The 140,052-nt window shown below is 44.5% G+C and overlaps 1 protein-coding gene across 1 annotated transcript; it reads left to right on the top strand.

Moving 5' to 3' along the window:
- Positions 1-20,692: 20,692 nt before the first annotated feature.
- On the top strand, positions 20,693-111,961 carry HS3ST2 (heparan sulfate-glucosamine 3-sulfotransferase 2; the record flags this gene model as incomplete). The annotated part of the gene is made up of 2 exons (XM_079945068.1): positions 20,693-21,177; positions 111,343-111,961. The coding sequence occupies 2 exons, from the start codon at positions 20,693-20,695 to the stop codon at positions 111,959-111,961; spliced, it is 1,104 nt and encodes a 367-aa protein (XP_079801194.1).
- Positions 111,962-140,052: the final 28,091 nt, after the last annotated feature.

The raw sequence follows: 140,052 nt of genomic DNA on the forward strand, positions 1-140,052 counted from the left end.
AATAAGTCATAAGATATGACATAATTCATTTTTATAATAGCATATATTTATATTAATAGTTATATACAAAATCTGAACCTTGGCCTAACCCTCACATCTTATACAAAAATTAACTCAAAATGGATCATGGACTTAAATATAAAATGTAAACCTATGAAACTTTCAGGAAAAAAAAACAACACAAGAGAAAACCTTTAAGGTCTAGGGCCAGGTAAAGAATTCTTAGACTTGACACAAAAAACACAATCTGTAAAAGGAGAGATTGATATATTTGACCTCATCAAGATTAAAAGCTTCTGCTCTGGAAAGAACTGTTGAAAGAATGAAAAGACAAACTGCAGACTGGGAGCAAATATTTACAAACCACACAGCTGACAAAGGACTAGTATCTAGAATATATAAAGTACTCTCAAGACTCAACAGTAAAATAAAATAAAATAAAATTAGAAAATGGGCAAAAGACATGAAGAGACATTTCACCAAAAAGGATATGTAGATAGGATATAAGTACATGAAAAGATGTTCAATTATTAGCCGTCAGGGAAACATAAGTAAAACCACAGTAAGGTATCGCTACATACCTACCAGCATGGCGGAAATAAAAACCAGGGACAATACCAAGTGCTGGTGAGGATGTACAGAACCTGGATCACTTACATACTGTAAAACAATGCAACTATTTTGGAAGATAACTTGGCAGTTTCTTACAAACTAAACACGTAATTATCATTTGATCCAGCAGTTGAGCTCTTGGGCATCTATCCCAGAGAAATGAAAACTTATGTCCACACAAAAACCTGTACCTGAATCTTCCTAGAGGCTATATTTGTAATAGGCAAAAATGGGAAAGGTCCTTTAATGGGTGAATGATGAAAGAAACTGTGATATATCCGTACCATGAAATACTACTCAGAAATAAAAAGGAATGAACTATCGATACACAAAACAACTTGGATGGCTCTCCAGGGAATTATGCTGAGTGAAAAAAGCCAGCCTCAAAAGGTTACATACTGTATGGTTCTTTTAATGTAACATCTGTGAAAAGACAAACTATCAGAAGTGAAGAACAGATTTGGGGGTTAGGGGTGGAGAATGGGCTGGGGGAGAGGTGGGTATACTTATTACAGGACACCATGAAGGGCCCATGTGATGATGGAACTGTTCTGTATGTTGACTGTGCTGGTGGATACGTGAACATGTGATAATGTTGTATAGAGATAAATCCACACACATGAGTACAATTAAAACTGGGGAAACCTGAATGAGATCAGTGTATTGTACCAATGTCAATATCCTCGTTGTGATGTTGTACCGTAGTTTTGCTAGAGGTTACCATTGGGAGAAACTGGGTAATGAGTATGCAGTTCTCTGTATTATTCTCTGTATTATTTCTTACAAGTGCATATGAATCCATAATTATCTCAAAATTAAAAGTTTAAGTTAAAAAACTGCCTTGGCATGTAAAGATGTCCACAGTATAGGGTTTTGTGAGAAAATTAGGTTACAAAATGGAATAAAGAATACAATAAAGAAACAATTTATTTTGATCATTTCGTGTATTTATATTAATAGTTAGGTATAAAATATGGAATATATGCTGAAGTGATAATAATGAATTCTTCTGGGTGGAGGGACTATGGGTAACTTTATCTTTTATTTCTGTGTATGTTTTATTTTTTCTACTGGACACATGGATTAGTGGGGTGAAAATAAGTAAACATTTAAAAAAAGAAAATAAAAGGCTGTTGGGTAAGTAGTTCACAGAATCGCTGAGATGTCTGGAGAAAGAAAAGTGGGGAAGAACCAGGAGGGGCTGGGCAGCAGGAATCTCTGGCCAGGTTCCCTCAAAGGATCTGGCTGGGGCAGCACTGTTGCTGCCCTGAGCTGCTCTGATGACATAACTTGCCCATCAGCATCACAGGCAATGGACTGGGTGCCCCCAATTTCCCTGCTACCGCTTACCTCCAGAACTTCAATCTTGCTGCAACCACTATTGCTGCATGCACACACACACGGACACACACACACACACACACACACACACACACACACACACAGGGAGAGATGGAGACAGAAAGAAAGATCTCTCTGGTTCCTGCTTCCTGGTATCCTTTGCTCCTGACTCAAAGCCTGGAGCAGGTACTCAAGCAAATCTCATCATTTTCAGGATCTGGAGCAAGAACAGAAATGGAGGTCCACATACTATATGCTTAAACATTTAAAAGTTATGAATAAAACCTACAAACTATTAAATAAAGCATGTTCTATAATCCAATCCTGACAGATATACCTTCAGAGCATCCTGGAAGGCCAAGTTCAGATTTAGAATTCTGACTCCTCGGAGATCTACACTCGAAGGTGATGGTATGGGGAAACCCCCGCCCCGCCCGGCCTGTGGGCCACCCCACTTCTCTTTCCACTCCTGGCTCTTCCTTCACACGAGCATGTAAACATCAGAGCTCCATTCACACCCTCTCTTGTAAAGAGTCATTTCTTGGCCACCCTTTGGTCTTCAGGGTGCTGATGCAATCCACCCTCGGCAGGACAAACGTGGGGAAGAGATCTGTGTGGACTTAGAAATGAGTTGAGGCTGTTTGACCAGGTATTCCAGGATCCAGGATACCTGGAATGTGGTCTATAAGGAGGGGTGAGCACACCTCCTTAGTCCTGTGGACTCCTCACTCCATGGGAAGGGACACAGCCAGAATCTGGCTCTCCCTAGCTGCAAGGGAGTCCAGGAAAGTGAGATCTGACACTTTCAGCTTCTTAGTAGAGGATAGGTTCTGCCAGCTACCAAGACTCATAGCATGGGGAATTCCAGAAACATAGGAAAGATGCTCAGAGCTGGGCAGCCTAAAAGAAGAATAAATGTTTACTATGATGCTTTAACACTTAGATGTTATCCATTGCCATCTCAGAGATTCATACTTGGTGATGATGATGATGATGATGGAGGCTAATATCTATTGAGTACTCATTTCTGTCGGGCACCGTGCAAACCTCCTTACATACTTCATCTTATTTCATCCTCTAAGCTGTAGCCCCTTTTGTTATTGCCACCTCCATCAGAGACAAGAAAGCTGTGATGCTAAGAGGTTAGGTAACCTGGTCAAGGTCACTCGGGCAGCTAGTAGCAAAGACAGGCTTTGAACTCAAGAATGCTTGGCTCCAGGGTCTACAAGCTTTACCACTACATTGGGTATCCTCTATAGAGTAGACTGGTAGAGATGATTTTGAACCTAAAAATCAAAATGTGTGCTAATAGCTATTTGTTGCCTTGACTGTAGAAAACCTGAATAATACCCCCTACAAATGTCTGAGCCTGAATAGGGACACCCAGTGGGATGAGTTCACTGTAGGTGTGTCCCCTGAGCAGGCTATCAAGCTGAGGTGAATGATACTTTACCACTGTTGCCCTGATACCCTTCCCTCTCACCAGTCTTCTTTAGGACCAAGGATTCCCAGAGGTCAAAGTTGTAGAGATAGGGCTAAAGAGTCCCAGTAGCAATGGAGAAGAAAGGGCAAGTGATTGGGAGGTAAGCATGTGTCACCCTGGTGCATAGACAGTTGGCCTGGTTTAACGGAAAAATGATCCAAAATGGTGTCTGGACAGAGAGAGGATCCCACCAGAAATAAAAAGTCAGCACTGGGCTACAGCAGTGCTTCTCTCACTGTGGGGTGTTTGTTAGTGACGGCACCAAGATAATTTCAGGTGTCACACAGCCATCAACTCACAAAGAAAGTTATTCTTTTACAAACATCTTCCAATCCTTCTGAATACATAGAGGAGACTTCTCAGTCTGGTGCTAAAATGTCCTTAAAACCTCTCTTGTTTATTCACCTTTTGAACAAGGAGACAAGTCTCAAACTCAGTGTCTAACAGACAACAATATCTAAAGGATGAAATAACTCCATTTTGTCTTTATTGTATAAGTTCTTGAAGTTCCCTTCAATTTGGGGAAACGATGCTGGTTTTTACTTTTAGTAATGGTCAGGCTCACCTTAATAATGATCAGGTTCATTTTAACTGTAAAAAGTGAGATGATATAAAGAAATTTGACAGAAATAGTCATAATGTTGGTAGGGCAGAAATCATGAAGGTGGCATGTAAATGACTGAAGTTGGAGAAACGCTGCCCTGGAATATCTCCAATTCCCTGCGTTCTCTCTCTTGAGAATCTGAGCATGGTGGAAAGGGCACCGAAAATTACAGAACCCCAATAAATAGTATCCATATCTTTCCCCCTTCCATTTTATTCTCTCATTTTATACTTAGAAGGGGGATTCTAGACATGAATACATCACCTCTTTTAGTATGTTAATAAATTATCAGAAATGTGTCCTTGCAACTCACAGTATCATTACACAGGGGCTGGGATGGCTGGGAGGCAGAGACAGGGTGGAGGGAAGGATTAGGGAAGGCGCAGTCGCCGATGAAAATAAAGAAGCATTTTCAAGGTCTGCAGCTAAGCCTCAAGCCATCCCTGTGTGAGCAAGGAAGTGCTAGAAAGTTGTTTGTGTGAAATGGAGCGTAAACTGCAAACGTTGTTGAGGTGGAGGAGAAGGGAGCAGAGATTGAGGGGGTAGGGATGAAATGTGCGGAAAGAAGGAGGGACCCACTTAGGAAGCATCAGCCCCCACTGCAAGTGGGAGACCGTAGGAGTTTGGCTGTCCTTATTTACACAACACCAGATAACGCTGCAGCTCACACGCCATGTGTTTGTTGCTGCATCTCCATCAACAGATGGAGGTAATAAAGAGGCTAAAAATGGAAACACGAACTGGTGTGTAGCTTTGTTGTGGCAGTTTGTCACGAACAGTCAAGATTCCCTCGCCAGTAAGTGTGCTTGTCAAGGTCACCCATGACCTCTTTGGTATTAAATCTAACAGACACTTGGTTGGCCAGGCTGTAGCAAGGCTAGGGAGGCCAGTCTCTTGGGGTATGAGGTTGGCCGCTGCCCACTTGCGATGAGCCCAGCTCAAGCAATGGTTTGGCTTCCCTGGGGCTTCTGGAGGCTGTTAGTTCCAGCTTTGGTCAATAACCTATGTAGTTAATCAACTTAAAGGGAGTGCTGTTAGCAATGGTTCTTGACCCTGGCTGTGCACTGGAATCACCTAGGGAGCTTTAAAAATAATACCAGTCCTAGACCTCACCCAGGACCAATTGGTGAGGCCTCAGATATCAGCATTTTTTAAATCACTCCAGTTGATTTTTAAATCACTCCAGTTGATTCTCATGTGCAGTCAGGGCTGAGAACCACTAGGCTAGATCATTAGGGGCCAAGTTCAGACACAGATATACAACGGCAATCTTGTTCCTTCTCTACTCTGTGACCTCCTACCTCTCCCTAGTACACTCTGCATTGGGGTGGATATAGGGGATTGGCATTGAGAGAGCAAGAGACAGTAATTTATTTAAGCAAAAACCAATTGATGCAGTTTTAAGATTGCTTCCAGTTTTATATGAATAATGCTGTAACTAACCAATAATCTCATGCACAAACCTGTGTATGTATCCATCATTTATTTTCTTGGGATAAATTTCTACCCTGAGTAAAAAGGTATGAATACTTTCTAAAGTTTGTAATGTAGATTGTCAAATTGTCTTCCAGAACAATTGTTCCAATTGATATACTCAAGGATGCATGAGGGAGCCCTTTCTCAATATATTTGATGGCCTAGAGTTTATCATTTAAAATTACTGGCCAACTTGATTGGTAATAAATTCTACTTAACATGATTTTACTTTGTACTTCTTTAATGTTCGATTTTTCCATTTGTATATTAGTCATTTGTATTTCTTTTTTTCTGAAATAGCCATTCATATAAGTTGACCATTTTTCCATTGTGGTGTTCATCTTTTCTTACTGATTTTTAAATGCTCCTTATTATACTTTTATAAAAGGCATATACTCTTTTTTTTTTGCAGTATGCGGGCCTCTCACTGTTGTGGCCTCTCCCGTTGCGGAGCACAGGCTCCGGACGCGCAGGCTCAGCGGCCATGGCTCACAGGCCCAGCCGCTCCGCAGCATGTGGGATCTTCCCAGACCGGGGCACGAACCCATGTCCCCTGCATCGGCAGGCAGACTCTCAACCACTGCGCCACCAGGTAAGCCCTTTTTTTTTTTCTTTTTTCATATACTCTTTATATAAGAGGTATAAAACTCTTAATATACTTCTCTCTATATACCTCTGTATTAAGGGTATTAAAATTTGTGTCATTTACATTACGAATATTTTTCTTGGTGTCATTTGCTCTCAATTTTATTTGAGACGTTTTAGATATATAACTGTAAGTTGCTTGTGTAGCCAAATGTACCAGTCTTATCCTTTATGGTATCTTCCACTGCTTTTAGGTTTAAAAAGTTCTCTTTTTATCTCAAAATGTTCTTATAATTATTTTATGACCTAATTTCTAATATTGAATGCTTTGCTTCATCTGGAATTTGTTGTGGCTAACAAATGGCCTTAACTCCAATACCCAAATGCCAGCTCCCTCACATACCGAACGTAAGAGTCTATTTGGGAGTTTTCTTTTTTGTCTCATTCATCAATGTCTGTTCTGTCTTGATCTATTAACACACTGTTTGAATTACTACAATTTTATCATTTAAGATCTCACCAAGTACATTATTTTTATTTTCAAAAGCATTCTGTCTATTCTTCATGATCCTCATTTGAATATGTTTTTGGAAAAGTCTTGTAAACTTGTTACAAAATTAATGCATGTTAAGGCAATATTGTCTGAAAATTTTGACAGCTAGGTCTATGGATCCAAAGAGAGAGTCCAAGAATGAGAAATGTAGTATTTTATATCTGTGAGAAAAGAGAGGACTATTCAGTGATTGATTTGGGACAAATGCTTATTCAATCGGAAAACATTAGAATGCTACCTTAGACTATATACAAAAAGATTCCAGGAAAATTGGCAAAGTCCACAAACAGTCAGTTTACGTACAAGGAATCCCAAATGGCCAAGAAATATATAAAAAGATTTTTACCCTCAGTGATAATCGGGGAAATGCAAATAAAAACAATTAGTTACCATTCTTTTCTTCCATATGACAGGCAACATTATTTTTAAAATATACTTTCTTAATAGTAGAGTTGCTGAGGTTGGGAGGAATTGCTGCGGGAGTATGGATCAGCAAAGTCACATTGGAGGGAAATTGGGGAGGATCTATTAAAAGTTAAAACATTCACACCTTATAACCCAGTGAATCCATCTAGAGAGATACTAGCATGTGTACGCAGTAAGGGCAAGGAAAAGCCGGCCTCTACCAGTTGCTAAAATACTGATATATTTCTCTTTGGGTTGGTAGACAGCCCCACCTCACGTCCTACAAGTGCTCTAAATCCCCACTGCCCAGGGCACTTGAACCTTTTCCCCTCAGCCTCAAACTGTCCCTACTGTCCTGTGATCCGGCAACTAAATAGTTATAGTGAGTTAACTGACTGGCACAGAGGGAGCTTGGACTGCCCTCCAGCCCTGGCCCAGGGATGGCTGTAGCTGGCTGGGGATATTTAACTGTGATTCTTGTGTTAAAAGATGTTCATTGAAGCATTGTTGTAAGAACTACAGATGGAAATAACTTGAGGCAGAAACTGCTAACAGCCTGCCAAATATCCTCATCTCTTTCAAAACAACTGAACCTAATAACATTACTGCCTGTCAAAAGAATACATGTCCCAGGTTTCCTTGCAGCCAGGTGGCCATGTGATTAAATTCCAGCCAGTGAACTGTGAGCTGACAGTTGTTTGGGACGTCTGGGAAAGCTTAAAGGTTAGGATGGGCACCCTTCTTTCCTTCCTCCATGCAGTCACCTCTATTGAGGATGTGATGGTGGGGACTGCAGCACCCATCTTCAACTACAAGGAGGTGAGACACACCCAAGGTTATAGAGAGCTGGAAGCTTGGGTGCCTAGTAACTTCTCGGAACCGCCATGTAGACACAGACTGCCTACTTCTGGACTTCCTTTAAATGAGATGGATTGATATCCTATTCAACCTGTTGTTGCTTTGGGTTTCTCAGTTATATGCAGCCAAATTAAATCACAATGGATACAAAGCTAAAAGCCTATCTACAGGGACATGGCTAAATCAACCCTGATCTATAAAAGATGTAAATTGGAAACAACTTGAGGCAGCATATATATGATGAAGCACTTTGCAGAGACTGAGTTAAGTCCACAGGCATTAACATGTTGAGTGAAAAAAGCATGTTGCAGAATATCATAATTGTATATGAGGACTACTCCCTAAACCCCCAATAAAGAATGCTGTTTTTTTCGCCCGATTTTTCTATACACGAAAGCGTAGAAGAAAGACTGAAAGTATACTACCTAAACTGTGATAATGTTAGTAACTTTTGGGGAGAGGACAAAAATTGCCGGGGCATGGTCAAAGGGCACCATATCTTTGGCTGCAGTATTCGACATTTTTACAAAAGGAATGATTCATGTACTACTTGTATGGTACAAATTAATTAGGTTTCCCACATACCCACCAGCGGACCTTCTTAAACTGTTTACTCGCCTGCTGCTTGCCACCTGCAGGGTCCACATTGGAGAACTGTCAGAGCTTAAGGCTCGGACCTGGAGGAGCAGCCTCTTTGGCACACAGAGATTAGCTTGAAAGCCACCACCTGAGCGCTTTCTGTTGGAGCAGTTCAAGGTTCTTTCAGAACCCCTCTGTCACACAGACTGTATTTCTTACAATACCACTAAGTCTAAAGGCATGAAATAAAAGTATTAATCTACAGGGACAAAGAAAGTGAGAGGACACAACAGCAAATGAGAAATTACAATAAAAAATTGGACACAGCACCCAGCACAGCAGAGCTGAGAAAATTGCACTGAACGCCTAAAGTAGGAAATACTGCTGGAGAGAATCTTCAAAAGGCTGAGCTTTGGAGTCACTGGGTGTTGCAGAAAGCAGGGGGAGGGGGAGGAGGTGTTAGAGGTTTAAGAAGAGGTGAGAAGGAACTAAATGGTTACATAGGGGAATGGGAAAATGGATTAGGGAAAGGTAGTATGATTGCTAGGAAGTGTTAAGGATCCACTTGAGATTAGAAATGGTAAATTTTAAGTGAGGATTAGTCATCGTGCTTGTGCATTTTCTGTGTTCAACTGTCTGGGTGCAGGCATTGGGCACTGAGTGGGCAGAGAATTGATTCTAACTAGGAAATACAGCACTGAGAGAAGGTCAAGGGAGTTGATGACATAAGCAAAAAAGTGATTATTGTGTTTATCCACGGAATTTACACTGAATAAAGAGGGAAGAGTGGGTATGAAGGAGGTGATCAATAAACAGAGAATTCAGTCCTTTAAGTTAAGTTGTCCCATATCCTCAGGGCTAAAATTATTGTCCTCCAAGCAAAGGGGTCTTTGAAGGTATTACCTATCTATTTGTATAATAAGCATTTATTGAACACCTACCATGAACTGTCCAGAGAGGATATCTGGTTACTTCCCTAGAAACATTTAAAATATCAAGGATATAAGTTAGATCCAAAGCAGGAGGTGTCTTCGGTGATTAATGAGAACAGAGATTTACTTTATTGTCAATAAAACTTTTAAATAGATTGAAAGATACATACTTAATTGAAAAGTACATACCTGTATCAATCAAAATAGCTTAAGTCAAAGAGAATTTATTCATGGATGTAATTGAAAAGTTTGCAGCATAATAATGGCTAATGTTTACTGAGGGCTTATCGTTAATGAGGATCTGTTCTAAGTGCACTGCATTTAATCTTATTAGCAGAGCCAGGATTTGAACTCAGGCAGTACGCTTCCAGACACTGCACTCCTAACCACTGTACTTTACTGTCTCTTGAAGAGATAGCTTCAGGCAAAGCTGGATCCAGGGATTCAAACATTATCACCAGGACTCAGTCTTTTCCTCCCACTCTGCTCACTTCTGTGGTGAATTAATTCACATGCCTGCTAGGTTCTCTCCACTCATGGTAGCTGCAGGCTTACACCATCCTTACATCCAGCATTTCCAGAAGAAAGTTATTTTCTCTTTCTGAAAGCACTAGACCTACACGGGTCTATACTTAGTGATATGACATAGATTCACAATATCATTAAGTTAAAAAAAAAACAGCTTACAAAACAGTAGCTATGGGCTGGCCCATAAATAAACAAACAAATGCATTTATAATTGGAAGGATTTAAAAAAAATTAATGACAGTTGTTTCTGAATGTTATGATTTGGGAGACTTTTTGCTTCTCAGTATTTTCATTTGTTTCTCCATTGGAGAATGTATTATCTGTAGAATAAAAATGTTGAAAAGAAACAAAAAACGCAATATAAGCTGACAAATGTATCTCCCTAAATTGTTCTTTGTACCTAGGTAGATCTTCCACTTCTATACTACTAAAATCTATATCACAGGAAATTGATAAATTCAGGGTGACGACACCAGCAGTGACATTCTTATCTGCTTCCTTGTGGTTAAAGAGGGAGTATCAGGAGGTCAGCTCTACCATATTATTGTACAGGTGAACAGGCTTAGTATCTTCCCTGACATTACAAATAATTCACTTTGGAAAAATTCTGAAATGAAATATTGGTTCTTTTTTGGAAGCCCTGATGGGGTGATATTATTTAGTGGTCCATCAAGAAGAAGAAAGGAGATGGAGATATATGTATACGTATAGCTGATTCACTTTGTTATACAGCAGAAACTAACACAACATTGTAAAGCAATTATACTCCAATAAAGATGTTAAAAAAAGAAGTTAACTTGCGATAGTGAAAAAAAAAGAAGAAGAAGAAGAAAGGAGATAAAGAAACCAAGGGAGTCCCAAAGTGAATATGCAGCCCAAATTCCAAGTACCAGGCTGAGCTGGAACTAGCTGTTTAATCCCCACCACCAAGGAGTTTACAGTCTTATTAGGAAGGCAAGATGGTAAGATAGGGTGGATATAAGACAATGTGGGTTAAATAATGCAGGATGGGAGGTGGGGCCGTGTAACAGCTCTGACCCAAAGGAACATTACGGGTAAAACTGATCGTCAATCACCCCATTCATGCTTTTTTGCACTAGTTTCCCCCTTCTTCACCCTGAAGTATCTGAGTGAGAACATGGACAAATCGACCTACTTGACACTGTTTCCTCATATTTAAAATAGGGATAGTAACAATCTGTGTCATGTTTATTGAGAGGATTAGATTAGTTAATGCATCTAAATGCTTTGCCCAGTGCCTGCTACTGAGTAAATGGCGCAGTAAGGAGTGCCTATTATTGTTATGATTGTTGTTGCCAATGGCAAAAGTAAACCGTCATGGAGAGTGACAAGAGGCCTGGAATCTAACAAAGTACTTAAAATCAACCATGGTTCCTGGTCTTCTAGATTTGGTTCCCTTCTATAGGAAGTACCTGGTCCCTTGAACTTTTGCCCTCTGATTTTATCCAGAGAAGGGAGCATGTGTAAAGTCTTCTCTCACCCTCACTCCTAACTTCTTTCTTAAATGTGGAATATTCATTCACATCCTCTCAGCTCAGATGTGAATGTTGCATCTCACACAACCTGCAGACCATGAGACTTCATTTCCCAGCCTTTTGCCTCATAAGAACCACCCTCTTTGGAACATTTTTCTCACATTTTATAAAACTCGGCACTAGGGAAATTTTTGAAAATGACACTGAAATAAAACTGAATAATAAGACTTGATTGGGTCCAAAGACTTAAGGGAAAGAAAATGTCATTTTATAATTTCAAATTCAAGGAGGTCTTACACGCAAAGTATTAGAGTGGGAAGGAAGATTCAAGATACTGCGGATGCAAAAGAGAAAACAAAGACTCAGAAGGAAAAGGATGAGAAAGAAATGGGTCTGTGGCTGCTATTCTGTTTACAAGCCCAGTTCTCCATTCTTCTCATTAAATTCAGGTATTACCTGGAAGTTCTTCTTCTGTGTGAATTAGTCCAAAGTCTGCTTTTTGCTTATGTTAGCCAGAGTCAGTTTCTGTTGCCCGCAACTCAGTAACCCTTCCTGATTTACAAATAAAGAAAAAAAGGGGAGTTGCCGCAGCTGTTGGCTGAGCCATGTGGCTGACAGGGTCTTGGTGCTCCAGCCGGGTGTCAGGCCTGTGCCTCTGAGGTGGGAGAGTCAAGTTCAGGACATTGGTCCACCAGAGACCTCCCAGCTCCATGTAATATCAAATGGCAAAAGCTCTCCCAGAGATCTCCATCTCAACGCTAAGACCCAGCTCCACTCAATGACCAACAAGCTACAGTGCTAGACACCCTATGCCAAACAACTAGCAAGACAGGAACACAACCCCACCCATTAGCAGAGAGGCTGCCTAAAATCATAATAAAGGCACAGACACCCCAAAACACACCACCGGACGTGGTCCTGCCCACCAGAAAGACAAGATCCAGCCTCATCCACCAGAACACAGGCACCAGTCTCCTCCACCAGGAAGCCTACATAACCCACTGAACCAACGTTAGCCACTGGGGGCAGACACCAAAAACAAGGGGAACTACGAACCTGCAGCCTGCGAAAAGGAGACCCCAAACACAGTAAGATAAGCAAAATGAGAAGACACAGAAATATGCAGCAGATAAAGGAGCAAGGTAAAAACCCACTAGACCAAACAAATGAAGAGGAAACAGGCAGTCTACCTGAAAAAGAATACAGAGTAATGATAGTAAAGATGATCCAAAATCTTGGAAACAGAATGGACAAAATGCAAGAAATGTTTAACAAGGACTTAGAGGAACTAAAGAGCAAAGAAACAGTGATGAACAACACAATAAATGAAATTAAAAATTCTCTAGAAGGAATCAATAGCAGAATAACTGAGGCAGAAGAACGGATAAGTGACCTGGAAGATAAAATAGTGGAAAAAACTACCGCAGAGCAGAATAAAGGAAAAAGAATGAAAAGAATAGAGGACAGTCTCAGAGACCTCTGGGACAACATTAAATGCACCAACATTCAAATTATAGGGGTCCCAGAAGAAGAAGAGAAAAAAAAAGAAGGGACTTAGAAAATATTTGAAGAGATTGTAGTTGAAAACTTCCCTAATATGGGAAAGGAAATAGTCAATCAAGTCCAGGAAGCGCACAGAGTCCCATACAGGATAAATCCAAGGAGAAACACGCCAAGACACATATTAATCAAACTATCAAAAATTAAATACAAGGAAACAATATCAAAAGCAGCAAGGGAAAAACAACAAATAACATACAAGGGAATCCCCATAAGGTTAACAGCTGATCTTTCAGCAGAAACTCTGCAAGCCAGGAGGGAGTGGCAGGACATATTTAAAGTGATGAAGGAGAAAAACCTGCAAGCAAGATTACTCTACCCAGCAAGGACCTCATTCAGATTTGACGGAGAAATTGAATCTTTACAGACAAGCAAAAGCTAAGAAAATACAGCACCACCAAACAAGCTTACAACAAATGCTAAAGGAAATTCTCTACTCAGAAAACACAAGAGAGGGAAAAGACCTACAATAACAAACCCAAATCAGTTAAGAAAATGGTAATAGGAACATACATATCAATGACTACCTTAAATGTAAATGGATTAAATGCTCCAAACAAAAGACATAGACTGGCTGAATGGATACAAAAACAAGACCCATATATATGCTGTCTACAAGAGACCCACTTCAGACCTAGAGACACAACAGACTGAAAGTAAGGGGATGGAAAAAGATATTCCATGCAAATGGAAATCAAAAGAAAGCTGGAGTAGCCAATTCTCATATCAGACAAAATAGACTTTAAAACAAAGACTATTACAAGAGACAAAGAAGGACACTACATAATGATCAAGGGATCAATCCAAGAAGAAGATATAACAATTGTAAATATTTATGTACCCAACATAGGAGCACCTCAATACATAGGCAAATGCTAAGAGCCATAAATGGGGAAATCGACAGTAACACATTCATAGTAGGGGACTTTAACACCCCACTTTCACCAATGGACAGATCATCCAAAATGAAAATAAATAAGGAAACACAAGCTCTAAATGATACATTAAACAAGATGGACTTAATTGATATTTATAGGACATTCTATCCAAAAACAACACAAAACAGTTTCTCCTCAAGTGCTCATGGAACATTCTCCAGGATAGATCATATCTTGGGTCACAAATCAAACCTTGGTAAATTTAAGAAAATTGAAATCATATCAAGTATCTCTTCTGACCACAACGCTATGAGACTAGATATCAATTACAGGAAAAAAATCTGTAAAAAATAAAAACACATGGAGGCTAAACAATACACTACTTAATAACCAAGAGATCACTGAAGGAATCAAAGAGGAAATCAAAAAATACCTAGAAACAAATGACAATAAAAACACGACAACCCAAAACCTATGGGATGCAGTAAAAGCAGTTCTAAGAGGGAAGTTTATAGCAATACAATCGTACCTCAAGAAACAAGAAACATCTCAAATAAACAACCTAACTTTACACTTAAAGAAATTAGAGAAAGAAGAACAAAAAAACTCCAAAGTAGCAGAAGGAAAGAAATCATAAAGATCAGATCAGAAATAAATGAAAAAAAATGAAGGAAACAATAGCAAAGATTAATAAAACTAAAAGCTTGTCCTTTGAGAAGATAAACAAAATTGATAAACCATTAGCCAGAGTCATCAAGAAAAAAGAGAGAAGACTCAAATCAATAGAATTAGAAATGAAAAAGGAGAAGTAACAACTGACACTGCAGAAATACAAAGGATCATGAGAGGTTACTACAAGCAACTATATGCCAATAAAATGGACAATTTGGAAGAAATGGACAAATTCTTAGAAATGCACAACCTTCCAAGACTGAACCAGGAAGAAATAGAAAATATAAACAGACCAATCACAAGCACTGAAATTGAGACTGTGATTAAAAATCTTACAACAAACAAAAGCCCAGGACCAGATGGCTTCACAGGCGAATTCTATCAAACATTTAGAGAAGAGCTAACACCTATCCTTCTCAAACTCTTCCAAAATATAGCAGAGGGAGGAACACTCCCAAACTCATTCTACAAGGCCACCATCACCTTGATACCAAAACCAGACAAAGATGTCACCAAAAAAGAAAACTACAGACCAATATCACTGATGAACACAGATGCAAAAATCCTCAACAAAATACTAGCAAACAGAATCCAACAGTGCATTAAAAGGATCATACACCATAATCAAGTGGGGTTTATCCCAGGAGTGCAAGGATTCTTCAATATACACAAATCAATCAATGTGATACACCATATTAACAAACTGAAGAAGAAAAACCATATGATCATCTCAATAGATGCAGAAAAAGCCTTTGACAAAATTCAACACCCATTTATGATAAAAACCCTCCAGAAAGTAGGCATAGAGGGAACTTACCTCAACATAATAAAGGCCATATATGACAAACCCACAGCCAACATTGTTCTCAATGGTGAAAAATTGAAACCATTTCCTCTAAGATCAGGAACAAGACAAGGTTGTCCACTCTCACCACTATTATTCAACATAATTTTGGAAATTTTAGCTACAGCCATCAGTCAATAAAAAGAAATAGAAGGAATCCAAATCGGAAAAGAAGAAGTAAAGCTGTCACTGTTTGATACTATACATAGAGAATCCTAAAGATGCTACCAGAAAACTACTAGAGCTAATCAATGAATTTGGTAAAGTAGCAGGATACAAAATTAATGCACAAAAATCTCTTGCATTCCTATACACTAATGATGAAAAATCTGAAAGTGAAATTAAGAAAACACTCCCATTTACCATTGCAACAAAAAGAATAAAATATCTAGGAATAAACCTACCTAAGGAGACAAAAGACCTATATGCAGAAAACTATAAGACACTGTGAAAGAAATTAAAGATGATACAAACAGATGGAGAGATATACCATGTTCTTGGATTGGAAGAATCAACATTGTGAAAATGACTCTACTACCCAAAGCAATCTACAGATTCAATGCAATCCCTATCAAACTACCAATGGAACCTAGGGGCAGAACAAGAATAAAGACGCAGACGTAGAGAATGGACTTGAGGACACAGCGAGAGGGAAGGGTAAGCTGGGACGAAGTGAGAGCATGGCATAGACATATATACACTACCAAATGTAAAATAGGTAGCTAGCGAAGCAGCCGCATAGCACAGAGAGATCTGCTCCGTGCTTTGTGACCACATAGAGGGGTGGGATAGGGAGGGTGGGAGGGAGATGCAAGAAGGAGGAGATATGGGGATATATGTATATGTATAGCTGATTCACTTTGTTATAAAGCAGAAACTAACACACCATTGTAAAGCAATTATACTCCAATAAAGATGTTAAAAAAAAAAAGGCAATTAAGAGTCAGAAGAAAACAAGACACAAAGAGGACTAGAGAAGATGGAGACAGTAGTTGGATCCTATGACTGCCCAGATTTTGAAGGATTCCAGTCGTAGTCTGTGTATTTCCTTAAAAATAAGCCCCCACCCCACCTTCACCATTGTTTAAAATTAAAATGGTCCCTGTTCCCTGTAATTGAGGTGGCACCTGTTTTTTGTATTAATCAAGACTCTTTCTACTGCAAGTAACAGAAAGGTAACTAATCAGTTGGCGCAAAAAGTCCAGGGACCATGCTTCTGGCACGGCTAGATTCACATACCATCAGGAATCTGATTCTCCATCGTTCAGTCCGCTCTCCTTTGTGTCTGTTTCATTCTCCAGGGTTTCCCCTCTTGATGGCGGAGATGGCCATTGGAAGCTTCAGGCTTATTTTGTACTAGTTTATCATCTCAGAAGAAAAAGTTTCTCTTTCCAGTAGTTTCAACAAAAGTTCTGTGGTTGCTGCTCACTGGAAAGTGCTGAGTAGCTTTCAGTCACTGAAACATGATTGGAAAATTGTGATTGACTGGGCTTGGTCATATGCCTGCCCTTGAACTAGGTGAACACACACCACATAGGAAAAGAATGAGGGGAAATGCTCTAAGAACGGTAGAGATTATGAATTGCCCTCCATAAGTTTTTGTCAAATTCTTTCTGGGTAACAGAACACCCACATATTAGCCAGGAATATAGCCACCCAGAATCAAGACTACATTTCAAAGGAGCTCTTGAAGCTAGAAAGCCAGGTGACAATGTTCAGACCAACTGAATACAAGTGGAAGTGATGCAGGTCACTTCCTGGAAACATCCTCAAAGGAATATGTCATGATTTTCTGTCCTTTCTTCCTTACCTGTGTCCAGAATGTGGACAGGATGGCTGGAGCTGAATAAGTCATCTTGGACTTACATGGTGATTTGGGGATGGAGGAAACACATGGTAGAGCCTGGGTCCTTAACACTGTGGAGCCACATCAGCACTGAGTCATCTTTATCTTCTTTTATGTGATAGAAAAGTAAACATATGTCTTGTTTAACTGAGTGTTATTTGACAAACCACACAACCCAACGTAATCCTACCAGAACCCCCCAAAGGAAAATCCTGGCATTCCTGGAAAAACTAGGGGCAGGGATGATGTGCAGGCATGTCCACTGTCTCACTCCCTGAAAAATTTTATCTCAGTCACGGTCATGACTCTGCTTGGAAATTTGAAGAGGTAAATCTGCCTGGCTCTGATGTATCTGAATATCCAGAAATTTCAGAGCTTATGAATTCAAAGACAAAACTAATTTTAAAGTTGAGCCAAGCACAGAATTATGGGAAATAACCATATCCATGTTTTATTTTCCCTAAAGAAAAAAGCATTTGTCAGAGTGGATTAATCCACATTTAACCTTGTAACTTTAACAGTGAAATGTAGAAATAGCAGGCTCACAATGTGGAAAACTGTTGAGAATACATATTAGAACTTCTTTCAATAAATTTGTTTTGACATTTTTATTAAGAATTTGAGTGAGGAATTAAATTGTAATCAAACACAGAGATGGGATGATGCCAATAGAACGGTTCATGCCTTGAATAATGGAATCAGAATTATGCAATGTCAGAACCCCAAGAGGTTTAAGTTTGTCATAACTCCCCATTGTACAGATGAGAAAACTGAGGCTCAGAGCTGTCAATCCATTGCCCAAGGTATACCTGGAATCTAGGGTAAAGCTGTTGGCATTCCTTCTTTCTACTTTTTCTTTTTGAATAAATGAAAGCTATGTCATGATTCAAGATTCAAGTAGACATTGTTTTTTTAATGGAGTGAGATGATGAGATAAGATACAATTTCATCAGGTCAAATGTGTAAGGACCTACATGTTGGGTCCAAAAAAGCCCACTGTACAAGCACAGTATGGGGTAGATGTGCCTTAATCAGCAGCACTTGTAAGAAACACTTAGAGACATTACTTGGCTGAAGCTTGAGCTGTCAGCAGTGTGACGTAGCTACAAGAAAAAGATGATGGAGTCATGGGAGGCATTACTAGAAACAGAGTTTACGGAAGGGAGGGGAGAGTCCTGTTGAACTTTTCAGTCTGTTGAGCTTTTCAGTCTACAGTGGGGAATTCCTCATTCAGTCCCAGGTGTCAGACTTCAGAAGTGACATAGACAAATTAGTTCAGATCTAGGATGGAATTATGTGAGGAATGGTCAAAGGAACTTAGGAAACTGCAAAGCACTCTAACTAAGAGCTTGAATCTTGGAGTCCGACTGCCTGGGTTTCATCCCAGCTCATCCAATTACTGAGTATGTGTTCATTAAGCCTTAATCTCATTGTCTGTAAATTAGGAATTATAATAGTACCTGTCGCTGAAGATAAATGAGGTAGTGAATGCCAAGTGATCTGCATGTTACTGGCACAAAACAAGCACTCAGTACGTGTTAGGATTAAGGAAGCAACGTGATGTGAGGATAATGGTAACAATCCCATAGGTTGTGGTGAATATTAAATGAGCTAACACATGCCCCGTGCTTGAAACAAACTTCCTAGTTGTTATCATCTGTAGGAGAGGGATTGGCCTAAGGTTTCTAGGGATGGGTCTGGTTTGGGGACAGAATATTCCCTTAGCTTGGGCTAAAGTCCACAGAACCTGACCAGATTATTCCCGGAAGAAGGACCCTGAAAAAGGATGTTCAGTTTGGGGAGAGAGAGGGGTGCAGTGAGGGTGGTGGTCACTCAGACATTTCATGGGGGTACTCACTTGGTGAACACCTGGACAGGATGACATGGCACTGTGGAGTGACAGCCCAGCTGCATTCTTGGCCATGGTCACTTAGGCACTGTTGAACAGTTCTGATCCGCTAGTGTGGTCACGCAGGGCAGTACTGGGGTTGGTCACTCAAGCCTGTTCTGGGCACGGTCACTGATAATTGTCCTGTGGGCAGTCTCTTAGGAGCCATTCGAGGAGGAACTGCTCCTGGATAAGTCCTCCGCGCCCTCTGTTTCCTCCTCCCAGTGCCACTGCGTGCAGAAGTCCTGGACCTTACGGACGCTGTGGGACCCTGGTCAGCTCCCCGGGGAGCAGCCCACCGCTAGAGGGCGGCGGCTGAGAGGGACCCGCCCTCGGGGAGCCCGCTCCTTTGGGGCTCGCTCTTCCGCCAGGGCCAAGGAGAGGTGGGGTGACAGTGGGTGGAGATGCACGCTTCATGGGTGTGAGAGCGAGCCGCCTGGGTGTGAGTCAGCGCGCGGGGGTCCAAGGAGCTCCACGGATAGTCACGGAATCTCACTCACGCTCGGCTCCTCCGCCCATCCCGTCTAGAGCGTGTGTCCCGGTCCTGCGCCTGCGTGCGCACACCGCACGATGTCCGATTCCGGGCTCTGGGTGTCCTTTGGGTGAAACGGGGGTGGGCGGAAGAGGGAGTGTCCCTGTGGGTGTTTCTGCGCCCAGGTTAGATTTCTCTCTCCCCTCCCCGTGTGGGGTCTGGGGGTGTATCCCGCTCAGGTACGCGTGTACCTGTGTTTGTGCGTGCGTGCGTGTGTCAGTGTGGTGGGACCTGTTATCAGTGCAGGGTGCTTGCGTCGGTGCCCGGGTCTCTGTCTGGGTCTGGATGTTGGCGCAATCTCGAACCCCTGGGTGTCGGGAGGCCCTGGTGGCCGGGGTATCCAGCCTCCCGGAGGAGCAAATGCCTCGACACCTTCCCCTCACCACCCCAAGCTGGCCCGGGCTCCTTAGGGAGCTGCCTACGTGGGGAGGGCCCGGGGTGGTGTGTCCCTGGGAGGGATAGAGAGGGGGGGCCAAGGGGCTGGCCGGGTCCCCGGGCGGGGCGCGGGCTCGGGGGACCCGCGCGGCTGACGTCAGGCGACTCCTTAAATAGAGCCGGCAGCGCGCTCGGCCCCGCATTTCTCGAGGAGCCGGAACGCGGCCGGCGGCCAGCGCCACCGTCCGGCCCGCCCGCCCGCACCGCCGCGCCGCCGCCGAGCGTTCGGGGCGCCGCGGCGCGAGGATCCGGGATGGGGCTTCGGGCGCTGGGCGCGCTTCTAACCCGGCGCACGTGAGAGCCGAGGAGCGCCGGGCGCCGCCCCGCTGCCCGGAGCCCCAGAGCCCAGGACGCGGGGATGTCGGAGGCGCCGCCGCCCGTTCCCCGAGGAGACGCCGCCTCCGGGATCCCCGGGCATGGTGCGCGCCCGGGCCGGCAGCTCCCAGAGAAGACGGCGCCCCCTATGCCCGACCCCCGTGGCCCGGGCCGCGCGGCTCGAGCCCTCTAGGCGGCCGCAGGGCCCCAGCCGCTCCGCCGCCGGCGCCCCCTCGGAAACCATGACCCCCGGAGCGGGCCCATGGAGCCATGGCCTATAGGGTCCTGGGCCGTGCGGGGCCACCTCAGCCGCGGAGGGCGCGCAGGCTGCTCTTCGCCTTCACGCTCTCGCTCTCCTGCACTTACCTGTGTTACAGCCTCCTGTGCTGCTGCGACGACCTCGGCCAGAGCCGCCTCCTCGGCGCGCCTCGCTGCCTCCGCGGCCCCAGCGCGGGCGGCCAGAAACTTCTCCAGAAGTCCCGGCCCTGCGATCTGCCGGGCCCGACGCCCAGCGAGCCCAGCGCTCCCAGCGCGCCCGCCGCTGCCGCGCCCGCCCTTCGCCTCTCCGGTTCCAACCACTCCGGCTCGCCAAAGCTGGGTACCAAGCGGCTGCCCCAAGCCCTCATTGTGGGCGTGAAGAAGGGGGGCACCCGCGCCGTGCTGGAGTTTATCCGCGTGCACCCGGATGTGCGGGCCTTGGGCACCGAGCCCCACTTCTTCGACAGGAACTACGGCCGCGGGCTGGACTGGTACAGGTAAGGAGGGGAGCCCCACTCAGCGTGCCCCGGCTCCAATCGGCTCCGTCCTCTGAGCCATCTCCTGCGCTTTCGCTTCCCCTTAACCCGGCTCGCTGAGTGGGCTCCGGCTGACATGTGAGGGGGTGGGGGAACTCTAGCAGAAGGATTTATCCAGAACTTCCCAGTGATTGTGCAGACGGGCCCCGGTTTCTTGAACGGCGAAGGACAGTTGGCTCTGGAATCGCCGGAAGGGAAGGGAGATCTCTGGCCTGACCTCGGGGCAAGTTGGAGGGCTGGCTCCGTGTCCAGCGTCTGGGGTAAAGCCGAGTGCCCAGGGAAGGGTCAGCCGGGACAGGTGCTGCCTGAACACAGCCCTGTCCTGAGTCTCGCCAGATCTTTCCTGGCATTTGACGGACCCAGAGAAGGGAAAGTCCGAAGAGGGCCCCCTCGCGGCAGGGCTCTGCGCTTGGGCGAGGTCCCCGGAGTTCAGGCCGAAGGACAGGGCATCCCCTGAGGTGTGGGCATGACAAAGGTCCCTTCCGCAGTCTCAGTCTGAGCCCCAGGTATTTGCTGCTGTATCTGGCCTGAGACTCCCAGTCACTCTGACCCTGAATTAGTGTTTTTGAATAGTGGAAAGGACCCTGGATGTGAGTCTTGGCTCTGCACTTAGCTTGAGCAAATTCCTAAAATTCATTGAGCCTTGATTTTCTGGTCCATCACAAGGATCAGGAAAAGTCCCTGCCCTGTGTGCCTCTCAAGGCCTTTCTAAGCGCTCTAAAAGTGTCAAAGAGACACTTCGCACTGGGCGACGCTTCTAAACCAGCAGCCAGGGTGTGGAATTTGGAATACTTGTAGGCGCCTCACATGAAGGCTGGCTAGGGTCATAGGGGCAACCAGTCATAGGCAGACTCCCACTGCACTGCCAGGGATGACAGTCACCCAAGCTGGTGGTGTCTGGGAATAGCCTGAAACTTCTGGAAGGTAGTTGCCTCCACTGTTCAATGCCCATTTCCCTCCCAAGCCCTGTATGGTGCTGAAGTGTAGGACTGGCCCATGTGTGGGCTGAGCAGGGCATCCCTGGGGGTGGTGTAATGTATGTGGTCCCCATAAAACCTGGGTCACAAATTTCTCACCATTTGCCTGACCCCTTGAAGACTTGCTAGAAATGTCTGCCTAGTAATGGAACTGGGGAGGGGTAACATGGTAGCTGACACAGTAGCTGAGGCTATTCTTTAAAAATTTTATTGAAGTAAACCCTCTAGGGAGTAGAAAGTCATAAGCATATTGGATAAAGGACAACTTCATTAGAAGGAGGACCCCACTGGGCTCATAATAAGGACCCTGGATTTGTAAGAATCGGGGCAACAGGGCCAACGTATCCCCTTTGCCAGGGAGCCCTGGCCTGCAGTGGTCATGGCTTATGGGACCAGGGGTGGGACATGCCCCTTCCTCAGGAAGCAGACACACAGTCCATCTCCAGTGGAGTGCAGCAAGGGCACAGCTGGTCTGGGGGTGGCCCCAGCACCTTTATGCTGGCTCTATGGAATAGGGAGGGTGGCACAGAATGGCAGGTCTGGTGCTTTCCAAGCTGTGACCCCCCCAGGCATCCCATCTGGGTGTACGAAGTATTTGAGGACAGCGTCTGAGCCAGACCGTGGGGTGAGAGAGGCAAACACATCTAACAGCAGAGCACGATGTGGGTCAGCCCTGGCCATACTCTAATACACGGCAGGGTTTCCTCGATGGAAAATCTAAAGATCATTATGAACCCCTTCGCCAAAGGGGTGCCTTTTAAGTGCAAAATAGCAAAATTGTGAGCATTGGCTTTTACGGCCCTCCACTAAACACCTATTCCCCGCACCCAGCCCCTGCACTCCCTCATCTGTGCTCTGCCACCAAACACCATACCTCAGGCTTCCTTCTCGGAGCCTGTGTCATTCAGGGATGGCTGCTTTTTATTTTTAACCTTGGCATGTGTGATTCTAAGCCAGCTTAGCTGTGAACCTTAGAGATGGGAGCCGTGCCTTTTTTTTTTTTTTTTTTTTATATAGCACATTTGGATTCTGCTAAAATTCTCAACTGAGTCTTGGTAGGTTTTATTTAACATCAAGCATGCTGACAGCTCCACTTCTCTCTCTACTACCCCCCACTTCCCAGGGTCTGTCTTACCGTCCCTTTCTCCCTTTATATTTCCGAAAGAACATTTGGCCTGTAGGTCTGGTAGTAACAGCCCCATCCCCGTCACTTCCCCAGGAAGGCTAGGAGCCTCTAGCATCAGGAGGGGCTGTGTGATCTGTGCTTATTTGGGTTGCAAATCCACACCCCCGGAGCCCAGGGTTTCGGGTGTGGATGGTCATTTCTGCCTAAGGTAATACTGCCCCATTTGGATGCTGTTTCCAGAACATTTCTCTGTATGTGTTTTACTCTTTATTATCACTCAAGTAATATGCATTAGTTGCAGAAGTGATGGGGATAGATGGTTTTCTTTAAAACCCATGCTCTCACTTTATTCCTGAATTCCATGACTTAGGACGGCAGGTGGTAAGATGCTTCTCTCTCTGCCTGTTGCCCTTATCATTTCACAGATGTGAAAACTGCAACCCAAAAAGAGAGCATCTGGAATGAGACCCAAAGCAAGCTGATGAAATTTAGGCCCAAAAGTCATTGGCATGCACTGTCCCACCAAGATTTACACATACACGCTGTGTGTGTGTGTGTGTGTGTGTGTGTGTGTGAGCTCATGCATGTGTGCATTTCCAGCCAAGTACTCTAACCAGTGTTCTACACAGCTTGCCACCATAAAGCCAGTGTCCACTGGGTAGACATGGCCAAAGAGCCCTTGCACCTATTGTAGGGGACTGTGTTTTCCAAAGGTAGAGTTGCAGAGTTGCAGGCAGTGGATCTCATTATGATCTGCCCACCTTGAAGCCCCTGGGTATAACCTCCCAGGTCTGGAGGCCCCAGTCAGGTAGACAATGGAAAAATCAAAAGGAGAGACTTCTTTCTGTGAGTAAGTGGAGATAAACCAGGAGGGGACAAACGGTGCCTGAAGGCAAAATGAAACATCCAGAGAGGCACCATTGGCCAGAGACCAGGAGACAGAATCTGTACCTTCCTTACCCCCAGCCTGAATCCTCTCTTGGAACTAGCCCAGTTCAGGCCACCCTAGGAAGGCCCATCACTGAAGCTTACCTCACCTCTGTACCTGGCTAGCTTCCACTCTCCCAACTTGCTCCACACACAGAAGGGTCCTGGCCTTAAGTTCTACTTTCAGCAGCTGGGTGTGCAGGGTGGGGTCGGCTAGCTGCTTGCACAGGGAGGCAGGGTGAGACCATGCTACCAAGGGACCCAGGATAGGACCTGCTGTCAGAAGGCAGGAGATAGTCCCCTATGCTGGGTAATTGGAAACAGAGTCCTGGCTTCCTCGTCATAGGATGGCGCCTGTGGTAACTATCACAGAAGGTTGTTTTGAAGAATGAATGAAACCCTGTATATGAAAGTGCCCTGGAAAATTCCCTGGTGTATAAAGATAAGACAGTAATGTTATCACTGTTACCACTATTACTACTACTACTTCACTAACACTCCTTCTACCACCATCAGTACTATTAGTATTAAAACTATCAGTTTCTTTCCCCACTGCTGTTACTACATGGGGCTGAGGAATTAATTAATTGCTGGAAAAGTAGTTTCATGAACGCCTGGGACGGGTCCTGGCCTTAAGTTCTGCTTTCAGCTCTGCTTTGATTGTCCTTTTTCCCCTCCCTCCCTTTCTTCTCTCCTTCCTCCTGCATTGGTAAAAAGTCACTTCTCATTTCTGGGTGTCAGTTTGCTCACCTTTAAAATGAGAATGATATCTGACAATGTATGTGAAAATGCTTCTCCCAATCTAAGGTTATATTCGGGATGCGTCAAAGGTTGAGTATGAGACAGAGTATTCAGGGCCTTCATCTTTCATAAAGAGACATAAGTTGTGCATTGTCCAGTAGTTTTTAAAGTCTTAGGGGAACCTGAATTTTGTGTAAAGTGTCCTCCGTTTTGCTAGTTTTCAGCGACTGGGGTTGGGGGGTGCCAGTGTGAAGGCGAAGTGAATCTTCTCTAAATGCACTGAAATGCCAACAAGAGCAAGTTAATATGTGATAATTGACTCTGTGCTCTGGTGTCAAAATTGTGATAGATGAGCCTGTTCTGTAAATTTTAGACTCCACAAGTCTGGTTATTTATTTGTTCAGTGGCAGTGGTGTTCTGCGGATGGCGTAAGGCAAAGAAGACATAGCATTTGCCCTAGAGGCAATAGTCTAAGTGAGAAAGAGAATTAAAAGCACAGAATAAGGTCTATCACCCTATCCAGCTCATTTCAATCAAGAAATCAAATTTCAAGAACAAAGCCAAACTCTAGAAAGGCAAACTTTAAGAAGAAATAAAACCAAAGGCAGGAGGCAGGGGAAGTAATGAATGTGGAAGGCTTTACCACCTTTAACAAACTGATGGACACATGGCACAGATGGACCCATGCTTGCCGTGTGCACAGATGTGTGTGCACGCACAGCTCACACGTGGGCACCCGCACGCACAATTCCAGTGTCTGTGCAGACACGTCTTCATAAGGAGTTTTCCTGCTTCTGTCCAGGAGGATGTCACACAGGCTGATTAAATGGATCCGCTGAGTCCATAAATCCTCTGTCCGCCTTGTAGGTCTCTGTCAGCCTCGCAGCAGCTGGAGATATAGTAGTTAGTTCCAGCGCATGTACAGTTCTTGTCAGGCACCGAGGAACATTCAGGATGGGCAAGAAGGACTGTCATCGCTCAAGGAGGCTTTTTGAAGCCTGGCTTGGCTTCCCCCTAGAGCTGGGTGGGACAGTGGAAGAGCTTGGAATGAAGACTGGGCTTTCCCCATGGCCTTTGGTATGTGGCTATCTAGGGGGGAAAGACCCGGACCAGCCCCAGTGCTATTCAACCGGCACACATTGTTACATCTGTTTTGGATGTTAAACTATTACATAGATTCTAAGAAGCACATTTTCTCTTTCACCTTTTAATATCTCTGAAATTAGGATGTGTCTAATGATTGATGGGGTCTTAAGTCCTTGAGATACGATGTTTCCATATTGGATGGAAACTCTCTCCCCCAGAGATGCCCTCTGCTCTGGAAACTCACTGGACCTTACAAAGGGCCAGCAACTAGGTGGCAAATGCCCGGCTCAGCAGGGAGCCCCTAAGACCCTGCTTGTCTCTGCAGCCAGCAGGGGTCTCTTCTGATTGGTGAAGGAGCTGTACCCATTTTAGATTTTTGATTGTTACCCATGCCATTTCCTATCCTGAAATGAGGGGAAGTGTGGGTTGACAGCCACCACGAGACAACAAGGTGCTCTGGAGGTCATGTTCTTCACGGGCTGCTGTTCTGCCCAGATATTTGGAGTCATATCCCAAGAGTCCCTAACAGGTTCAGGGCATGCTTGATGCCCAACAGGTGCTGTTACCCGCAGGGCTTGCTTCTGTTCCATGCATCTGGCGTGCAGGACTGTAGAATAGTTTTCTTCTCGTTGGTTAGACCTCCACGCATCATTCCTGAATGATTGAGAGACCGAGTGGGCGGGGCGAGGGCGGAAGCACACAGCTTCGAATTCAGATCGCCTGAAATGAGTGCCCTTGGAGGGCACGCCCTCGGCAGCGGGTCTGGGGCGGGTAGGTAAGCTCGCTGGCTGTGAGTCAGGCTGGAGGGCGTTTGCAAGGTCACGCAGTCTACCTAAACCTGTGGGACTCTCTCTCCCCTCCAGAACTAACCCCAGGGCGGGTTAGTCCATTTATTTGTCAAACGCCTACCATTTGCCGGAATCAGTGCCGAGCTGCTGTAGACCGGCTCTGCTGCCACTGTGTTCTCCTAGTGGGCTGCGCGGATGGGCTGTAGTCCATGGGCAGCTGGATGAGGTGGGTGAAAGCCACAGTGATGGAAATAACTTAGCATTTCAGAGGTAATTGCTGCCTGTCGAGCTCCACAGCTGGGCTGTTGGTCCGATGCTTCTCTCACGGGGCTTCCTCAGAGGATAACGGCATAGAGAGAGAGGGGGGCAAGGGGTTACTACTGAGCGTGTGCTTCCAAGGAACTTGGGCCAGATGGACTGGTTGGGTTACCTGGGGCTTGAGCACCACATGATTTCCCGGACACAAGTCCACTGGGCGTGGCTTCCCAAGCTCAGAAGTCAGCGGCGTTCATTGTGATTCCATCTCAGTGCTTGTGGCCGCCGGCTCCCATGAGTGAGAAACCCAGGGTGTCTGCTCTGGGTGGAGGCCCAAGGACCTCTCCCTGCTGTTCTCAGAGAGGCAGCATCACGCCCACATCTTCGGAGGGTAGCATTTTCCAGGCTTCAGTCATTTTTGTACCGCCTCATATTTGCCAAAACCTGGCATGACCTCTACTATTATTTTCTTAATAATTTGTATGTTTATGTTAACATTTTAAAATTATATTTTTTATAAAGAACTGGGTTGATTTTTCTGCAGTGTGTACATTTTAGAATAGATAATATGTTCCCATAGTGCAGACTTCAAAAGTGACAAAGGATATTCAATGAAAACCATTCTGCTCCTTCCCACTCTGTCTCCACCACGCAGTTCCTCTTCCCAGCAGTCACGGGATCCGTTTTTGTGTATCCTTCTAGAGATGTGCTGTGCCTTTGTAAACCTAACACCCGTTATGCAAATGTAGTCAAAACACATATTTTTAGGGCTTCCCTGGTGGCGCAGTGGTTGAGAGTCCGCCTGTCGATGCAGGGGACGTGGGTTCGTGCCCCGGTCCGGGAAGATCCCACATGCCGTGGAGCGGCTAGGCCCGTGAGCCATGGCCGCTGAGCCTGTGCTCCGCAACGGAGAGGCCGCAGCAGTGAGAGGCCTGCGTACCGCAAAAAAAAAACAAAAACAAAAACATATTTTTAGAAAACAACTTTATTTGAAAACCACCTTAAATGGAAAACCAGCATCACTTGCCATAATTAGAAAGTAATTGTAAAAATAAGTAGATTGAAAACAAACAGTGCTATTGAATTTTTGCTACTGAAAGTGGCTAGAATGTTCCAAGCCTGTAGCCTGCTCTATCTTTGTTTAAAAGAGGACGTCAGGGGATACTAAGAAGAGCAGTTAAAGAAATACTAATATCAATGTGAAACATTTCTCCTTAATGTAATCAGAAGGAATGAAAGTGAAGTGGAAAAGATAATAAATTTTCTCACCAGTAGATCTAATGTAGTGTCTAAAATTACTGAGATGAGCTATGCGACAACATCATAGGAAACACTACTAGTCTGCAGAAAATCCAGTGTAAGTAAATCCAGTGATGTGTCTAGCGTTCAGATTCCTTTGATGTGTTAATGATTGGAAGAGACAAGCCAAAGGAAAACTCAGCACAAGTATGAGCATTCAGAAAGTATTGGTGCTTGCAATATTTACAAAGTAGTCTAGCCTTCAGAAGAACAGGATTGCCTGAATAAAGGGTATAGCAGGTATTAAAAGAAAAAAAAATCCCACAAGTTTACTGTTGGTTTCATCACCGCTTTTGCTGGTGGAAAATCAGCGGTCTCCCCCTTGGATATCGTATCTCCATAGGTCGTTACATACCTGCAGGCATCAGTGTTACAAAAGTCAGAAGTAAAGTTGTTTCCACTAGGGACTTGGCAACTTATGTGAAAGGGGCTCAGAGCTTTTTTCTGTTTTTTGTTTTTAAAATTTTGAGGCTCATCTGAGAGAGGATGTCTTTTTGAAATCTCAGGATGCAAAGTCCTTTTTTTTTCCCCACTGCGATGCATGATGTGAGGCTTAAACATAACGGCAGGGCAGGGTGTCACTCTTGCTTTCTCAGACAGTTTGATCTCACTGTATAAAGAGGGGAAGACAATGTCATATCTTTGTAAATAGTTTTTAACTGCATAAAAGGAGCTCCGATGGGAAAAAATTGTCCTTGGGACTTACCAAATGTTGTCAACAGAACCCATTTAGAGGGTGTCTGTGATAGCAGGGCTCCCCAAGCTTGCCTTCAGATGGGTAAGTAGTCATCAACCCTGATGAGGTGGTGGCTTCCTGCTCACTCATGGCCCCTGGGTCTTGGTGCTCACTGCAGGTAATGGAATCCCAGACCCACCCTAGGCCTGGTGGAAAAAAGAGCTGGCATTCAAGCAGTGCCTCAGGGAACACCGGAAAGAGGGAAGGAAGGCAGCCCTGAGTTCATGGATGAGATGAACTCAACATAGAGATCAGAAGACCGTTTCAGCACAGTGATTAAAAGCTCGGGCTCTTGAATCAGAATGAACGAGTTGGAATCCTGGTTCTACCACAGTGTCAGTCCACCAACAAGTACCCCAGTTCTATCTGCACATGGGGACCAACCCTCTTGCCTACATGTAGGACTGAACGAGTGATATCATGTAAAAGTGCTCAGAAAATTTCTAGCATGTGGAAGGTGTCCAACAAGTGTTGGCTGTCATTATCGGTCATTGATTTTCTCGTCATTCCTTTACTGAGCTAAGTGCTAAGAACCTGAAGGTGAATAAGACACAGGTCCTGCTCCTGGGTTCCTCCCAGTTTGATGGGTTATGAAATGTTCATGGGAAGTTTTTACGCAAGTCAGAGCTGATGATAGGAACCATAACAGAGATGCAAGCAGAGCTATTGTAGCATGGCGGGGAGACAAAATCCGATTGGGGGCATTTGGGAAGGCTTTCTGGAGGAGATAGTATGTTATTTGGGTCTCAATGGGCAGATGGGATTTTTGCAGGAGGCGGGTGAAAGGGGTGGCCCTAGAGGGATGCTGTTTCTGAATACATTCATTGCACAATTTCACTTCTGATTACAGTCAAATCAAAAAATAAAGCTTTTTCAAATCACTTTAGTTCTGCATGCATTTATTGACTACCTACTGTATACCAGGCACTGTGTTAAGTCCTAGAAAAATTAAGATACAAAAGGACTCTCCTTTAAAGAATTGAAGGGGCAGACAAATCCAATAACAAGATTCGCTGAGAGAGAAAATACTCCTGGCATATGGGGTCACAGGAGGGGCCCCCACTCAGGGTGGGTCAGAGAGACTTTCCAGGGAGCTGATGCCTAAGCTTTAGGACATTTGCAGTGGCTGTTTCCTCCGCCTGAATCACTCTTCCCCCAGAGCATCCCTAGATCTGGCTGCTTCTCATCGTGCAGGTTCCAGCTCACATGTCACCTTGAAGACACTTTCCTTAGCTACCCAGTCTAAGCTGACTCACCTTCCTCATTACCCTCTATCTCTTGTCTCCCCCTTGGTTTATTTACTTTTTACTTCTTATTGCAATTTGAAATGATCTTGTTCATTTTTCTTTTTACTCACCGCCTCCCCCACCAGACCGAAAACTCCGGGACAGGAGGGATGTTGTCTGTCTTGTGCATGGTTGTGTCCCCTGAGCTCAGAGTGGTGCCTGGCACACAGTAGGTGCTCAATAAATAGTCGTTGAGTGACTATGCTTAGGTGTACAGGATGACTAGGAATTGGTGAGTCTGTCCCAAGGCTACAGGCTGGCCCCAGCCTTTCATTAGGCTTTTCACACGTGGGTCTCGGGAGGCTGGGCGAGAGAGTGCAGGGTGCGGTGCTGGTGACTCAGCCACCACTTCAACAGGTATTTAGTGAGCATCTGCTCCATGCCAGGTACTGTTATAGTCCCCGGGGAGAGAGCAGTTAAAAAAAAAAGCAGACAAAAATCCCTGCTCCTGTGGTGCTTACTTTCTATGGGGTGGGAAGGAGATGGTCAATAAAGAATAAGTAAATTATATCTATGTCCGATGGTGACAGGTGCTGTGGGAAAGCATAGGGAAGGAGGATGGAGAGAGCTCGGTGGGCAGGGAGGGGGCACCGCGATTCTAGACGGGGTGTTTTCGGGAAGGCCTTACAGAGAAGGTGATGTTGGAGTAAAGACCTGAAGGAGGTGAAGGAGCAAAGCATGTGTGATCTGAGCGAAGAGCACTGTAGGCAGAGGGAAAAGAAATGCAGAGGCTCTGAGGACAGCAGGGTCTCTGGTGTGACTGAGGGAAATCTAGGGGCAAAATGGCTGGAGTGGCCACAGCAAGGAGGTGAGTTATGGGAAGTCAATTCAGAGAGGTGGCCAGGCCCCCATTCAGATCCATGAAGGGCATTGCAAGAATTTTTTTTTATGATTTATTACTTTTTAAAAAAGTCTATGCTGTGTCATGTACCAGTGAAAACTGAGAGATCCAAAATGTTCCCCTCTCACTTCTAGAGTTGAAGAAACTGGTCTTCTCAGAGACTCAAAGATTTGACCAAAGCCATCCGGCTGGGAAGCAGCAGAACTGGGACTTTTGTTTGTTTCAAACAAAATGAAGACCCGTAGTATAGACACATAAAGCACGATTTTCAATCCTGCATTCTCTGCCTAATATTCCATCGTTAAGATGTTCCCACACCATTAAATATTTCCAAACCTTGATTTCAGTGTCTGGGTCTCATTCTATCATGTGGTCCTGTGGAGCGCTTACCCATTCCCCTCTTCTTGGACATTTAGTTGCTGATCCCCAATTTTTTTTTTTCTATTTAAGTAACTCTCCATTGCCTAGATCTCTAATTCTTTCTTTAGCATAGAGTCCTAGAAGTGAAATTACTAGGTTACAGTGAAGAACTTTTTTAAAGGCTCGAGATACATACTGCCAAAATGGTCTCCAAAACACTGCAAGCATTTTGGCTTCTCCTCTGAGCGAGTGGGGAGATATATTGGATGGTTTGGAGCTAAGCAGTCATATGATCTGACTTATATTTTAAAAGGATCTCTTGGGCTGCTTGACAGAAGCAGGGAAACTGATTAGGAGGCTTTTGCAGTGGTAACGGTGGAGGTGTGAGAGGTGGGCAGGTGCTGGGTACCTTCTGAAGGTACAGTTGCAGGTTGTGCGGATGGATTCATAGGGACCAGGTACGAGAGGGGAGTCAGGGAAGATGCTGGTGTGATGATGACATCTCTTAAAGGCTTGCTGTCTTTCAGACCCTTCCAAGTGACAGCGGGCTGGGGTCTGAACCTAACATACTTCCCAACACAGCCCCTGGCTTGACGGGCCAAGCATCTACCTGTAGGTATCCTTGAACTAGCCAAAGAAAGGAATGTCACGTTCTACTGTAGCTTGGAGGCAGCAGGGTCCCCCCCAAATTGGTGAGAGATGGCAGAGTCCCTCTTTCTGGAGGTCTTTGAGGCCCTTTTTATAAATGCAGTGTTCTTAGGTAACCTCTTGAGATTTTTGAAGATTGAATTAGCTTTGCTCCAACCCAGAAAAGGCACGTGTCACTCAGTGTGTGTATCACCCAGCTTCTCATTCTTGTCCCAGCCTCATAAACGTGCCTGGCAAGGGAGCTGCCTTGATGGCGTGCTAGATTTAGGGGGCTGACGTGTGGTTTCTTTCAAACAGAATCGAACACCATGATGCCTTCCCCCAAGGTAATCGGGATCTGAATCTCCCCACCTTCGCCAGAGCTGCTGGAGCATGAGGAAATGTCCTCTGCCTCGACAGCCTCTTTGCAGTGCATTTCTGCTTTGATGGTTTTAATGAAGGTATGAAATCATCCGACAGCTTTCATTTTGCTCAAGTGAGATGGCTTAAAGTGGAGGTAGCATTTCCCAGGATCGAGCCCCATTTTTAGAAGTGGCTGGTTAAACTCTCTACAGTTTATGGCCACTTCTGGCTGAAACAGTGTGGGATCTGAATTATTAATTCTGTGAGAAATGAGTTAAGTCACTGCAAAGCTCTGTGGTGGCAAAATCCCTACTACTTTGAGGCCTCTTTCTCCTATTTTCTCTAGCACGAACATCTCCGTTAACCAAGAAATTCTTGGGCAACTTGGCCAAATCTCTGTCTGACCGTCATTTTGTCAGGAGGGAAAGGATTTGACTTAATTCGATTGTTCTTTCCTACCAAGGATGACAAGGAGGAGATAGGCACAAAGACTCTGAGAGGTACTTATTTCAAAGCTATTTTTTATAGGTACTCAAACTTGGACATGATTCAAATGTCAACTGTGCAAGCAAGGTCATCTCTAAAACATGAACCTCTGAGCACCTCTACCCAGTCCAGGTGGCTGGTGCCCAGGGAAGTGTGTAGAAGGATGGAGAGCTCTGAGCTGCTCTGATGATGGCACTGGGAGCTGGGGGTGGTGACCCAGCTGCAGAGAGCTCCCATCCCCTGGAGAAGCAGTTTGGAGCAGTGATGGCATCGCAGACTCAACATCCTATACTCTGTGGGCATGTATGTGAAGAAATGAAATTGGCTGTGGGGCATTAAGGGGTGGGGGGACACTTGTCCCAGTAGTCAGTCCCTAACAGACTTTTCTTGCCATCCTATATTGCCAGATCTTCTAGGTATTTTGTTGTGTTTTTTTTAGAAAAAAGCTTGAAATATGGCATTTTTAAAAAATGTGAACTCTCGATTTGTAAGTGTGTTTTACTGATTCACACCTTTTATAGAACCCTTGTGGACCGAACAGAACATGTTTGTGGGCTGGATGCTACCCATAAGCTGTCCTCTCATCACCCTGAGAGGGTGGGCCTTAGATGCAGGCTGGACGGCTTTCTAATCCTGCCTCTGCCACGTGATCGTTGTGGGGTTAGCTGCTACCTTCTTAAGCTTTGGTTTCTCCTCTATAAGATGAGGATATCAAGCATCCCTACCTGCTAGGTTGTTGTAGTGATTCAATGTCATAAGTACGTGTTAGATCTTATTACTGTTGAGGGTCCCCCTTCCTGGATTGTGCTTGGAAGAGATATGACCATCACTAAGCTGATGGGAATGCCTGGAAGACAAAAGGCATAATGTGGATCTTTGTCAAGGTGAGGAAAGATGGGACCTTATCTGTTGGGCCGATGGGGAGGAGAAGAATCTGGAGCCAGGATGACCCGAGGTTGGAGAAAACCATTTGGTTGTAGGACCAACCCCCAGGGAGGGAGCCAGCAATCCCCACTGCTTCTTATTGCCATTCTTGTACATGCTCACAGAGTCCCTGAGGATTTTGAGTTTGTGATGCCACCACTGCTCTAATCTGCTTCTCCAGGGGATAGAAATCCTCTGCAGCTTGGTCACTGTCCCCAGCTCATGGTACCGTATTCAGAGCAGCTCAGAGCTCTCCATTCTTCTACACATTTCCTTTGGCTTGTGCGGAGATGCTCAGAGATTCATGTTTTAGAGATGACCTAGCTTGCACAGGATGTGAGAGCCTCTCTGATTGGGTGGTTTGGTGCAGATAGAAGTCCAACCTGGAGAGTGAGGTCTTGGTTGCAAGGAGAGGCTAAGGGATGGGCAGGGGTGGACCATAAAGATCATTCTGGAAAGACTTCTCTCCAGCCTAGTTGGCACCTGCAGAACGACAGGAGAACATTGGGACGGTGGTGCAGAGGAGACTGGAGGGAGAAGGGTATGATGGAGAAGAGAAGGCAGCCACCCCTCAGGAGGATGAACTGTGTCATTTCTGACACAATTCCCTTTGAAGCCAAGCAGAGCTTTGATGTGGAGAGAGCTCCACTGGGTTGGTTGAATGATGAGTATTGAGAGTCTGTGTGTGTGAACCATTGGTGGAAGAGCTAGGCAATCATCCAGGTTTGTCTTGCCTCTGGGGTAATCTATCAACAAGCTTCTCCGATCACACAGTCAGCAAAGTTCTGTCTAAAATCTGACACATTGTTTCCCAATCTTCAGTCGTTCGGATGCCATCTACAAATACTTTTATAACCTTTACATGGTGTTAAAGTCCACTCATAATCTTTGCTTTAACCTATTTACTTAAGCATGAAACTTTATATCACTATCTTAAATGAGAATCATCACTTGCCAGAAACAGGTCATAGAAACCAAGGCAGTAAAAACCAAACAATGCAATTAGACTCCAGCCGGATACTGTTGCCTGTGCCACATTCTGCCTGAGGTAGCTTCTTTTTTCTGTTAAAGAGAGAGATCAAACTGTGTTGGGGAGGGGCTTCCCTGGTGGCGCAGTGGTTGAGAGTCCGCTTGCCGCTGCAGGGGACGCAGGTTCATGCCCCGGTCCGGGAAGATCCCACATGCCGCGGAGCGGCTGGGCCCGTGAGCCATGACCGCTGAGCCTGCGCGTCCGGAGGCTGTGCTCCGCAATGGGAGAGGCCACAACAGTGAGAAGCCGGCATACCGCAAAAAAAAAAAAAAAAAAAATCTGTTAGGGAGGTGCTAACATCATAGCACCTAAGACTTTCTCCATGATGTAATCAGAAGATTTGAATAGAATGAAAAAGGAAAGATGATTACTTTGTAATGATGTGATTAGGTGGCATTTAAAGGCATGTCTACGTGCCCCTCAAATATTTTTTTAACCAGTAGTGGTACATATCTCACACTTTGGGAAATGCTGACCTACCCACCTGGATCCTTCTCGCTTTGATGTCACTGTATTATTTTATCATACTTGGTTGTCATGGTCCATCAGCAGCTTGGGAGGGACTGGCTGACATTACAAAGTCTGGGTGGTTAAAAAAACTGTGATTTCAATTTAAATTGCAAATTGATGGGGCATCATGGGAAAAGCAAATACAGACGTGAAGAACTGAAGGAAAAGATCCAGCTATGTAGTATTTTTAGATCTTTTTCTCTGGACCGATTTTGTATAATTTTTTTCTGGACTCTAGGTTTGATAAGACCAATTACCTGAGGGCTACCCAAAGTTTCTTGACAATTCCAACCTAAATGGCCTATGTAAAATCTTTATTTACTGTTCCTTAAAGCAAACAAACAAACAACAAAAACTGTGACTTGGATGAAGCTCTAAGGCATTATGCCGAGTGAGAGAAAGGTTACGTACTGTATGGTTCCGTTTACATGACACTCTCAAACCGGCAAAACTAAAATGGTGGAGAAGAAATCAGTGCTTGCCAGGGTTTAAGGCAGGGGGAGGGTGTGAATATAAAGAGGCAGACGAGGGAATGTGCGGCAGGTGCGCGGTGGGGAGTGAAACCCTTCTGTGTCGTGATTGTCGTGGTGATCACATGAGTCTGTACATGTGTTAAAATTCATAGTGCTTAACACTAATAAAAGTCTATTTTCCTGTGTAATACTTTTAAAGATAAAATAAAAAAGTAAAGCTTTATTTTTAAAATATCCATGATTGTAGAACTCGGCTACTGAAGGGCCATCTTATATCCCTAATTCTTTTTTTTTTTTTTATCTGTGTTACGCGGGCCTCTCACTGTTGTGGCCTCTCCTGTTGTGGAGCACAGGCTCCGGACGTGCAGGCTCAGTGACCATGGCTCACGGGCCCAGCCGCTCCGTGGCATGTGGGATCCTCCCAGATCGGGGCACGAACCCACGTCCCCTGCATTGGCAGGCGGACTCTCAACCACTGCGCCACCAGGGAAGCCCCCTAATTCTTAATTATCAAAGCGAACCAGCTCCCATGTTTTTGGAGTTCACAAGCCTACGTTCCATCTTTGTTATGAGTCAGAATCCAGAATGTGGGTAGCCTTTAAATCTTCCCCACCCCACACCCACATTTCCGAACGATGCTGGGGTCTGATGCAAAGGTTGGGTTTCCATTGTGGTCTGGGGCCTTGGTGGCCAGTGCAGATGTCCAGCCAGGCCTCCACCTAAAGGTCTGAGGTCAGGACATGGAGGAGGCAGCAGTGCAAAATGCATCTCATAATCAGAGTGCCTGTTGCTGGATAAGAAGGTTTGGCTGAGGTCCTGGGGAGAGTTGGTGGGGCATGTGCGATGGGGGAAAATGGATCACAAACCACAGAGGAAGAGGTATCCAAGGATTTCCCCCTCAGAACAAACCAATTCACACTCTACCAACAGCAGGTCTGACCACCTGAGCACCAGACAGCCTAAGGACGGAGACAGAAGCCTCCCCCGCTCCCCACTCCCTCCGTCCCGAGCCAACTCAGCAGGGACAAAAAGCTTCCCTAGGCACCCTCTCCTGCCAGAGCACCCCCAGAGCTGGACTGGAGATGCCCACAGCTCCCTCCTCTCAGTACTTGGTGAAGAACCCATGCTTCCCAGAGCCCCACAAGACTTCACTCCTCAGCCACCACGATAGAAGGGCCAGCAATCGTGTTCTTTCTTTCCGTGCCATCTTAAATTAGACGCAGAGACTGTGTGTACAGTAGAGAGAGGCCATTAAAGTCTGCCTGTACTGCCTGCACTTTATGTCCGCCAGGCACCCACCCCAGCATCCTTTCACAGACCCCAGTTTTCCCTTGGGTTAGTTTGAACGGATTTCTTTTCATTAGGTGATGAAGACGCAACTTGGGTGGTTATGCTGAAGTCACCTGGGCTGGAGGCAAAAATGTGAGTGTTGCCAACCTGTGGGTTTTAATTGAATTCACGGAAGGAGCTGCAGTAACTCAGGCTCCTGTACCGCTGGAGAGGGAGGTCACAAGGTGTGGCGTGACCAGGAAGTAAATGGACACAGCGATGGGGAGGGATAGAGACGGGCGGTCCACACATAAACCACAGTGAAGCCAGGGGTAGGTGCACCAGATGTGTCTGAGGTGTCCATCCCTCCGACATCTCTTACTCTGTGCTGGCCCCTGCGGAAAAGATGGTTTGTATTTCCTAGCATTACCTTTTTCCCATGATTATTGGTCTATTTGGACTTTTCCATGGTCAGCTCTCGTTGTTCCTACTAACCTATTTAAAATATGATGGTGGTCGGGCTTCCCTGGTGGCGCAGTGGTTGAGAGTCCGCCTGCCGATGCAGGGAACACGGGTTCGCGCCCCAGTCTGGGAAGATCCCACCTGCCGCAGAGCGGCTGGGCCCATGAGCCATGGCCGCTGGGCCTGCGCGTCCGGAGCCTGTGCTCCGCGACGGGAGAGGCCACAGTGGTGAGAGGCCCGCGTACCGCAAAAACAAACAAGCAAAAAAAAACTGCACCTCTTAATTACTCAGGTAAGTGAAGAATTTCAAGATTGTAATTGTGCAATATGTGGAAAATAATGATAATGTGTACAATACTTAGAAACTAGTCAGATGTAGTCAGAGCTCTACTCCACAGCAGACAAGCTTCTTTATTAAATGAAGAAGATGAATTGACTAAGGACTCCACCCCCAAAGTTGGAAGAATGATAAAACAAATGTAAGGAAACAAGGAAGAAATCATTGGGAAAGAGAAAAACAGGAAATGAATCTAGGAAAACAGTAATATTGGTTTAAACAAAAAACCCAAGAACTGATTCTCTGAAAAAATCAATAAAATAGACAAACAGCTGTGGTATTTAATCAAGAACAAAAAAGAGCACAAACAGGCAAAATTAGGAGGAATGAGAAAAAGAGTAGAGCCAGAAGGTTTAAAAAAAATCTGCGGAGGGCTCAAGCATCTTTATACTGCTGATAAAGAACTAGATAAAATCGAATTCGTATTTAATCCTCATAAAACTCTTAGTGCATCTTAAAGATACTTTTTCTCATGATTTTAAAAATAATTTTTAACATGACATCCTGAACTCACCTGGGTATCATTTCCCCCAAACTCTATCTGCTGATGAATCACAGAAGTGCTAGGAAAGCGTAGATAATTGATAAAAGAGTTCAAGTGTAACAGCTAGAAACAAAAAGCTTACCTGCGGACTGTAGAAAGAGACATTGCCAGGGGCCAAGGAGGGTGAGAACGGAATGGAATGGTAAGTGACAGCTGCTGTTGCTGAGGGCTTTGTTTCTAAGTAATTATTATTAAGTCATCTCATATAATGTATCTCAGTTCAAATATTACATTTGCTATTGTCCGTAAGCTTCATTACTGTATTCACAGCATAAGTCTGTGTTTACTGGTGCCGGTATTCACCTTCCTTCCTCCATTAATTTATACCTTTCTTTAGTTGTTTGTTTTTATCTCTCAACCAGTTGGAGAACTTTTATCAATAACTTTTTTTTTAAGTTACTGTTTTAATTTGAGCCCTTTGGTAGGTTTAAGCATATCTTTCTGTTTTTCTCACACATGAACAATAATTTGGCTGAATTAAAATTTTTAGGGCAAAACCTTGAAAAAAGAAAACAAAAACCCTTCTGAAAACAGCGTTCTACTGTCCTGTGGCGTGTGTGTGTGCACGTGTGTGTGTGTGTGTGTGTGTGTGTGTGTGTGTGTGACAGAAGAGAAGTTTGATGTCAGCTGGATTCATCTTTTTCCTCTGCAGACAAACTGTTTCATTTTGTGTGGTTGTTTTTCTCCCTGCCTGGATGCTTTGTGATTTTGCTACTTACTAGCACTTCTACTCTGATCAACAGCATTCATCTGGATTGTCCATTGAATTCTTAATAAACTTTACAGATTTGTCCTCTAAAATTCTTTTCTCTCTATCACTTTTTTCTTTTGCCTCGGAATTCTATAAGTGTCTCCTGAGTTGTTTTATTCACTGATAGTAGTTTGAAATGTGGAGTCCCACCTCCATTTGTGGCTTTTACGTTATCAATCAGTTCTTCTTTTCCATGCAACCCTTACTGACTTCAGATTATTCCCTCTCTACAGTTGAATGGATGTAGTGTTTTCTGAGTCTTGTTGAGAATGCAGCTGTTTCTAATATTACTTTTGTTCCTTGTAGCGACTATCGTGCTTGAACGTTTACTCTTATTTCTCGCACTGATTTATGAGCTACAGTACTTTATTCTTCCATACATCTGGTGATCTTTTCTCTTTTCTCTACAGGAGTAGACAGTTGACCTATTTTGTAGATGATTCCCGGAAGGAGGAAGGATAGTGGATAGAGGGACAAGGGGAAGGGGGCAAAGTCAATTACGAATAGCTGGTTGGCACGGTGGTGACTTGGACTCAATTGTGCTGGGGAATCCAAGGAATTCTAAGGAATCATCTAGAAAGTGCCTCAGAATTGTCTCTCCAGATGAGAGCCATTGGCTCTCACAGGAGAGCCAATAGAGACATAGGAGTTTCTCCAAGGGGTGTTTCCCTCCCTGTGCTTCTTTCTGGACTGCCCTGGGGGAGGGGAGAGTGAGCAGGGGTGCTGTCAGCGTTCACAGGAACTGTCCATCATAGCTGCCGCTGAAGTCCAAGGTGGGCTAAGGGGAGTGAAACAGGGCACAGAATGTATCTGTCACATAACATATCGTGCACTCTTTCTTGCCCATGAGCTCAAAAAGAAGTCAAGGTTAGGTTAGGGTTACTAACCAGCTGCTTACTCTTCCAAACCACTTTCTCTGGAAGCAGACACAGAGATCTCCCAAGGACCAGGGATCTACTTTGCTGCGCAGTAGTGATAGCTCCGCTGTGACTTGCAAGTCCTCCAGTTTTTTAGATTGAGCTTGGTCTAGACAGAGGGTCCCATCTTAGTCTCTCAGTCCCATCTTAGTCTCTTGCTAAAAGGTGCCTATCAGGCCTTTGTTTGCTCGGAATCCTTCAGACCAGGCCATCTCCTCCAGGAGGGTCCCTGAGGTGCAGCGCCAGGGCAGCCAGCCATTCCCAGGGCTCTGTGCTCCACTGTGTCCAGTCAGTGCTGACCTCGGGTGGCTGGGAGATAGCTGAGCCTTCCTAGACTAATGTCTCCAGCATGGGTCTCCCAGGGGAAGTATGTGATGCTCAGAGGTCCTGAGCCTCGAAGGAAGGAAAGCTTAGTCCAACAGTGGTGTCAGAAGAGCTCCGGTCTTGGGTTAGGAAACCCATGTTCCAGTTCCCACAAGTTCATCAACTTGCCTTTGCTCTTGGGTGGATGACTTGTGTACCCTTAGTGTCAGTGTTTTCATTTATAGAATCAGGGAGTTAGACTAGGTTTGTGTAACCTGAGTGGAGAATGTGTCATAACTAGGTGGTTTGGGGTGATCCTTGAGGTGATTTGGGATGATGTATACTCGTTACACACATCAAAGTTCATGGTGAAAGCATGCCCTTTTAAATACCCATTCCTCATTCCAGTTGAGTCAAGGAGAAGATCTGCTTGGTGTTCATAGCTAACACTGCAATGCTACCTAGTTAGAGTTTAATCTTTTTTTCCTCTCTGTACTTATTTTTACGGTTACCTACCATTTGTGGCAAGAGATATGGTTTTCCATTTATGGTTCTAACAAAGTTTTTTTAAAACTAAAAAAAATATGTTTATGTAAGCAAAAAAAAGTGAGTGGATTTTAAGGAGAAATAGAAAGTAAACAATAGCACAAGAATATGGCCAGGATTGTGTGGGCTGTATCTGAATGACTGAATTTGGAGAAAATGGACTTAAAGCTCCTTTGTCTCACTCTAGAATCTCTCTGAGCAAAAATCCATCATGCAGTTGGGACTCAGGATGAAACATTCCATGGCCTGGGATTTTGAATGGTCCATGTTGGATTCCTTTGGAAGGTGTTCCCAGCAGACCCACCAAGCACCACCCTTCAGATTCAATATCCTCTGCAACGTTGGATCAAAGAGGCTTTTTTGACAGTTGGTGGAGGCTCCTAACTCTTACAGCAGCTGCAGAATGAGTCCTTAAAAAGCATAAATAACAAATTGCCTCTTTGGTTGCTTTGACATCTTTGTTTAGGTCAATCCAGGTGTGTCGTAGCTGAATAGTTTGGGCCAGAGTCCTTGCTGGGGAGAAAATTGTTATGAAAAGCTATCGATTAGGTGTCCACAGCTGCTGAAACCCAGCAGTGGAGGCTCCTGGAGCTGCATTTATGAAAGGGCAGGGGTCATTGAGAAGTGCAAGAATGGGATTGAGAGAAGAGATAATTTGTTGAAAGGACCACAGCGTATGCAGGCAGGTGACCACTGCAAATCCAGTTCTTCCTCGTTCCAGGTGGCAGGGTGGGTGGTACAGGGTCTGCTAGGGCAGCAGTCCCCTACCTTTTTGGCACCAGGGACCAGTTTCATGGAAGACAATTTTTCCACAGACTGGGGGGCTGGGGATGGTTCAGGTGGTAATGCGAGCGATGGGGAGCGGCAGATGAAGCTTCGCTCGCCTGCCTGACAGTCACCTCCTGCTGTGTGGCACGGTTCCTAACAGGCTGCAGACCAGGACTGGTCCGCAGCCCGGGGGTTTGGGGACCCCTGTGCTAGGGTGTGTGCCCTACTGCCATTTGTAGCCTCGGAAAGAGTCTGGGGGATGCTTTTTCTTCCTATAAGATCCTGCCTTGGTCTCATTACCCTGGGACTCAGGTATAGTAATGCTGATCTACTGTTTTTACCACAGGGTCCCAGCGCTGCCCAGCCCCACCCGATGCTGCCCTTTACTGCCCAACTATGAACGCCCAGCCCACACTTCCCTGCGCAACGCCAGCTGGCACTGTCACCCCATCTGTGAACTGCACTAAACTGTGATGATCACAGTGCATCCCTACATTGCCCTTAGCAACCCTGTGTAACACACTCCCTCACTACACTGAATGTCCTCAAACATCTGTGCATTACTGCAAAATGAAGCCCAACCTTGTCCCTGGCCATCTCCTCTGTGCCTGGCACCTAATAACATTGCTACCTGTTTGTTGAATGAATCAACGAGGGTTTGTAGCACCTGAGCAGGGCAGGACTCAGCCTCACTCACAGGCACCCACTGAAACCACATTGCACTGCTGACTCCCAAGAGAATGAAAAGCTTCTCAGGAAATCTGGAAGGAGCTCTTGAAAACAACAGAATTGTAAGTAGCGAAGGAGGAGAGGTACAATGTTCCTTTCTGCCTATAGCTTTAGAGTAATTGTAATTGTGAATGGCCTGTCAATCACATTTGATAAGTTAAATCATGCTTTAGAGCAGTGTTTCTCAATGTTGTTTACTTCTTGACACAAAAGCTTTTGCATCGGTAACTTCTATAAGTTATGTGAAATCTTCTTTCCAGGGTAGAAGCCACTCCACTCTTTTTTTTCCAACTCAAGGTAGCATATTATATGCTTTTATTTTTTTTACATGACACACAGTTTTGTCCCCTTTCACCCAAAGATTCCAATATGCCCCATACCTATCCCTCCTGCTAGTTAGAATTAATGTCTTAGGTGCTTCTAACTTCATTTTGCTCATAAATGTCTCCAAGAACATGATGAAAACTATATTCCCATTCCCCTCAAATTTATAAATATGTACCTGCAACATTTTGCAGAATTCATCTTATTGCAATGGAAATTGGCTGCCTTCAAGTCCATGCACTATGAATGTGATGCTTGCAAAAAGCATCTTTTTACCTCAGCTTTTTAATGTAAAATAAATGGTCATTTTCTAGAAAAAAAATGCTCAAAGCTGTGCAGAATAAGACAAAAAGTAGCCTTTAACTTTACTCAAAAGGAAGTTTCAATGATGCTGCCACCAGCATTTAGCTGGTACAAGAAGCTGAGATTGTGGTGCAGTGTGCATGTCATCTTTGACATCAAATCAATTATGACTTTTGGTTTTCATGGCGATGGGCACCTGACTTACAAAGGTAAATAGAAGCAAGTGAAATCAGAGATTCAGTGGGTTGCTTTGCCCAGTGAGAGTGGCCTGGTGTCAAGGAGCACATTTCCCCAAGACTCCTTAAGTTGCATTCATACCACATCATTTCCTTTGTACTCATGTCGGGGAGGTCACCTCTCTCTCAGTCTGCATATTCTTTGCTTGGCAAAGAAACTTTATTCTTTCAGAGATGTCGCCTGCTTTTGCAATTACCCAAAGGAGCTCACAAAATAGGAATTCTCTGATGGTGTCAGAGTGCATATAAGAGGTGAAAACGAGCTTCTGGCTGCCCTGGGAGGGAGCAGCGATTTTGTCCACCTGCAAGTCCAGAGAGAATGGCGCAGTTATCATTCCCCTCATGACCTGCCTCATGCTATTAGGAGAGACATCGGTGGTTCTGGAGTGGGTGACAATGTCCTACCGAGGCACGTCTTACATTTCTTCCACTGCCCCACACCATAAGCCACACTGACTCCTCTCCTTCAACTATTTTGGACGTTATCTGTAATACTCAGATGCTTTCAGGGGCTATCCTTATAATTTTAACTTCATAGTCTACAACCTGTCAATACTTTACCTTCTTCCCCCAAAATACAAGAACCTCAGCATACAAATCCCTATCACCAGCCCCCATCTACCGTGTTTTTGTCTAGGATTTTAGTTACACCTTGTTTTTACCAGCCCACATCCTATTATCATTATTACCTCCTTTTCTAAAAACAGGAAACTTCTCTGTAGATCTATCCAGAGGTTTCCTAATTCCTTTGGTCACCATTGCATCTTTCATCCACTTCCTCCTTCTACGTTCACTTGCTCTCTACTCAAGTATGCCCTTCACTAGTTTTTACTAAATTCTGTCAATATCTTCTTTGTCTGAAAATGTCTCTATTTGCCTTCACTCTTGATTAATAGTTAACTCAGTACAGAATTCTAGGTTGGCAGTTATTCTCCCTCAGATCCTGCAAGATATAATTCCAGCATCTTCTGAACTTTTGTATCATTGTTGATGAATCTGCTCTGAATCAAATTGTGATTCCTTTATAGGCAAATATGTCTTTTATCTCTGGTTGCTTTTCACTATCTCTTTGATGTTCTGTAATTTCACTACAATGTATCTAAAGTATGGATTTGTTTTATTTTGATCCGAACATACTTTGTTTCCTAAATCTGAAGATTAATGCTTTCTATCAATTCTGGGAAATTCTCAGCCATCATCTCTGAGTATTTTCTTTCCCATTGTCTATTCTCCCTTCTTCCTCCTAGGTCCTCCTGTTAGACACATGTTGTACCTTCTAATGCATTTCTCTCATCTCTTAATATTCTCCCCTGTTTGCCTTCTTTAATCTCTCAGTGTCAAACTATAGAAAATTTCCTTTGTATTTTTTAATTTGTTGGAGAGTATTTGTTTTTAACAAGAGAAAGGCTCACTTTGGAAAGGTTAGAACTTTTACCAAAACTAGGATTTGCCTGGTTTTTCCCCCCTAATGGGCTATTCTTTTATTCATGTTTCTGGGGTTTTTTTAAATCTCTTTAATTATGTTCAACATATTTATTTCATAGTTTCTTTTAAATGGCTTTATTATCTCAAGTTCTTGGGAACACCCATTCCCTTTTTGTCATATCATCTTATTCTCCATTATGATGGATTATTTCCTGGAGTGTTTTTAATTTTTAAGTTTCAAGTTCATCCTAGTGGGGATTGTTTCTGCCATGTGAGTTCTAGGTGTCCTGGGTTGGAAGTGTTTCCACTGAGTGGCTTTGCATTTGCTTCTGCTGCACTGGGACAGACTTTTGTGTTAGTTTCTTGCTTTGGGACTCCTGCACCATGCTCAACACAAGCTCAAGGTTTCAGTTTTACAAGACTTAGTTTTTCCTCCCAGAACCCTGAATAAAGACAAAGTTCCTTACAGTTCCCCTGGGCCAGTGGGACAAATTTCTCTAGTCTTCCTTCCCAAAGATGACAACCCTTGCAAGTTTCACAGCTCTATACAGGGGTCTTGATTCCAGGTAACCACCTCCCGTGAGCTTAGGGTCACACCTTCAGTCCTTCTGAGGGCATAACAATTCCATCGACTCAGGCCTATATATGGTCTGTTATCTCTATGGCCACTGTGCCATCATTCTAACTATCAAAGTTCTCTTCATGTCTGCCATTCAGGGATTTCCCTTTCTTTTTTGTGAACTCAACTATGTATTTTTACTGTAATATTTTATCTAGAATTTCTATTGATAGGAGAGTCCATGTTAACTCAGGCTACTTTGCCACAGGGCCATATGATGTCTCTTTAATTATGGCTGTATTTGCTTAGCAATACGATCAGCAACTTAGTAGGATGTTGAAGTTAAGGATTTTGTTTGTTTATTTGTTTGTTTTTGTGGTACGCGGGCCTCTCACTGTTGTGGCCTCTCCCTTTGCGGAGCACAGGCTCCGGATGCGCAGGCTCAGCGGTCATGGCTCACAGGCCCAGCCGCTCCGCGACATGTGGGATCCTCCCAGACCGGGGCACGAACCCGTGTCCCCTGCATCGGCAGGCGGACTCTCAACCACTGCACCACCAGGGAAGCCCCCTAAGGCTTTTTGATAAAGCAAATTCAACTTTTGGTAAAGTTCCAGTCTTTTTTTTTTTTTGATGTGGACCATTTTTAAAGCCTGTATTGAATTTGTTACAATATTGCTTCTGTTTTATGTTTTGGGTTTTTGGCCCCGAGACATGTGGGATCTTAGCTCTCTGACTAGGGATCAAACCTGCACCCCCTGAACTAGAAGGCGAAGTCTTAACCACTGGACCGCCAGGGAAGCCCCCTCCAGTCTTCTCAAATTGAGTTTTCTTTTCTTTAACAAAAGATTTTTATTGTCTGATTTCATTCAGGGTGGTCAGGTGTAAACTGGTCCTTCAGCTTGGTTGCTGCGTTGAGCCAGGAGGTCCAGTCAGCCCTTGTTAACGTATTATTGGCGTTGGACAGTGATGCTCCCAATCTCATTGCAAACCCTTTTGTCTTCCCACCTTTAATGCCTCCCTTGTTATATGCTTGGTCTTACTTTGTACCCTCATGTAATCTTAGTAAGATCTTGGACCAAGTCACCTACTTGTTCCATATCACCCACAGTGCCAAGCACATAGTAGGCAGTTTAAAAAAAAACCTGTATGCTTTATATGAACTCATTTGTAATTGGAAATATTAAGATTAAAACAATCTGAGATATCATTTCACACCTATTAAACTAGCAAAAATTAGAAAAATGCTATGTGTCAGAGTAGATAAGAGGGTATGAGAGCTCTCGGGCACTGCTGGTGGGAAGGCAGACTGGTGTAATTCTGTACAGCGATCTGACATGACTGTCAAATTAAACATATCAAAAACTCCAGAGTTCCACTCCTGGGCAGATAACCCAAAGACAGCCTCACAAATTTCCGTAAAAAGACACGTACAGGGAAAGATACTGCAGTGTAGTTATAGAGGTGGGGAGCTGGACCCAGTCTCCATCCCCAGGAAAGTCGGTGGACAGGGGTGGGGATGCACAGGTGGAGCCTCCTGCAGCCCTCAGCATCAGCAGATAGATGAACACGAAGCAACACAGATAGACCTTAAAGGTAGAGTGCCGGGCTTCCCGGGTGGCGCAGTGGTTGAGAGTCCGCCTGCCGATGCAGGGGACGCGGGTTCGTGCCCCGGTCTGGGAAGATCCCACATGCCACGGAGCGGCTGGGCCCGTGAGCCACGGCCGCTGAGCCTGTGCGTCCGGAGCCTGTGCTCCGCAACGGGAGAGGCCACAACAGTGAGAGGCCCACATACAGCAAAAAAAAAAAAAAAAAAAAAAAAAAAAAAAAAAAAAAAATGTAGAGCGTGGAGTGAGCAATGCAGGAAAAGGAATGAGATATTCAGCGTAATACCATTTACGTAAATTTTTTTAAACCTACATGCCAAACAATATACATTTTACAAGAACATACTCAAGCAAAAAGATATCCAATAAATATATGAGAATGGATTGCCTGTGGGAGAGGGGAATGAAGAGAAAAGTGTGTACATTAATTAATAAATACGTAAGAAAGGGGCTGTCACAGACCAATGATGATGACAAGCCAGAGAGCAAGGAGTATGATTAACTCTCAACACATGGTGTTCAGAAGAATAAATAAGAAAGAAACATTTGTTCAGTTGGGAGTCTCATTTTCTCCTTGAATTCTTGCCTGATCAGGCCAGCCTTGTGTGTTTTCTAGAACCCTGTAATTATTATTTTAATGTGTGTCCTTTCCTTCCAGCTCACTGATAAGCTCTTTGATTGCAAGAGTTATGTCTTCTTTGTTGTTACATGGCTGCAGCAAGATGTAGTTGAAAGAGGATGGATTTGCGGGCCAGATGAGCCTCTTCCACTGACTGTGTGACCTTGGGCAAGGTCATGTTATCTTTCTGGGCCTCAGTTTCCTCATTTGGAACACAGGGGCGCAAAGAACTTTGAGGATTTTTACCAAGACGAAATGAGGAGATATGAACCATTGTCCCCAGTACAGTACCTGTAGTAGATATTCAGTAAATCCTAGCCTCCTCTCCTTGATTATATTTTCTATAGTCTCCAACATATCCTAGGTGTTCCAGCAAGATTTTTTGAACAGAAATGGACTGATGTTTACATAGACTGGAGCAGAAGATGGTGGCTTTAGGTGTAGCTAAAACAGAGCTTCTGCACAGCATTGTTTTAAAGCATCCAGATCGCTTCTGAGTGTGGTTGTGAAATATTCTCTTTGGAGCACCTTTGGAAAGGAAGTCTCTGCTTTCACACATGCCTCTGCTGTCCCACTTCCCGGCCCTGTTTCAGGCTCGAGGACTCTGTGACTTCTCACTCACCTTCCTCCCCACTGGTCCTGGGGAGAAGGACTCTTGTGTGTTCAAGCTGATTTCTGTCTCCCTTTTGTTCTCCGCTGTCTGTTAGAGAGACCATAACTTAACGCGAGGCTAGATGATTATCCCCACGCCTGCACAGAGTCGAGAAACCCTGACACTCTACCGCGGACTGTGATGATTTTCCGAGGGCTTTAGAGTGATTGCATTCATCTTAGCAGCAGGTTATACACGCTATAAAATTAGCCAGCTGCTTTCTAAAATCTTGTATTCAACCTGAAAGTCTTTAAAAGCGTTCCCATTTTGAACACTTTAAATCCAGCAGGTTTGGGACAAGGCAGCTGACTCACTGTGATTTGTGTGGGTTTTTCTTACCCCTCTAGGCCTTGTTTTTCTCATCTAGGAAACGGGAATGATCTTCAGCAGGGTGTATTTAAACACCCAGAGTGTCGTGAAGCAAGCAACGAGCCCTAAATAGCAGGTTTAACAGAGACACTCTCACTTGCTGGTAGTTATCACTCCCCCACTCATGTTATTTCACCACTGCCAGCCAGCAGGAGCTCACAGACATATGCATTTACCTCTTTGAAATAATTGGGTCCTCTGTCTCTTTAAGATAAGCCAGCCCACTCAGATACTAAGACCATAAATTAAGAGGCGGAAAAAACCTTTTACTGAAATGTTTGCTGTATGGACATGTTACAGCTCAACTTCAGTATGTGGGAATAGCATCCATTTTATTGTCTAGCTCTCATTCTAACTCGATTTAGACAGAGTGAATAGGTTAGGTCATGCTGCATAACAAACAACCCCAACACATCATTAAGATTAGCAGAGCAAAGGTTTGTTTCTTGCTTATGCTACATGTCCTTCAAGTGTCAGCAGGGGACCTCTTCTCCTTGTGGTCACTGAGGGACCCAGCTCATGGAGACCTCATCTCAACATGGGCTTCCAAGTTCACCACAGTAGTGGAAAGGGAATGTGGCAAATAATATGCACTGGCTCTTAACATTTCTGCCTGGAAGTAGCTTCAGGAAAGGCTTGATCCAGGGCACCAACAAGGCCGTTATGCTCTATCCTTTGGACCTGCTTCTTCTGGGTTATTTCTATCCTCAGGTTCTGGCAGTTCTAGGCTTCCCATCATCACAGCACCCATTTCAGCAAAAAAGACAGGGTTCCCTCAAATAGTTCCCACACAAACCCTGAAGTCCCTCTCTCTTCGTCCTGGATTGAGTAATATCGCCATCATGAAGTGATAACCAAGGCTAGGGCAATACGATGCGTTATCAGCTTAGTGTAGACATCTCCACTTTTAGGGCTGGGTATGGGAGTAACGTTGTTCCCATAAAATAAAATACAGGATACCCAGTTAAATTTAGATTTCAGGTAAACACAGAATTTTTTTTTAGTATAAATCCCAACTATTTCAGGAGACATACTTAAACTAAAAAATTATTCATTGTTTATCTGAAATTCAAATTTAACTGGATATCCTGTTATGTTATTTGCTAAAACTGGCAACACCATATGGGAACCCCCTTCCCAAGCCAGTGGTTCCTTCAAAGCAAAGAGTGGATGCTGTATTATCAGAATAAGAGACTACTTGGTGTCATCAACCACAAGTTGTTCACCATAATAACTGTGCTAGGGCTGAATGGTCGTGGTGCTTCTCTTAGATGTATATGTGTGATATAGCTCTGAAATAATACCTTACAATGGCATGTGTAACAAACAACCCCACAACTTAGTCACTTAAACCAATAATTTATTACTGTCTCTCATGGCTCCATGCAATGACTGGGCTCGTCGGAGCAGCTCTTACACAGCATCTCTCATGCGGTTGCGGTCAAACGTCAGCTGGGCCTGTTATCGTCTGAAGGTTCTACTGGAATGAATGTCCCAGGTGGCTCACTTACACGGCTGGTAGTTGATGCTGGCTGTTGGCTGTGAGCTCAGCTGGTGTTGTCAACCAGAGTGATGATGTGTGGCCTCTCCACCTGGCTTGGGCTTCTAGCAGCATGGCAGCTGGGTTCTGAGAAGAAGCACCTCAAGGACAAGTGTTCCAAGGGGTCCAGGCAGAAGCTGCGGGACTTCTTATGACTTAGCTTCAGGAGTTCCAGAATTTCACTTTTGCTGGCTTCTGTTAGTCAAGCAAGTCACTGAAGCTGGTCTAGACTCAAGGGCAGAAAGGAATTAGACCCCATCACTTATGAGAGGAGACGCCATGTGTGTAAAGGGAGGGAAGGGATTGATGGAGTCATCTTGGAGACTGTCAACCACATGCATTTCATGTATGTTATGTAATTTAAGCCTTACATCGACCCTACTGGGTAGAAACTGTTATAGCCCCATCTTACAGATGAGGAAACCAAAGTCTCGGTGGAGTCAAAAGACTTGCCCCAAATCAAACAGCTACTAAGTGGCAAAACAAGGACTAGAACTCAGGTCTTCCAATTCCAAGTCAAAGTTACTTTTTTTCTCCACTGCAGCCCAGCTGTCTATTCTTTGGAGTGGGACCATTATTATACATGTATTTTAGAATAAAGATGAAAACCCATCCTCCTGAAGGAGGGTATAATCCATATTCCCCTGATTCATGGGAATTTTCCACTCCCCACTTGTTGTATTTCATTCCTGGGTCTCTCCTAGGATAACTTAAGATAAAAGGTAAAGAACTTATTAGACTAATATAATTTTCAGCCAATGGTGGTGTTGATGGCTGGGATAGTTTGGGTTATTATTCCATAAATAATTACTCTTGTCTCCCCTCCAGCAGTGTTGGGCTTGGCCATGTGACATGCTTTGCTCAAAGGGATGTTAGCTGATGTAACATGACCAAAGGTTTGAATGTGCTTGTGTCATTGGTTGCCCCCTTGTGCTTCTGTAACCACCACCTGGTCCTAGAAGGATGGAAGACACGTGGAACAGGCCTGGCCTCAACCAGAAGCTTAGGCCCAAGCCCAGGTGAGCCCAGCCCAATTCAGCCTGGACCAGTGGTTCTCAGCGGAAAGTGATTTTGCCCACCAGGTAACATGTGGCAATGCCTGGACACATTTTTGTTGTCATGACTAAGGGGAAGGCGTGATGGGCGTCTAGTGGGTAGAAGCCAGGGATACTGCTACACATCCTACAAATGTACAGGACAGCCCCCATGACAAAGAATTATCTGACCCAAAATGTTAGCAGTGCTGAGGTTGAGAAACCTTGGACTCCAGCCTACCTGTAGACACATGAACAGAAATAAGTGATTGTTCTTTGAAACCTCTGAGTTTGGAGGGAGGTTTTTAATGCAGAATTAGAGGTAATAAATGGCAGATAGGATGGCAAATAAGAGAAGCATGTTTTATGGGGCAAGCTCATGATTGGTTCCTCCCAGCTAAGCTTTGTAATCTCCCTGCTATCTCTGTCCTCCAGGCATTTCCTCTGGCAAAGGGCAGCCCAGCAGATCAGCTTGGATTCTTACTTCCTGGGGAAGGGGGACACCACCTTAAGCCCCAAAGATTCCTCCCTCAAGCTTCATATCGTCCTCTTTCTTGCCTCCTGAAGCCCTTAATGTCTCTCTGCCTCACAAGGTCTGCCCCTTCCCCTGTCTGTCACATTCAATTTGTCTGAAGAATTTTCTCCAGCTGGTTATTAATGCTTGTTTTCTCCTGCAGAAAAGCTCGCCTTTCCTCTCATCATTCCAGGCGAGACTCTCCAGTCCCGACGGCTACGTGCATTCAATGGTGACTCGTATCCCCAAGGATCTTAATTCATTCTGCACTTTTTCAGAAAAGATGAAAAGTGTTCCTTTTGGTCCTTTATAAAATCTCCACCTCCCTGAGGATGTTTTAATGTAGTCTTGGTTCTCAAACTGAGAAAAGAATCAGGTTCTGACTAATCTGCACAAAAGAAATGTGTATTATAACTGAATCACTTTGCTGTACGCCTGAAACTAACACAGCATTGTTAACCAATTATACTCCAGTGTAAAATTAAAAGTTAAAAAAATTATAGAAACATTTTTACCTACTGAATATGCAGTCCCGTTTCATACCAGCTCACCTTTCCTCATCCACTTGGAAGGATTTTTTTTTGATTGCTGTAAAATTTACATACAGTGAAATGCACAAATCTGAAGGGTACAGCTTGATCAAATTTTACATCTGTATACACCCGTGTAACCACTACCCAGATCAAGATCTAGAACATTCCATCACCTCAGAAAGTCCCCTTGTGCCCCTTTCCAGGCAATCACTACCCCCACAAAGGTCATCCGCTATTCTGTCTTCTATCATCAAACGTTAATTTTGCCTGTTCTTGAACTTCATAGAGGTGAAATTATACAGTGTGTCATGCAGTATTTATTCATGTGTGTCTGGCTTCTTTCCATCCACGTAATGTTTTGAAACTCATCCATGTGGTTGAGTGTATTATTTAGAGGATGCTAAATGGCTTCTTCCACAGGGAAGAGGAAAGATTTGGTAACATTTCTACCACTGCTATTCCAGGAGTCCATGAATGGGTAAAAGAGAGAATCAGAGACTTTTTTTTTTAACATCTTTATTGGAGTATAATTGCTTTACAATGGTGTGTTAGTTTCTGCTTTATAACAAAGTGAATCAGTTATACATATACATATGTTCCCATATCTCTTCCCTCTTGCGTCTCCCTCCCTCCCACCCTCCCTATCCAACCCCTCTAGGTGGTCACAAAGCACCGAGCTGATCTCCCTGTGCTATGCGGCTGCTTCCCACTAACTATCTATTTTACGTTTGGTAGTGTATATATGTCCACGCCACTCTCTCACTTTGTCCCAGCTTACCCTTCCTGCTCCCCATATCCTCAAGTCCATTCTCTAGCAGGTCTGTGTCTTTATTCCCATCTTGCCCCTAGGTTCTTCATGACCTCTTTTTTTTTTCTTAGATTCCATATATATGTGTTAGCGTACGGTATTTGTTTTTCTCTTTCTGACTTACTTCACTCTGTATGACAGACTCTAGGTCCATCCACCTCACTACAAATAACTCAATTTCGTTTCTTTTTATTGCTGCGTAATATTCCATTGTATGTATGTGCTACATCTTCTTTATCCATTCATCTGTTGATGGACACAGGTTGTTTCCATGTCCTGGCTATTGTAAATAGAGCAGCAATAAACATTTTGGTACGTGACTCTTTTTGAATTATGGTTTTCTCAGGGTATGTGCCCAGTAGTGGGACTGCTGGGTCATATGGTAGTTCTATTTTTAGTTTTTTAAGGAACCTCCATACTGTTCTCCATAGTGGCTGTATCAATTTACATTCCCACCAACAGTGCAAGAGTGTTCTCTTTTCTCCACACCCTCTCCAGCATTTATTGTTTGTAGATTTTTTGATGATGGCCATTCTGACCGGTGAGAGATGAGATCTCATTGTAGTTTTGATTTGTATTTCAGGATTAGAGACTTCTGAAGAGGATGGGCATCTAAGTCTTCCTCCCCTTGCCCCTCATGCCCATGACAAGGATCAACACAATAGGAGGAAAATCTGCATTTGTTTTATCTTTTTATAATTTTTATTTTTTATTGAAGTATAGTTGATTTACAGTGTTTCAGGTGTACAGCAACATGATTCAGTTATACATATACATATCTATTCTTTTTCAAATTCTTTTCCATTATAGGTTATTACAAGATATTGAATATAGTTCCCTGTGCTCTACAGTAGGTCCTTTTTGTTTATCTGTTTTATATATACTAGTCTGTATCTGTTAATCCCAATGCATTAGTTTTAGATATTAAGAATAGCTTCACCTGTTTGGTAGAAACTTCAAGGATTTTCTATTAGATCGGTTACAGATAAGTCTGGTCTGAAGGTGCCTTGGAAGGCAGCCTCACTTTTCCCATCCTGAGAGGAAGGAAGAGGGCCTCGGGCGGGTGGAGATGCCTAAAGCAGAAGCCCATGTGCTGGCTGGGTTCCCTCCATACTGGAAGGCTGCCGTGCGCCGCAAAGCTCTGTGGAAGGCATCTCTCTGGGGCTGGCATCTCCCTGGGGCTAGCATTCTCCAAGGCTACCTGTCTGGTCGAACAAGAAGCCTAGCACCTTTATTGGTCTAAGCAGCTTGACTCTTCTTGAGTCAATTTTGGTAATTTATCTTTTCCTAGAAAATCATCCATTTCATCCAACTTTTCAGTTTATAAACGCAGACACGCATGGTCTCACAATTGTATTTTGAATCAGCCAGTGGTTGGCTGGAATATTATTGCAATAGAATATGGCCATTGAACCTCTGAGCCTTCAACAGCTGAGAATAGCTTCCTTTTTGTGGCACATGAGGACAGCAGCTTGGCTGTGTGTTTAGAGACCTGGGGTTGCAGGCTTCCAGAACCCCCCAGACCCGACATTGTCTTCTGTTTGACGCTGCAGAGGTGAAGTCTGTGGCAAGGCTGACTCATCCTTTACAGGTTAGCTTTTCCCCTGAATATTTGTAGCTCTTTTCCTTGAAGTCAGAACTTTACCAGAATACACATCTAGGTTTTGGTGTCTTTTATGAATTTTTTTTCCTGATGTGATTTTTGCATTCTTTTGAAACACAGATTTGGTTTTTCTTCCATTCAAGAAACTTTTTTTCTCATATCGCACATTGCTTCTGTTACATTTGTTTTGGCGTCTTGGTCACAGATACAAGTTTTCCTGGTGCTGCCCCACACTGCCTGTCTTTAATATCTCCCATCTTCCACAACTTTCACCTCTGTTCTCTTCCTCTGAATCCTGGGGAACTTTTTCACACTTGCCATGTTGTCACTAAGTCGCTTGTCTGCATTGTTCATTTAGCTGTTACTGTATCAAATGCATTTAAAAACTTTTTAAATTTTATATTGGAGTATAGTTGATTCACAATGTGGCGTTAGTTTCAGGTGTATAGCAAAGTGATTTAGGTATACCTATTCATATACCTATTCTTTTTCAGATTCTTTTCCCATATAGGTTATTAAAGAGTATTGAGTATAGTTCCCTGTCTATACAGTAGGTCCTTGTTGATTATCTATTTTACATATAGTAGTGTGCACATGCCAATCTCAACCTCCCAGTTCATCCCTCCCCAGCCCCACCTTCCCCCTTTGGCAACCACATGCCCACCCTCTAAGTCTGTGAGTTTGTTTCTGTTCTGTAAACAAGTTCACCTTCATCATTTTTTTAGTTTCCACATATAAGTGATATCATATGATATTTGTCTTTCTCTGTCTGACTTACTTCACTTAGTATGATAACCTGTAGGTCCATCCATGTTGCTGCAAATGGCATTATTTCATTCTTTTTTATGGCTGAGTAATATTCCATTGTATATATGTACCACATCTTCTTTATCCATTCATCTGTCGATAGACATTCATCAAATGCATTTTTAAATGGTTTAATTTCTTTCTGCCTCTAAACCAGAATCATTTTCATCTCTTTTTCTTTTCATCTCATCTATGTTTTTGTTTCATGATGTCTGCATTTTCTTTAATTTTATTGAAAGCCCGAAGCAAATGCTATTGGAATTTACTTCTATTTCCTTCAGTAAACCATTTTCAAAAGTATAGTTGTGCTCTGTCCATTTTATGATGCAGTTTTGAGGCTCCATACTTTTCCTTTTTATCATTTTTAATCGATGAGAGTTGCATCTAGCTCTGGCATTTCCTCCCAAGTAGAGGGCAGTGGATTCTCCTAATAATTTTCCCTCACATGGATCCTAAGCTGGAAGATTTTGCAAGTTCCTGGATTGAGCATCCTGGGAGGCAGAGAAGGAAGGTGAGGCCACAGACAGTCCCAGCCCTGGGCTATGGCTTCTCCACAACTGACCAGGCCAACATCACAGGTTTTGAACATTCCAGATGTCCAGACTTCTCAAAATCAGTAGGGGTCATGAGGCTCAGGACTCTTTTGTGTGCAGGTGACATTAAAACAAATGTAGGCTGCCTTGAGCAAAAGAGAACTTTTTATCTGATATAACTGAAAAGTTCAGGGGTCATTAGGTCCGGCTGGGTACAGGGGTATCAGAAGCAACACATCAAGTCTCTCTCTTTTCTCTGTTCTGTGTGTTGACTTCATTCTCAGGCTCCCTACAGTGGCATGATGCCCACCACAGCTTCAGCCCTCATATCCTCACAACTCTAAATACACCAGAAAGAATATTTTCTTCTTTCCCAGCATTCCCAGGAAAAGTCTGGTTGTAGACTCGTTGGCTCCAGTTGGATCACATGCCCATCTTTGAACCACTCATCACATCTAGGAGATGGGATATTCTGCCCAGTTTTGGCATGGGTCATAGTCCTACTTCTCAAGCAGGGTTTGGAATCTACCCCATCCAAATCCTAAAAAAGAAATGTTAGGGTACTATTACTATAAAAAGGATGAATGGATGGTAGTGACACAAACAATAGATGTCCACTGTAGAAACCTTCTCCACTTAATTCTGTGAAACCACTCTCCTTCCTCAGAGTGGTAAGTAGTGAATTGGCCCAGCAGGGATGCAATGTACAGTTGGGCAGGTCGTGCACTACACAGCCATGCCACATTTAAAGGGTCCCAAGTCACATCATAGACATTATAGATTTGTGTAAACTTTACAGTTTCCCAACAGATGGAAGTATCAGATGGGGCATATTTTACTAATTGCATAAAGGTGGCTTATAGGCTGATATCAAATGGCAGGCTTCTCGAGGTGTATTTTACTCAGTGGTTCCTTCTGCAATCTGTAATTGCTTTCCCTAAACTGCTAGTCCTGATGCAGTTTCTTCAACTTATTTTTGCATGTTTAAGTATGTAAATCCTCAATCCTGTGTCATTCCCCAGAAATAGAAATCCTATTGCTAATGTAGGATTATTCTTCTTTCCTGCCTCCATGGCTATAGCCCCAAAACATATACCTTCACTAAGAAACCAAAGCTTTCCCCATCTCTTACCTCTTAGGTTTTGAGCACTTCTGGTGGTAAAGAGTGGTAGGAAGTCCACTCTGGGGCAGGTGGAGTAGGCTCTGGAAGAGAAGGAGAGCTCCATGTCTGCTTCCATTTGGTAACTGATGTGTCATCCGTTGGTAGTGACCTTAAAGTGTCCCAGGAAGCAGCAATCCTGATTTTTCTCTGCCTTGGGCATGTCATGTCTCTCCTCTGGGCCTTTACATGAGGGAGCAGTGCTGGGTCATTTCTGAAGGTTTTTCCAGCTCTCAGCTGATGCCTAGAGGTGTCATTCAAATGTAAGAATAGAAACATTTCACCTGATGCTATGTAGTCTCAATAACAACACTTTATTCAACGCTAATATGTATGAGGCCCTGACCTAGGCGTTTTATACACACTGCATCATTTAACCCTTTCAACAACTCCACAGGTATATATTACTATCCCCCCCATTTTATAAGTGAGGAAAGAAAGTGAGGCTCAGGGAGGCTGAATGACACCTGTTTGTATAATAAAAATTCAGTTAGCTCTCATACGCATGACTTTATGTGAGATTTCCTGAATATAGTGACAAAAATAACATTAATTTTAATGACTCAGATCTGTACAGCAAAGGTGGATGGCCTGTGACATGGGTCAGACAGGGCTGCGTTCAGATTTGACCTTTGTTCTTCAATACCTCTTTGACCTCGAGCACGTATTTTCTCTTCTGTAAAGTGGAGATGATAACATTTGCCTCGTGGTCAGGAGGATGAAATGAGTCGATATGACCACTTGGCAATGATATAAGCACTCAGGAAATGCTCCTCCTTGATTATTTACATTTATTTACTTGTTAACTTGGGTTTCCACAGTTGTAATTTTTCACGTGAGCCAACATGTACTCTTTCACAAGACATTTCTTGCGTCTTTCCTCACGTGTGTTATCCAACCATCATTTTCTTTCTTCAAGCCTTTGCGTGATTTCCCTTTAAGAAAGCCTTTTTGTTATTTCCACTGGAGCCTCTTGATGAGTATTTGAGATGATTTTAAAGCATAAACAGTGGAAAATGCATTAATATCGTTTCCTTTCCAGCCCCACTTCAAAACGAAAGGGAAGTGTGTTTGGGGAAAAATTCACTTACAACTTTGGCCAGAAGCCCAAACTCTCAAAAGAGCTTGACAAACAGAGAAAAGTTTAACTCCCTCTAAATAAAATCCCCATGTCTCTGACTCTGCGCTGGGGAAAGCTCTTACAGTGACCCATTTGCTAATGAGAGCCTGGAAATCAATAATGGAATGTGAAAGACAATCTTCTAATCAATTTTTTTTTTCTGCTGGTTTAGATTAAAGCACAGAAAATGCCCAAATGCTCCATCTGCTTCCTCTAAGATTTCTGGTGGGCTGGAGCTCAATTATGGCTGCCTTATCCATTTTTAATAATCTACTTATGATTATGCAAACACAGGGTGCGCTTATACCCACATCAGCTTCTGTTTCAGAGCTTCCATTTCCATCCATAATTAATAAGCCACTCAGTGCATCGGAGGGGAGCTGAAGGAGAGATGGGAGGGATTCTTAAGTAGGATAGCTTTTTCCGTTGTTGTTCATTCATTCATTTTACAAATCTTTCCTGACATCTCCAGCGTGCCGGGTGCAGTGCTAGACACAAAAGGTAAAAGAAGAACGTGTGCTGAGGCCCTCTTGAGCAGCACTGGGCTGTCAAAGAGGATGTGTACGCACATGCATTTGTGGTGTGGATGGTACTTGTTTTTAAACCAGAAAACTCACCCGCTGAGACAACAGAATTCTCTATGTTCTCAAATTATGAAGTATAGCATAAGTAGATTACTATATTATTACAAATATAATTCCAGGAAGACCTATTTTAGAATCAATTTCTTCTGATTGAGGGGGAGTGAGCTATTCTGGGGAGGTAGTCAATTTAGTAAGGAGGCTAGAGTGGTAAGAGCTTTAAAGATCCAGTCAGACAGCCTGGGTTCAAGTCCCTGCTTTGTACTGTATGACCTTAGACAAGTCCCTTCCCCTCTTTGAACCTGTTTCTGCATTGCAAAATGAGGGAAATGCCTCCCTTGCTGGGTGTCTCTGTGATGATGTACATGAATTCATTGGATATATTGCAAAGTGCTATATAATATAATATATACAATAAAGAAAACACCAAGTCTTGCTGACCAGAAATATGATAAAACCACTCTGTCCTCGTTTTTTGATCTTGCCTCCCCACCCAATGATCCCAGTCAAATGTTACCCACACTCAGGAAAGACTCACGCCTCCACACTCGAGAACAGCACGAAGTATTTTGCCACACTCATGGTACACATTCTTGTTCGTGTTTGCAAACAATGCAAACGGCCTCTAATAATTCTTGGCACAAAGGGGATATTTGGGGAAAGGTAGTGGGAACTCACAATTTGAAGAAGGCTGGATAACTGAATTTAGTACCTATTCTGTGATTCTTTGCTGAAAATGTAATTGAGTCAGTAATTTGCTACTCAGTCTCATGGTCGGTATTCCAACTGTCAGGTCTCCTGAGAGCCTTTCTGAGCTGTGCCTACTCTCCTGTCTCAAAGACTTCCTTGTTGGGCCAGAGTGGTCCTCTCCTGTCAGAGTTGGCGGAAGGTGGTTCTTATTTCAGAGGGGCCTGGACATGGGGTTGTGCTCTGGAATGTCACAGGGGAGCTGGAGGAGATGAGATCCTCAGACCAGCCTTGTCCTCTTTCTTAGGCAGGCACCTGTACCATTATCTGAATACAAATTAATTTTTAGGCCAGAGCTGTGGAGGGGGGCCTCCTTCCAGGAGTCATGGGTCAATGGAGCTTAAAATAATAAAATACAGACCTCCTACCACGGCCTCCAAGATCTTGGCTATTGCCGACCTCTGTGGCCCCTGGCTCACCGCCCTCACTAGAGTCACAGGGGTCCTCTCCGTTTCCTGAACCCACTGAGCTACTTTCCTGCCTCAGGGCCTTTGCACTTGATTCCTAGAGAGAGCACTCTGCTCCCCAGTCCTGGCTGCCTCCCATCCTTCAAACGTGAGCCCAGTATATCCACTGTAGAGACCTTTCTTATCTAAAGTAGCGTCTCCCATCCTGTGTATTTTCTTCATGACGTATTTCACTTGTTTAATGTCCACTGCTTGTCTCTCCACCCCACCTTGGGAATGTGAGCTCTGTGGGACGGTGGGGATCGGGGGAGTTCATTTACCAATGCCTAGCACAGCATCCTGCACTTAATAAATGCTCAATAAACACTTGTCGAATGAATACGTGAGTGAATGCACCAAAAGGCCTACTAGGCATTGTTGTTTTAGGATCTAAAGGCAGCTGGTGTGGCTGCGCGTCTCATTTGTGAGGCAGGATTCTCCTCAGTTTCTTTGAAGAGAGTCAGCAGCACCAATTGCAAACTGGTGGAATGTGGAGCGAGATGCAGCCTGTGGATTTGCTGAAGTGGTTTCATTGGCCTCCCACAGTGTTTTAAAGGCAAACTAACCAGGCACCTGTTATTCTTGCAGTCCCAGCTGTTTAGCATCACTTGTCTTACACCCTTCCCATCTCACACGTCTCTGTGCCCTGCCTGGCTCTGGCAGCATGTGAGCTTACCTACCCTAGACCGTTGGATCTTTCGGACTCAGATTGTTCAGACACCTTCTGTGGTTTCTACTGGCTCCTGGCGTGGATCAGAGTCCGTTCTCAGGAAGCTGGCTGGGGAACCAGTCATCTCACGTGTCTCTGATGTTCCCAGGCTCGGGGTGGGTAGCAAGCTATGCCTGCTGGCTTTCATCTTTCCAAAGGAGCTGAGCAAGGTTGACAGCCGAGAGGAAAAGAGTAAAGGTTTGGAACATCCCCTACGGGGATGAAGGAGGCAGCCCATGAGAGCAGGAAACAGGTTTGTTTTGTTCAATGTTAATGTCCTCTGCACCCGCACAGCTTGGAAAATAGTGGATGCTGAGGAAATACTTGAGTACAATTTTTTAAATGGCCCTGGCTAAGATGACCGTGCTTGCTTTTGAACTTACAGCATCCCCATTTATAGGTTTTATTACTTTCCCCATCAGCCTGGTAGGAAGAGCAGAGAAAGCAGATAGTGGTGATTTTGGTGTCCTGGGATGCCTTTAAAGATGCAGTGGGGCAAAAGTAATAGCGTGTGTGGGTAGCCCAATAAAAAATGCAACATGCCTGCCAAGGCCAGCATATCCTGAGAATTCCCTGGCACAAGCTTCCCACTGCCATCAACTTGAACTTGACGGGTAACAACTCACTTGGAGCAGAAGGCCCTTTGGTCCTCAAGATGAAGGTGTGTTGTCAAGCCTTCTGCAATGTATTAACCACCCATGCCCACCACTGGAATCCCAAGATCTCTGCACTGCCATTCCATTCAGCTTTGTCAACCACAGGTGCACTGTTTGCATCTCTGCCCCTACGTCCACTTCCAAGTCTCACACCTCCTTGAATGCCCAGCCCCCTTGGCTGTGGTGATTGGTTCATGGTACGCGCTGAACCGTAGTGTCTGCGGCAGGACTTTCCTGCCAGAGTCATCAGGGCAACTTCCTTTTTCTACTGAAGTTACCGGGCTGATAGGATGCCTGCCCCTGGCATGTGGATAAAGCAGTGAGGGCGTTGGGACTGGGAGAGGCAGAGAGAGGCTGAGCTCTGGGGACACCCTCTGAACCCCCGGATCCGGTGGGGTCTGCATGCTTCCATTTTGTGGCAAAAATTCTCTCTCCATTCAAACCCTTTTTGTTTTGGTTTCTGTTTGCAACTCAAAGACTCCTTCCAACCTCTTAACAGTCATGGGTCCCCCAGCTCCTGCAAATGGTTTTTTCTGCCCTGAGATCTTGCCAGCTTGACACCGGAGCTCTGCTTGGCACTCACGAGTGGCTCTCTGCCTCCTGACCTAGAACATTCTTGTGAATGTCCTCTCTCGTGGACATTCTGTGAACAGACACACTGGCCATGGGTGCTCTCAGGGAAGCCACAAGTACAGTGTATTAGTTTCTTAAGGCTGCCGTAACAAATTACCACAAAGTCCTTGACTTAAAACAATGAGAGTTTATTCTTTCACATAGTGGAGGCCAGGGTCCAAAAATCAGGGCCAAAATCAAGGTGTTGGCAGGACCGTGCTCCTTCTAGAAGCTCTTGGGGAGGATCTGGTCCTGGCCTCTTCCAGCTTCTGGTGGCTGCCAGCATTCCTTGGCTAGTGGCCACATCACTCCAATCTTTAAATCTCTCTCTGATCTGTCTTCACACCACTTGCTCCTCTGTGCGTGTCAGATCTTCCTCTGCTTCCCTCTTACAAAGAATACCTGTGATTTAATTTAGGGCCCACCCTGATAATTCACGAAAATCTCCCCAACTTAAGGTCCTTAACTTTATCGCATTTGCAAAGACTGCTTTTCTAAATGAGGTCACATCTACAGGTGCCAGGGGTTAGGCCCTTGTATCTCTGGGGCCATTATTCCACCAACTACACAAAGTCTTCCCAGTTGTGCTGTGCTGCAAGTGAAGCACTACAAGTTGCCCAGGACCTTATATAAGTTCTCCTGGGATTCCTGGTAACCCCACTAGTGCCCCCCAATGAGCAGATTCACGGTATGTGTTTGAGAATGATGTGCCTCCTGAATCCTGCCCTCTGGGATGTTACATCAGTAGATGTGATTGCTAGTTTGTCTCCACCTTAGGGCCATAAAGTTGTTCTTATTCTCATGGTGCTTATGAAAACAGCCATCTCACTCACTGGTGTCATTCCACACACAGGTCCCCTGACTCAATGGCCCTCTTCCTCTGAGAAGCACTCAAAATGTTCCGACCTTCCAGGCCAGGGCCCTCCTGAAGGACCCACGTCCTTAAGACCATCAACTCCTGCTACAACACCTCTGATCCAGCAAGTGTCCTTTACTCACAAGGCTTACACACGGGGGAGTGTGTCCCATCAGTGAGGCAAAGATTCTAGCTGTTTTCGTACAATCCATAGTTCTCCAGGCCATCCAAGATGCTCAGCGGCAAATACCCACCACCCTTTCCTCTCATCCTCTGTAGCTCCCAGCACCCATGACAGCACTCCACCGTTCCTTCCTCTGTTGAGTTTGGCAGGGTTCCTCACTCCATCTGAAAGTCCCTAATCGTGGCGCTCATGTGACCAGGTTTTAAGACTTTGTTAAATTAACATTTGCTAAGTGGAACAACAGGGTGTTGGATGGTGAGGAGGTTTAACAAAAGACCACAAGAGAAACTGGAGTAGAGAGTTAATTACTCACCCGTCCTGGAGGAAGTACATGGCATATCTCACAAGTACATGGCATATCTCGCAAGTACATGGCATATCTCGCAGGGCCACACGGGGAAGTCAAGGCAGGGGGCAGGCCGAAAGAGAGATAGAACCTGGGAAATATGCCTTTATTAGGGTCTGTGTGTGGAGTACTTTGGGGTTCCCGGGCTAAGGCCAGATTGGTCAATTTGAACCAGAAAGAGCAGGGTTTTGGAAAGCTCCGTGGGGGTCTTATCTATGGGGCACACAAGGGGAAGACCTTGGGAGGAGTGTGGGGCTGCTGGAAAAGTCATATCAGGAAGTTACATTTGCCTGTGACTCTGGGGGCTGTTACCTAGGGCATGTGCCTACATGCGGGAGCTAGTGTCAGCTTAATGCCTCCACAGCCCACTTGACCAAACAGAATGGATGCCAAGGCAGCAGTGCCATGGAGTAGCTTAGATAAACTCTCACCACCACAGTAACTGCAAATGTATTGGACAAACGCTCCTTTGGTAAGTTGGGTAGAAACTGAAGTCTCAAGGTAACATATAAACTTAAAAAGTAAGAATATAGAGAGACTGAAAGTCATCTGATCCACACTGTCCCTTCAGTCAAGGCCACACCAACATGACCAACATGCAGTTTCTCTGTTTCTGAAGGAGGTGTTGTGATGGATGTCTGACCCTCAGCGACCGTCTGAATCAAGTATCATCTGGTTGAAAATAGCAGAAACTTATTCAAATTAGGTAAAGCAGAAAAGGGGGTTTATTATAAAGTTACAGGGATATTTCATGGAACCAAGTCTAGGAAATATGGCAGGACCTCATGAAGAACTGTAGCCAGGAACCAAGGCAGTAATTACCTATTTGAGCAAATGGCAAATATTAACTAGTGTATCTGATTCTCAGTTCCAAGTTCACAAGATTGCTTGACTGCTGTAGCTTGAGCCAAGTGTCTGCAGCTGCTCCGGTCCAGATTAGGAGGTCAGGCTACTCAGTACAAACAGAATGCAGGGGCCACTCCTGCGAGTGAAGGGGTCGCTTGCAGAAAGGGAGATGTAGACTGAGCAGACAGCCCTGGATACATATGACTGAATACCTACAAATCACACATTTACAACTTCTGCTAGGAGCATGGCCCTCAAGACACTTTAATTGATAAATAAACCCAAGTGCTGCTTTTTTAAAAATGCAAACTAGATCTCTGGATAGGTAAATCAAGGAGGGGGGGCGGGAAGAAAACTTGAATGCACAATATTAGAAAGACAAAACAGCAGATTTAAAAATATATGTATTTCACTTATTAAAAGGGAAAATCTCATTTAAGCAGATGGTTTTCTACGGGAAAAAAATTGACTCAAGAAGATGTAGAAAAACTGAAAACATAGTAACAACCATGAACGTATTTGAAAATAATGTCCCCCCAAAAGCTGCTAGACCATGTATGCTAGTCCATGTATGAATTCAATCAAATCTTCAAGGAGCTTGATAATTTATGCTATTCCAGACATAAAAAAAACATACTTCCCTGTTTATTTTACCAGCAAGCAACTGTATTTCCCTGATACCAAATTCTGAACACTAATGCAGAAAACCTAATGATAAAGGAGCAGATAATATTCAGTTAAATTAACACAAAGAAATATATATCTAGAGAATTGGTGAGGGGGTATTTACTGTAGCCAAGTAGAATTTCTTCCAAGAATGCTAGGAATGGCTTGTTATTAGGGTGCTTAATAATATGAATAAAGCATATAGTGGGTAAAAGGAAGGAAAAATTCACAATCAGTTGGATGGCTTTTAAATTAGGCATTGCTAGAAGTCAGCGGTCATTTCTGAAAACAAAATACTAAATTAGGACTAGTGGATAGTCTTTTTATTTATCTGACTAGCTTCCTACATTATGTTTAAGTGGCATTTAAAGCCCAGAACAACACCATTATGACTGCAGTTATTTAGTATTGTTCTGGAAGGTATAGCCAATGCAACAAGACAAGAAAAAGGTGAAACTAGACACAGATTCTGAAAAGAAGTCACCCTTTTTCTTGATTAGCAGATGATGATATTGTCTGCCCACGAAACCAGAGAATCAACTGACAGTTTAGGAACTAATAAAAGAGTTTAGCAGAGCTTGGCAGAGGGAATAATACCTACACACACACACACACACACACACAATAATCAGTTAAGAATATTGTGTATTGTTACACACAATATACAGGGAGGAGGGCTGTTTATGACAGAAATAAAATGCTAAATACTTAAATAAATGCCTAGAAAGAATGTGTATGAACTATAAAACTTTACTAGATAATGTAAACAAAGACCTGAATGAGTGGAGGGCATGGCATGTACCTGGATGTCAACTGTCCTCAAATTAATCTATTCCTTTCATTCACTTAAATGGAAACACCAATGAAAAGAAAAATCTTGACTTTTAAGGTTCATCTGGAGATCAGCGAGAACACTGGAGAAGATTTTGAATTTGGAGAATATGATCATATTAAAACATAATGTAAGTTTATAATAATTAAAAGTATAGTACTTCTATAAGAAAGTTCAGTGGAGTAGAATAGAAAATTCATAAAATATTTGAGTTTGTTACATGATAATGTGGCACTTGAACCAGTGGGAAAGACTTATTTAAGAAATGGTATTGGGACAACTGGGTAGCCATTTGGAAAATAATTCTTCCCTCACATATATCAAAATGTCTCAACATGCTTGTTAAAAATAAAACCACTTTATAGCTATGGAGTCGTCAAAATTTTCTAAGCATGACACCAAGACAGAAAACATATAGGAAAAGACTAAGAAATCGGACTACATAAAATTGTGAAAGCATTTTTACACCAAAAAAATTATAAAGGTGAAGCAGAAGTTAAAAATGGATAATGGTATATGCAACACAGACAGTCAAGCATTAACTATCCTTAACTTGTAAAGATTTATAACATATAAATAAGAAAGAGACAGACACCCTAATAACAAATGGGGCAATAAGCGTGAAAAAGCAAATGTGTGAAGCAGAAATTCAAATGGACAATCTACAAATGAAAGAAAAGTGCTCAACTCAGTAGTCATGAAAAAAATGAAGTAAAATAATGGCAGCATTTTTTCACTTATGAAATTGGAAAATGTGAAAATACCCTCTTGTAGTGCTATTATGAATGTCAATTGGTATAACTGTTCTGGAAGGAAATTTGACTGTTTGTTGGAAAGCCTTAGACTCAGTCACATTCAGACACTCTGCTTTTTAGAAAACACGTTCAAGAAAATAAAGAGTAGATGTATATTTAGCTTCAAGGATGTTTAATATAGTTTCGTTTGAATATTTTAAAATGCAAACAAACAAATGTCCAATATAAGAGATTGGTATGGAATACTATACAACTGTTTAAAGCGATGAAGTCCATAGTGTAAACTATTAACATGGAATATTATCCATTGTATATTAACAGGTTTTAGAAAGTTACAGAACATCACGTTCATTTAGTGTGATTCTGTTTAGCTTTTGAAAATACACGCACAAAATCATATAAATAGAAACATAAAAAGTCTGAAGAATATACAACACACTGTTAATAATGTATATTTGTATATGGTGGGATTACGCAGGATCTTTGTTTTTTCCTTTTTACTTATCTGATATGTTATTTCCATGTAAATCAGCCAGAGAATGCAAAGTCAGGAAATATTTGAAAGTCAGCGGCAGTTAAGTTTCAGATCCATTTCTGAGGGTGGGCCGTCCCCAGGACTGTTGTTAATCTAAAGATGGATTCATCCACAACTGTGCTCCATTTTATAATCCCGGCATTGATTTGTTTCTTTTTGGAGTTAATTTTGCTGCTGCAGCATCCTGAGGTCTCCTGAGCTGGGGGTGCCTGTTTAGCTAGCAGTCCTTTGTGTCCCTTGCTAGATTTATTCAGCAGTTTATCTGGTGCTTTTCCTAATTGAATAAAACCCATCATTTCATTTTTAAAATACATGAGTCCATTAGTGTCAGTAATTAGACGTTAACAAATATGAAGATGGCCCATTAATGAAGCAGCAGTTTTAGGAGGCTCCACTGGTACAGTCTACAGGGGGAATCGCTTATAAATGCTGTCCCCTGAGGACTTCTGATGGACCTGTTTGTGATCATCTGAACAGCGGTGGGACCTACAATGAAATTAGCATTTTCCTGACAGGTATTCAACAGCGAGACCTGCCGCTGCGATGTATGTTGTTGGAAGAGCAGAGGGAAGCCCAGGGAAGCTGGCGAAGGGGTTCTCTGTAAAACTAGCCCTCCGAGGCAGGGCTGATTCTGACTTTGCCTTCTGTTAGAGACCTCCCTCGTCAGCCTTGCTGGACAAATCTTTGAGGAGAAAGTCTTCCATCATATTCGGGAAGCAGCATGGTATTGTAAAGACATGGGTTAGCATCAGACAGCTGGGGGTTCAGCCCTGTCATTTTCTAGCTCTGCAGTCTACTCAGCCTAACCAAGACTCGGTTTCCTGATTCAAGATTACAGAGCAGGCCTAAGCTAAAACCTCAAGATCTTCAACCTTTTTAAAATTTAAGTCAGGGGAACAAAAGAAGCCCTTTTATACGAGATGTGGTCCAGCTCAGGGTGAAGGCAAAGCCTTAGAGTCTCAACCTTATTTGGGTTACTGACACTTTGAAAAAATGGGATAAAAATAGCTAACGTATATTGAATATTTACTATGAAGTGTTTTACAAATATAGTCTTCAATTCTTAAAACACATAAGGTAGGCACAGTTATTAATATCCTTGAGTTTACAGGTGAGTATACTAAGGTTTAAAAGCTTGTGTAGGGTTACAGAGAGAGGAAGGTGCTCACGTGGAATTTGAGCTCAGGCCATGTGACTGCACAGGGCAGTTTATAATCCCTGGGATGTACTGTCATGTACTGACCCTCCCATATATATACAATACACAAAACAGCATTTTGCAGACAATTTCAGGGGACCCATGGGCCTCAGCGAAGCCCACCAGCAATGCCCAATAAGCTCTGGTGGCAGTAATAATCAAGAATTCGGGGATTTGACCAGTCTGCCCACTTCTTACCCTCTCTCGCCAAGCCAGCATCTTTTGTGAATGACTGTCAATAGCCTCCTAACTGATTCTTGCTTCTGCCCTTTGCTTTCTTCTGTCCACCTCCAGCACTGCAGCCTGTGGGATCTGCTAAAACATAGATGGATTAGATTACTCCTCTGCTTCTCATTTCATTCGGAATAAACATCGAAGTCCTTCTATGACCTCCCATGTCCCACACCCCAGCCTTTTCTGCTTTGTCCCTCTGACCTCCTCTCCTGCTATTCCGTTCTAGCAGCACGGCTTCCTCACTGTCCCTAGCATACACCAGGCACAGTGTCACCTCAGGGATCGTGCACCTGTGTTTGTACCACCTGGAATGCTTTCTCCTCCAAGAGCCTCGTGCCCCCTCCCTTACTTGCTGTAAAATTCTGCCCAAACACCTCTTCTGAGTAAAGCCTTCCCCAGACACTCTTTGTAAAACTTTAATCCCCTTACTTTTCATCATCCCCGTCCCTGCTTTGTTTTCTTCTCCTTAGCACTTATGTTCTCTAATATGCTATCTATTTTGCTTATTCATCTTGTTTATTGTCCATCTCCCACAACACAATCTCCATGAAGGCAGGGGTTTTTGTCTCTTTCGTTCAGTCTACCTTTGGACTCTGGAACAGTGCCTCACGCATAGTAGGTGCTCAATAAACATTTGATGAATGAATGAACCTGGTCCAATATCCTTCCACCCACAGGGGCCTGGGATTTAGAGGCAAAGTCTCCCAAGGAAGCCAGCAAGTCTCCCACATTGAGAGCAGCTGCTATCAGCAATACCTCATGGGCTAGAAACCTGTGTGGCTCAGACTCCGATGTTGGCAGGGAAAAGGATTCATTTTCGGAGCCAGGGTAGGCTCACCTGGGAGGTACAAACGATCCTGGAATAGGCCTGTGGGAACTGACCAGGCATATAAACATTTTGCTGGGTGCCAGTAGAACGATTACAGATGGTGCCTATTCTTCTCCAGACTGTGTGTTTATCGTTGATGGAAATAAGATCTGTATGCTGTTGTAGATACCCAAAGAGCCAGTAGCACAGCAGACTCTCTGAGATGAAGATTTCAGAATTTGGCCTGTAGATCTGCTCTCTACACAGAAATGGGACAGTCTTGTGACTTGTCAGCTGAGTATTAGGATGTCAAATGGCAGCCCTGGAGATAAACCCAAGTGAAAGACTATTTAATAATCCACCCTTCACTTCTCTTATCGACCCTAAAGATGATTATTCCAGACTTATTTTCTAGGAGATAAATTCCCCCTTAAATTCATTCTGATTTTTATTGTCATTTACCCCGAGTTTGATCTCCTCTGCCAAATAGAGCAAATGCTGCTCTTGGGCAATATTTGGCTTAAAGAAGTTTTGTTTGGCTCACGTGGTATTTTGAGAAAAAAAAATTTATTGGATGCCAACTTAAAAATAAAAACACATGAAAAAATTAAATTTCTGGCTTGCCTTGAAAAATGGGAAAATTGGGCAACAGTGCACCCATATTCCTGCCTGCTAACAATCATCTGGAAAGAAAGAATTTCCTCTTTCGATGAAGTGTGTAGCCAAGGATTCCGCACCAGCCCCACCCAGCCCGTTGCATTCACCAGTTACCAGCCTGATCCACGGAAGTGCCTAAACTGGCAACTCTAGCACCGTCCACTAGGTGGCGGGCTGCTCCGTTGAGGACAGAGAAGGGGGCAGCTCTGGACCCCAGAATATAAGATTCTCCCAAACTTCATCCCAGAGAATCCAAAACATGGGCTTGTCAGGCAATCTGCTTCCCTGCCTGGGGCGCTAGTATTGGTTTCTAAACAGCAAAATGAGAAGGAGGTGGTTGTATAATGACTTCCAGGCTTTCAGCCACGAATATGGAACAATCTGGCTAAAATAAGCCCGTGAGGCAGAAGGCCTGGTGTCAAATCGACCACTCATCAGATGTGTGACCATGCACACGTTTCTTAAGCTGTCCATGCCTCAGTTTCCTCATCTGTTCCGTGATGGTAACAACAGTTCCTACCCCATTGGTTTAGAGTTGAGGATTAAATTCTTTATGGAAAGCACTCAGAAAAGGACCTGGCACATAAGTAGCGGTCAACAGGAGTTCGCTGGAATAAGGATCCTGAGGTAACATGAAAACACCTGAAGTTTGAATTAGCAGAGCAGATTTCAAACCCTGGCTCCTCCACTCCCGGGGAAAACAACGCCTCTTTTCTGAGCCTGGGCTTCAGAACCTGCGGAAGCAGAATCTATCTCGTAGGTTAAGCGGGGGCGAATGAAACCGAGAATGTTTAAAACACCAAGTTCAAAGCCTGGCACATGGTAGGCATTTAAATGTCCATTAAGTCTTATCTTACTTTAACGGCAAGTTTCTTGGACCATTTTCCCTTATGTCAACTTACATCCGCCTAAAACTTTTGGGGGACAGATAAACTAGACTGGGAAGGGAGGAAGCACTGGGAGATGGCTTTTTCTTTCTGATACAGGTCACTTTGAATTCATAATCACTTGCTTTTTCTTTAAATCTCTATAAATTGCCACCCTGGGATGTTCTAAACAGGTACGTCAGAGTCTAGCTGGATTAAGCTGTGTCTACTCTGGCGATCTCTGACAACACAAAATCCATGTGTTTCCGTTTGCTTTTGTTGCGTAACAAAGTACTCCAAAACGTCGTGACTTAACAGCCATTTATTAAGCTCAACAACTCTGCAGTTTGGCAATTTGGCCTGAGCTCACCTGAACAGTTCTTCTGGTCTGGGCCAGGCTCACCTGAACTTGACTGGACTCCCTCGTGCATCTGTGGCCAGCTAGTGGCCGGGCTGCCTGGTAGACAGTGTCTTGGTCCAGGATGCCTGAGATGATGGGACCCCCACCTCCACACAGTCTCCCATCCCCCAGCAGGTGAGCCTGGGAGCTCTCAGTGGTGGCCACGGGGTTCCAGGAGCAGCAGGAGGGCAAGCCTCGATGCAACAGCGATTTTCACGTTTCTGCATGTTTCACATTTGCTGCTATCCTATTGGCCAAAGGAAGTCACGTGGCCAAGTTTAAAGTCATTGTGGGAGGGCTCTACCGAAGGGGGTTCGTACAGGAAGGGGAGTTGTTACCATTTTTGCAAACCATGACTGTGAGCCTACTTGGAAAACTACTGCCTTGACTTCTAACAAGTGGAAAATCTAGAAAGGGAGTATTCTTCCCTTGCTTCCAGTTTCCACATTCTTGGACTTGCGGGGAATTTGTTCCTTGGCGGACGCACCAGCCAGCCTTCCAGCGGGGCCTGTACTCTGCTCCCCTCAAGCCTGGTTCACGGTGATACTCATTCAAGTCCCCCAACCCCTGCTGCCCTGCATGGCCTGACTTGGCCAGGGTAGCTTGGGCAGCGGGCCCATGCGACCGTGAGTTTGTGCCTTTTGAATACCAAACTCTACCAAAGCCATATGCTGTCTGGGAAAAGGCATTATTCACTGTGAACGTCACTGCTGAGAACTGGCAGAGGCAGCTGCTGGGGCTGGAACCTGTCACAGTCGGGAAGAGCACTGAGACCTGCTGTACCCACAGGCCCCAGGAAGCTGAAGCAGCTGGACTAATGAAAGCTCTCCTGGTTCTCCTGAGATCCCTGGGTCCTACATCCTTAGGCCACTAGAACTAAAGGGGACTAGTGTTCTGAGCCCCTCAGGCATTCAGAAGGTACTCAGCAGGGTTTACACCCCAGAACTTTGCCTGTATCTGGACAATCTGGGACCTGCCTGATCCTCGTACCCTGTGGGGAGGCAACATGGGCTACATCCCCCTGTGCGGCTCCCCTAGGGCTGGATGGATGCAGTGGGCAGGACTCTTACCTGTGGCTAAAGTAGGAAGGTCAATACCAGACACGAACAAGAAAGGGTGTCGGGGGCCAAGGCTGCAGAAACATGCCCTAGTGGGACCATCATAACGGCAGCCAACATTGACAGAGCATTTGCTGTGTGCCAGGTACCATACTGGGCATGTACCCTGCAGGTGCTACTATTGTTATCACTATTTAAATAAGGGCAAACTGAGACCCCAGGAGATGCCATCACTGTACTGGCCCAGCCAGTGGTAAGTGGAAAGGATGATGATCAAGCCCTAGCCTGTCTGTCTGACCCTGGGGCCCATGCCCTAACTGGCTACACCTGGATGCCAAAGACGGGGAGGAGTGGTTGGAATTGTGGGCTCAGAGGATGAAAGCAGAAAAGGGGGATGAGTGAACCCAGAAGGGTGGGCTCTTGCCGTGGTGGGGTTCTCACACAAATCAGATCCCTCTGAAGGGACTTGGACCCTGGGGCCTTGGCATGAGTGTAGGTGTATGTTGGGGGTAAAATACAGCCTCTGTGGGGCAGTCTTCCAAGAGCACCCCCAGTTGGGTCTTGACTATAGATTCCCTGACAACTCAAGCCCAGGTCCTCTGCCTGAACCTGTGACTTCTAGCCTCTATAGACTTCCAAGACTTTATACCCTGTTGAAAGTTGGGGCGGAGAGGAGGGCAACACGTGAGATTGCATTCCTCTCTTCCCTTCCCAAGTTCAGGACCAGTTGTCAAGAGTCAGACAAATGGCGATCAAATGGTCAGCTCTGGGCTTCCCTGGTGGTGCAGTGGTTGGGAGTGCCGATGCAGGGGACATGGGTTCGTGCCCCGGTCCGGGAGGATCCCACATGCCGTGGAGCGGCTGGGCCTGTGAGCCATGGCCGCTGAGCCTGCGCATCTGGAGCCTGTGCTCCGCAACGGGAGAGGCCACAACAGTGAGAGGCCCGCATACTGCAAAAAAAAAGGTCAGCTCTGTCACTGATGAAGGTGGCTGAGAATGTGGTCCAAAGAGCCTGCCAATGGCCCTGCTGAGCTAGACTCACACCTGGTCACAGCAGAGCTGGGACTTCGGGCATCCCCCAGCGCTGTCCCTCAGCGTCGATGGACCAGAGGAGTGGGCACTGACTTTTTGGGGGATAGCTGCTTCTGGCAGGGCTCTGGGAGGGTTGCTGACCACAGCATGGTTTGTTACTTCTTCCAAACTCACCAGCTAATCAGGGCAATGTGAGGAGTGACTGCAGGGTAGCGAGAGAGACCAGGAGTGTTATTCTAGCTGAAGACTTTCCACATGGTTCTAAGTGGGCAGGGAAATGGAGGTCCTTCTGACATACCCAGTTGGCCAGGTGACTCGGTGTTCAGGGGAGGATGCATGTCCTTTTGTGCTGGGCTGGGAGAGCCTCACTTCGGATAGAGGAGAGGAATCTGAGGGAACCCCAAGGTCCTGACTTACCCTGAGGACGGTGCAGGCCAGGTTCAGTTTGGATTTCATTCTAGACTCATCCCTGACCCCAAAGTGCCAGGCAATCAGATTGCCCCGCAGTGTCCATGAGATACAGTGTTTCACTCAACAGTTATTGAGCATCTGATGTGTGCGAGCCACTCCACACAGTAGATACAAGAGGCATAGGGCAGTCTCTGCTCCCAAGGAACCGTTGTCTAAACAAGTGCCGTGTAATTCGTGCAACAATACAGGTATAAACACGGTAGACAGGCAGCAGAGAGAAGCAAAGGATGAATTCTGTCTTGCATAGAGAGATTGCAAGGGGCTTCTCAGAGGTGGTGACGGTGACGCTGACTTCTGATGCATGAGCAGGGTTTCACCCAGAAGGTAATGCTGGGATGCCCATTCTGGGCACAGATGTGTGAAACTGCAAAAAATGCCAGGGGAATCGTAAATCCTCCTGTATTTCCAGAGTCAAGGTGCATGAGGAGAGTATCTAAGAGACTGCACCACGTGCCAGGTCGTGAAAGGCTGAGTGCACCGTTGAAGGATATTTTGAGTCTGTTGTATACATAACGATTTCTTAAACTTGTGTCATTCGTGTAGCCCCTTCATGATTTTCTTCATATCAGGTACTTGGGCTTTCTACTTAAATTATTTAGAAAGTGAACTTTTTACCACTGGTAAATGAAAACCTGGTATCTTTTGTCAAAGAAGTAAATACAACAAACACAAAATGATATTCTTCAATTCTGATTAGACACTGTCGCCTGCTGAAAGCTCAGAGCGTGAGAACTGATCTCTCTTTGTTAAAAACGGAGAATAACATGTTAGAGACACGCTAACACCGACTGAGACTTTGTTCTTGACTAAGCAGGAGAGGGTGGAAAGGTTAAACTTTTTGGTCTATGATTCAATGTTAATAAATGCTGAGCCCCAGGACCAACCAAATCACCCACCCTTATGGGAGACCCGTAAGACATGGAGAACCGCTGAAAGATATTAAGCAGGGGCATAACATGATCCAAACAACAGAAATAAGTAGATTATAGAGTATATTAGGAAGTGGTAAGTGAGGCAGAGAAAAATAAATCAAGACATAAGGGCAAGGAGTGCTGGGGGAGGGGTGTTGCAACTTTAAGTAGGGTGGTCAGGGGTGTCTTCCTCCAGAAGGCGCATTGAGTACGGACTTGAAAAAGGTGAGGGACGCATAGAGCTCCGAGGGAAGAGCTTTCCATGCAGAGAACAGCACGTGCAAAGGCCCGGAGGTGGGAGTGTGGCTGGCGTGTTCAACTGCAAAATGGCCAGTGAAGCTGGACTGGAGTGAGGAGGGGGGAAGTGGTGGGTGATGGAGTCACAGAAGGAAGGGGGAGGTTGCAGAAGGTCTCCTGGCGTTTACTCAAAGCCCTATCTATATATTCCTGCCACAGTCTTTGGGGAGAATATGTGAAAAATTCGGTCAGCCATTGTGTGCTCTGTTCTCACGAGCTGAGCACCAGCCTTCATCAGCCAGTGCCAGGACCATCTATGCAGGGTACCTGGGCTCTGGCTACACACTCGGATTCTGCTTTCTGAGCAAATAACCAGTTTGACTGATTATTTCTTTGGATTCCAACAGAATCCACCAAGAGGTTCAGCGTCTCATAGACTTAGGAGCCTTCCTCTGCTTAATCCCCTGCAGGGTGGGACTGTGACTTGGAGGGTTCTATCCTCGGAACTGTCACTGAGCTCCCCACGGGCAGGTAATTGAGCTCCTCACGCGGAGGATGTTCTTGCCAGGCGTCCTACGCGTCCCGCACCATGTCCTTGGAAGGATGAAAGCAGATGATGGATGGAGGTGGGGGGCAGGGGCAGTTGGAGCACCCTCTGCAGTGTTGGTAGCCCAGCTGGGTATCCACCCCAGGGATCTGCCATTGAGTGCACATGGCCCTAGAGCTGGCCCCATTTTACATGAGATTAGCTGTGTCCAAGGTGTGGCGAAGACCTTGGAGCTAATGATCTGAGCTTGTGGCAGCATTAATGTGGTCGCACACCCAGCAGGCATCACCATCCATCAGTCTGTCAGCCTCTCTGGGGGCCACTGGAGTGTAAATTAATCTGGAGGTAGCAACTCCACCGCCGAATCCTTTCTGCAAATATGTTTGAGTCTGAAATCTTTCCCTGGGCTCCCAGAGTGGGTAAGGCAGCCACTTTCTTCTTCTGCCACAAACGCTTGGGGATCTCCCATGGCCAAGGTTCCCAGGCAGGATTCAGGTGCCGTTGGTCCGGGAGAGAGACCCTGATTGCCAGCCGCGGACTGGGTGGGTCAGGGTGAGAGAGAACAAAGAGCACCCTAGCCCCACAAAGCTCCAGACGGCATAGAGCCCAAAATTATTTAAGGACATTCTGCCAACCTAGATATTAAAGAGTAATCAAATGAATGCAGAAAGGCTCAAATTTACTGTCTCCTATCCTATCTCAATTTGTCTTCTTTCCAATAAAGGTGTGGGAAAAGTTTTGATATCAGAAAGTGTAGACAACATCTATTGGTTTTGCTCCCCCAGCATCCATTCCCCTCTTTGGCTGGCACTAGACCTTGATTTCACTTTGGGGAACCTCCTTTGTGCCATGTGGTCCTGGTTGAGGAGTATATAGACTGCACCCTGTTCACTGAGGTGGGCACATGACCTAGGCTGGCCAATCAGGGAACTCTATCCCTTGGCCATTGTGATTTGTTCAGGGATGTCATGTGACTCAAACTGAGCCAGTCAGAACTTCCCTAAGATATGATGTATGGACTCCGGTAGAAATAAGTCTCTCTTTCTCTGGGACCTCAGGCTGTGCCAATGGACATCTTTGCCAGTCACATGGAAGGAACGGTCTGCAACATGAAGCCAGCATACCAAGGACAGAGAGCCCCAGTGACACATTTGAGCCCCTAGATCTGGATACCCCTGAGACTAGATGAATCACTGGAGTTCCAAAGTGTGTGTGGCAATAAATTCTCTTATTGTCTGAGCTGAGTTTCTGGCACTTGCAACCAAGGGATAGACCTCTGTTCAAATCCTAGCTCTGCCATCTACTAACTCTGTGATCTTGGGAAAGAATTTACCTCATCTACATTCACTTTACTTATCTGCAAGGTAGGAATAATAAAGCATGTCCCTGGGGGACATGTTGGGAGGGGCAACGTGAGTTTTCCTTAGGGCTGTTGGGAGGGGCAAACGCGAGCGCTCCTGATTATTTCGTGGCATCAACAGGTGCTCAGTGCAGTTCTGGTTCCCTTCCTTCCCTGGTGCTCTACCTCTTGGTGGGCAGTACAGACATCAGTGCTGTCAGGAGGGGATATACGGCGGGATCCACATGAACTCTGCAGGCTCTAAGGGCTGCTCTCAGGCACTGCTCTTGCACTATCTCTACCCCTTTCCTCTGTGTCCCTCAGTTACCAGCCCCCTCCATGTTCTAAAGAGGGTACCAGAATGCATGTCCAGCCATGTCAGAATGGAAAGTATCAAATCAAACCAAGCTGAAAGAAAGCAGAGCTTGCAGGAAGCCCACAGGAGTAGAAACAAAGGTTACCATAGGGGCAGCTGACTTCCATGGCAGAATACTCACTGCTCACCAAAATGAGGACAGGAAGGTTCCAGTGACCTTGGGAAGCTGGAGAAGACACGTCATAGCATCTCAGAAAGTGACGCCTTAGGTTCTTGCCTTAATTTACTTATTTGCAAGACCTGCAATAGCAAGAACTGTGGGTCCTTTGCTTGCTTCTCTTCTCCCCACATCATCTCAAGTTCTTGGCATTTACTTGGTCCTTAATAAACATCTGGTAAAAGCAAGAACATGCCAGTGGCCTAAGGCACAGAGCTTGCAAACTGGCAGCCAGTAGGCTGTAGTGTCACGGAACGTATTTGATTTGGACCTAATCATGTTTTTAGTGGCTGTTGATGTTGTTTAAAAACACATGCCAAAATTTTATAATTGAGAACTTTCATATGAAAATCTTTATTTCTCATTTCACTTAAAAAATAGCATATGTGGGATTTCCAAGAAGAGTCTTGGGGATCAGTAAGGGAGGTGAACTCAGCTCCGTTAAGATTCCCAGACCGTAGCAACAATCCTGCCAACCATATGCTCCATTTGGGTCACTTTACAGCACTTGCAGAACATTATAAACTGCAAACAGATGCCAGTTTCCAAATATGTTGACCGTTTGTGCTTCCTTCTCTGAGAGTCACGGGATGAGAGAAAGTGACAGAAGCAGCCCAGGGAATGCTCTCCAGGTTCCCTGTGTCAGGCAAGTGTTGCCCAGATCTCAGCCCAGCAATGCAGAGGGGTTTTCATACCCTTTAAGAGGGAGCCAGATACATCGAAGAGGCCAGAGGAAACCAAAGAAACCTGGTCCGATGGGCAAGAGTTGAAGGAAAAGGAGCACTTTTGCCAGGACCAGAGAGTTCTAAGATAGAAGTGTTTGCAAACTGCTCCACAGAAGAGCCGTTGATGGGAGGCCTGCCTGTGCTGTGGATGATGGAGGGGAAGTTCAAGGTGTCATCATTAGCGCAATCAAAAAAAAAAATGAAGTGAGCTATCTTGAGAACTCACTAGAATGGCTGGAATAACCACTTAACTGGGTTTTTCCTCTTTTTGGCTTAAGGATAAAATATTAGATGGTAGTTGAACTGTATACTTCCCTTCTGTTGAGGTTTGAGGTTAGCAATTAATCACACCCCTCTTCACTTCCTGATTCTAAACGAAATTTTAAAAATAGTTGTAGGTGGAAATGAAGCTAGATTGGAGAATGCATCTTGAACACAAGACCAAAAGTAGGCATCCCACAAGTTCCCACCACCCCCTGAACCTGACTTTGGGCCAGCCTGCAGGAAAAGTTGGGGCACCCCACCAGCCAGCCACAGAGAGGTTCTGGGTCTGCCTCACCCTCTTTTGAGAAAAGCCAGAGGGTGGTTTCCAGACCTGTCTCCTGAAACCAGAACAGGTAGGACCTGCCCCAGGTGGGATAAGGGCTCCATTTCTAGGCAAGTCACAGAAACAGAGGAAGAGGGAGAAACACAGGGTCAGGAAAGAAGCTGAGCCTTGCTTGGCCCAAATATCACCATGTAATTAATTAATTCTGACATCTAACACTTACAAAGTGCTTATTACATGTCAGGGACCATTCTAAGGGCTTCACGTGATCTATCTCGTATTATCTCATTTAATCCTTGCAACAACAATCCTCTGAAGTATTACTATTATTGTCTCCACTTTATAGATAACAAACCTGAGGAACAGAGGGGTTTCCTTGCCTGAGAACATACTAGGAAAAGGTTGAGCTGAGCTTCAAATCCAGGTTAATCTGACTCCAAATTGGAGCTCCTGCCAAGATAGAAGGAAATGAAGAAGCTTCATTCATGATGCTTCTCGGAGAGGATACAAGTGTTGGCAGGAGTCTCCCTGGCCCATTGGCCCAGGACTCTGTAATAGAAGGGGCTTCATATCTTGTATCTCCTCCCTGGATGCCACGTCCTGCAGTTTCACCCTCCAGGGCAGGCGCTGGGTCAGACAGAGCTGAGTTCAAACCTCCACCACTTTCTAGCTGGATGACCTTGGGTAACTTCCCTAACCTCAGTTTTTCCATCTGTAAAATGGAGGGGGGAAAAATATCTACTGTCAGCTTTATCCCCTGTGAAAAATTAGGCAGGATCTGATTCCATCTAGACATCTACGTTGATTGTTATTCCTTTTTGCCAGATACATCTTCAGACCTAGACCATGGTGTTCTTCACTCTTATATGAAAACACACAACCACAGTACCAACCCCCTTCCCCCATTTTTGCCTCTTTAACTTAAGGGTCTGTGAGAGGTAGCTTGGAGGAAGAAAGCCTTCCCACCCTTGTTTTCCTAAACCTCAAATACAGGAGAATCCTTCAGAGCCCAACCCAGTCCACAGTCTCTGAAGAGGCAATTGAGAGAAGCCAAGAAAACCCCAGAAAGAACAGAACATTTGAACTTGGGGCTCTTGCCCTCAAATGTCACTTCCTACCAGAGTGGCCTCATTGTATGTCCCTGTAGATTCCATTTTGTTCTAGATTTTTACCAGAGATGCTCCTCTACTGGCGATACAGTGGGGACCCTTCCCTAGAAGAACAGCACTGACCTAACCATGGTGTATCTGGAAGAAATGAGGTCTTGGGTACAACACCAAGTGGAAGGTCTGGTCCACAGTCTTGGGGTCAATACCGTCTGTTTGCGAAAAGCAGGGGACTCAGAGATTTCAATAGACCACCTCTGGCCCAGCCTGGCTCTCTCCCAGGGTCAGGTCATCAGAAGTCAGCTGTTCTCTCATGTGGGGCTCCAGGCTCCCTCACACCCAAGACCGAGAGCTACATTTGCATCAATTACAGGGGTGCAGTTAACACATGATTATTTTCTCAGTAAAGTGACCCTGGAGGTTCACTTGCTTCTCTGTCGAAAATCTTTCCAGACCACCACAGATCCCAGTGTATAGCTTGAGTTATTTACACAATTAAACCCAAAGCAGCCCAGTTTATGAATATGAGATGCCAAGTTTCCCTGCAAAACATAGCAAAGTAACAGATGCTTCAGAGCAATAAACAAACTGAAATATAGCTCTTCTCTCTCTGACACTGATGGGGAAAACCTTTCCAGGAAAATACAGCTTGGGAAGGGGAGCTGTAAGTTAAGGGTAGGTTCACATCACTCCCTTGGACATGGGGCCTGGATGGCCCGCCTTTGAGCAGCCACATTGGCCCCAAACCTTGGTAAAGAGGACTCCTTGTATGAAGCCCAGGGTCACCACCAGCCTCCTGGAAAGTAGACAAAGTCATCACTACCAGTAAACCAGATGCATGGGAGAAACTTAGTAAACCTGAGGGCGACTGGATTCTACCCCATTTCTCCCTCGGCTGGAACACCTTGCGGCAGGAGACAATTTGTACAACTTTAGGTCGTGGGCCTGATGCAGGTACTTTTATGCTGCCTAGAAAGTGACCTCTGCTTCATAGTTTTTTGTGGGTTTTTTTTGGCGGTACGCGGGCCTCTCACTGTTGTGGCCTCTCCCGTTGCGGAGCACAGGCTCCGGACGCGCAGGCCCAGCGGCCATGGCTCACGGGCCCAGCCGCTCCGCGGCATGTGGGATCTTCCCGGACCGGGACACGAACCCGCGTCCCCTGCATCGGCAGGCGAACTCTCAACGACTGCGCCACCAGGGAAGCCCCATAGATTTTTTTTAAAAAATCAAAATAACAAATTCGAGAAGCCAAGGAGACATTTGCTCCACTCTCCTTCGCTGGATTACACCTCACATTTGAAAGATGTTACTATGGCCTTGATGCCACTGTTGAATTATGGATCCTACACTTCATCAGAGCTCCGAGCACTTCTGAGTGATTTGTGTGTGAGCTTTGAGGCCCCCTCTCTCCATCCTTCAGTGGCCACCTCAGACCTTTCATTCTGTGTTCAGTCTTCTGCTCGCTCTTCCCAGCCCTGCAGCCGGTGACCTTGCTCCCTCAAATCCTTCCACTGATCACGTGTGGGGAACTGTGCTACCACATTATGTACGCTTTCTTTAGCCCTCACAGGAACTCTGTGAGAGACTGTATCAGCCAGGGTTCTCCAGAGAAACAGAACCAATAAGACATATATAGATTATATATAAAAGGAGATTTATTATAGGAATTGTCTCACGTGGTTACAGAGTCTGAGAAGTCCCACCATCTGCTGTCTGCAAGCCGGAGGACAGAGGAGGTGGTGGAATTCAGTCCGAGTCTGAAGGCCTAAGAACCAGGGGGGCCGATGGTGTAAATCCCAGCCTGAGACCGAAGGTCTGAGAACCAGAAGCCCCGAAGTCAGAAGTCAGGAAAAGATGGGCGTCCAGCTCCGGAAGAGACTGAATTCGCCCTTCTTCGCCTTTTCGTTCCAGCCGGGCCCTCGGTGGATGGGATGATGCCCTCGTATGCTGGGAGTAAAGAGAGGGCCACTCTCTCAGCTGAGTCTATTGATTCAAACACTAATCTCCTCCAGAAACAAGCTCCCAGACACATCAAGAAATCATGTTTTACGAGCTCTCTGGGCATCTCTTAGCCCAGTCAAGTTGACACTTAACATTAGTGTTATAGCTGAAATTCTCCATTGTAGAAATGTATCACTTTCTCCCTTTCATATGTGTAGAAAGTGACTCAGAGTTGAAGTGACTTGTTCAGTGTAAGTGGTGGAGACTGGATCAGAACTCAGGCCAGAGCTTTCACTGCACTGAAATCATTTCCTTGTGGAGTCATGCTTGACACATTCAGCAGGTTTTCACGACAACTAGGAGGTGGGATAAGACCTGAGATTTGGGGTATTACCTATAACATTGTTCTCGGATATAATGGACTTTTGACAAAAATATTTCTTTAAAAATAAAAATAAAACAGACTAAAGAGCTGCCTTTGGAGCAATGGCTATTATTTTTATTTTAACATCTTTATTGGAGTATAATTGCTTTACAATGGTGTGTTGGTTTCTGCTTTATAACAAAGTGAATCAGTTATACATATACATATGTTCCCATATCTCTTCCCTCTTGAGTCTCCCTCCCTCCCACCCTCCCTATCCCACCCCTCTAGGTGGTCACAAAGCACCGAGCTGATCTCCCTGTGCTATGCGGCTGCTTCCCACTAGCTATCTATTTTACATTTGGTAGTGTATGTATGTCCATGCCACTCTCTCACTTTGTAGGAGCTTACCCTTCTCCCTCCCGGTATCCTCAAGTCCATTCTCTAGTAGGTCTGTGTCTTTATTCCCATCTTGCCCCTAGGTTCCTCATGACCATGTTTTGTTTTTTTTTTTAGATTCCATATATATGTGTTAGCATACGGTATTTGTTTTTCTCTTTCTGACTTACTTCACTCTGTATGACAGACTCTAGGTCCATCCACCTCACTACAAATAACTCAATTTCGTTTCTTTTTATGGCTGAGTAATATTCCATTGTATATATGTGCCACATCTTCTGTATCCATTCATCTGTTGATGGACACTTAGGTTGCTTCTATGTCCTGGCTATTGTACATAGAGCTGCAATGAACATCTTGGTACATGACTCTTTGAATTATGGTTTTCTCAGGGTATATGCCCAGTAGTGGGATTGCTGGGTCGTATGGTAGTTCTAATTTTAGATTTTTAAGGAACCTCCACACTGTTCTCCATAATGGCTGTATCAATTTACATTCCCACCAACAGTGCAAGAGAGTTCCCTTTTCTCCACACCTTCTCCAGCATTTATTGTTTGTAGATTTTTTGATGATGGCCATTCTGACAGGTGTGAGATGATATCTCATTGTAGTTTTGATTTGCATTTCTCTAATGATTAATGCTGTTAACCATTCTTTCATGTGTTTCTTGGCAATCTGTGTATCTTCTTTGGAGAAATGTCTATTTAGGTCTTCTGCCCATTTTTCGATTGGGTTGTTTGTTTTTGATATTGAGCTGCATGAGCTGCTTGTAAATTTTGGAGATTGATCCTCTGTCAGTTGCTTCATTTGCAAATATTTTCTCCCATTCTGAGGGTTGTCTTTTCGCCTTGTTTATGGTTTCCTTTGGTGTGCAAAAGCCTTTAAGTTTCATTAGGTCCCATTTGTTTATTTTTGGGTTTTTTTCCATTTCTCTAGGAGGTGGGTTAAAAAGGATCTTGCTGAGATTTCTGTCATAGAGTGTTCTGCCTATGTTTTCCTCTAACAGTTTGATGGTGTCTGGCCTTACATTTAGGTCTTTAATCCATTTTGAGTTTACTTTTGTTTATGGTGTTAGGGAGTGTTCTAATTTCATTCTTTTACATGTAGCTGTCCAGTTTTCCCAGCACCACTTATTGAAGAGGCTGTCTTTTCTCCACTGTATATTCTTGCCTCCTTTATCAAAGATAAGGTGACCATTTGTGTGTGGGTTTATCTCTGGGCTTTTTATCCTGTTCCAGTGATCTATATTTCTGTTTTTGTGCCAGTACCATACGGTTTTATTACTGTAGCTTTGTAGTATAGTCTGAAGTCAGGGAGCCTGATTCCTCCAGCTCCATTTTTCTTTCTCAAGATTGCTTTTGATATTCAGGGTCTTTTGCATTTCCATACAAACTGTGAAATTTTTTGTTCTAGTTCTGTGAAAAATGCCAGTGGTAGTTTGATAGGGATTTCATTGAATCTGTAGATTGCTTTGGGTAGTAGAGTCATTTTCACAATGTTGATTCTTCCAATCCAAGAACATGGTATATCTCTCCATCTGTTTGTATCATCTTTAATTTTTTTCATCAGTGTCTTATAGTTTTCTGCATACAGGTCTTTTGTCTCCTTAGGCAGGTTTATTCCTAGATATTTTATTCTTTTTGTTACAATGGTAAATGGGAGTGTTTTCTTAATTTCACTTTCAGATTTTTCATCATTAGTGTATAGGAATGCAAGAGATTTCTGTGCATTACTTTTGTATCCTGATACTTTACCAAATTCATTGATTAGCTCTAGTTTTCTGGTAGCATCTTTAGGATTCTCTATGTATAGTATCATGTCATCTGCAAACAGTGGCAGCTTTACTACTTCTTTTCTGATTTGGATTCCATTTATTTCTTTTTCTTTTCTGATGGCTGTGGCTAAAACTTCCAAAACTGTGCTGAATAATAGTGGTGAGAGTGGGCAACCTTGTCTTGTTCCTGATCTTAGTGGAAATGGTTTCAGTTTTTCACCATTGAGAACGATGTTGGCTGTGCATTTGTCCTATATGGCCTTTATTATGTTGATGAAAGTTCCCTCTATGCCTACTACTTTCTGGAGGGTTTTTATCATAAATGGGTGTTGAATTTTGTCAAAAGCTTTCTCTGCATCTATTGAGAAGATCATATGGTTTTTCTCCTTCAATTTGTTAATATGGTATATCACATTGATTGATTTGCGTATATTGAAGAATTCTTGCATTCCTGGGATAAACTGCACTTGATCATGGTGTATGATCCTTTTAATGTGCTGTTGGATGCTGTTTGCTAGTATTTTGTTGAGGATTTTTGCATCTATTTTCATCAGTGATATTGGCCTGTAGTTTTCTTTCTTTGTGACATCTTTGTCTGGTTTTGGTATCAGGGTGTTGGTGGCCTCATAGAATGAGTTTGGGACTGTTCCTCCCTCTGCTATATTTTGGAAGAGTTTGAGAAGGATTGGTGTTAGCTCTTCTCTAAATATTTGATAGAATTCACCTGTGAAGCCATCTGGTCCTGGGCTTTTGTTTGTTGGAAGATTTTTAGTCACAGTCTCAATTTCAGTGCTTGTGATTGGTCTGTTTATATTTTCTATTTCTTCCTGGTTCAGTCTTGGAAGGTTGTGCTTTTCTAAGAATTTGTCTATTTCTTCCAAATTGTCCATTTTATTGGCATATAGTTGCTTGTAGTAATCTCTCATGATCCTTTGTATTTCTGCAGTGTCAGTTGTTACTTCTCCTTTTTCATTTCTAATTCTATTGATTTGAGTTTTCTCTCTTTGTTTCTTGATTACTCTGGCTAATGGCCTATCAATTTTGTTTATCTTCTCAAAGGACAAGCTTTTAGTTTTATCAATCTTTGCTATTGTTTCCTTCATTTTTTTTCCATTTATTTCTGATCTGATCTTTATGATTTCTTTCCTTCTGCTAACTTTGGAGTTTTTTTGTTCTTCTTTCTCTAATTTCTTTAGGTGTAAGGTTAGGTTGTTTATTTGAGATGTTTCTTGTTTCTTGAGGTAGGATTGTATTGCTATAAACTTCCCTCTTAGAACTGCTTCTGCTGCATCCCATAGGTTTTGGGTCGTCGTGTTTTCATTGTCATTTGTTTCTAGGTATTTTTTGATTTCCTCTTTAATTCCTTCAGTGATCTCTTGGTTATTAAGTAGTGTATTTTTTAGCCTCCATGTGTTTTTATTTTTTACAGATTTTTTCCCCTGTAATTGATATCTAGTCTCAGAGCGTTGTGGTCAGAAAAGATATTTGATACGATTTCAATTTTCTTAAATTTACCAAGGCTTGATTTGTAACCCAAGATATGATCTATCCTGGAGAATGTTCCATGAGCACTTGAGAAGAAACTGTTTTGTGTTGTTTTTGGATGGAATATCCTAGAAATATCAATTAAGTCCATCTTGTTTAATGTATCATTTAAAGCTTGTGTTTCCTTACATATTATCATTTTGGATGATCTGTCCATTGGTGAAAGTGGGGTGTTAAAGTCCCCTACTATGATTGTGTTACTGTCGATTTCCCCATTTATGGCTCTTAGCATTTGCCTTATGTATTGAGGTGCTTCTATGTTGGGTGCATAAATATTTACAATTGTTATATCTTCTTCTTGGATTGATCCCTTGATCATTATGTAGTGTCCTTCTTTGTCTCTTGTAATAGTCTTTGTTTTATAGTCTATTTTGTCTGATTTGAGAATTGGCTACTTCAGCTTTCTTTTGATTTCCATTTGCATGGAATATCTTTTTCCATCCCCTTACTTTCAGTCTGTTGTGTCTCTAGGTCTGAAGTGGGTCTCTTGTAGACAGCATACATATGGGTCTTGTTTTTGTATCCATTCAGCCAGTCTATATTTTTTGTTTGGAGCATTTATCCATTTACATTTAAGGTAGTCATTGATATGCATGCTCGTATTACCATTTTCTTAACTGATTTGGGTTCGTTATTGTAGGTCTTTTCCCTCTCTTGTGTTTCCTGACTAGAGAAGTTCCTTTAGCATTTGTTGTAAAGCTGGTTTGGTGGTGCTGAATTCTTTTAGCTTTTGCTTGTCTGTAAAGGTTTTAATTTCTCCGTCAAATCTGAATGAGATCCTTGCTGGGTAGAGTAATCTTGCTTGTAGGTTTTTCTCCTTCATCACTTTAAATATGTCCTGCCACTCCCTCCTGGCTTGCAGAGTTTCTGCTGAAAGATCAGCTGTTAACCTTATGGGGATTCCCTTGTGTGTTATTTGTTGTTTTTCCCTTGCTGCTTTTGTTTTTTTTTTCTTTGTATTTAATTTTTGATAGTTTGATTAATATGTGTCTTGGCGTGTTTCTCCTTGGATTTATCCTGTATGGGACTCTCCGTGCTTCCTGGACTTGATTAACTATTTCCTTTCCCATATTAGGGAAGTTTTCAACTATAATCTCTTCAAATATTTTCTCAGTCCCTTCCTTTTTCTCTTCTTTTTCTGGGACCCCTATAATTCGAATGTTGGTGTATTTAATGTTGTCCCCGAGGTCTCTGAGATGGTCCTCAATTCTTTTCATTCTTTTTTCTTTATTCTGCTCTGCAGTAGTTTTTTCCACTATTTTATCTTCCAGGTCACTTATCCGTTCTTCTGCCTCAGTTATTCTGCTATTGATCCCTTCTAGAGAATTTTTAATTTCATTTATTGTGTTGTTCATCACTGTTTGTTTGCCCTGTAGTTCTTCTCGGTCCTTGTTAAACGTTTCTTGTACTTTCTCCATTCTGTTTCCAAGATTTTGGATCATCTTTACTATCATTATTCTGAATTCTTTTTCAGGTAGAGTGTCTATTTCCTCTTCATTTGTTAGGTCTGGTGGGTTTTTATCTTGCTCCTTCATCTGCTGTGTGTTTCTTTGTCTTCTCATTTTGCTTAACTTTCTGTGTTTGTGGTCTCCTTTTCACAGGCTGCAAGTTCGTAGTTCCCATTGTTTTTGGTTTTTGTCCCCAGTGGCTAAGATTGGTTCAGTGGGTTGTGTAGGCTTCCTGGTGGAGGGCACTAGTGCCTGTGTTCTGGTGGATGAGGCTGGATCTTGTCTTTCTGATGGCCAGGTCCACGTCTGGTGGTGTGTTTTGGGGTGTCTGTGGCCTGTTTATGATTTTAGGCAGCCTCTCTGTTAATGGGTGGGGTTGTGTTCCTGTCTTACTAGTTGTTTGGCATAGGGTGTCCAGCAGTGTAGCTTGTTGGTCGTTGAGTGGAGCTGGGTCTTGGCATTGAGATGGAGATCTCTGGGAGATTTTCGCCATTTGATATTACATGGAGCGGAGAGATTTCTTGTGTACCAGTGTCCTGAACTTGGCTCTCCCACCTCAGAGGCACAACCCTGATGCCTAGCTGGAGCACCAAGAGCCTGTCATCCACACAGCTGTCCCGTGGTCCCCAGGACTGTTGCAGCTTCAGCTGCTGAGGCCCATCCAGAGCCGGCAGCCTCAGTGAGGCCGCCCTCCCCTTGGGCTCCGGGGCAGTTCAGTGACAGTGGAGGGAAGAGACCCTGAGCCAGGAGTTCCAGCTCTGTGGAAACGCAGGCTCCATTCTGGGAGCAGGGGGTGGGACCGCCACAATGGCTATTCTTAGGTTTGATTCAAGATATAGCATTTAAATGGTGACTACCTTCTTCTATGTCAAGGTTCTTGATATAATAAGGACAAATCCACGTCTCCTCCACAACAATCTTGTACAATCAGAAAGAGAAAAAAAAATTCTGACATCTCTCCTTTGACCGCCTTGCTAATCAGAAAAGTACTTTTCACATAAGTGGTTGGAATTAAATAATAATTAGTTACATTTACATGACATCCCACCCTTGAAAAATGTTGACATATGAGAGATACAATTAGATAATCACAGTAATAACCAGACTTTGGGTTTTTCTAAAAGGATTTTCTTCTTAAAGGAGCATTGCTTTTTTTTTTTTTTCTTTGAAAACCAATGAAATGTTTTTGACCATGATGCAATCATACTTTTAAACTGTTTTCCTCGCATTTTCCTTTTTAGGATATTTGATAAGTAAATTATTTATAAACTTAACACAGAGGACAATGTGCATGTTCTCTGTGACTGCTTTTTCTGGCCATTACAGGGCTCCTTAAAGAGAGCTCAGCTACATACATCTTTCTGCAGTAGGTGACTTCCCCATTGCCTGCATGAGGACATGATCCTTCCCTGGAATCTTCTAATGCAAAAGCACATATATCTTTGTTTTGTTATCATTTTTTGAGGCCTTGCTTAGCACCAGACATTGTGCAAAACACCTTTAATGCTCATCCATCTTCACCCTTAATTATTACAAGAATCCTATGAGGTAGGCACCATAATTGGCCCCATTTAACAGATGGAAAAAACTGAGGTTTACAAAGGTTAAATAACTTACCCATGATTTGTCAGTTAAGAGGTGATCAAGCAGAATGAAAAGCCATGTCAGACCAACTCCAGGGACTGTAGGTTTAACCACTAAGATATTGTGCCTTCCTAATGTTGAGGAGCTATCAAACTGACCTACTGCATGAGAAATGCCTTACAGTGGGTTAAATGAAGGTTAGACTTTGCAGTTCAACTCCCCCTGCAGTCAGCATCTTGCTGGAACCACTGGTGGGGAGAAGAAATTGCCTGTGTTTAACAGAAAAGGGCCAGGGTTTGCTGACATGTTTAGTTAATCCACATGGAGATGGCTGATGAGGATTCTGGTTAATTAGTTGTGGAATTTTAAAAAACGAGCAGATGTACCATGGTGAAATGCATTTTACTTCTTGAACCCTGGGGGAAAGCACTGGGTATGTTCTGTGGCTGTGTGTACTTACATATCTTGATTGAACATTCAACAGCATGTTTTGCAAGGTTCAGGTATCCTGGCTTTGTTCCAACATGGATAATTACATTCTGCTTCAGCTCTGCCTACAGTCTCAGGCAGGTACAAGATTAATCATAATAGCCACAGCTAACAAGGGCCTACTATGCACCAGCCAACACATGGGGAAATTTCCATGCATCACCTCCAATCCTTTCCACAATCCTGCAGAGTAAGGTTTATTTTCTACCCTTTTTTGGGGATACTGAGGCTCAGAGAGAGGACAGTTACTTGCCCAAGGTTGTACACAAATAAGTGGCAAAACAGAGACTCAAACTTAGACATGTCTGGCTCCAATGCCTGTATTTTTTCCCCTTCTGCATCCTTCATTTGAAGAAAAAATGCACTTGAAAAAAAAGCCAAAGGATACACAAAGGATGTGTAATGAAAATGGAGTTTCCTCCCAGCCATTAGTCTCCTGGTTTCCCTTCCCAGAGGCCCACTCTACCATGCTCTTACGTAGCATCCAATATAACTATGCATGTACACCTCATTCTTTTCTTTGAAGTTGTGGTTATAAGTTGTTTGGCTGAAATGGACCATATCTCTGTACTGAAGTTTCCTATTTAGAATTTATAAATGCTTTGGGAGCAAAACTGGGAAGGATTTTGTATAAATATCAAATGAAGAACAGTCTGTTCTATCTACACATCTTTCAGGAAAAGTCATCAAGAACAGCAGGTCGTATATTTTTATACATAGTTGGGAGAAGTAGAGGAGACCAGAATATCCAGGGGTAACTGTGTCCTTGCTTTTGATATCCAAACACACACACACACACACACACACACACACACACACACACACAAGACCAGTTATCATGCGTAATATGGTATTTTCTAACTTCTTTTTTTCAAACTACCAGTTTAATACCAGCATTTTCCCGTATCTTAAACATTTTCTGAAAAGTTATTTATAATCACAGCTTAGCATTTCTCAAAATGCATATACATACCATCATTTAATCATTATAGTATTGTGTGTATTTAGGTTGTTTCTGTTAGTTCACCACTTTAAATAAAGAATACTGTGTTGAGCACCCTTATAACACATCTTTATACAAATATCTTAACATTTCAACAGGCTAAATTCTAACAAGAACCTTCCTTTAAATTATTTTTTGAAGTGTAGTTTATTTACAATGTTGTGTTAATTTCTGCTGTACAGCAAAGTGACTCAGTTATACAAATATATACATTCTTTTTTATATTCTTTTCCATTATGGTTTATCCCAGGATATTGAATACAGCTCCCTGTGCTATACAGTAGGACCTTGTTGGTTATCCATTCTATATGTAATAGTTTGCATCTACTACTTTCAACTTATTTGCAAACCTAGCATTGTATGAGAGTGCATATTTCTATGCACCATGGATAACACTAAATAATAACTTTGTGATAGGTCAAAATGCTATCTTATTTGGATTGAATTTGTATTTCTTTGATATCTAATGAATTTTAATATTTTGCCAGTTTTATATCTTCTTTCAGGAATCGTTTATGTCTTTTCCTCAGTTTTCTGTTGGGGTGTCTTTCTTATTGATTTATAAAAACTCTAGTAAAGATACTAAATATTTGTCTATCATATCTGGAACACCATTTACTTTTTTGCATTTTATTTTCCCTTATGGTTACTTTTTTTGTCTTCCAAAACTTTAACTTTTTTTTTTGGCCTCACCTCGCGGCTTGTGGGATATTAGTTCCCCAACCAGGGATCAAACCCGGGGTCCCAGCAGTGAGATCCCTGAGTCCTAACCACTGGACCACCAGGGAATTCCCCAAAACTTTAGCTTTTAACTTCTTTCTTTCTTTCTTCTTTGATATCATGGTTATAAAGCCTTCCCAATTCTCAAGAATATATACATATTTACTGATATTTTAATCTCTTACCCCATTGTTTTCTTTTTAACATTGAAATGTTTCATTCAATTTGAATTAATATTGGTATAGATGTAAATGAGGAAATCTGACTACATTTTTCCCAGCTTAATCACCTAATTGTCCCAACAAAGTCCCAATAATGTGTAATTTCCCAACTGACTTGAAATACTACCTTTATTATGTGTTTTTTATGTAGCTGTGCTTATTTCTGATTTTGTATTCTGTTCTATAAATCCATTTGCCTGTTTCTGAGCCAGAACCACACTGTTTTAATTACTACAGCTTTATAATATATATTGTGTGACACTGTAGCTTCCTTCCCATGATTCTTCCTTCTAACACAATGTATTGGCTCTTATTTTTAATTTATTCATCCAAAAGAAACTTTATAATTGTAATGTCAAATTCAATTTTTAAAATCCTCTTGGGATTTGGATTGGTATTACATTTGATTTATAGATTAATTTGAGAAGTATGGATGTCTTTCTAATATTATGATTTCCCATCTCTCCATTTATTAAAGTTTTAATTGAACTGTCTATACAATATGGAACAATCTTAAATATCAATTGTGTTAGCAGGCATCTTTGTCTTGCCTGACTTTAACGAGACTCATAGCCTGGAGGTTACAGCACATACAACTAGAATCAAAACCCTTGGGTTTACATCCTGGCTTCACCAATTAGTACATTGGGTCTTTGGCAGATTATTCCTCTGCACCAAATTTCCTTATGTGAATACAAATACCTACCTAGTGATATTGTGGTGAGATTTAAATGAGATAATAGATGTGAAAATACTTAGAACCATGCCTGCCACGCGGCTCTCAATAAAAGTAAGCTATTGAAGAGAACAGACTTGTGGTTGCCAAGGGGGAAGAGGATGGGGGAGGGAAGGATTGGGAGTTTGGGATTAGCAGGTGCAAACTATTATATATAGGATGGATAAGCAGCAAGGTCCTATTGTATAGCACAGGGAGCTATATTCAATATCCTGTGATAAGCCATAATGGAAAAGAATATGAAAAAGAATACATATATGTATGTGTGTATAACTGAGTCACTTTGCAGAAATTAACACAACATTGTAAATCAACTATACGTCAATAAGAACTTTTTTTTTAAGTTAGCTACTGGCACTATTTCATCCTTCAATATACAAGTCCCTGTGGGTTTGAGATGGATATTCTTTTTCATGTTAAAGATGCAGCCTTCCTGGTTTCTTAAGGTAATTTTTTTCTTTATTAGTGATGGATGTTGAATTTACTAAGTGCCTTTTCAGAATCAGTTGAGAGGATCATTTTTCCTTTTGACCTATTTCTGCACTGAGTTATGATTCTGTATTACATGTAATGATATGGATCTCAATGGGATGTGGCAGCTTTTCTCTTAATAAATTGTACTTTGGTAGATATTACTTGAAATCTTGACTGGTCAGTTTCTCTCAAGAGGGATCTTTCACTTGTCAGCTTGAGGTAGATAAGCTGCCTGCCAGCATTCTGGCAGGTGTCTCGCCCCCCTCTTCACCTTGGCCAGTGTCTGGGGGCTGCCTGTTTTAATAGCGCCACAAGACAATCTCCCCATCACTGCCCTACTAGGAAAAGTGGCTCCAGCCCGGCTGTAGGGCTGGGGGAAGCTCTGTAGGTCCAGCTGCTCGTGCTAGAGACCTGTAACACTGACTGTGCTTCTGTCCTCTCACCCCACCAGGGTCCCTGCTGCCTCCGATTCCAGAGCTATTGGAAGATTCCACTTTCTTCTCAATAGTGACACCCCCTCCTCTCTGCAGCCACTTAAGTTTCAGCTTTCTTTTCCAAGACCAATACCCCTCATAAGTCAGCCTCCCTTCTTCCAAAAGTAAGTCTCTCTTCCTTGTCTGCCACCAACTCTTCACCCATTCTCTTGATATTTTGACTTTATACCTTTTATCCATTCATTATCAACTTAGTGGTGACCAGAGAAGGAAGAGAGATGAACACCGTGATTCCCCCACGTTATATGAACGCACTACCATGAATTGGGCCCTTTATCAATATTAAATGATGCCCTTTGTCTCATTTAATGTCTTTTGCGTTGGATTCTACTTTTTCTGGTGTTAAGAATGTGACTCTAGCTTTCTTTAGACTGGCATTTTCCTGCTGCATCTGAACCCCTCCATCTTCATATAAAATGTTTCCACCCCTGTGTTCTGGGTGGTCTTATGAACACAAATATGACTGACTAGGTTTTATGTGAGAATGAGAAACTTTTATTGTTGTCATTTTTTTTAATTATGGGGTTTAGCCTATTTCCAGCGATTTTGAATATTAACACAGTCAATCCTACTTCTGCACTTCTGTCATCTTGCTCTACAATTTTGGCTCTTTTTTCCTTGCTTTCCTTTCCTGTCTCTTTTGTTATAGGAGCTGCATTTACTTTGCTTTTCTATTTTCCAGTGTTTTGAAGGATGCATGTCCTGTTTTTAATTCTTCATTGTATTTTTCTCTAATAGAGCAAATGAGTAGGAGGGACCTTCTGGTAAAGGATCTCCTGTGCTTTCCCTCTGCCCCTTCCCTCCCCCTCGTCCTCTATTGCCAATTTCTCAGTCTGTGTTAATTTACCCTGGGATCTTGAATTTGATTGATGAAATTATTAATGTTTTCACCTGTATTGGGGTATAAATTATTACTTTTTACATCTAATTTTTAAAGAAAACTATTGATATTAAGAGCTAAATGTATTAATTCTTTAGACTCTGTGCTGAGTTCAATCCCAGTCACTATCTTTTTATATTCAACTTCCCTTTCCCCAGTTCCTTCACACCATCACTCAGGTCACTGCTTTTATCTTCAGAAAACTTTTCGAAGAATGAGGTGGAATGCTTTTCAAGCTTATCTTATAGTGCTTTTCTTTTGGCTTCACAGGCAAATTGTCTAACTACTAAGTATTGGAAGTAACAATTCTTTTTTCTGCAAAACTCTATGAATGATGATTTGTGTTTTCTAGCATTTACTGCTGCTACAAAGTCCTTGTCTGGCTTGAATTTGTAGAAAAACTGTTTTGTTTGCTTTATCCATCCTGGGTATATATAATACTTACAAAATGTTTGCATTTTACGTATAAGGTTAAATGTTTGACCTGACGCATGTTTGTATAGATAGATGATGGATGGATGGATGGGTTCACTGATGTAAGTTTTATTTTGTTTGGACTACTCTGGCCTTTTGATCTGCCCACATTGCCATCTTTTATCTCTGGAAGTGTCTATTTAATGAAATCTTTGCCAATAGCTCTGTCCAATTTGTTTCAGGTTTCCTCTTCAGTAACATCGCAAACTATTCGTTGCCTACGACTACTCTGTCTTCCATGTCATCTTTTCTCCCAACAGTTCAATATTGTGGCTCTTTACTTGAGAAGCCCAAGATCAGGCCCAAGTTTGCTCTGATTTTTATTTTCTACGTTGCTAGTTCCACTCTCGATTTCTGTCAGTGTAGTTTGCTAGTGCATTTTTAGATTCTCTACAGTACCGTCTTACCTCATCCATACCTGTTTTGTCTTACCCTATTGTTTTTCTCATTTCACTGTATGGTCTTTTCATCCAAGCCGGTACTCATCTCCTGAACTTCTGCTCAAATGTCCACTCTGGGGTTTCTTCGACCCCTCAATTCCCTCGTTACACTTGCTCTTCTTTTCTTCCACCCTAAATTGTAATTATATATTTGCTTATTTTTTGTTCATTATGTCCTCCACCAGACCAGAAGCTCCATGAGGGCAAGTGCTACATCTGTTTTCCTTAGAGCCATGGCCTCGGCACCAGCAATGGCTGGTAAACAGTAGGTACTCAATAATTATGTTGAATGAGTCTATGTCTACATTACTCTGGCTTGGATTTCCTTTGGCCAAACTAACATTGTTTTGAGCCAGAGGTTCCCAAGCTTGAGTCATTATAAGGATCACCTTTTTTCCATATTCACGTGCCATTTGTACTATTTACTTAGTATTTGTCTTTAGATCAAGTCACATTTTCTATGCTCATTGCATATTTAAGCCTCATCCTAAGCAATAAAATCTGTTAAATATAGATGATCTTCTAGTTCTAATTTTCTAAAACGCATTAAAATAAACACAAAACTGTTTTTTAAAAAATGTAACTTTCATCCATGAATCACTTGCACACCAGAGATTATATGTGACTGCACTTTGGGAAACTCTTTCTAAAGAGCTCAGGCTGCTGCATTTTCTCAAGGCGCCCAGGTCTTCTTGCCTTTAGGCTTTGATTCTTCCCCTGTTATTCATTTGACCAGCATGAGTCATATGCTTTTTTGACTGCCTGTGGTGGTGTGGCCCAGTGACGAGAACTGAGACTCCACACTCAGCAAGTAAGACAGCATCCCTTCCTGATGGGGTTTGCAGACTAACTGGGGGAAAGGCAATAGATAAACAAACAGATATGCAAGAGATTTACAGGTTGTGCTCAGTGCGAGGAGGGAAATAAACCATGGGGTTTAGAGAGTGACATTTGAGAGTGGTGACATTTGAACAGAGACCTGAGGATGAGAAGGACTGAGCCATGGAAGAGTCAGGGGAGAGTGTTCTAGGCAGAAAGAGCAGAAAAGCCCTGGAGGCAGGAAAGGGTAGGACTGAAGGATCTGAGAGTGTCTGCTATCTCATCTTGCAAGGTGTCCTGAATGCCTTCCAGAACTGAAATGCAGAGCTGGACAATTCCACACCACAGCCTGGACAAGGATCCAGATTTGCACAGTTTGGGTGAGACTTGGACCCTGTAGAAGTGCTGTTGACTCAGTAACCATACATGCAGCTTTGGCCTGGATGATATCTGAGCAGCTGACTCCCCAGTGTTTTGCTCAACAGCACTGCTCTCCTTACTCCCTGCATGATCAGAAAGCCAAGCCCTGCTCACCTTTGCAACCACTGGGTTTCGTGTATTCTGATACACCTGCCTCTTCAGGAGACAAAATGGAAAGAACTCCTGATGGTGGCTAACGTCTCCCAGGGAAGTGACGGAATTGTGGAGGACCAGGCAGGAAGTGTTGCTGCCACCAGCTGCAGTTGGATCACCCCCCACTAGGGGGGACTGTTATGCTGCAGGAAGTGGGGGCAGGCTTGTGGAGCTCAACCCTGCAAAATTTAGTAGCCAGAGGGACTCTGGAGTGTGACATTGTAAAGCTTGGTATTAAAAAATAAGATGAACGCACTGATTCATCCAGTCTTTGGCTGGGGTACTTGCAGATACCTGGGATGCATTCAGATTTGGTGGGGACTGACAGGTCCTTAGCATGGATCCAGGCACAGGTGGAAGGTGGGCCTCCGTGGACACTGCAGGCAGGGAACACTGGGAGGTGAAGGGAGGTGGAGACGCACAGGCCTGGGGGACTAGCATCCGAAGGCCACCGGGTTGACCATCTCCGTCCTCGGCTGGTCAGTGTGGAAAAATTTATGTGTTTGGCAGCAGGATCATGAAGATGTTTCATGCTAACAGTTTCTCTATTCTCCACGGTGCAAGCTCATCTGCTGAGAGGGACAGAAAAGGGCTGGCTTTGATCATTTGCAGAGAATGGAAAAGGTCTGAGATAGTCATTGCGCAGAATGGGAGAGTGAGTTGGCCAGAGGAACGTGGTGGAATTTGCTGGCTGTGCTGAGGCCCCCTTTGTGTCAAGAATAAGGTATTTGTAATGCAGCCATCCTGCAGTTTCAGACGTTCTCCAGCAGCACTTTCGCTTCTTCCCCTCCATCTGTTTTCACTTAGATTGATTTCAGGAGACTGCAAGGAGCATGAAGGTCCCCTAAGCCACCCCTTGGTACCACCCCTGGTAGCCTTGGGGCCACTTGGTGGAGCAAGCTGGCTCCGAATGGATGCTGGCAAGCAGAGTCTACCTAGAGAAAGATGCTGAGCTGCTCCTCGAGCTCCGACCATGAACGAGGATGCTGTGATGGGTCCTAAGCTGGCAGGGACCAATGTCAGAAGAGACTGGGTGAGAGGTTACCAGTTGGATTTGGTTATAGATTAGATGTGAGTGTTGCTGGGGCAACTGGTGGATGGTGGGGCCATTAAGTGAGACATAAAGAGATAAGTGGTAAGTGCGGGAAAAATAACTGAAATACGTATGGAGGAGGACTGGTAAGAGGGGCAAAAAGGAAACCAAGACCTTGTGTTCTTAAAGCCAAGAAAGAACATATTCCTCAAGAAGCAGAGAGTGGGCTAATGCCTCAGATGCCACAGAAAGTTAAAACAAGGCCAGGACAGAATGGCACCGGCATTTATGGATGTGCTCAGAGAGAGCTGCTTTAAGGGGGTGAGGAGGAAGGAGGCAGATGTGACAAGTTGAGGATGAATGTGAGGTGAGAAAGTAGAACCATTGAGCTTTTTTTTTTTTTTTTTTTTTTTTGCGGTACGCGGGCCTCTCACTGCCGTGACCTCTCCCATTGCGGAGCACAGGCTCCGGACGCGCAGGCTCAGGGGCCACGGCTCACGGGCCCAGCCGCTCCGCGGCATGTGGGATCTTCCCGGACCGGGGCACGAACCCGTGGCCCCTGCATCGGCAGGCGGACTCTCAACCACTGCGCCACCAGGGAAGCCCAGAACCATTGAGCTTTATTTCATGAACTTTGGGAAGAAATGGAGCTTAGATAGGGCTGTAGCAGGAGAGCATGAAGGGACAGATGATTGGCTTTTTGAAAATGAGAAAGACAAGCACTATGGCACAGTAACTATAGTTAATAATACTCTATAGCATATGCGGAAGCTGCTAAGAGAGTAGCTCTAACAAGTTCTCATCGCGAGGAAAAAAGGTGACTCTGTGTGTAAGTCTGTGTGGTGATGAGGTCCAGTAGACTTACAATCATTACATTGTACACCTGAAACTAATATAATGTTATATGTCTTTTAGATCTCAATTTTTAAAAATAACTGAATAAATGAAAGAACAAAAAAAAAAGAAAAGACTGAAACGAGCGCGGGAAAATTAAGTAGAGAAAGAGGAATCCATTCATGGCTGGGTACAGTGCTTTATGGCTTACATAGGCCCCTCATGTGTCCATACAGCTTAGACCTCACAGCAGCCAGGGGAAGCCCACCTTCTCATCATCCACCTGTTGCGCTGAGGAAACTACTGTGAAAGTCACAAGGCCAGGAAATGGAAAAGCTGGGCCTCCAATCTGGGTTTTCTGAATTCACATCATCTGCAGTTCGTCATCCAATATCCATTAGCCAATTCCATTTAGTGCATAAACATTCACTGACTATGCAATTCATGCCAGGCTGGCCAGGACCTGGCTACTCAACCTGTGGGCCATGGACCAGCCTCACTGCAGAGCCTGTTAGAAATGCAGAATCTCGGCCCCCTCCCTAGACGTATAGATTCAGAATCTGCCTTTCCACAAGTCCCCCAGGTGATACAAATGTGCCTCCAAGTGTGAGAAGGGCTGACTTAAGGGACCCACTCCCGGGGAAAAGGGAGGGTAGGCTTGGTGTGGGGAAGGAGCTAAGCCCAGACAGTGAGAGAAGGTGAGAGACCCAGAGTTACCCACACAAGGTGCCCTGCTAGTGTGACCATGGTCAGACCAGACTAGCCTGATGGCACCTGAGAAACTGAGGTCCAGTTGCCCGGAAACTTATCAGAACTCTACGTGCAGCAGCAAAATCCATTCATTCAACGCCCACGGTCACCCTTCCTCCTTTCCGAGCCAAGATTCTGGAGAGCAGAGCTGTGAATTCCCGGCCTTCCATATCTTTGCTTCTCACCCACACCCCAGCTCCTCCAGACACATTTCCTCCCCCTCACTCCTCAAAACTGTTTCCATGCAGGCTATCTTCTCCCTAAACAATATCAATGGAGATTTTTTAACATAGCTTTTTATTAGCTAGTTTTTTTTTTAACTACAAACAATGCATGCTCATGGCAAAGGAAAAGAAATCCAATGAGTGCAGAAAGATAAAGGTGGAAAAAAAGCCCATCCTATACCACGGGCCATCCAGGTCCCCCAAGGTGATCTGCTAACAATTTACTGTGTATCTTTCTAGAGATGGTCTATGCATATCCACACTGGCATCTGTGCGTATATTTTGTATGTAAATAGGTGCATATTGAACTCGCTGTTCTGCATCTTGCTTTTTTTTTCACTTAAGAATACATCTTGGACTCCTTTTTGTGTCAATACCTATAGAACCAGCTTATTTTTTTAACAGCCACAAAATAAGCTATTGTCTGTCTTTATTTAACCAGCTTCTTACCAATAGACATGTAGGTTGTTCTGGTCTCTTTCCGCTACAAACAGTGTTTCAGTCATTAGGTCAATGCCAGCTGCTGTAACAAACGCCAAGAGAAAAGTGTATGTCTTGCTCATGGTAGTCCGAGGGGGTTGTTTTCCCAGTTATAAGGGGTCTTCATGCCCCTTCTACATTTTGGACCTTCTAGGGCCTCAGAGTTCTCTGCATTTAGCTAGTAGATGGAAAAGAAAATGAAAAGGACACACCTACTTTGTAAGCACCTGGGTCTGGAGGTAACACACAGAACCAGTCACAGGGCCCCACCTGGATGCAGGGGGTGCTGGGAAATGTAGTCCCTGGCTGGGCCACCGCCCTCTAGAGACAGAGCTACACTATGGAGTGAGGGGCAGGGATCTTTGGTGGATACCTCCCCATCTCTGCCACAAATACTGCAACAAACATTCTTGCACACAGGTCTTTACACACTTGCACAACTAAATTTCCAGAAGTGGAATTGCTGGGTTAAAGGTTATGTGTATTTTGCATTTGGGTAGATAATATCTAATTGTCCTCCTAGAGATGCATTGATTTACACTCCCTCCAATACTGGCAAGTACTTAGTGCTACACGCTCTTGCCAGCAATAACGGTTATCATTTTTTAAAGTATATTTTCCAGGCTTATAGGTGAACAATATGATCTCATCTTAGTTTTAATTTGCATTTCTTTAATTTTAAGAGAGATGAACTGTCTCTTCATGTACTTATTTCCCATAGGTAGCTCTTTTGCTATTAACTTTTCACAGCCTGTGTTCCTTTATTCTACCAGCTGGCTCTTTTTCTTATTAATTTGCAAGAACTTTGAAAAAATATATAAAACATATAAACACGTATATAGATATTAAAAATATATGAAATCATCCTTTGTTTCCCTATCTTATATCTGCAAATGTTTTTCCAGTGAGTCATTTTCCCTTTATTTTATTTATGGTATTTTTCCATCCCAAAGACTTCCATTTTTTATGTATCTAACTTTTCAGTCTTTTCCTCCATGAGTTTTGTCTCATGCTTAGAAAGGCTGTCCTTGTGCCAAGATTAATTTTATATTCTCATGTTTTCTTCTAGTGTTAGAGTCACACTTGCTTGAATCCAGATTTTGCAACTTGCTGCATCGCTTTGGTGACTGACTTTAGTTCCCTGTGTCCCAGATTCCTCAGCCCATAAACAGGAATAGTGAGAGTGCCGGAAGTTAATGTGAAGGCTGAGGGCGGTGGTTCATACACAGAGCTGAGAACCGCATCTGGCCCTCGGTCACATCGAAGGCATCAATGACCCCGGCTCGATCAGCTCCGGCTGCTATAACAAAAATGCCATAGACCACGGAGCTTCAATGACAGAAAGCTATTTCTCACAGCCTGGGGGTTGGAAGTCCAAGATCAAGGTGCCAGACGATTTGGTTCCCAGTGAGGACTCACTTCCTGGTGTATGGACGGATGCCTTCTTACTGTGTCCTCACGTGGCAGAGAGGGAGAGATCATCTCTCCCATGTCTCTTCTTATAAGGGCACTAAGGCCTCCACGCTCAGGTCCTAATTACTCCCACAGGCCCCACCTCCAAATACCATCACACTGGGAGTTCGGGCATCAGCGTATGAATTTGGGCTGGGGATGGGGGGAACACAAACCTTCAGTCTGTAGCAGACTGTGTGATGGCTGATGTATGCACCATAATGATTCAATATACGTTTACATTGTGAAATGATGTTCACAGTCAGGTTAATTAACGTATCTATCACCTCACATAGTTACCATTTTTGTATGTGTGTGGTGAGAACACTTTAGACCCACCCTTGTAACAGATTTCAAGTAGACAACACAGTATTGTTACCTGTAGTCACCAGGCTATGCATTAGATCCCCAGAACGTATTCATCTTATAACTGAAAGTTTGTACCCTTTTTCCAACGTCTCCCCATTTCCCCACCCCACACCCCAGCCCCTGGCAACCACCATTCTACTCTCTGGTTCTATGAGTTCGACATACAGATTCCACCTCTAAGTGAAATCATGTAGTATTGGTATCTGTCTTTCTGTGCTTGGCTTATTTTACTCAGACATAAAAAAGGAAGGAACGCCTGCCATTTGTGACAACGTGGATGAACCCACAGGACATTATGCGAAGTGAAATAGGCCATGTGCCCATTTCTTCTGATTAGCAAGTGGCAGAACTCTTAACTCAGAGCTCTTTGATTCCAAATCCTATACTCACAACCAGCTGCTAAGTAGCCCACTGCCCTCCGAACATCTCTAGGATATATCAGGCAAGGAGGATCCATTTCTTTCTTTTTTTTTTTTTTTTTTTTTTTGGCGGTACGCGGGCCGCTCACTGTTGTGGCCTCTCCCGTTGCGGAGCACAGGCTCTGGACGCGCAGGCTCAGTGGCCATGGCTCACGGGCCCAACCGCTCCGCGGCATGTGGGATCCTCCCGGACCGGGGCACGAACCCGTGTCCCCTGCATCGGCAGGCGGACTCTCAACCACTGCGCCACCAGGGAAGCCCAGGAGGATCCCTTTCTTGTCTCCATCGGTCACATGGCAGGACTCAAGACAAATTCCATAATGCACAAAGCATGGGTGAAAGAATAGGTGTCACTGGTGGTCCAGTGATAAAGAATCCGCCTTACAATACAGGGGACACGGGTTCGACCCCTGGTCAGGGAACTACGATGCCATATGCTGTAGGGCAACTAAGCCCACGCACCACAACCACTGAACTCGCGCCCTTCAACTACAGAGCCTGCGTGCCACAAACTACAGAGCCTGCATGCCACAACTAGAGAGAAACTCGAACCGTGCAACGAAGAGCCCGCGTGCCACAACAAAAGATCCTGCATGCCGCAACTAAGACCCGACACAGCCAACAATAAAATAAATAAATAAATAATAAATCTCAAAAAAAGAAAACGAATAAGCGTCACTGGGGAAACTTGCACTAGAAGAGGCAGGCAAGGGGTTACTCTGTCTTCTCACCATCACCTTGAGGGACATACCAGAGCCTGGACCAGCGAAGGGACTCTGCCCCGACACCTACATGAACTTCCCTTCTTATAGGGCAGGGGTGAGAACAGCCTTGTCAGCTGGGGGGACAATCAAACTACTAGGACACCAGGTAGGCTGGGCTGAGGGGCCAGCTGTGTACAGAAGTTATCTGGGAAAGCCAGCTCTCCTGCCCCTGGGGGCCTTGATGACTGTCAGAGACTGGGTTCAGGCATGGCCCCTCCTGGCAGAGGAGGAAGCCACCAGCCCTAGTGGGAAGCCAAGTTCAGTGCAGCCCCTTACACTGAGAAAAGGGAACCCCCTTACCCCTGGGGTTTACAAGACTGTTAACTCCTTGAAGACAGAGACTACACCATGCCTGTCTTTGTATCCTGGCATACAGCAGGTGCTCGATAAATCCTTGTCCAATGAATACATGAATGCATACCAAGCACAGGACAGGCCCTGTTGATAGAGATGTGACAGTGGTGGTCCCTGCTTTCCGTGACCTAACACTCTAGGGTGATGACAGATGCAGATAATGTGTAAAAAACGGGATGTGTCTGTAGTGACTACCGTGGAATCACAAGGGTAACAAATTGCCTAACTCCTGGGAAGGGGGAAATAATAAGGGCACAATCAGGGAAGGCTCCCTGGTGGAGGTGATGATGAGCTAAGAGCTGAGAGATGAAGAAATTCTGCCTGATAGGCTACAGAGCCTTCCCCCAGAGGGCAAAACATGTCAGAGGTCCCTTAGCATGAAAAATGCAGTTTCGGGGGAGAACCCTGAATAGTCCAGTCTGGCCAGAGCCCAGGGTGGCTGTGGGCCGGATCAAGATGAGCCACATGAATCCTGTTTAAGCCTTTATCCTGTGAGCAGTGAAGAATTATTGATGGGTTTCAGGCTGGGACTCAGCAGTTTCCTCCTGTGTCACATCAACGTAAGGATGTGGGGCTGTGGACTTGGAAGGAGGAGTTGCCACGATGCTAGAGGGGCCTCATTTCTACGCTCACAGTGGCTGTGAGCTACGCTACACAGGCTGTGCCTGGGCTCAGCCAGCACGTAGCGGGTGAGCAGGTTTAGCAGGTTTAGTTTAGTTTAGTTTTGTTTTGTTTTAACATCTTTATTGGAGTGTAATTGCTTTACAATGGTGTGTTAGTTTCTGCTGTATAACAAAGTGAATCAGCTATAAGTATACATATATCCCCATATCTCCTACCTCTTGCGTCTCCCTCCCACCCTCCCTATCCCACCCCTCTAGGTTTAGTGTTAAGAACGAGTTTCTTGCAAGAAAGCCTTTCCCCTCCTCTTTCCCTCCTAATTATCCCTCTGGAGACTGCAATTATTTTTTTTCAAGGAGTCTGCTTGCCCAGCTAGGAGCTAATACATCACTGAAGTCCCCCAGGCAGCCAGGCCTTTCAGAACACATACACAGAGTGTACAGATTGAGCAGGAAATGAAATCTTCCAGAGAACCCTATCAGTGATAATCAGGGGTGTACCGGCCCTGCTCAGAGGCCCCGCACAGCACGTCCCTCTGTGGACAGTGGAGACACAGAAGCTGTCTCTGTCCCACTGGGTGGGTCAGAAAATGCCATTTCCAGAGAGCCTCAAGCTGACAAGTGAGTGTTTGGATTTTGTGTGTGTGTGTCTTTTTCGGTAAGGGCCGCAGAAGTCTGGGATTAGGGAGAAGATAAAATACGGACTTTCGTGCACACGTCTCCACCGGCATACACAAATATGCTTCTTCCTCGTTGTTCCCAGACTTGGGAACCAAAACCTTGCCTTTCTATTTTTTCTCTTCAGCAAATATTGACTGCGCCCCTACTAAGTGCCAGCCATCTCCTAGGTGCTGAGAGCACAGCCATGAACAAGACACACACCAACACTCTCCTTCTGGAACTTCCAGTCCATGGCTCGGGGCAGGGGTGGGCAGAGACATCCTTCAGATAAATATATAACATCTCAGGTAGTAATGAGCGCCATCGTGTTACTTATGAGGGTGCCTTTTATTAAGGCTGTGCTTCCCAAGCTTCTCTGATCGTGAGTCCTGGGGCAGGGGGCTTGTTAAAAATGTAGGCTCCTGGGCTGTACCCCAAACCCACTGAAGCTGAATGTCCTGGGACTCTTTAAGGCGCACCCCCAGGGGATACTCCTGGGCTACCATATTGAAGGCTATGCGGCTAAAGGAACACGCAGCCCCCAGCCATGGTTCTTAGCCCTGGGGGGCCACTGGGATCATCTGAGGAGCTTTAAAGTTGCAGGTACCGAGGCCTCCGTGCCCACCCAGAGATTCTTATTTAATTAGTCTGGTGTGAGGTTATTTACATATTTCCAAAGCCCTCCAGGTGGTCCCAGAGTCCAGCTTGACTTCCCCGACTCCTCCTCTCCCAGCCACACTACAGATGACCACAGCCCTGTCCTCTTTCAACATTAGAGGGGGCCTTGGGCAAAGGACAGAGTGCAGATGGCAAAACAGAAATGGCACAAGATGTGTTCCTTTCAATCTCATTTTACCTTCATATATTGGGAGGTGGTTTTTTTTGTTTTTTTTTCTTAGCGGTATGCGGGCCTCTCACTGTTGTGGCCTCTCCCGTTGCGGAGCACAGGCTCCGGACGCGCAGGCTCAGCGGCCACGGCTCACGGGCCCAGCCGCTCCGCGGCATGTGGGATCCTCCCGGACCGGGGCATGAACCCGCGTCCCCTGCATCGGCAGGCGGACTCTCAACCGCTGCGCCGCCAGGGAAGCCCTATTGGGAGGTTTTGATTGAAGCAGAGCTTGGATTCCCCTCAGCCTGTGAGCCTGAGCACACGTGGCCATGATGAAGTTTTTAAAATGGCACAGCGATCCCCTCGCCCCAGGACTATCTGCTGGAACCTTCCTCTGCCCAAGGACAGAATGCCAAGAAAAGGTCAAGCTTCATAAGGTAAACACCGGTAACTTCTGAGGACTCGAGGTAACCTCTGAATAGGCACCTACCTTTGATACTGGATCTTTGATCAATTTATTGAGCACCTATGCCATGCCAGGTATTGTGCTAGGAAGGCAAAAACGAACGAGAAACACACCCAAGATGCTGATGACCTGTGGAAATAAATGGATGGATACCTAGTAAATTCTACACAATGGGGTGAGGTCTTAGTAGTTGGATGCAGGAAGTGCCAAGAAATTACAAGAAAGGGTTCACAGAGGATATGACTTTCCTTTGGACTTGGAAAGATGAGTAGATATTTACCAGGGTGAAAGAGACAAGAGAGATGATCAAGAGTCTTAAAAAAAAAAAACAAAAAACTCAGCAAGGGCAAAACATATGAAAGAGCAGGATGTGTTTGGGGAGTGGATTTTGTGTCCAGCATAGTATGAGCATCAGATTGCCAGGAGGTGGCAGGAGATAAATTCTGGAAAGGTAGGCAGCAGCCTTGAGTACCAGGTCAAGGAATGTGGGCTTTCTTCAAAAGAATAACTGATGGTTGACAAGATTGGATTTGCTTGAGAAGGAGTTCCCTGGTGGACACAGACTGCAGAATAAATTGAAAGGGAGACGAGAGTAGAAGCATGGAGGTCAGAGAAAAATCTGTGGTGTGTGAGTGCTGGGGGAGGGGGAGGGGGAAACTTGAGAACTTACAAGAACGACAGACATTAGATGTGAGAAGGGGTCAAAAATGACTCTGACATTTTTCTGCCTTGTGAGTGGATTCACAGTGATATCACCTACACAAACAGGCAAAAGAGAGAAGTAAGCTTGGAAGGAAAATGGGGAGTTCAGTTGTTGAGATGAGGTGTCCACTCCACAGACAGTTGGACGTTCCAGTCCATAGTGTGGGAAAGTTGGAGCTGCAGTTACAGGCTTGTGAGGAGTCGACAGCTCCTGGGCAGTGCTAATGGCTGGGGAAGGCATGAGGTCATCCAGGAAGATGACGTAGAGTAAGAGAAGTGGGAGATAGACTCCTGGGAAGGTTCCCAGTGGTTTGGAGAGAGTTGAGAATGTGAAAAAGGATGAGGGCTTCGTTGCATAACTGGATTAGGTTCTTGGCTTCGTGTAACCTCAGACATATTGATGGAAACTTTACTTGTGCCGTGGCTGTGGAAGACTTTGCAGATGTAGATGCAAATAAGGTGCACCTGCCCTCCCTCATGGAGTTTATAATCAAGTAGGGGTGAGCGTAGCTTCCACAGAGAGGAAGCCAAGTTGTGTATGACACGTTGGAGTTCTTGGGTTGCAAACTACAGAAACGGACTCTAACTTAAAGTAGTCCAGAAACAAACAAATTAGAAGGATGTGCAGTAACTCACAGAATACAGAGGAGAGTGGGAAAAGCAGGTCTCAGGAAGGGCAAGAACCCAGAGAGCTGAAGGGATTTGGTAAAAGAAACCGATAGGGAGGCTCTTCCCTGCTCCTGTGTCTGGTTGGAAGATTCAGTCCACTTTCAGTCTCTATGATACATTTTTGTCTTTATGACACAATTGGCACTAATTAGCCTAACTTCAGTCCTGCACCCTCCCCTTGGCCTGCTAAGATTTTATCTAAAGCGGGAGTGGTGGTTCCTTAAAAAAATCTGGGAGCTGCTACCAGATGTGGTGGAAATTGTTGCTTAGCAGGTTAAAATAACAGATGGGAGGTAAGTCCAAATGACGAGTGTTAGACCATTCTTTCAGTAATTTTTGCAGAGCTACACAGAAAAGGACGCTGAAGCTTAAAAGGGTTACAGGGTGAGAGAAAAGTTCAGCTGTTTGTTAGCAGCTGGAAACAAATCAGCAAAATTTGAACAATGACATGAGGAGGAAAAATGAGCCTAAGGAAAAGCCTAATGGCCCCTTCCCACCACAGAGCAGGGAGGTGTGTGTCCATATGGTCTCCTTGTACATTATCATCCCACAGGCCTCCTGTGCTCTATTCCAGTGACCGAATGAGAAATAAATATATAGGGGTGTCCTTTGGTGGGATAGATTGGAGTACACGTTTGACTCACGATGTGATGACCTCGGTGTCATGTTATTTACAGTCTGGTGTTTGTATCTTCCTTAGTATCTGTAATTTGGTTTTGTAGCTGATATGCCAATTAGGAATTAGAAGGGTGGAACGTCACTTCAGTGCACAGCTGGGGGAATGAAGATCACTGGAATTGGTCAGAATTTCCCAAACTGGTAACAAAAAGGTGTGTCAATTGGTGCTCCTGGCAAAAGTTCACAGCTCCTTGGTCACATAAGCTTTGGAAATGCTGCACCTTCAACTCCTCTCTTGGATGTTCTTTAGCGTATTAAAGGATGTTGCAAAGAGGGACTTCCTTAATGGTCCAGTGGTAAAGAATCTGCCTTACAATTCAGGGCACTTGGGTTCGACCCCTGGTCAGGGAACTAAGATCCCACATGCCATGGGGCAACTAAGCCTGTGTGCCACAACTACAGAGCCCATGTGCCCTGTGCACCACAACTAGAGAGAAGCTCGCGTGCCACAACTAGAGAGAAGCCTGCGCACCGCAACAAAAGATCCCGCATGCCTCAGTGAAGATCCCGCGTGCTGCAACTAAGACCTGACGCGGCCAAAAATAAATAAAATAAATAATTAAATAATAAATAAATCTTTTTTAAAAAAGGATATTGTGAAGAAATCTGTTTCATGGCTTATCAGGTCAACTTTTTGTGTGCTGATATCAATAACCCCCATGAAGTTTGGAAAGTCCTTAAGTTTAAATGCACTGTCACATATATGTAATTTCATCTACTCTTGTCATAAAGGCCAAAACCTCATTACAATGTATGCCAAGGTCGTAAAATATTACAGGCAGATGTCTAAGAAAATCCAGCCAAAGAATTCTATTCAAGTACACCTGTGATTATTTGCCAAGAATGATATCCAACTTAGAAAATGGCCTTCTCAGTATTAATAAATACTTTCAAAGTTTCAAGCCATGAGGGTGCGTTATAGACTCTGGGCCTAGAAGCAAATTATCAGTCGTATCAGCTTATCAGCTGCAAAGAGAATTTGAATATTCAAGGGGATAATGGGTAGATTTGCAGGGAAGGCAGTAGGGGAAGGGATCTGACAGCACAGGTGGGCAGGTGAGCCCTTGCCTACCTTGTCTTCTGAGATTAGTGGGAGGGGTTCAGGATGGATAATAGTCACTTTCAAGGTGAAGGAGAGGAAGACTGAAGGAGTGGAGGGGTGGCAGCTTATCCTTTTCTAGAGTAGTGGGAGACTAGTTGTGTGTTAGGGTGGTTGAGTATGGTTGAGAGTTTATGGTGAGAATTTGGAACACTTACTATGAGGAATGATGGGGGCTCTGTAAAGACAAACATAAAAGATTATTGAGCAGTGTTGAGGGCTCAATTTAAGCTAGAATTAATAAATATATAAAGGAGAAGCAATCCTCTGTCAGGATCAGCAATTTTCTCTACTGCTGTTTGACGACACAAAGACGGAATTAGAAAGGATGAAAACTGGCAAGACGCATTATTAGAGCTTGGAAGAGCAAGTATTACAAAGAAATTAATGTTGATGATGATGGTGATGGTGGGTAGGGTTAGGGTTAGGGTTAGATGTGAAGATGATGCTATTGAAATGATTGTTCACTGGGTCCAGAGAAGGTTTAGAAGAAAGTGAAATCAAGAATATCACAGATGAATCTGAAGATCGGGTATCAATACAATGAATCCGAAACCGTGGTAAAGGTAGAAAGAAAGAAGGTTGTAGTCTGTGTGTGTATCCTGTGGCCGCCATAACAAATGACCACAACATGGACGTCTTAAAACAATGGAGATTTATTCCTTCACAGTTTTAGAGGCCAGAATTCTGAAACCAAACTGTCAGCAGGGTTGGTTCCTCCTGGAGGCTCTGAGGAAGGATCTGCTCCGTGCTCCTCTCCTGGCTTCTGGTGGCTGCCAACTGTGCCTGTCCTTTCTTGGCTTGTAGACATATCACTACATGCTCTGTCTTCATCGCCACATTGCCTCCTTCTCTGTGTATCTCTTCTCTCCTTCTCTTCTTTTCTAAGGATATTCCTTACAAGGAACCCTAATCCAGGATGACCTCATCTTGAGATCCTTAACTTACTTCCATCTGCAAAGACTCTTTTTCCAAATAAGGTCACATTCATAGGTTCTGGGTGGAGGTATCTTCTGGTGGATCACCATTCAACCCACAACATCGTCCTAGAGTGGAATTTCAGTGTGAATCTTTTCAGAATTAGGGCAATTCCGAGGACAAGACCTATGGTATGGCCATGAGAAAGAGTGCTAAAAGGAAGAGAAAAAGGAGATATTTGGTCAAAGAACTGTAAGACCAGATTACTGAAGAGAGATGACGATAGGGGCTGGGATGAAGAAGACCAGGTACCAGGCGCCTCTATTCCAGAGGACTGTGAAGATGCATTCTGTGGGTGTTGGGAAGCTGTAGTGTTAAGAGTGGGGGAAGGATGCTGTGTTGGTGGTTCTCACCCGTACCTTCACATTAGAATCATCTGAGGAGCTTCAGAAAGGAACCCACCCCCAAATATTTTTAATCAGTTGGTCTAGGATGCGGCTCGACATTTGTGGGTTTTTTTTTTAACTTTCTTGGATGATCTAATGAACAGCCAGGATTAAGAAAAACTGGTTAAGGGTAAAACACAACCTTCAGAAAGAAGTAGCAGACTTCCCTGGTGGCGCAGTGGTTAAGAATCCACCTGCCAATGCAGAGGACGCGGGTTTGATCCCTGGTTCGGGAAGATCCCACATGTCGCAGAGCAACTAAGCCCGCGCACCACAACTACTGAGCCTGTGCTCTAAGCCTGTGCTCTAGAGCCTGCGAGCCACAACTACTGAAATCCGTGCACCTAGAGCCCGTGCTCTGCAACAACAGAAGCCACCGCAATCAGAAGCCCGCGCACTGCAACTAGACAAAGCCCACGCCCAGCAACGAACACCCAACGCAGCCAAAAATAAAAACAAAATTTTTATTTTATTTAAGAAAACTGTAGCGACTGGGAGCCAGAGGTGTTCTCCTTCACAAGGGCCTGAAAGAGACACACCTGAGAAGGAGACATCAGCGTGTCCCACCATCCTCCCTTAAACCTTAAGCAAACCAGGAAATTAAAAAGTAAGGGAGCAAGAGGTTGCATTAGGGCTTCCGACTGAGGTCCCAACCAGCCTGCAGTTCTGTGCTTCTTCAGTCTTATACCAAGGAGGGAAAGACATCAGAACTCATTTCTAAAACACATGTTATCCCTACAAAGCATGCCTTTCCTCCCCCCAAAAGATTTTCTTAATATATTTAGAGAAGTATCTTTTGCCAGAACAATATTCGGTGGCTTCCTTTGTATTTTTTTAATATGTAATAAACACAATAAAAATTTCAAGCAGCGTAAAAGATTACACAATAAAAACTAATTCTCATTTATCCCTGACCTCCTGGCTCTGCTCCCGTTCAAGTCCCCTCCCCAGAAGCAATTACTTTGATTGGTTTCTTGGTATCTTTCCTGAGATAAACAAGTTGTATCTTGCTTTTTTTCATTTAAGCACTAAATCTTGGAAATCATTCCATAAGAGTACACGCAGATCTACCTAACTCTATTAATCGGCTATTCCATCAATTTATTTATTTCACACTGATGGACATTTAGGTTGGTTCTTGTCTTAAAGCAAACTGTTAAAGACCTAAAAAACAAAGTCAACAAGAGTTGAAGTGGGGTCTTCATCAGATGAGAGCAGGTGAGCCTCAAAGGTCCCGTTGGTGAGGGGGCGGGTGCTTCACTAGGGAGCTGGGCGGAAGGAAGTGATCTCCAGGCCCCCAACAGAGCCCCGGCTGATCATGTGCGTTTCTGCCCCGCAGGAGCCTGATGCCCCGGACCCTCGAGAGCCAGATCACGCTGGAGAAGACCCCCAGCTATTTCGTCACTCAAGAGGCCCCTCGCCGGATATTCAACATGTCCCGAGACACCAAGCTGATAGTGGTCGTGCGGAACCCCGTGACCCGCGCCATCTCCGATTACACGCAGACGCTCTCCAAGAAGCCGGACATCCCCACCTTCGAGGGCCTCTCTTTCCGCAACCGCACCCTGGGCCTGGTGGATGTGTCCTGGAACGCCATCCGCATAGGCATGTACGCGCTGCACCTGGAGAGCTGGCTGCGCTACTTCCCGCTGGCCCAGATCCACTTCGTCAGCGGCGAGCGGCTCATCACTGACCCAGCCGGCGAGATGGGGCGGGTCCAGGACTTCCTGGGCATTAAGAGGCTCATCACGGACAAGCACTTCTACTTCAACAAGACCAAAGGATTCCCTTGCTTGAAAAAAACAGAATCGAGCCTCCTGCCTCGATGCCTGGGCAAATCGAAAGGCAGAACTCATGTACAGATCGATCCGGAAGTGATAGACCAGCTCCGGGAATTTTATAGACCTTATAATATTAAATTTTATGAAACTGTTGGGCAGGACTTCAGGTGGGAGTGAGCCATCGAGATGCCAGGGCTCTTCCACTTGTCTCTTCCGCGAGGTTTGCCCTGAGAGCCCTTGACCCTCTTCCCCCAGGGAACCCAGGCTCCAACCCCTGTTCCCATCTCGGATTTCATCATCCTGGAACCCAGGAGCCCAGCTAAGGCCAAGAGACCAGGGGGGTCCCTGACACTAGCCCTCCCAGTCTGTCCATGCAAAGCTGATCTGCTTCTGACGTGTCCGGTCAATTCTGAATGGTTTTCCTTCAGCCCTTAAGAGGCCTTGGGAAATTGCTTTAGGAAGAGTGGGAGTGCGTCTTCCAATTATGATACATATTATAAGGGATGATGGTCTGTTGCTATGAACACAGCAGTCTGTCCCTGTCACCGTCCACCCCGGAGTGGGTTTGTTAATTTCGAGCGGCATGTACCTCCCCTCTCAGCTTAAGTCTCCGAGCCACCCTGGGTGATGGATGGGGGACCAGCCTCGTCCTCCTGACCTTAGCAGCTCGTGGCGAGATTACAGAGCTGGAAGTGTCCCCCTGGCCACTCCTAGGAGACAGACCCTTTGCTGATGAAATAAACCAGTGAGTTCAAAGCCTGTGGTCTCAACTGCTTGAACTGTCTTTGAAAACCGCTCTGTGACTCTCCCTGCTCCCTGTGGGCAAAGGCACATAATTCTGCTGTTACGGGTACTTTCCTCACGCGAGCTTTCATGTTCAGCATGCGACAGAATCACGCTTGTCCATGTGAAATAAATACGGCTCTCTCGTGTCCTCGTGGCTGGGCTTTCTCTGTCAGGCCTGGAGCACGGCGCATTCACCCAGCTCCTCCAAGCAAGATGGGGCTGTGCTGGGGATGGTCTGGGAGGGCAGCGAGGGAAGAAGCAAGGGGGTGGAGGAGGGAGAAGAAGAGGTTCTTGCTGGCAAAGCCTGGGGAGGTCAGTGGGGACATCCTCTTTCTGAAACATAGTCTGACGGTGTCAGCTCTCTGTTTAAGCTTTACATCTGAAGGGAAGCCAAACCAGAGGCTGATAGGACATCGGACATGTTTCTGCTTGGCCAGCATGATGTTTTGAAATAATTTCCAACATTTAAAACTTGGGAGTGTTCATATAAAAATATGGATTTCCAGCTTCTATTTTTAAAATTTTTATTAGAGTATAGTTGATTTACATTGTTGTGTGAGTTTCTGCTGTACGGTAAAGTGAATCAGTTATACGTATCCATATAGCCACCCTGTTTACGTTCTTTTCCCGTATAGGTCATTACAGAGTATTGAGTAGAGTTCCCTGGGCTATACAGTAGGTCTTTATTAGTTAATTTATTTTATACATAGTAGTGTGTATATGTCAATCCCGATCTCCCAATTTATCCCTCCTCCCCTCCCCACTGCTCACCATAAGTTTGTTTTCTACATCTGTGACTCTATTCCTGTTTTGTAAAAACGTTCATTTGTGCTAGTTTTTTAGATTCCACATATAAGCGATATCATATGATATCTGTCCTTCTCTGTCTGACTTACTTCAGTCAGTATGACATAGAGACTTGGCCACACTGAGCCTGTGCTCCAGCATGGCGACAATGGCTGTCACCTTTGGATGGGACCTGCACTCCTCGGTTTTTCAGTTCCCACCTGGCCCCCCTCCTCATCTGCCTGACCCTGTAGGCATTTGCGTTCACAGCCCTGCTTTGAGTGTGTACCGTGGCCTCAGAATGAAGTCCGAATCCTCCAGCGTGGTGCCCAAAACAACCCCAATGTCGGTTTGGGGATTAGCCACTTCTCCTCCCTCACCCAGCCTTACAGAACTACGTGTCTTTTCTTGATCCTTTTCTGTCTCCGTGCCTTGCTTGGAATGCTTTCCCCCGTGTGTCTCCAGCTAATGGAAACCCCTGCTCCTGTAAGACTTCACTCAGCTGTCGCTGCCTTGATATTTGTGAAACCTTCCCCAACCAAGCTGAGTTATCCGCTCACTCTTCTGCACTTGGTAGTTTGTATGCATCTCAGTTCCAGCTTTTATCTCACTAGAGTATCGTTTGTGTAAACGCCTGTCTTGACCATAGACCGTGAACTCCCTAAGAGTCAAGGTTGTATCTTGCTGGCATGTCGTAGGCACACAGCAAGTGTTTGATGGATGAATGAGTGTGTGGATGGATGTTGGAGGTCTGGTGGCATGGACAGGAATGCCCCATGGAACTGCACTTCTGGGACACTTCCCACGTAGCTCCATAGGACACACAGGCACCTGGGAAAGATTGCTGAACCTCCAGGGGCCACTTTGCCTTTGTCAGGCATCATGGAAGCTTCCTGAAAATAAGAGTCTGAATTACAAGACTTATAAACATAAGATATTAGCTCTGGGTCTTAGCCCATCTTTCCACCCCAAGCATCTTAGGAGATCCAATGACTGAGAACATGGTACCAAGAATCCAGTTCTGGGAGCCTGCCCCCTCTGGGCATCCCCCATGGGCATGGAGAAGGGACACAGAGGCCAATGGGAGCTGCTACCACCCAGAAGCTGAGCCCTGAATCTCTGGTGATCAGAAGAAGGATGAGTTGTATGTGGACATTAATGAATTGCCCTTATAAATTCCCCATCCAGAAGTACTTGGTGTCCTGTGATCCTGGGCCACACGGTGGCCGAGGCTGTATCCAGAGGGTGATGGAATTACATTGGGACACAAAGGAAAAACCCAAGAAAGAGTCAGTGAAATTCGGTTGTTTATCCTGATGAGGGAGAATCCGGTTAGAATTAATGCAGCTTTATTCCCTTGCATTATTAGTATTCACAGACCTCCCAGACTAAGTAGCCTCTAAGTATTAATAAATAGGTCAGAGTCTATTGTAATTAGCATATCAATCATCGTATGCAAATGAAAGACGCTAAAGTACCTTAAAAATCCTAAACGAGTGAAATCAGGTGTATACGTGAGTCTGCTCAGCAACCTCTGATTTTTAATCCAGTGCAAAAGTACCCTTTCTCCCAGGCTGCCCAAGGGCAAACTTGCACAAGTTCCAAATTAGTGTGGTTTAAATAGATAAGGTCTGACTATTCAATCCGAGACAAAAAAGCCTCCTCCGGGCCTGAGTGAGTGTGTGTGAGTGAGTGAGTGTGTGTGTGTGTGTGTGTGTGTGTGTGTGAATCGTTTTCCTCTCTCACTCACAGTCCAGGGTGCACGGTGATTCCAAACTACCGGAGAATCAGGTTCCTTCCATCCTGGAGCTCACAGTTCACGATGGCTCATTCCACACTCACCAGCAGGGAGTGTAGAAATCAGTGGAGGTCGCCCCAAAGAGAACACGCAGAGCCTCCTGACCCTTCAGGTGTGCCCTGAAGGTGGCTATTGGCTCCGTGAAGCTGGAGGTGGGCTAACTAGAAGCGGGCATCCTATGTGATTGTCTTATGGGCATACTTGATTTTCTCTGGTGGGTCCTCAGTTAAAGCAGGGACATTAAAGTAGGACAGCTGGCAGTCATCGAGCAGGTCCTGACCATTCCAGGCCAGTTGCTCCAGGGGTATGGGTCAGAGCTCTGTTGTCATATATGGTCTGGCTGTTTTCCTTTCAAATATTCAGTCTCCTGGGAGCAAAAGGGAGAATGGGCAGAACAAACCTCTGCCAGTCAAGGCTGCAACATCCTTTTTACTCACATGTTCCTCGTATTGTGAACAGCGCCCCCTAAGCTTGTGCGAGGATAGTGGTACTATTTTCGCTCTCATCACCTTGGGTAGAACTCTTAGATGCGAGGGGAGTAGGGAAATATAATCTGTCATTTTGGTGGCACAGGGCCCGGCTAAAACTGGGGTCTTCTATAGAAGCAGGGGGAGAGCAGATATTGGGGGACACCTAGCTGTACGGGGCACAGAACCCTATCCACGCATCAAAGCTTCCAGCTGCGTCTGGATCTCTTGCGTCTGAGTGTCGCTCTGTAAGTGTGTTTCTCTGAGCCTATCTGAATGTGCCTACACCTGGGTCAGCCTTGCTTTCCCTGCCTCTGTCTAAAGACAATATATCATTGGGAGCCCAGTAGGTCTGAGTTTGAATCCTACCTCTGCTCTTTCCTACCTATATGATCTTGGTCAGACTGTCAACTTCTTAGAGCTAGTTTTATCCTTAGTAAACTGGGACAGAAATTGTACCTACGATAAGGGGTTTGTTGTGAGTCTTAGGTGAGAAAGTACGCGCCTGACACACAGTAGGTGCTCACTTGTATTCCCTTTATTTTCACTTATTTGGTTCCTGGCAGTGGAATCTACCTCTCCTGTCAGCTTAGATCCACCGCAGCTCTAACAGAACCAAGCTCGTAGCAGTTCCCTCCATCCTATCTCTTCCAATGTGCCTAGGAATTAAGTTACTCTCACAACCCAGGAGCAAGTGGCTGAGTCTAAACTGATGAGCTGCAAAGATTTCGGCCCAATAAACTCAATACCCATTACGCCCAGGGTAGCGTGATCATTCATCCTGGTTTTCCCAGGACAGATCCAGTGTATAGCTGATGTCCTGGAGAAATTATTGACACTGCCCCTTCCACACTCAGCAGGGCCCCAGTTTGGGTGGTGAATTCCCTGGTGTCCTTATTGCCCCCAGGCCAAAATTGTCCCAGTGTTCTGCTCCTGCTGGCCTAGACCCTGGGTCCAGTCTTCTTCTAGGTTTTCTTTGGTTCTGACCGTTTGCCATACCTACTACTCTGATCTTACCCTGAACTCCAAAAGCAGTTTATTCTTCCTAAAGAGCTGATCCTCGAGATAGCATGGCTGGCTCCTTCTCATCGTCCAGTTCTCAGCTCAAATATCTACCTAGAGTTGTCCTCCCTTCCCCCTGTCATTCTCAGTCTTGTGATTCTGTTTTCCTTCCATTATGGACTTACTGCTATCTGGCATTATATGTGAGTTTACTGGTTGATACCTTTCTCCCCCTGGGTCTGTAAGCTCTAGGAAAGAAGAGACCATGTCCATCTTCCTCAGCACAGTGCCCAGGGTATAGTAGGTACTTAATTATTATTTGAGTAAATGAATGAACTACTGGGGCTCTGTACCCTGAACGCATAACCCCACTGCTTAACCCCAAGAAAGGATGCTGTCCATAGCTCTGCCTTCTGCCTGGGATCTCTTAGGTCTCTTGGGGTCTTTACTGCCATTATTAGCCTATACAGCACCATTGTGAGGGTTAGGAAAAGGCACTCCCTCTTGGCGGATAAATAGAAAGGGTGCCCCTTTGGTATGCACACAGCCTTTGGGGGACACACTATAGCAAACAGAGTGCAGGTTGGACATCAGCCTCCACGCCCCCTGCCACTCCCAGCTGACATCTTTGTGTAGGGCACAGCCGGCACCATCACGCGTGGCAGTCCTGACGGCCCTTCCTCGCATTCACTGAGATTCCCCGGCCCTGAATGCACCTGAAAGCAGCACTGAGACATCCAGGATGCTTTCTGTCCTCCCAGCTTCCTGCCCTGTCTTTGAGGCGCTCCTCCATCCCCACTGGTGTCGTGATGCGTAGTGGCTCCCCACACTCCACATTCAGTCCCTCTGGTCTGTGCACACGTGTCTGAGGATGCATGCTTACGTGTGGGTTTGTGTCTTCTCGTATGTGTGTGTCTGTCTCTTTCCTATATCCTCATACACACTTATTAACACCCAAAACTAGTCAACATTTACTGAGTGTTTGCAAAAGGAGAGTATGGAGGTCACAACAGACAACCTTTGTTGAATGCTTTTTCTGTGTTGGCTGCTGGGCTTTCCATATCTTATCAACCCTACAAAGCAAGTCCTGTTTCAAAGTCCAGTGAACACAGGGCAGATGGGTGTGGTGGCTACGAACATGGGCTGCCTGAGTTCTGACTCTGGGATCTTGGGCCAGTTATTTTATGCTCTCTGTGCCTCAGTTTCCTCATCTGTAAAACAGCGATGCTAGTAACAGTGCCAACATCGTAGTGGCTTTATGAGGATTAGACAAGTTAATCCGTGTGGAGTTGAGAATCACATTCTAAAGTGGTCACTGATATTACCCCTATTTTTGAGGTGAGGAAACGGAGGCTGAAAAAAGTGGAGAAATCAAGTTCACACAAGTAGCAGAGCCAGGATCCAGACCAGGCGTTCCTCTCAAGGTCACACCCCCTCCCCCTTTTTTTTAACCTCTTTATTGGAGTATAATTGCTTTACAATGGTGTGTTAGTTTCTGCTGTATAACAAGGTGAATCAACTATATGTATACATATATCCCCATATCCCCTCTCTCTTGCGTCTCCCTCCCACCCTCCCTATCCCACCCCTCTAGGTGGTCACAAAACACCAAGTTGATCTCCCCATGCGATGCAGCTGCTTCCCACTAGCTAGTTATTTTACATCTGGTAGTGTATATATGTCCATGCCACTCTCTCAATTAGTCCCAGCTTTCCCTTCCCCCTCCCTATGTCCTCAAGTCCATTGTCTACGTCTGCGTCTTTATTCCTGCTCTGCCCCTAGGTTCATCAGAACCATTTTTTTAGACTCTATGTATATGTGTGAGCATACGGTATTTGTTTTTCTCTTTCTAACTTACTTCACTCTGCATGACAGACTCTAGGTCCATCCACCTCACTACAAATAACTGAATTGTATTTCTTTTTCTGGCTGAGTAATATTCCATTGTATATATGTGTCAAGGCCACACCCTTAATTGCTGCAGTATGGACACTGTCCTGGAGTAACTCACACAAGAGAGATGTGAGCAAATAAGTCCAGGGCAATAATTGGAGCAAATGCAGGGGGGAGGGTGGTGTAAAGGAGGAAACATAACACAGTCAGTGAGGACTTCATGAAAAAGGACGGGGAGTTCCTTCCCCTTATTACAAATCTCACCACCTATTGCATAAAGCTCAGCTTGTTTATCAGACACTGCAGGTGCAACGACATTACATCTCCCAGGAATGAGAAGGAAGTTAGGAGGTCTGGTCCTCAAATTTGGTGAAGAAACTACTAGATGAAATACAAAAAATATAGGAATCAATGGGATTTCATTCGTTCTGCATATATTTCCTGAACAATTTAGGCTGACTAGCCAGACACGGAGGATACACAATTGTGTGAACCTTTGTTCCTGTTCCCCTCACAGAGCTCTCAGACTAATGAGAATGAGAGTCACATAAACAAACAATTACTCTATAATGTAATAAACTGAAACTTGGTGATGAGGGCTACAGGGAAGAGAACGGGAACTTTCCTGGCAGAAGTGACAGTGGGGCCGTGTCCTAAAGGATGAGGAGGAATTCATCCTTTGGAGAAGAGTGTTACATGCCAGCCCAAAATGCCCAGGAGTGTGTTTTTCTAGGTTGGGGCAACTGGGAACAAGGATTAAGGGCACTGGGCTAAATTCTGTTCACTGGATTGGACCCTGGGCCCATCTACACCACATCCCAGTTCCAGGGCTACTCTCAGTCTTTCCACAAATTCAGGGTGTACCCCACACCTGCCTACCCAATACTAAGGGCAGAAATGGATGTCCGCTCTTTTTCCAGGATAAGATGGGCCACTAGTCAGCTTGGATGCCTTCTATGGGAGACATACGTAATCTCTTCATCTCCCCCACCTCCCATTGCCCAGCACTGGAGAGCTGAAGAACGAATTCAGGTGGATAAACAGATGCCCCAAGGGGCCCCTCGCACTTCAACAATGAACTTGGCTCTTGATAAAATTGGCTTCCTGATAAATAAATAAGGAGAACATGTTGCTTTTATCATTTTGGAGAAAAAGAAAGAAAAGAAAAGAAAGAAAGAAAGAAAGAAAGAAAGAAAGAAAGAAAGAAAGAAAGAAAGAAAGAAGGAAAGAAAGAAAGGAAGAAAGGAAGGAAGGAAGAAAGGAAGGAAGAAAGGAAGAAAGGAAGAAAGAGAAAGAAAGAAAGAAAGGAAGGAAGCAAGAAAGAAAGAAAAAGAAAGAAAGAAAGGAAGAAACGAAAGAAAGAAAGAAAGAAGGAAAGAAGGAAAGAAAGAAGGAAAGAAAGAAAGAAGGAAAGAAAGAAAGAAGGAAAGAAGGAAAGAAAGAAAGAAAGAAAGAGGGAGGGAGGGAGGGAGGAAGGAAGGAAGAAAAAGAAAGAAAGAAAGAAAGGGAGAGAGAGAGAGAGGGAGGGGGGGAGGGAGGAAGAGAGGGAGGAAGAAAGAAAGAAACATATATACCTCAGCCTCCAAAACAACTTAGAACAAAATTTATTCCATTTTTCTAGTATGAAATGGAACTATGACTGTGCCTTTTAGGAACTATATTCCTAACTGCTTTTTATTGACAACAGTAGCTTAAACAAATTAGGAATTTATTCTCTCAAATGAAAGAAGTCTGGACTTGGACAGTCCAGGGCTGGTACAGCAGCTCCACTATGTTAACAGGGACTCAGGCACCTTCTGTCTTTCTGCTACATCATCCTTAGTCCATTGGCTTTCATCCTCATGGTCCAAGATGGATGCTGGTGCTCTGGCCACCACATCTCTGTTTCAGTTAGAAGAAAGAAAAAAAGAAAGTCAGAAAGACACTCCTCCTAACCAAGCCTAAACGAGTCAGATTGCATTTCATCCGCTAATGAGAGGGAGTCATGTCAGACAAGCATTTAATTCACCTAAATTCAATTATATTCTGTCAGAGAGGTGATTCAAGCAGCGTGAGCAGTTCTAGCTGCCATTTTGCTTCATGACAGTGACGATGAGAAGACGCTGGGGTCTTCTGTCCCCTCCATCCTTGCATGCCCATCACCATGTGAGTATTTTGCCTTGCTGATTGTGAGGTTAATGTAGATTTTTACTTATTCTTCACCCTCCATAGCCCCTAAATGCAAGCCAGTTACTTTCTCAAATGCCCAACTGGATAAATAAACACCTCCGTAGCAGTGATGGGAGATGGAAGCGGCAGTGTCAGATTGGGGGAGTTTCTCCAGGCGGTTTGGCTTCTGTGCCTCTGTCATGTGGCCTGTTGGCTTTAGAACCCACTCTCTGAGTAAGAGGCAACTCCCTTTGCTTGCCTCCCACCCCTTGGCATCCCCCCTCTGTGCGCGCGCGCGCGCGCGCGCGCACACACACACACACACACACACACACACACACACACACACACACACACACACACAGTCTGCAGGGGAAGGGACCAGACCATGAATGAAAGGGGGTGAAAGAAAAGCAGGGGAGGATGGGAGAGTTTTCTACATCCACATTCTCCTGCTGGAACCACGTGGTTGGTGTCCATTCCTCACTCAGAGTTTGGCAGACATGCACCCAGTGACCATGTGTGTGACTGCCGTTTATTTTACTCCCATGCGCCTTGAAGGATTGGAGATGAGTCTGTGTGACTGACACGTGTCAGGCTGACCCACGTCTAACCAGAACATGATTGATGACACATGGCTAATTGGATCACGGCTGGCTGACACATGCTTTGTGGGCATAGCCTGCCCAGCACACCTCAGCCGGGAGCTTGTCTGAGGAATACCAGGTTGACTCATGCTCAGCCCTGCAGTAGAGCTGGCATCTTGCCTGCAGTCCTGCCCTCAGGCTTCTGGGATGGGGCTCTGTGCCCCCCTAAGCCTGGAGCAAGGGATGCATTTGTAGCTTGGCTGCCGCAGCTCCTCAGCCCCTGACCTGGCTGTCCTTCCACGCTGGGCATCTAGCTCTATCAGAGCCCAGCATGAGCCCTGCAGTTCACACTACCCAGATGAACCTGGTCCTAATGGGGTTTGTTCTGGGCTCCTCAAAGTGGCTCTTCAAGGCACCTCATGCCACTTTCAGAGTCCTGAACCCTCTCTCCAGAGGCTGCAGCCACTCAGAGCCCTTGGGCAGAGGTACAGCCAGGAAACTCTGGGTAATACGGAGACACAAAGATAAAATGGCAGAGGCAAAATATCCAGGGAAACAAAGATGTTTATATGGGACTTCAATCTCTCCTGCTTTTGAGTAATATTAACTTGACCGTAAACTTGTTAATATCCAGGGAAACAAAGATGTTTATACGGGACTTCAATCTCTCCTGCTTTTGAGTAATATTAACTTGACCGTAAACTTGTTTAAGGGCATAAAGTCCTTTCATATACTTTACATAATTTTCTCTTTATAATAACTAAGATCTGTATTCCCACTTTGCAGAGGGAAGAAACTGAGACCCAAAGATTTTTTTTTTAAGCTACTTGTCTAGGGTCACACAGCCAGGACTCAAATCTGTAACTTCTCACTCCAGATTCCTTCTTTATGAGAAAGAGACTTGGGCTGCAGCACAAAAATTTAAATTGTCTTTTAGGAAGAACTTGACATCAACAAATGTTGTTAGACCTGGGAATGAAGAAACGGCATGTGTTGTCTTTTAGCTAGCATTCTTTAAGTGCAGGAAAATAATATTTGAGAAGTGAAGAAAATAAGAAATTGGGCACAAGTCTGGGTGTTTTGTCTGTGGCAACAAAGGCAAGCAGAGACAGGTGGGGATTTGACCCAAGCCTTCCCTTGGAAATTAAACTAACTTTGGAGAGAAGAGTTGCTGCAGGGATCAAGATAAAATTCCAGATCAAAAGTTAAATTATCAAGAGGAAGATAGAATCAGATCAAGAAATGTATGTGATATATATTCGTTCTTTTTCAGATTCTTTTCCCATATAGGTTATTACAGAATACTGAGTAGAGTTTCCTTTGCTATACGGTAGATTCTTGCTGGTTATCTATTTTATATATAGCAGTGTGCGTATGTTAATCCCAAACTCCTAATTTATCCCTCCCCCCGGGAATTTTATTACTTTATTATTTTTGCATAGCACTATATTAATGTGCCCCGTTGTGGTAATAATTTTTGAATAAACCATTTATCTTCTTATATATCTAAGAGTTTTATTTATCTTCTTATATATTTATCTTATATATTTATCTTCTTATATATCTAAGAGTTTTAACTTCGAATGCTATGTTGTTTGATTTACAATATTTGTAACTTTATGTGGACTATGCCTTTTATCAATATAAATATTCATATTATCTCATTTAAAAAAAAAGAAATATATGTGATAAATGTTCCACATTGAATGAACTCAAGAGTGGCTCTGAGCTTCCAAAGAGTCAAGGCAAAGAGGACAGCTGATGGGTGATGTGCTTCCTACGACCTAATGTAAGCTCAAAGGAGAAAGAATCAATGTCCTGAGGGCGATCTTTACATGAGAGCTGGAGGTCAACATAATGTATCCTTGATAATTCCTTTTACAGGAACTCCTGGAATATCCACATATTTGTCTTTCTTACATAAAGTGATGATAAACATGAAATAGTAAGAATGATGAGTCTATTAAGGGGATTCTATGGGAGATCAAGGTGATATTGTGCAGAATTGCAAATGATGGCTGGTCCCAATGGACAGAGGGATAAATAAAGGCTGGAGAATTCTGAGAAGGAATAATTGTGATCTTATCCTTCCTAGAGCATCAGCCACCTGATTTTGGCATTAGTTGTAGGCAAAAGATTCGCCACTGATGTCACTAGTCAGCACATGAAATAAGTATTCCATGACTTCATGTGAAGGTAGACCTTCTAATAAAGAAATTGGGCAAATAGTGAACAAAAATGATAGTTTATAATGAAAACAACTAAAATCTTGATTATTCTAAAAAGAGGAGGGTTATTGGAGTAACTACTGACAAAGCCAACAGTTTGTCTCCCCAAATGGTCCTCCGTTAATTAAAAATTCAATAAAGCTACTAAATATCATCATGACCCTAACTTTGAAGATTCCGCAGTTAGAAAATTCCAATGTTCCACTTTCACCTTGAAGTGTACACACCTGCATATAAGGTGACCCCACAGCTAGGGGGACCCATCATTTTCCCAATAATATCTTTTTGTGTGTATTGCCAACTTGAGTTTATGAAGTTGAACCATATGAAATTGCCAACATTCAGCTGTTTTAACTTGAAAAAATCGCAATCTCATATGGTCCGACCTAATATAAACTTTTAGAAATTAAAAGGGAATAGTTATCTACTTGTAGTGTCTCATTTATTGTAGATTCTCAGATGAATTTAAAATCACATTATCTGGACAATTATAAGGATTTAAAATACTGCTTTGTTCCCCTTCTTGCATCTTCATGAAATGATATTATTTAAATTCTTCTCATTAATCTTTGGCATCAGGACCTTGTCTGAGTTAATCTACCAGTTCTCTACCATGGCAGTCTTCCAGTTCCATGTATCCATTCCCAGGAGACATGAAGTCATGATCCCATCAACATAATCACTGAACATCTCATTTAAGATGACCTTCCAATGGCTTGTTTATGTCCAGACTTGCACTGTGAGTTCACATCTCAAGGAATAACGACTGAATTAGTGTTAATTTTTTTGCCTTTTCTGTTACCAAGTCCATCCAGTGATCTATATGAATATCCTAAGTTAGCATTTAGGATAAGTGAATCAGCTCACTTCAGGTGCCCTCATGGTTCAAAATAAAGTTATTTAGAGAATGCCCTTTAAATTAGATACCTCTTAAGGACTCAGATATAAGACTCCATTTTCTCTAAGGGACTTTTTTAGTGGGGAGAGCTGTCACCCCTCATATAAACATATTTGGAAACTGCTTTCAATTTTGAGTGTACACGTGTACAGCAATTAACCTTTTGGGAAAATTTGGCAGCAAAATGGTGCCCAGGTAACCAAGTGAAGGATAATTTAATGTTTCCCATTTGCATGTCAAGGATAGGATAGGATAGGATAATTTAATGTTTCCCATTTGGATGTCAAGATTTTTTTTGCCAAATGCAGGTTTTCTTTTTGGCATAATTCACATTTAGCTCGTTCTACCTGGCACCATTTAGCCAACAGGTTTGGCTGTTTTCTATTGTCTCCTGGAACCAGTGAATGTAACCTTGACATCCAGGGCATGAAAGTATACTGGTCTCCTTGTTTCCTGTGGCAGTAGGACATGCTTCTAGTTCACCTAGAAGCTGCATCAAATTATTGAAGGATACAGTCTTATTTTATGCCATTAAAGAAAAAGAATTTGCTATTCTACCTACTCCTATTCTCACAGTGAATTTAGAAAAAATGAGAGAGAGAGGGAGGGAGAGGGGAGAGGGAATTAAAAGCCTGGGATCAATACTATTAAGATCGTATGACTTGACCCAAAAATGATGCATATATATGAAATCAAAGCTAATAATATATCAAGGGTCTTAGTTTATTCGTTCTAACCACTCTCTATTGAATGAAACAATCAAACCATGATCAATGGTCAAATAACTGAGGTAAAGCTGCCTTAGGAGAACATTAGGATGAGAGACCGACCCTGATCTGCAGTTTGTGAATATGAAATGTTGCATTGAGATTTCAGGGAATATTAATTGGACCAGTGTTTCCCAAACATTAGATATTTGAGCATCATCTTTACAATTTTTCATATATCCACATATTACCTGTACTATTATTACTTTAACCTTTTTCTTTTAATCATCTCCTTTTTGTTCACTTAAATTTATTTTAAAAGGAAAGTTTTTGTTTCTATCACACATGGAGAATCAGCTCCACTAACCCTGATTAATTAAAATACAAAAGCACAACTATTGCTATGAGGGGATGTTTTCCCCCCATTTCTCTGGTTTCAGAGAGAAGGGATTTTCACAAAACACCCTTAGATTCTCGTCTATCTTTTCTCCTCTTCCCAGAGGGGTGAGAATTTACCTGGTTGTTGGGCATAGTCACTGGTCCATATTTCTTGATTGGGTGGGTATAACTAATTTATCAAAATCCTAGTTTTTGTCTCTTTCTTCTTCCCTCTCCCCACAGATTGGCATCAAGTAGTGATCTGGGTAGGTGGGTCTGTTCCTCCAACTCACTTTCCCTGAAGCGGGATTCCCAGGATGCCAGTAAGGAGGCGAGGGCATTAGTAAGGTCCCTTGATGCTAATAAAGCCAGGTTTCAGCCTTGCCTTTGTCATAATAAGAATGTCATGGTAATCTCCCATCTGCCTTGTGCTTTTATACTTTTTCTCAGTTGGTTCAGAATTCAGTGAATGGATGGACCTAGAGATTATTATACTAAGTGAAGTAAGCCAGACAAAGACAAATATCATATGATATCACTTACATGTGGAATCTAAAAAAAAAAAATGATACAAATGAACTTATTTACAAAACAGAAATAGACCCACCGACATAGAAAACAAAGTTATGCTTACCAAAGGGGAAAGGGGGGGAGGGATAATATACACACTACTATATATAAAATAGATAACCAACAAGGATCTACTGTATAGCACAGGGAAATATACTCAATACTTTATAATAATCTATAAGGGAAAATAATCTGAAAAAGAGTATATATATATATATATATATATACCTATATGTGTGTGTGTATATATATTATATATATATATATATAATATATATACACAAAACGGAATCACTTTGCTGTACACCTGAGACTAGCACAACATTGTAAACCAACTATACTTCAACTAAAAAAAAAAAAAAAAGAATTCAGGTGGAAAGAATATTTTTAAAGTCTTTAAAAATTATCAATGTGATACGTAAAATTCTCTCACATACCAACAATGAGGCATTCATCTCACTTTGGGATATGCTAAAAACGGACAGTGATCTGAGACACAGAAATTTATCTTTGTTTTCTAGCTAGAATAGATTACACTTTGCATTTACCTTGATGGATTCTATTCAAAGAGTTAATGATAATCATTCGTAATAATTGGGGCACAGAAAACTGAGAGCAAAATCTAAGGCATTCTTGTGGTCAAATGTTTTCTTCAGGAACAGGGTGATATTCAAAAGATTTAAACACCCATACAACATTGGCTGTGACCAACGAGAACAGATTCCGGCCATGTATAACCAGGGTGGCCTCCTTCAGCCTGGGGACCACGCCAAGTCCTCGGAGGCTCTGCTACCAAGAGTGAGACCACTCTTGGTAGCAGAGCCTGAGACCAGAATCATCAGCATCCCCTGTGAGCTCGTAGAAATGCAGCCTCTCAGGCCCCACTCCAGACCTGCTGGGTCAGAATCCACATTGAACATGATCCCCAGGTGATTCCTATGTACCTGAACGTGTGAGAAGAACAGTGCATTTCCGCATTTCTAAAAAACTGCCAGTGGAGAAGGGAGAAACAGGGCATTATTGCTCATCAGGTATGAAGTTTCAGTTACACAAGATGAACAAGTTCTGGAGATGTGCTGTACGACGGTGCATGCAAAGACTCTGGTACTGCGCACTTCAAATTTTGTTAAAAGGGTAAATCTCATGGTAAGTGTTTATACCACAATAATATAATAATAAATCACAAAGAGACACAAGGAAACTTTTGAAGGTGATGATGGATATGTTTATTACCTTGATTGTGGAGATGGTATCACGGGTATATATGCATAGGTTTAATCTCATCAAACTGTATAAATTAAACAACTGCAGGGTTTTTTGGTATACAATTATATCTCAATAAAACTGCTAAGAAAGAGAGAGACAGAGTACTAAGGATTTTTTTCTCCTCCCCAAAACAAAACATAAAAAACAGAAACACCTGCCAAGGGATATTAGTCTTGCAGACCCCACCTGGAGCGGTCACGCTCTCTGTAAGGCAGAGATGGATGTCACTAGACTCTGGAATTTGGAGAAAGCTTCCAGGCATCAAAGCTGTGTCTGCACCCCCAACTGCCCTCCTGGGGGCTCTGGCAATAGCAGCAGTGCCCCAGAATCTTCTTTGGGTCCCTGGACAGCCAGGTACTGGGCTTCCCGTTGACAGTGCTGGCTGCCTGTTCCAACGTCAAGAAAGAAGTTATTTCCAGAAAAACTTTAGAGAGTTCCTGAGTTAACTTTCTCTGATTGTTAAAGTGAAGCCTTTGATTATAAAAGGAATAGATGTAAAAAAAAAAAGATCTACAACAAGTAGGACAAATGTTAACATTTGTTAAACTTCTATGGTGGGTGCAAGAATGTCTGTTGTTATTTTTTATATGCTTGGAATTTTGAAATTAAAAGATTAAAAATCAAGTAAAAATAATAGATTCGCAATTGAGATCAGAAAAATCGCAAAGAAAAAAATAAAAATCATCCAAAATTCCACTGCCCAGATATACCTTTGGGTATTTATCCTTTCAGTTCCTTTTCATGTGCAAAAGGAAATTTAAAATTTGCATTTTTATTATAATTAGTTAAGCACATGCTTTTAACGCCTCTCCTTCAGAAATCCCAATTGAAATGATCACAGACAAATAAGTAAAAACAGGTGGGTTGGGGGAGATCAGCCCTGAGAAACAGGAATCTTGCCAATCAACAAGCCTAATGTGGGAGTTCCACAAAGAACCCCAGCTCAGAGCAATGGGGACAGCGCAGGACACAGGTCTGGGGAGCTGTTGGCCCTGGTGAGTCCCCCGGCAGCAGGCCAAGCCACTCTAGGCATTTCTGCAGTGAGCTCCTCATTAGGGCATTTAGAGGAGAGGGCAGTGCCCTGCTAACTTCTGCTGAGGAAATAAACTCAGAAAGGAAACTGCTTTGCCCATCAGGAAATTTCTCTCCTGCAATGCTGACTCTCCCGGAAATTCACTTCCTACTCATCACAGGCAACCGAAACTGCAATCCAGCAAAAGAAAACTACAAAAACACAAGCTTCCAAATCTCCCCTTGGTCTGAGACAAATAGATGGAACAAGGACCCGTGGGTTCTCTGACGGAACCTGTTTTTTTCTAAAGCCAGGAATGGACAAGAAGATCTCCCTCTATAAAGAGGCGCAAGGAGAAGAAAATTACAGGGGGCAGAAGAAAAAACTAAGAGAAGATTCAGGGGTTTAAATAAAGATTATGCTTAGATGTAAGCCAAGAAAAGTGAAAGCTTTTTATAATTATTCTTATTTCATATTTTCTTGTGATTTTAAAAGGCATTACGTTTTATAAAAAAGACAGTAATTAAGAAATACTATTTTTAGCCCAAAGAAGGCATAAGTTAAAAGGACAGGCTTTGGATTCAGATGACCCAGGTTCAGATCTGACTTTTCCGTTTACTAGCTACGTGAGCTCGACGTCTCTGTGCCTTAGTTTCTTCATCTGTAAAAAGGGCTGTTAATGGTAATCCTCACCTCATAGAATTCTCGAGAAGATCAATGTGATGATAGGTGTCAAATGTCTGGCAAAACAGTCACTAATATTATTTATTCTTTTTGTTGCTTTAAAAAAAAAAACATCAAATGTTTAAAATGCAATGGACAACTTCTGGTTTCCAGAGGGTGAATTTAGCCTACATGTTTATCTCTCTATTCCCTCCCAAAATACCACTGAAGTGGTAAAAAGTAAAAATCGTAGTAACCCTGGAAAAGAGAGAATAGAAGATCTAGGGAGTCCCCTGAAGATAGGAAATGGATGCAGACAGACTGACAGAAAACTCCATCAGGGCTGAGCACGCCTCTTCTGCCCTGTGGGCAAGGCCAGGCTGCTCCCCCAGGGCTCCGTGGCTGGCCTGCCCTTCACAGGAAGCAGTGCGCCTGAGAGCGAGGGAGGCAGAGGGGCGAAGATGCCCAGTCAGGGGCTGATAGAGAATGGAATAAGCTCTTTCAGAATTTTTCAGTATTTCCTTGGATCCGTGGTGTATGTTGGTATTTCCGTCAGAGGAAGGTGCTGTTGGCAGGAGTTACACAATGTGTGTATCTGTGTATGGGGGGGGCACTGTGGGGATGGGGGGGTGGGTGTGTACAGGCCTGTACATCCCAGGTCCGCAGGCGCAGCCACATAGGCTCCTTTCTACGGAAGGTGACCAGATGGCAATTTGAGGAGTAGTAGAGAGAAAAGCCCTCCCTCCATCAAAGACAAAGGCAGCTGTACTTTGTGCCAGAACATGTCGTTCCAATCGGCAGCTGTCTTCATGCCTCCAGGGTCCATCCATCTTCCCCAGAGCAAGAGAACTCCAAGGGACATTGTTAATAATTTCCAGAGTCCTCAGTATCAGCTACTAAGCCAGCAGCCTACTCCACATAAGCAATAATAATTTATAGTTGCAGTTAACGGGCTGTTTTAGAGGAACCCACAATTATAATTGGATGTCAAGTGTTGTGAATCTCAGCGGATGGAAAGCGACAACCGCTGGGGCCTGGTGTTTAATTTTTTAATGGGATTATTAAAATTTCCCATCTCCTTGCTCTTCTATCTTCTCTCAATATGGCTTCCAGCTGTGGCCCCATCTTTGTCCGTGCTGTCTTCTCCAGCCCAGAATCTTGACCCTTCCTTCTGTTAAACCTGTTTCTGGACCTGTGGCTTTTTACTGAGCAGGGGTAGGAAGCCTGGATCCTGCAGAAATAGGGCAGCTACCAACTTTTCTGATTGGGAAACCCATCAAAATAAACCCACCCATCCAAGAAAATATCCTAAGTCCCTGGGTTTGCTCATCTTGCTTTGAACAAACGGAACCCCTCAGCACTCAGCCTGGTAGACCCAGCCCACTCAGAAGGTGACCATGGGAAGTACCTGGCTCCTTCAACCCAGTGGCCACAGGCTCTTGGAACGGACCGCCTTGGCACTTTGCAGTCACAATCTGTCCTTAGAGTTCTCCTGCTACAGACTCTAGGACTCAGATTAACACGGGACTCACCAATAGCAAGTGTCAGGGAAGCGGTATAGCTGTTTGGGGAAGTGGCAAATAGATTGAGGAACCATGTAAAGCATGCTTTTATGTGTCTACTCCTGGGTGAGGAGGAAGTATGGCCTTCTTCTAAGTATGGCTGAGCAAGGGAAAGAAAGAACAATCAGAGAGGGGCTGGCCAGGGTGTCACTACCTGGGGGTGGCCCTGAGTCCACCTGCCTTATCCATTTCAGATCCCAGCTGAGCCAAGAACCCCGTGTCTAAAGCCAAGTACAGAGCCTAATGGGGCACTAACTTAGTCCCAATCCTAGCCCAAATCAAAGCCAGGTGAGGACCCAACAATTCCCAGGGCAATTCAGACACAAGCCAAAGTCTAACCCAAGTCTAACCCTAGAGCCCTCTCCATAACCCATTTTAGAGCACGGCCAAACCAGAACCCAGTGGAGCAGTAGCCCCGAATTCAGTCCTGCCTAAAATCCATAACCAGGGCCCAAATCCCAAGTCCATGTCAGGATGAGGAATAAGGTGGGGAGTCAAAGACATCACATTATTGGAAACCATCATCCATGAATCATTCCTGAATTCAGAGCCCTCTGACCCAGCAATTCTCTACTGAGAGGGAATTACCCTCTGAATAGACTCGTCTCATAGCCCCCAAAGCACCATAATTCTCTGGGGACAGAGGTTGTCTCCCATTCGACTAGGAAATCCCAAGCTTAGCACAGGGCCCAGCGGAATAAATTCTTACCCAGTGACTAGATAGAAAACACAGAGTCAATGGAAAAGAAGGTGGTCTCTGAGCTCATCAGATCTGGATGAGAATCCCTACTCTGCCACTTCTTAGCTGTGAGACCGCAAGCAGGTCCCTTCCCCTCCCTCTGTTGGGAAATGGTGTGAGGAGGAAATGGAACAGTGCATCTAAACCACCTGGCATGGAATGTTGGTTTCCTTTTTCTTTCTCCAAGGGCAATGGCTCTGAGGGTGGTGTTAGATAATATCTTTTTTTTTTCTATCCGTCACTGAGTGCAGAATCCTCAGAGGGTTTCAGATTCCTAGAGTCCTTGTGACCCACCGAATCCGCTTCGCCATCCTGCTGCCCAACTTTCTATTGTGCGTAGTTCCAGGGTGGAGTCTCCGTGGCTTCCTGTATTAGACATCTATTGCCACAACAGGGCTGGGTAACAAACAACAAACATTTACTGTTGCTCCTGAACCCCTGGGTTGGCTGAGCCGTTCTGCTGATCTGGGCCAACATCTCACGTGTGATCTGATGTGTCTGCAGTCAGCTGGGGTCCTCACCTCTACTCCGTGGGGCTTCTCATCCTCCAGCAGGCTAGCCTGGGCTACTTCACATGGCAATGGGAGGCTTCCAAGAGATGAATGGAAGCCCACAGGAGCCCCTGAGGCCTGGGCTCAGACCTGACACACCATCACTTCTACAGTGAGTAACAAGGCCAGCCCAGTTCCAGAGTGGGGACATAAACTCTGCCTCTTGATAGGAGGAACTTTAGAGTCATCTTGCAAGGGAAAAGGATTCAGAGAAAGGAAGGATTGTGACCATTTTTGGTAATGAATCCACTATACCTTGTTTGTCCTTCCTCAGTCTCTTTGCTTTTGAGAAGGTGGATAAGAGGCTAGAAGGAATGATATGCTTCGACTAGAGTCAGAAACATTTGGGTTCTTCCACTTGTATTAGCCTTTCTGAACCTCAATTTCCTCATCTACACAGCAACATCAATAGCGAGAACTGCTGACCCTTAGTCTATTCCCCTGACTCTTTGGGACGTGATTAGCCCCCTGGTACTAAGAACAGGAAGAAAAATCTAAGCAGCGGATTGTCAAAATCACTGTCTGGTGGCTGCCCTGAGCCTACCTGCCCTACAGAGGCAAGGACTGACTCTCTGCTGTCCTTCTCAGATCCCAGGTGAGCCACGGCCCCAGTGTCCAAAGCCAAGTACAGAGCCACGGGTCACCAGGAGGATGGCCTTTCACCATCTCCCAGGAAAATGTTTCTCCAGGCAGCTATGCCAACGGTGGAAAAGAAAGTCAATGTGGACAAGCAAGTCCATGATTTACTATCCAGTCCATTTTCACCAAAGCCTGGGGGAGAAACCAGAGGTACGTGCCATGTGTTAGTTCTCTCAAAGTAACTTTCGTACATAACACAAATGGTTCCCTCCTGCCCTCGACTACTGTCTACCTTCCCCCAAGGTGGTCCTAACTGGGCCACACACAGCTCCTTCCCTAATTACTATTTATTTCATTTGCATTTTTCCCATTATAATGCTATTATCCTAACGTGTGACTCCTGTTACCTGGGCAACCAAAAGTGGAGCCTAGGTGGATTCAGTCTTGACTGAGACCCAAATTCTACTTCGTTAAAATCACTCTTGGGGTCAAAGAACAAAAAACATCCCACTGTTTCGCATGCCTTGTTTCTTTATCTTGTCTTTGTCCAGACAGGACTTGGCTGACCTCTACGGTTTCTCCCAAATGCACTCACATAATTCATTTTAATTCTACTCACCAGTCACAATATCTTATCTCCTCCTATAAGCAGATTCCCCTCTGATCAATACTGCCTACTCAAGACCTACCTCGTGGCGTTGGGGTTAAACGGATAATGCATATAAGTTCTCAGTACGGTGCTCAGTACATAGCAAACAACTCAATAAAGATTAATGACCACTGTTACTATTACTGTTAATATTAGTGTCAGTACTAGTCTGTCACCATCCTCCTTAGAAGTCACCGGAGTCTTTGCCTCAGTTGTTACTCCCATACCCTATGTCCTCTCTGCAAGACAAAAATCTTCCTCCCACCCCAGGTTCTGTAATACTCTCCTCCCAGGTAAACCCAGGTCAAGGAACTGTTACTGTCTAAGTTGGAAAAAAGCTCCAAGGCCAAGTCCAGAGAAGAAGAGAGAAGAGACCTCACCCTGCATTTTCTCTCTCGATTCCTGACCCAAGCAGAGGCCAGTGCCGTGGAGAGTGGGTGGTCCTGGGGAGGTCCCTATGGGTTTCCCTTCAGAACTAAGATGAGGAAACAGCAGCTGGCAGGAAATTAATATGACATGGACGCTCTGCTGGAATAGCTGTAAATAGGGAAAGTCAATGGAGTGGAAAGGAAAGCATTTAACAGCTAAGTGTTCTTTGCCACAGCAGGCTCACACCTCATTCTATCAGACATTATTTACACAAAAGAAGGTGTGATGGTGCTTAGGGCATCATTAGACATGGATTACTTCCTTAACTGTGAATACAGAAGCCCAGGGGAGGCAACCGCTCTAGCACTCCTCCAGGACACCCTGGAAACCAAGCACAGACTCAGCTGCCCCGAGGCAACCGGAAATGCCAGCATCATTTCCTCCGTCACTTACTCAGTTCTCTACCCACCAATAATAAATATAGAGGGGATACAAATCAAAAGTCAGCGTGAATCAAAAGTCAGGGGTAGGGCTTCCCTGGTGGCGCAGTGGTTGAGAGTCCGCCTGCCGATGCAGGGGACACGGGTTCGTGCCTCGGTCCGGGAAGATCCCACATGCCGCGGAGCGGCTGGGCCCGTGAGCCATGGCCGCTGAGCCTGCGCGTCCGGAGCCTGTGCTCTGCAACGGGAGAGGCCACAACAGTGAGAGGCCCGTGTACCACACACACACACACAAAAAGAAGTCAGGGGTATAAGAATGGTCACATCTCTCTATCCTCAGTAACCAGCCTCGTTCCCTGTTCTGAGCTCATGGTGCGAGAAGGGACCTCCACCTCTGTTCTCCAGCCCTCCTTCAGCTCAACCCAGGCTGTGCTGTCAAGGATCTGGGGTCGGATGTAGTGCGAAGGCCGGGGGCACAGGATCTGCAGTCATCAGTCACCCCTGAGAGCTCTATCGTTGCATCTGTGTGGTGCTTTCAGCTCGGAGTTCTCTCTGCTGCTTCCTCTCCAGGCGTGGGACACAGGGGTCTCTGGTGAGGCTGGGAGTCCAAATCCCTTTGGTCTTATGTCCTTGGCATACCATGTACCCATTTCTCCCTGGGTCATTCTGTCTTCCCACTGCTCCAGGGATCCACTGGCCACTCTCTCATAGTGCAGCCCAGGGGATATCTCTTTTTCTTAGTCTGAGGGAAGCCCCCCTCTCTCTCTTTCCTGAGCCTCCCAAGCCACTCCGCCTCCTCCCACAAACCCATCCCTAACATGTTTAGGTTTTCAGAACAATGACAGAAATCTCCGGGATAATTCTACCTTCAGCTCTGACACATTCCTCCCCCGAGGCAACCAAACACCAAGCCTGCCACCTGCCTGCAGGGGAAGAAGGAAAAGGGAGAAAATGCAAATTATCCACAATATTATCCAAACACTAGCATTTAAGAAACTCTGACTCCATGTTCTATCCACCCAGACAGTCTGTCCTTTCAGGAACACACGTGTACTCTCCCAGTGTTGATGGCCTGTTTTAACCAAGCCTTGAAGATATTCACTCGGCCACCAGCTCCCTGCTGGATCAGCTTGTTGGTGCCGGAGGGTGGGAGGTGGTCCAGGGAGAAGGTAGGTGGAAGAGTCTTTGGAAGCTCAGGATAGAGCTGGGCAGGACCCCTCATGGGTTGACCCCATCCTGTAGCCTGTTTCCCACATCATTCTCTCTCAGGTTTCAGAGACGCCTCCAGAGAATAAAGCCACCATGCTGCAGACCAGCGTTATTCCTATCCAATGCCAAGGAGCAATTTCTTATTACCTGGCGTTTGAACTTTCTGGAAAGATGAATGTTCACATTCCCTAGTTGTCTGCTCATGATGAGCTAGAGCTTAGATTTCTAACCAGGTGGTCTCTTGGGATGGGAAGGATTCCACCAAACTGGGTTCTCACCGGGTCTGAGTAAAACTAGTCTCGGGAGTGGAAGTGTTGACAGCTGGATTCCTCATCCAGCATCCCGGTGACACCAGCCTCTGCTCAACTGCCTCCACGTGATGGGAAACTTATTACTTCCAGGACAGTCCATTCTGGCTAGAGATCATTTTGACTACAAGCCTTTTTTCCCTAATAAAAGCTATCTTTAAACCAAATATGAGTCCATATATCTCTCCCTTGAACATATTTTCCTTTAATGCAAAAAGAGTTGGAAAATCAGAAAATAAAGGTCTTTACAAGAACTAGAGATTATTCCTTGTACAGTGTCTTCCATTTTCTCTCAGTTTTGCTTCATGTACTAGATGGTCTTCGTAGAAGGGACTCCTTTTTGAGGGAAGATGTGAATGAGCCCCTACATCTGATTTATGACAGAGTGTATTAGTCAGTATAGGCCAGCTGCTGTAACAAACAGTCCCAACAGTCCAGTAGCTTAACGATAAAACTTTATGTCTTTTTTACATCATAGTTGTGGCAGAGTAAATTCTTTGCCACTCCTCCAGTTGAAGGCTGGGGTCTTCTTCTCCTACCTTAAATCTGAACTGGCCCCTATGACTGGCTTGAACAAAGGAATTTGGCAGAAGTGATGCTGTGCCAGTTCAAGGCATAGCCTTTAAGAGGCTGCACAGTCTCTGCTTGTACTCTTGGATGGAAGCCTGCTACCATGTAAGAAGTCAGATTACCCTGAAATTGCCATGCTATGAGGAAGCCCAAGCTCTCATGAAGAGAGGTCACATGAAAAGAAAGAAACAGAGAGTCAGAGAGAAGGGGGTGCTGGCCAGCATTTCAGTCATCCCAGCACCAAAGTGTGAATGAAGACAACATCATGAACATTCCAGTCCCCTGCCTTATATTCTATGCCTGTCTCCCTCACTTTAGCTCAAGCTTCGAGTGGTCCCCACAACACCCTCCTTCTTGACCATCACCTAAATGAGATGACCCCAGCCTCTGTGAGGAGGAATGCAGACAACAGGGGTCTCATGGAAACAGCACAGTCCTCTTTAGTTTTCAAAAGATGACACCTCCAGGTGTGTGTGTATGGTTGGTGTTACATGTGCACATCCTTGCCCACTCACGTGTCACCTAGACCTTTAGGCAGGAGGCCCTAACAGGAACTATTTCTGATTTAGGTTACAGGATCCCAGAGCCAGGATGTCCAGAGGTCAGAGAGGACCCCAATCAAGGGCCAGCAAGACCTCAGAAAAACGTTATACACAAACTCATTGTATTCTTTTCAAAAACTGTCAATTTTATTTTGTATTTTGCCTGACCTTATTCAAAATTTCTTCTCATAGACATTTTGGTTGATTTCCAAACAAATTTTTTTAATAAGCCATGGATAATTCACTTCCCAGCTGATCTGCTGCTTATATTAATAACTCCTGCTGTTCAGTTACTGAATTCTCCCGGGTGCCTTGTAGTGACAGGCTACAGAGTATACTGTTAAGACCCAAACTCTAAGGGCCAAATTGCCTAGGTTTGAATTCAGGCTCTGCTACTTATTAGCTGTGGGATCTTGTGCAAGTCCCTTGATCTCTCTGGTTCTCTGCTTCTTCATCTGGAAACATGAATAAGAGTATCTATCTCACAGAGTTACTGTGAGTATTGAGTTAATATATATCAAGCAGCTGACGTAGTGTCTGGCACAAGTGTTAGCTACTATTGATGAGAGCGTGCCCAGCAGGGACAAGGGTGCTGTTGAGTTCTTGCTCACATTCTTGCTGTGAACTGGCTTGGAATCTGACTGGTCCTGATATCAGCCAGTCATGGTGGTTGTCCTAGATTGGGTGTCCCAGAAGCACGCCTCAGAGCAAGGATTCACGTGAAACTCATTTATTAGAGGTGCTCTCAGGAGAAGCCTGCAGGGGTGGGAAGGTGGGCCTGGGAAGGGAAGGGAAGGGGCTGAGTGTGGGCATGGCATCAGGCAGAGCAGTTTCTGTTCATGTAGCAGAAGCTAATCATAGGTAAACATTGCGCATTCATACCCCACGTGCTGCAGTCACTGATACCTTAGTATTAGCGAGTGCTAACTTTTATGGAACAAATGCCATTGTTCTAGGTACTGTGCCAAGTACTTTACATACATTATCCCTTCTGATTCTCAAGACCTATGAGCTATTACAGCATCATAATAGGTCCTAACAGGCAAATGAAACGCCAAAGTTTCTGTTTGTTTTAAGTAAATATCTGATGATGTTTAGTTCATTAGAGTCTACACATGAAATGTCTCCAGATACATTATCTTCCTCTAAATAATGGCTGAGAAGATATGCACATTTATTTATAACCTATTGGCTGATGCAAACTTCTCTAGTGCAGTGAAAGTTGGAAAGTGCTTATGTTCAATAATTGCAGGGTTATTCATTCTTAAGTGAAGCAAAGAGCTATAATTGTGATGGAGCTTGTAGTCCTTGGTCGGGCAAGGCCCAAGGCCAGTGATGGTCTGTAGGTTTCATCCTGAGCACCAACCTTAATTGATTAGGCAGAACTTGGAGCGACAGTTGTGGCTATCTAGGCTTAGCAGGGGAGACTGCTATGATTGGTTATGCCTGCATGGCTGTAGGACTGTCTTAGTCCCTTTAGCTGCTGTAACAAAAATACCATAAACAATAGAAATGTATTCCTCACAGTTCTGGAGGCTAGGAAGCTTAAGATCAAGGCACCCAGCAGTGTCTGCTGGGGCCCAGCTTCCTGTTTGGTGTCTGCTGGGGCCCAGCTTCCTGTTTCATAGACAACCCTCTTTTTGCTGTGACCTCACACTGCAAAAGGGGTGAGAGAGCTCTCTGGGGTCTCTTTTATAAAGGCACTAATCCCATTCATGAGGGTTCCACCCTTATGACCTAATCACCTCCCCAAAGTGTACCTCCTAATACCATCACTTTGGGCATTATAAGTTTCAACATATGATTCGGGGGGGGGGCATGGGGGGTGCAGGGGACACAGCATGCAGACCAGAGCAGACTGGGAGTGAACAGTGTATGTCAAACCTGTAAGAGCACATCAACTGGAGGAAGCTACTTTAATAATTCCATTTTGCAGATGAGCAAACTGAGACCCAAATATGCAATTTACCCAGAGTCGTAGTGAGAGGCAAAGGTTGAAGCACACACCTAAGCTTTTTGAGTCCAGAGTGGATGCTGGCAACCACCAGGGTATTATGACAGGCTCCTAACTCGACACTAGCCCCTGCCTGGCCCTCAAGCCAAAGGGGATAATGGGGGCTGCTTCTGGTTCTGGCTACAGCCACCCTTAGATCCAAGATCCATGTTCCATCTCTGCCAACCCTACCCCAGCACACTCCCAGCAAGCCCAGGATTCCTGGGATACAGGGGGCCCAGCCTCCTGTAGGACAAGGAGGCCTTGAGGTGGCCTGGCTTCAGCCCTGCCTGCCCAGTCCAGCAGTCCAGAGCACGTCTTGGCCTCGGCCCACTCCCCAGAATCCCCAACCCACCGCAGGGCCAGCAATCAGGCCGGAGCTGCGTGGCCCAGTGCGCGGGCGCTAGCTTCCCCAGACCCAGGGCTCAGCTACTATTGATGCTGGCGCTCCCAGCAGCCGCTTCTGCCAAGAGAGGCAATTTACCACCAGCTAGGAGGCCATGGGAGGGGCCCAGCCACCCGCGGCTCTTTTATGCCTCTATAAAAACCATTTAAAGGGCCACTTTGTGAGCCACAAGGCGGAGGAGGAGGGAAGCAGCAGAAGCCACGGACCCACAAGCCCTGGAGCCTCCTTTCGAGCCCCCTGTCTGGCTGGAAAGCCCCAGAACCTCTGCTGCCCGCTCCCTGCCTTGGGGAGAGGCTGCAGGAGCTACGAAGCAGGTGCACCAGGCCGGGAGAGCCTCCTCCACGCCGCCCGAGTGGGCAGGACGGGAGCAAGATGCCCACTAGCCCTTTTAAGTCAGGTCACAAAGCCCAACCCTAACCCTCACACTGATCACCGCTAGGTGCCTGCTTCCTGCTCTGTGCCAGGCAGCCCTGTGCGCCTCGCTTCCCCTGCCGCCTCTGTAGCAGCTCTACGAGGGCGTGGGCACAATTATCATCATGCCCATTTCTCAGAGGGAAAACCGAGGCCCGGGGAAGTTAAGTGACTTGCTCAGGATTTCACAGCCTGGATTTAAACTCGGAGAGCCAACTCTAAAGCCAATGGTCTTTAAATTTAATCATCGAAAGACGCTGCAGCCCCCACATTCTGACGCAATTACTTCGGCCTCAAAAGCCAGCTGCACAGGGATAACGTGGTTTATCCGCAACTAAGATGAAATAACCTTCGGCCGTACGTAGGGAACCAGTAACACCACGCTACCCCCGACTCCAACCCAGTCCCCACTACATTGCAGGCTACTTCTCGCAGGCCTGTTGGCTCCTAAATGCCCTTCCCACTCTCCTCTGCCTGTTCAGCTAGCGCCACCTGCAGGTAGAGTTGTTCAATGTTTCTTTGGGGCCACCGGTGAATTCTCTCATTTCTTTATTCATTCGTTCGGCGCGTTTTTCCACAGATATTGATTGATTTCTGCTCTGTGCCAGGAGCAGGGAACTGGGCTGGAGGCCGCGGGACACAAGTTGCTTACAGTCTAGCGGACATTTAAATAGGCAATTATACAGGATAGAAGGACAGTGAAAGGGGAGGGAAGCTGGGGAGGGAAGCTAGGGAGGGCTGCCAGAGGAGA

Source organism: Stenella coeruleoalba, assembly GCF_951394435.1.
Source record: "Stenella coeruleoalba genome assembly, chromosome: 15".
Taxonomy (NCBI): domain Eukaryota; kingdom Metazoa; phylum Chordata; class Mammalia; order Artiodactyla; family Delphinidae; genus Stenella; species Stenella coeruleoalba.